This window comes from Cervus elaphus, chromosome 2 (assembly GCF_910594005.1).
Source record: "Cervus elaphus chromosome 2, mCerEla1.1, whole genome shotgun sequence".
NCBI lineage: Eukaryota > Metazoa > Chordata > Mammalia > Artiodactyla > Cervidae > Cervus > Cervus elaphus.
In genome coordinates, this window is record NC_057816.1 from 40,254,872 (window position 1) to 40,399,050 (window position 144,179).

Below are 144,179 nucleotides of genomic sequence, written 5' to 3' on the forward strand. Positions count from 1 at the left end.
TTTTTTTAAGTTGACAGCATCTTACCTTAAAACTCTACTTCTTACAAAACCGACCTAAAATCCCAATCCTTTAGCATTCACAAGCAAAAGGGCATTAATGGTTTGCTTAAATGTACTGTGCTGTTCTTAGTCTCTCGGTCATGTCTGACTCTTTGCAACCCCATGGACTGTAGCCCACCAGGCTCCTCTGTCTGTGGGATTCTCCAGGCAAGACTACTGGAGTGGGTTGCCATGCCCTCCTCCAGAGGATCTTTCCCACCCAGTAATGGAACCAAGGTCTCCTGCATTGCAGGCAGATTCTTTACCAGCTGAGTTACCAGGGAAGCCCTTGTATAAAGATACATGTGCTCAGAAGAGAAACTAACTAGCATCTTTTCTATATTATAATCAGTTGAGTGTGAACTCTGGGACTTCTTAAGGCCTTGTTCTATCCCATATGATGTTTTAGATTTCATGCAAATATACTGGTAATGGGGGATACCCTATGTAGTTTTCACTAGCATGACATGAATGAGTGTTAGGGATAAGTAAACCATCTCCTTTTAAAGATATTAACACAGCATCATAATTGTGGGCCTGCAAAGGCTTAGAAATATTTTCACCATAAATCATCCTGTAAGTGAAATCTGTCCCCCAGGATTTGACCTGAAAGAACAGAACTTGGTCATCAGGTTTCAAATATGTGGCAGATCAGATGGCAAGGAGGACAGGGCAGCCATCTTCACTCCTTGGAGCAGGGAGAGCTTACCAGTTAGACGGGGAATTGGCATCAGGTTGGTTCATGGGTTATCAGGGACACTAGCAGATCGGTACACCTCCCCATCACCCCTTTAATAGGCCATCATGGTGGTTAAAGTTAGAACAACCATTAGCTGGGGCGTGGGGCAAGCCTGCAGGAAGCTCTGCCAGGCGAAGGTCTAAGTGAGGCAGGCACTGGTCGAGCAGGGGATGCATAGAGAGCAAGAGAACAGGACATCTTGGGTGGCCTGATCCTACAGATGGCATGTGGCAAAACTGGTATGGAAGTTTTGGTATGGAAGTTGAAAAGCTTGGTGGGTTATTTTCTCACTATCGTCACTACGCTTCCTGCTCCCAGTGGAAGGATTCTTACAGTTTTGACAGCACTTTCAGGGTCTGGGCCCTAACACATTACAAATCTTTTAGTCATCAGATGATAACCCATCTCTACTGACAGCTTTTTTGTTTTATTTATGTATTTAACTTTAGCTGCAGCACGCGGGCTCTTCACTGAGTCATGAAGGATCTTTCATTGTGGCATACGGACTCTCCAGTTGTAGAGCACAGGCTTCAGTAGTTGTGGCACTTGGGTTTAGTCGGGTAAGGGGACTTGGGTAATTCCCACGGCATGTGGGATCTTAATTCCCTGACCAGAGATGGAAACTGTGTCCCTTGCCTCACAAGGCAGATTCTTACCACTGGACCACCAGGGAAGTCCCCTGGGAATGTTAACTGGTACACCTTTTCCAGAATGAAACAGTATCTTGGAATGAATGATTTAGCTTCCTCCTCTTTCCCTCTCCTAAAGAAATATTAACTCAGATATAAACAGGTATGTACATAGATATGAAAAGATCAGAAACATTTTAATGAATAACATTTGGGGTGTTGTTAAATAAATTTTGAATATCCTATGCAGCCTGATGTGAAGAGCTGACTCATTGGAAAAGACCCTGATGCTGGGAAAGGCTGAAGGCAGGAGAAGGGGACGACGGAGGATGAGAGGGTAGGATGGCATCACTGACTCAATGGACATGAGTCTGAGTAAACTCCGGGAGTTGGTGATGGACAGGGAAGCCTGGCGTGCTGCAGTTCATGGAGTCGCAAAGTCAGACATGACTGAGCGACTGAACGACAACATGCAACCATGAAACAATGTAATACTATGTGGCCATAAAAACAATGCTTTAGGAAAACAAAGGAAAATATTCTATATGCTGTTGTAAAAACTGCTTATAACCTGTACCATGGTATCAATTATATTTCCCAAATATGTTTGTATATTCATGTTTGTGTGTGCAGAGAGAAACATTAGAAGACTTAGAAGACTCAAATATTAATAGTGACTATCTCTGAGTGGTAAGATTATAAGACAGTTTTTGTTTTTGTAGTTTTCCTTGTGTTTTATAGATTATCCAAAATGTACATGTGTTACTTTCAATATTTGAAACAAATATATTTTAAAAAAGAAGGACCAAACAGCGGTCTAGCTCTTCCGATTTTGTAGCTTGTTTTGACAAAGAAGTTTTACCAAACTCCCCAGGGGCTGGAACGGAAGGCTATTTTAGTGATGCCAACTCTGCCAACTCAAAACATTACTCACAGCACTTGAATCGAGAAGCAAAAAGAGTCACTTGCCAAGCTGTCTGGGGCACAACCCCCAGGAGCTGTGGGGAGCATCCTTCCTACACCATTCTATGTCTTCACTTATTTATTTCTGACTGTGCAGGTCTTTGTTGCTGCAAATGGGCTTCTCATTGCGGGGGCTTCTCTTGTTGCAGACCATGGGCTGTAGGGTGTGCAGGCTTAGTAGTTGTGGCTCATGGGCTTAGCTGCCCAGGGGCATGCGGGATCTTCCCAGGCCAGGGATCAGACTCCTGTCCGCTGCACCGGCAGGTGGATTCTTAACAAGTGGGCCATCAGGGAAGTCCTTCCCTGCATCATCTTTTGTTTGGAGTTTTTAAATTATGGTATCCCTGTAATGCAAAACTCCTCGTCATCTCTTCCTGTATACTAGGTGGCCATGTGCAGATAGGATGATTTATGCCCTTCAGTTGTTACCTAAGATTTTCTGAGAGAGGCTGGCAAAATAGGCTGTAATTGGAGACAGGAAATCGTATCAGTCAGGAATTCAGACACTGTAGTCAACGGACTTTAGTTAGGACCCTAACACTAAAATGTACTAATTGTCTCAATTTCCTAATCTATCACATAATAACATTTACCTATAATGTATTATCTACCTAAATAATGTTTCTATGCTGCTTAAAAATAATAATGCATGTTAAGTACTGAAAACAGTGTCTGGCCCATAGTAAATAATCAATCAATACAAGGTGTTGAGCATTAAAATAAACTGTTAGAGGAGAGAACAAGAAGGCAGAGGAGTATGTGGACGTGGAGTACTTCTCTCTCCACAGATACATCAGGAATACACCTTCAGACGCAGAAGTGCATGCAGAACACCAGCTGAGAACGGACAGGAGGACCTGACCAGCAGAAAAGAATATATAGAACATGCAAAACCCGGTAGGATGAAGGAACTAGGAGAAACAGGAGTGTTAGTAGGACTGGACCTGTTCTCGGAGGTGGGGGAACTGAAGCAGGGGTCTGATCCCCACAGCGGGGCAATTATCTGAGTCAGAGGAGAAGCATTCAAGGCTGAGAGTGAAACAGCTGATCTGTGGCAGCCTAAATGGAATCAGAATCAGACAGTCCTTGCTGCAGCCATACACACCCCAGACAGGGATGCAGGTCCCCTGGAAGGTGCAGTGGCTGGGAGCTGGAGTTTGGGGATTGTGGAGCAATCCCACGGTGAGGGCTGCTGGTGACTGCGGAGAGACAGATTGAGGGGATGTGAGGGAGGAGATCATGGTGGGAAATGCCTGGGAGGAAAGCCAGGCAGCCATGGAAGCAAGGCAATACTGCTGAGTCACGCGTAGGGGGTGGAGCCATCACCATAGCCTCTCTCCCCCAACGAGCCAGCTGAACAATAGAGAGGCTGGGCCATCAAAAGCCCGACCCACTGAACTACAGAGCAGCACCCCACCCAGGCTGATCTTGCCTGACGCACCAATCTACAGAGCAGGACCCCAGCCAAGGAGGCCTCTCTATGTGCCTGACACACCCAACAATAGAGAAGGACACCAGGCAAGGGAGCCCTCTAAGTGCCTGAATAGGCAGAGTTACAGAGAAAGATTGGCCAAAGAGGCCTTCTGATCGCCAGCTACAAGAGGCTCGGTAAAAGACTCTGATAGGGCCATAACTCCTGCGGCAGAGGCAGTCCATGTCCCTGCACACTTGGCACCGCCAGGGTCCTCGCAAGCCAAGCAGCTGTGCGACCTTCACGCTCAACCCTCACTGGGGCAGAGCAGCCGCAGGCAAAAAGTCTTGCGTCTATGCACGCAGGGTAGGTTACTGAAGAAATCAAAAGGGAAATCAAAAAATTTCTAGAAACAAATGACAATGAAAACACAACTCAAAACCTATGGGATACAGCAAAAGTAGTTCTAAGAGAGAAGTGTATAGCAATACAATCCTACCTCAAGAAATAAGAAAAACATAGAATAGACAACCTAATTTTACACCTAAAACAACTGGGGAAAAAAGAACAAGAAAACCCCAAAATTAGTAGAAGAAAAGAAATCATAAAGATCCGAGCAGAAATAAAGGAAAAAGAAATGAAAGAAACAGTTGTAAAGATTAATAAAACTAAAAGCTGTTTCTTTGAGAAGATAAACAAAATTGACAAACATCTAGCCAGATTCATCAAGAAAAAAGGAGAGACTAAATCAACAAAATAAGAAATGAAAAAGGAGAGGTTACAAGAGACCATGCAGAAATACAAAGGATTATAAGAGACTATTATGAATAACTATATGGCAATAAAATGGATAACCTGGAAGAAATGGACAGATTCTTAGACAAGTTCAATCTTCCAAGACTCAACCAGGAAGAAATAGAAATTATGAACAACCCAATTACAAGCACTGAAATTGAAGCTATGATCAAAAATCTCCCCCAAAACAAAAGCCCAGGACCAGATGGCTTCACAGGAGAACTCTATCACACATTTAGAGAATAGCTAATGCCTATCCTTCTAACACTCTCTCAAAAAATTGCAGAGGAAGGAACAGTTTCAGACTCATTCTACTAGCCCACCCTCACCCTGATACCAAAACCAGACAAAGACAACACAAAAAAAGAAAACTACAGGCCAATATCAGTGATGAACATAGATGCAAAAATTCTCAGCAAACAGAATTCAGCAACACATCAAAAAGCTCATATACCATGGTCAAATTGGGTTTATCCCAAGAATGCAAGGATCTTCAATATATGCAAATCAATTAAAGTGATATGCCATATTAACAAATTGAAAGATAAAAAGCACATGATAATCTCAATAGATGCAAGAAAAGCCTTTGACAAAATCCAGCACCCATTTATGATTAAAACTCTTCAAAAAATGGGCATAGAAGGAACCTACCTCAACATAGTAAAGGCCATATATGATAAGCCTATAGCAAACATTATTGTAGATGGTGAAAAACTGAAAGCATTCCCCTGAAGATCAGGAACAAGACAAGGGTGTCCATTTTCACCACTATTATTCAACATAGTTCTGGAAGTCCTAGCTTCACCAATCAGAGAAGAAAAAGAAATAAAAGGAATCCAGATTGGAAAAGAAGAAGTAAAGCTCTCATTGTTTGCAGATGACATGATACTGTACATAGAAAACCCTAAAGATAATATCAGAAAATCACTAGAGCTAATCAGTGAACTTAGCAAAGTTGCAGGATACAAAATCAATACACAGAAATTACTTGCATTTCTATATACTAGCAATGAAAAATCAGAAAGAGAAATTAAGGAATCAATCCCATTCACCATTGCAATAAAAAAAAATTAAATATCTAGAAATAAACTTACCTAAGGAGACAAAAGAACCATACAAAGAAAATTATAAGACGCTGATGAAAGAAATCAAAGATGACATAAACAGACGGAGAGATATTCCATGTTCCTGGGTAGGAAGAATCAATATTGTGGAAATTACTATCCTGCCAAATGCAACCTACAGATTCAATGTGATCCCTGTCAAATTACCAATGGCATTTTTCACAGAGCTAAAACAAAAAATTTCACAATTCATATGGAAACACAAAAGACCCTGAATAGCCAAAGCAGTCTTGAGAAAGAAGAATGGAGTTGGAGGAATCAACCTTCCTGACTTCAGATTATACTGCAAAGCTACAGTCATCAAGACAGTATGGTGCTGGCACAAAAACAGAAATATAGACCAATGGAACAAGATAGAGAGCCCAGAGATAAACCCATGCACTTATGGGCACCTTATTTTTGACAAAGGAGTCAAGAATATACAATGGGGCAAAGACAGCCTCTTCAATAAGTGGTGCTGGGAAAACTGGACAGCTACATGTAAAAGAATAAAATTAGAACACTTCCTAACACCATACACAAAGATAAACTCAAAGAGGGTTAAAGACCTAAATGTAAGACCAGAAACTATAAAACTCTAGAGGAAAACATAGGCAGAACACATGCTTCGACATAAATCAAATCAAGATCCTCTATGACCCACCTCCTAGAGTAATGGAAACAAAAACAAAAGTAAACAAGTGGGAACTGATTAAACTTAAAAGCTTTTGCACAGCAAAGGAAACTGTAAGCAAGGTGAAAGGACAGCTCTCAGAATGGGAGAAAATAACAGCAAATGAAACAACTGACAAACGATTAATTTCCAAAATATAGAAGCAGGTCATACAACTCAATGCCAGAAAAACAAACAACCTGATCAAAAGGTGGGGAAAAGACCTAAACAGACATTTCTTCAAAGAAGACATACATATGGCTAACAAACACATGAAGAGATGCTCAACATCGCTCATTATTAGAGAAATGCAAATCAAAACCAGAATGAGATATCACCTCACACCAGTCAAAATGACCATCATCAAAAAGTCTACAAACAATAAATGCTGGAGAGGGTGTGGAGAAAAGGGAACACTCTTGCACTGTTGGTGGGAATGTAAATTGTTACTGCCAGTATGGAAGACAGTATGGAGGTTCCTTATAAAACTAGGAATAAAACCACCATATGACCCAGCAATCCCACTCCTAGGCATACACCCAGAGGAAACCAAAATTGAAAAAGATATAGGTATCCCATTGTTAATTGCAGCACTATTTACAATAGCTAGAACATGAAAGCAACCTAGATGTCCATCGACAGATGAATGGATATAGAAGTTGTGGTACATATACACAATGGAATATTACTCAGCCATAAAAAGGAATGTATTTGAGTAAGTTCTAATGAGGTGGATGAACCTAGACCCTATTATACCGACTGCAGTGAGTCAGAAAGACAAAGATAAATATTATATTCTAATGAACATATACTGGAATCTAGAAAAATGGTACTGAAGAATTTATTTACAGGGCAGCAATGGAGAAACAGATACAGAGAATTGACATGGGGAGAGCGGAGGAGAGGGTGAGATACATGGAGAGAGTAACATAGAAACCTACATCACCATATGTAAAATAGAGAGCCAATGGGAATTTGCTGTGTGGCTCAGGAAACTCAAACAGGGGCTCTGTGTCATCACAGAGGGGTGGGGTGCGGAGGGAGATGGGAGGGAGGTTCAGAAGGGAGGCGATATATGTATACCTATGGCTGATTCATGTTAAGCTTTGAAAGAAAACAAAATTCTGTAAAGCAATTATCCTTCAATAAAAAATATATTAAAAAGAAAAAAATAAACTGTTAGATGCTTAGACTCTGAAAAAAAATACAAGGTGTTATATTACTATGATAAATGCAATGAAGAGATAAATTTAAGTATCACAGGAGACCTAGAAAAGGCATAATCACTCCTGGTTGATAAAATAACAAAAGGTTTCCTAGAAAGAGAAAATTTAGATATTCTAAGATGAAGGGTAAAGTCAGTTCAAGTGATGGCAATGTAAGAGCACAGAGATGAAGAAGCTACAGAACATAAATGTTGAACAGTTTTCCTGCTGTATCACACACATGAAGAAGCCTTTAGGAAACAAGAATGCCAGGTAAAGAAGTTTAGTCTTAGCTTTATGGGTAGTAAAGATGCTTCATCTATTTGTCATACTTTTCATCCTCAAATAACTTTTGTAAAATTACACAGAAATTTGGACTTCCTTGGTGGTCTAGTGACCAAGACTCCATGCTCCTGATGCAGGGGGCCCAGGTTCGATCCCTGGTCAGGGAACTAGATCCCACAGGCTGCAGCTAAAGTTTCCTCATATAACAATTAAAATACCCAGCTAAGTCAAAAAAATAAGTAAATAAACATTTTTTAAAAATAGACAGAAATCTCTTTTTGCAATTCACCTGAGCATGTGTGAAAGTTCCCCCTCATGATCCTATACATTTTCTAGTTAAAAGTTTCTAGTTAAAAGTTCAAGTTTTAGTCACTGGTAAGCCAAAGAACCTCCTGGGGGTTCAATGCAGGAGACAGGGTGCTCAGGGATGATGCACTGGGATGACCCAGAGGGATGGGATGGGGAGGGAGGTGGGAGGGGCGTTCAGGATGAGGAACACATGTACAGCCGTGGCTGATTCATGTCAATGTATGGCAAAAACCACCACAGTATTGTAAAGTAATTCAGTTCAGTTCAGTCGCTCAGTCGTGTCCGACTCTTTGCGACCCCATGAATCGCAGCACGCCAGGCCTCCCTGTCCATCACCAATTCCCGGAGGTTACCCAAACCCATGTCCATCGAGTCGGTGATGCCATCCAGCCATCTAATCCTCTGTCGTCCCCTTCTCCTCCTGCCCCCAATCGTTCCCAGCATTATAGTCTTTTCCAGTGAGTCAACTCTTCGCATGAGGTGGCCAAAGTATTGGAGTTTCAGCTTCAGCATCAGTCCTTCCAATGAACACCCAGAACTGATCTCCTTTAGGATGGACTGGTTGGATCTCCTTGCAGTCCAAGGGGCTCTCAAGAGTCTTTTCCAACACCACAGTTCAAAAGCATCATTTCTTCGGTGCTCAGCTTTCTCCACCATCCAACTCTCACATCCATACATGACCACTGGAAAAACCATAGCCTTGACTAGATAGACCTTTGTTGGCAAAGTAATGTCTCTGCTTTTTATTTATTTATTTATTTTTTTATGTCTCTGCTTTTTTATATGCTGTCCAGGTTGGTCATAACTTTCCTTCCAAGGAGTAAGTGTCTTTTAATGTCATGGCAGCAATCACCATCTGCAGTGATTTTGGAGCCCAAAAAAATAAAGTCTGACACTGTTTCCACTGTTTTCCCATCTATTTCCCATGAAGTGATGGGACCAGATGCCATGATCTTAGTTTTCTAAATGTTGAGCTTTAAGCCAACTTTTTCACTCTCCTCCTTCACTTTCATCAAGAGGCTTTTTAGTTCCTCTTCACTTTCTGCCATAAGGGTGGTGTCGTCTGCATATCTGAGATTATTGATATTTCTCCCGACAATCTTGATTCCAGCTTGTGCTTCTTCCAGCCCAGCATTTCTCATGATGTACTCTGCATATAAGTTAAATAAGCAGGGTAACAGTATACAGCCTTGACATACTCCTTTTCCTATTTGGAAGCAGTCTGTTCCATGCCCAGTTCTAACTGTTGCTTCCTGATCTGCATACAGGTTTCTCAAAAGGCAGGTCAGGTGGTCTGGTATTCCCACCTCTTTAAGAATTTTCCACAGTTTATTGTGATGTAAAGTAATTAGCCTCCAATTAAAATAAATAAATTAATTTAAATTTTTTTTAAAAGAAAAAAAATAAAGACCACAGACCAAGCATTAAAAAAACAAAACAAACAAAAAAACAAAGAATCTCCTGGCTAAGTGGTCTCTTGGGACAGGGGAATAAACTAGAGGTGGCAGAGTAAGGAAAGCCTGATCCTTTCAAGTCATGGCTTCAGAAACACTTAAAGTTATCAAGGGCTATGAAAAGAAGTAAGGTTACGCTTGTCCGGTTAAATAGGATCATCTCTGGGATAAACACTTAAATGACATAAAAAATATATGCAGAAAAAGAACAGAAGTTCACGACAGATAATACTTGATTTCAAGATTCACTATAAAGCTAGAGTAATTCATTATTGTTGAAAGGATAAGCATGCAGATGAATGAAATAGAAGAGAAAACCCAGAACTAGAGCTACACATTGGCAATCAGTTGGTTTTTTGACAGTGGTGCCAAGTTATCAATGGGGAAAGGAAAGTCTTTAGAACAAATGGTGTTGGAACCACTGGATATATACATGGGGAAAAAAATTAAACCTCAGTCTTTATCTTACATCATACATGAAGATTAACTCAAGATTAACTCATATATATATCTAAATATAAAAGCTAAAGCTATGAAACTCTAGAATAAAACATAAAAGAAAATTTTGTGACCTTGGAATGGGATTTCTCAGAGAACAGAAAAAAAAGAAGAAATTATTTAAAAACTGATCATTTGAACTTAATCAAAATTCAGAACTTTTTACTACTTAAGAGATATCATTAAGCAAGTGAAAACACAGTTATGGACTAGAAAAAAACTGTTCATAGTTCTGTATATAATAGACAAAGGATTTGTAAATAGGACATATAAAGAACTATAATTGAGTAAGACAAAGGCAAACAATTTTTAAAAATGGACTGAAGACATGGACAGACCCCTCACCAAAGAAGATAATTGGATAGAACAATGTGTTCAATATCAGAAAAATGCTCATAAAAACCATAGTAAGACACCACTACCCACCCACCAAAATGGCTAAAATTAAAAAGAGTGACAATAGCAAGTGGTGGGAAGAGCACTTGCAGAGCAAATGGAACTCTCATGTATTTGCTGCTGCTAATAAAAATATGGTACAACCACCTGGAAAATGATTTGATATCTTCTTATACTGACCATCATACACTTGCCATATAATCAAGAATTCTACTCCTAGGCATTCACCCAAGGAAAATTTAAACATACGTCTACCCAAAAACTTATCTATGAATATTTATAGAAGCCTTATTCATAATAGCCTCAAACTATAAAAAACTCAATTATCTATCAACAGGTAAATGGGTAAACAAATTATTACGTGTCCATACAATGAAATGCATACTCGGCAGTAAAAAGAAACAAACTATATATGCATGCAATGACAGAATGAATCTCAAGAAGTTATGCATGCATAAAAGAGCACATACTGTGGGATCAAATTTATATAAAATTCTAGCAAATGCAAACTAGTCTACCGCAACAGAAAACAAATCAGTGGCTGTATGGGATGGAGGTAGAGGATAAAAATGACTACCAAGGGATGCTAGGGAAGGTTCTGGGATGATGGAAAATTCTGTATCTCAGTGGCAGCTGTTACACTGGTTTCAAAACTCATTGAGCTGCATATTCTAAAGGAATGCAGTTTATTATATATAAATTATACCTCAATAAAGAATGAGAGATACTAGGCATGCCAGGTGCAATGTTAGGGCCTTGTGGAACACACAGAAGAGGAGACTTTACAGCTCCCCAGACTTCAGAGTAGAACATGAAATGTGCATAGTGTTCAGCAAAGATAGAAGTCTTTTCCTTTGCCATCTTCCCTGAATTACCCGCCCAACAAATATTTTTTTAAAGTCAAATTGCATGCCAGGCATTGGGCTCAAAGTTAAAGGTTTACAAAGGCAGGTAAACAACCTTTACGAGGTCCCTGAACTCCCAGAGCCTCCAGTTTTGGGTTGGGAGTGGGGAGAGAGCAATGCCTACTACAATCTGGAATAATGATTTCTGTCAGGGGAAGGGGGGCATATAGGATGTCAGTGACTTGCATTTGTTTGGTTAGTGATGAGTGATGACTTCCTGGAGCAAGTAACATCTAAACTCATATTGAAAGAGTGAACTGTAGTTAATCAAAACAGTGCTAGCTGTCACCCCAAAAATGCTCCCTTTCAGCATCAACAGTGACATCACATACACTTGTGTATATATTTTGGGTTAATGCTTCCCCAACTAAACAGTTTTTCAAAAAGGCTTTTAAAATTGGGAGTAATTTATACATGCTTTTAGTTTAATACCAAAAATGTACATGTGTGTTAACCAAAATCCTAATACTTTCATGACTAAAGTCCTAACCCGACTTTGCACAATATAGCTTGTTATACTGTTAAATATTGTAAGTAAGTGTTAGTCGCTCAGTCCTGCCCGACTCTTTGCAACCCTGCAGCCCACCAGGCTCCTCTGTCCATGAGATTTTCCAGGCCAGGCAAGGATATTGGAGTGGGTTGCCATTTCCTTCTCCGGGGGATCTTCCCAACCCAGGGATCGAACCCGGATCTCTTGCACTGCAGGCAGATTCTTTACTGACTGAGCTACAAGGGAAGCCCAATACATTATGTTATACATTATAGCTTGTTATAGCTACACATATATATGCATGATTGATTCACAGTGTTTCAGGTGTACAGTCAAGTGATTCAGTTATATGTACACATATATGGAGATATATACCTATTCTTTTTTTCTTGGCCACACCACATGTCATGTCGGATTCTTAGTTCCCTGACCAGGGATTGAACCTGTCCCCCTGTATTGGAAGTGCAGAATCTTAACAAACTGGACTGCCAAGGAAGTCTCTTAAATACATACATACACATATGTATATTCAATTCAGTTCAGTTCAGTCGCTCAGTCGTGTCTGACTCTTTGCAACCCCATGGACTGCAGCATGCCAGGCCTCCCTGTCCGTCACCAACTCCTGGAATTTACTCAAACTCATGTCTATTGAGTCAGTGATGCCTTCCAACCATTTCATCCTCTGTCGTCCCCTTCTCCTCCTGCCTTCAATCTTTCCCAGCGTCAGGGTCTTTTCAAATGAGTCAGCTCTTTGCATCAGGTGGCCAAAGTATTGGAGTTTCTGTTTTAACATCAGTTCTACCAACGAACACCCAGGACTGATGTCCTTTAGGATGGACTGGTTGGATCTCCTTGCAGTCCAAGGGACTCTCAAGAGTCTACTACAACACCACAGTTCAAAAGCATCAATTCTTCGGTGCTCAGCTTTCTTCACAGTCCAACTGTCACATCCATACACGACCACTGGAAAAACCAAGCCTTGACTAGATAGACCTTTGTTGGCAAAGTAACGTCTCTGCTTTTTAATATGATGTCTAGGTTGGTCATAACTTTCCTTCCAAGGAGTAAGCGTCTTTTAATTTCATGGCTGCAGTTACCATCTGCAGTGATTTTGAAGCCCCCAAAAATAAAGTCTGCCCTGTTTCCACTGTTCCCCATCCATTGGCCATGAAGTGATGGGACCGGATGCCATGATCTTAGTATTCTGAATGTTAAGTTTTAAGCCAACTTTTTCACTCTCCTCTTTCACGTTCATCCAAGAGGCTCTTTAGTTCTTCACTTTCTGCCATAAGGGTGGCGCCATCTGCGTATCTGAGGTTATTGATATTTCTCCCAGCAATCTTGATTCCAGTTTGTGCTTCATCCAGCCTGGCATTTTGCATGATGTACTCTGCATAGAAGTTATATAAGCAGGGTGACAATACTTGACATACTCCTTCCCAGTACTGTTGGTACCAGTCTGTTGTTCCACGTCCAGTTCTAACTGTTGCTTCTTGACCTGCAGATTTCTCAGGAGGCAGGTCAGGTGGTCTGGTATTCCCATCTCTTGAAGAATTTTCCAGAGTTTGTTGTGATCCACACAATCAAAGGCTTTGGTGTAGTCAATAAAGCAAAAGTAGATGTTTTTCTGGAACTCTCTTGCTCTTTTGATGATCCAGCAAATGTTGGCAATTTGATTTCTGGTCCCTCTGCCTTTTCTAAAACCAGCTTGAACATCTGGAAGTTCATGGTTCACATACTGTTGAAGCCTGGCTTGGAGAATTTTGAGCATTACTTTGCTAGCATGTGAGATGAGTGCAATTGTGCGGTAGTTTGAACATTCTTTGGCATTGCCTTTTTCTGGGATTACAACTATCAGAAGATAGTAATAATCAAAATATATTTTCTTCCTTCTTGCTTCTTGTTGTTTAGTCGCTAAGTCATGTCTTTGGCATTGCCTTTTTCTGGGATTACAACTATCAGAAGATAGTAATAATCAAAATATATTTTCTTCCTTCTTGCTTCTTGTTGTTTAGTCGCTAAGTCATGTCCTTCTTTTTGGCAGCCTACCAAGCTCCTCTGTCCATGGGATTTTCCAGCAAGAATACTGGAGTGGGTTGCCATTTCCTTCTCCAGGGAGACTTCCTGATCCAGGGGTCAAACCTGCATCTCTTGCATCTCCTGTGTGGGCAGATGGGTTCTTCACTGCTGCACCACTAATGAAGCCCAATTTCGTCCTACCTTTTTTAAAACTTTTATTTTAGAAGGGGGATATTGTGGATAAAATCTCATTATTCCTAAAATCAAGGCTAGTGATTTTAAAGCCCAAGAAAGCTCTTCTTCCAAAAAAACAAAATATATTTATCATTCAACAACTTTTCATGCAGTAACAAATGTTTCAGTCTCTGCTACACAGATTGTCTCATTTAATGCTCACACAAAACTCTTTTGACAGCATAAAACATTAGAATTAACTCTATTTTTTTTTAGCTAACTCTTCCCTTAGCTAAAGGACACATTATTGTCGTTTCCACTGGCCCTTGAAGACCATATTTAGATTTGGGGAGAAGTAAAATCACACGTCTCTCTGCTCAACACTTGAAGTTAAAAATTCCACATGCTTCTCCTCCTGTTTTTTCTTATCTTGTTTAGAGATACCACCACCCAGGAATTCAGGCAGACTGTTAACCTGAGTCACTCTATGCCCCTCTCTTCATCCCGCACATTCCATGAATTACCGAGTCCAGTTGATTATGTCTCTTAAATGCCTTTGGAAACAACTCTTCAGTTTGGCACTGTCTGACTTCAGGTCTGCAGCGTTGCAGTGGCCGTGGAGTTCATCTCCCTGCCTCCAGTCTTGCCCATTGACTTCTGCCAAAGGGAAAACTCTTCTTTGACCACCCATTACTTATAGACTAATGGCAGAAGGCTTTTCATAATCTGGCCCCTTACCAACTAACAAGACACCCATATAAATGATATGCCCAAGTTATGCTGTAAAATATACCTCTCCAGTGACAGAAACAAAAATGTCTACTCTTTAGGGCACTGTCTTCTTGTTATCAAGGAAACCAGAAAGCTGAACTAATGATCATAAGGTAGTATTTGGTAGGCAAAGTCACTGCATAATCACGACAGGGATTTTATTCAGGCTATCACTGATCCCAATAAACTTTCCTTTATTCACAATGGAGTGTGCTTTTCCTGTGATTGGAATACAGTTCTGCATCCACTGAGGTGTCTTTGCCTCTCAGACTCTGTTAGAAAAGACTGATAAAGATGTATTTTCCAAGATAATTGCTACCTCTTTATGAAGACTTCTCATATGTCCACTCAATTAATATTATACATCCCCCTACCCATCCTATTCTAGTTCTGTATTCAGTGTTGGGAATTTCTAGTATAGGACTCATTCATATTTTTATCACTATAAAAATTCATGAAGGTTTTTTTCTTCTAGAAAGCTGAAAGTGTTAGTGATAAAAAGGACTAGCACATGGGTCAGCCAGATGTGGGTTTGAATTCTGATTCTCCCACTCGCTTTTTGAGTGGCCTTTCTCTAGGACCTTAACCTCTCCAGCTACTCTTCCCTCATGCATAAAAGGCAGACAATATGGTACTGGTTTCACAAGAGTTATTGACAGAATTAAAGGGCAAGCTGCGTGGAAAACATTTTCCACAGTACTGGATGCACTCAATAAAGAAAACACTCAGTAAAGTCAATCTAAGTGATCCTCTTTTTATTCAGCATGGCGGTGAGGAACCCTGTGTGTAGGAAGGGAACGATTAAACAGTCTTGCTTTTATCCTTAGTGGTTTATCGACTTTGGAAAGCAAGAGCACTTTCTCTTTTAAAATATTTTGTCCATTATTGAGTGAAGAGACTTTCTCAGACAGCCAGAAATATGCATTTGGTTTACCTCTGTCTTCTTACCAGACTGTCAGTTACTAGAGGAGAAGCATAATATTTTAGTTAATTTTGAATTCCCAGGACCTAGAAAGTGCCTGGCACATAGCAGGGACTTAAAAATATGTTTACTGAGTGAATAGCTAAATTTCTAAGAACTGTTCATATGACATTTCTGAATTTATCATCTAGACCAGTGATTCTCAAAGTGTGGTTCTTAAATCAGCAGCTTAGGCATATCCTTCAGTTTACTAGAAATGTACACGAAAGGGCCCTTTCCCAACATAGTGCATCAGATGTTCCGGGGTGGCGTCTGTTAAACTGATTTAACAAGCTATTCAGCTGACTTGACGGCCTCTTATAGTTTGGGAACCACTGATTCAGATAACTGGGCTTCCCTGGTGGCTCAGTAGTAAAGAATCCACCTGCCAATGCAGGAGATGTGGGTCTGATCCCTGGGTCAGGTAGATCCTCTGAAGAAGGAAATGGCAACCCACTCCAGTATTCTTGCCTGGAGAATCCCACAGACAGAGGAACCTGGAAGGCCATGGGGTCACAAGGAATCGGACATGACTTAGCAACTAAATAACAATGACGATCCAGGTAATTAACACCATTTATAAATCTCAAAAGCATTATGCCGAGCAAAAGAAGTCAGAGACAGGACTTCGCTAGTGGTCCAGTGGTTAAGACTCCACATGCCAGTGCAGGGGACAAGGGTTCAATCCCTGGTCCAGGAAGATTCCACAGTCTCAGAGCAACTAAGCCTGTGTGCCACAACTACCAGGTCTGTGTGCTCTAGAGTCCAGGAGCCGCGACTCCTGAAGCCCTTGTGCCCTAGAGCCCATGCTCTGCAACAAGAGAAGCCACTGCAGTGAGCAGTCCATACACTGTAACTAGAGAGTAGCCCCCACTCCTGCAACTAGAGAAAAGTCTGCACAGCAACAAAGACCCGGTACAGTCAAATATAAATAAATAAACAAAATAAAAAGCAGTCAGAGACAAAAGAATTTTTCCTTTTACATGAAGTTCTAGAATAGGCAAAACCAATATAAGGCTCACAAATCCATAATAGTGTTTTCCCTGGAGGGTGGGGTGGGGGTTTGAACAGAAAGAGGCAGGAGGAAAGCAGACTGCATGGGTATATGCTTATGTTAAAACTCATCAAGCTGTGTGCTGAAGATCTGTGAATTTTGCTGCATTTAAATGCAATACCAACAAAAAATTAAGATGAAATAAATTAATGCCCTTTGAATTCTTTCTGTATGAGTCTTATCAGCAGGAGATCTATTTTTACATTGTAGTCTTAAGATGGTCTACAAGGTCCCACAGGATCTGACCCGCTCCCTACTTTCTCTAACCTTATCTGTCTCCACTCCTCCTGTCACTTTCTGTCCTTCTCCAGCAGTGATCTTCCAGTTTCCCGATGGTATACATTACTCTCCTGCCCCAAGGCCTTTGCACATGTTGTTACTCCTTCCTGGAATGTTGCTTGGTCTTTCTTATCACCTGGTTAACTCCCATTCTCCTTCAGTTCTCATTTCCTGTTTTGCAGGGAAACCTTACCAAATCCTACTTAATTGTGTGTCCATGGAACCTTCTGGAGGGCTGCTGTGTACACTTGTGCAGGTTATTCATGTAAAGAACTGTTCCCAGCTGAGGTAATGGTGGCTGAAATCTACTTTAGTCCACTTACAATGCCTTGCACAAAGATCAAGGCTGTGTCACCTGGCCGAAGGGCTGCCTTTTTCTAATTCATCAGAGGCACAGTCTGCTTGTCAAGCTGGGTTGTTTCTGCCTATGGAAGTGCCTCTTAAAAAATAGCACAAAGACATTATAGAGACTAACAGCAGTCCAGGTTTTGTACTTTCTCTTCATAGTACTTCACAGTTGTAGTTTTATCTTTCTCTGAGTGAATATTTGGTTAATGTTTATTTCCCCCACTACACAGTAAGCTCTATGACATTAGGACACTGTCTAGTTTTATTTATTATCGAGTATTTCCAGCACCTAGAACAGGGCCTGGCACACAGTGGTGGTGGTATAGTCGTTAAGTCGTGTCCGACTCTTGTGACCACATGGACTGTAGCCTGCCAGGCTCCTCTGTCCATGGGATTCTCCAGGCAAGCATACTAGAGTGGGTTGCCATTTCCTTCGCCAGGGGATCTTCCCGACCCAGGAATCGAACCCAGGTCTCCTGCACTGCAGGCAGATTCTTTACGAACTGAGCTATAAGGGAGCACTCAGCAAATATTTCTGAAATGCATGAGACATTTTTCATTGTTGGAAGACTAGGTAGATCCTCTTATTTTCCCTTTTTCCCTCCCCAACTCTCCCCTACAGTTACCACACTGCTTTGCACATAAATGACATTCAGTAAATTCCTCCTGATTGACTTTAAAATGTTCAAAGAAGCCATATGATGTTTTTTTCCTAGAAAAGTGGATCTGCAAGCATCTGATTACACACTGCCTGAGCGATGATGAACAGCTGCTATTTATGAAGCAAAAGAGACAAAAAATGTTGAATGAATGAGAAATAGACTTCAATTGAAATGGTAAGGATTTAATTTAGCTTTTGAAATTCATTTCCTGATATGAAGCTTACAAAATACTAAAAGGCAACAAAAAAGGAGGCTATGAAAAAATTTCATTCTTTATAAACAATCTTTGAATGTTTTCCAAAATAGATCAAGTACTTATTTGAAGGTTAACGGGTATTTCTGACCTGAGTTCTCAACAGTCTGATATAAGACAGATTTCTTTTTTTTAAATAAGGTTTTTCATAGGGGATAATTTTACAGAAAAGTTGTAAAGTTTTTCTCATTAACATCTTACATTACCACGGTACACTTTCCAAAATTAAGAAATTGGAACACATAATTATTAACAAAACTTCAAACTTCATTTGAATTTCCTGTTTCTCCAGTTACCTCCTCTTTCTGACCCAAGTGAGACAGCCTTCTCACATTCTTCAGTGGTGTGTAAAAGAATGTGTGTTCTAGATATCAAGCTCTCTAAGTAGAAATACACATATCTAGAGTTGCCTGGGGTCCTTCATCTTGAGGCAGAAGTACTTTCCAATCAACCAAACTTGATTAGGATCTGTAGCTCTATCATTTGGAAGAGGCGTGTGCTTGTGGGCAACTTGTTTAATTACACTGAACTATTCTTTCCATGGGGTTTCCCTGGTGGTTCAGAGGGAAAGAATCTGTCTGCAATTTAGGAGACCCGGGTTTGATCCCTAGGTTGGGAAGATCCCCTGGAGAAGGGAATGGCTACCCACTCCATTATTCTTGCCTGGAGAATTTCATGGACAGAGTAACCTGGCGAGCTACAGTCCATGGGCTTGCAAAGAATCAGACATGAATGAGCAATTCACGAGCATGTGTGTGCTCTACACATCTGTCTTGTTTTTGGCCACCGCACGGCTTCCTGGATCTTTGTTCCCAGACCAGGGACTGAATCCAGGGCCCTCAGCAGGTTGGAGTCCTAACCACCGGATCACCAGGGAATTACCTCCACATTTGTAAAATGTAGGTAGTAAGACCTCTCCAACTGTGATGGTTTCTGAAATCTTTCCCAGTAAGAGAATTCAGTATTGAAAAACTTGATTTTAATAGGTAATTAGTCTTTTGCATTTATTAAACTAATATCAGAAGAACAGCACTCTAAATAGCATACCTGTGATATTCTATATGTTGAATTAGAAGAGGGTTCAGAGGAGCCTGACTAAAGACTCTTTAATTAAACATTAATCAGGCTCCTCTGAGCCCTATCCTCAACTAGACCTTATCCTAGGACTTTCCTAACTCAGTTTTCGCAAGAATTCTGCTAAGTTGGTTTAGAAAGAATTATCCAGGTTTGATATCTGATAACCCTGGTGAGCTGGATTAGGAAGAATCCCCCTATTCTTGATGTCTCCTTTAGCAAATCTCCATCCACCAACTTCTCTGTAGGGGAGGAAAGACTTTCCCTCTAACCTTTTAGGTTTGATAGTTATGCCTAAGAAACTATAAGCAAGCAAGTTACCAAAATAAAAGGTATATAAATTTATTATTTTTTAATAACACATGCACAGGGGCATCATGGGGGAAAAATTGAGTATCTAAAAAAGCAGTCATCTTTGAGAGCTTATAACAATCTTAGTAGGGCAAAGGGGAAGGGAGGTGTATGCTACTTGGGCAAGAGTAATGTTTTAGAAAGATGAATGGGCTCAGAATAGAGGGGAGGTAATGATAGTGTGTTGCAAAATTTCTCTGGGTGTGGTGTTGAGTCCTGACTTCTAGTCTCTTCTTTGGTGACTACAGTCAATCTTCCCTGATTGCTGAAATTCCTAGGGAGGGAATTTATGACAGTTCAGTTCCTTTTGGAGGACTGTCTTTAGGCAGACAAGTGGAGCTTGGAGAAGTCTGTTTTTCAAAGTGTCTTCACCTCACAATTATTACTTCTCTGGTGGTCCAGTGGCTAAGACTCCAAGCCCCAGTGCCGGGGCCTGGGGTTCAATCCCTGTTTGGAGAATTAGATACCATATGCCCCAACTAGTTCACAGGCACCACAAAGACTGAAGGTCCTGCATGTCAAGACCAAGATTCAGCGCAGCCAAATAAATATATATTTATATATAAATGTTAAAAAATATACCAAAGCAACATATTGCAAGTGACATGTCTAACTCCTTCACCCCCTACTCTTCTCCTTGGTTATAAATCCCCACCTACCCTTGCTGTATTCAGAGTTGAGCCCTCTCTCTCTCCTACTTTGACAGTCTTGACATTTATCATGATAGTACTGAATAAAGTTCCTGTTTTAACAAGCGTCAGAATAATTTTTTAACATTAGCGACAATGACTATTAACTAATGTCTATTTATTAACTCTGATTCATTGGACAAACCTTTAAAAATATCCCTCCAAGTTTTAACGAAACTCTTTAAAAATATTTTTGTTTTGTTATGGCTATCATGAATGCTGAAAGACATTTTCCTTCCATATGTGTCCTTTATCCAAATGAAAGGGACAGAGTAAAGGGACAAAGTAGGTGATTAAATAGCTAATCCCGCTAGGGGATTGTAAGTAGGAAAAAATACGGGAGACCCCATAAATTAATGATTACTCAGGAAAGCACATTTACTTAACCACAAAACCAAGCAGGCTTGCTTAGCAACAAAACCATGCACTAGAAGCACAATGCATGACTCAAAACAATAAAACAATGGTGGCGTGAGGCCGAAATCCTGCCCAGTGAGCTCAATAGGTTAATGATCCTTAGGACATATTCTGCACACATAAAAAACAACAACTCTGGACCTAGCTTGACCATGTAAGGACAAGAAAACCTCCCTGTCCTACCTGGAGGAGGAACTGATGGAAGCATGAGGTCTACTCAAGAAAGACAAAGAAGGTCTTTTCCTCCTCCCCTCTCTTCCTCTGACTATAAAAATGTAACCCACTAAGTAAGTACTCAGGGCACAGCACCCCCTCGCCCACCTGCTTGTAAACATCACAAGCGTCCTATTCTAACAAATCATTTATTCATCACTTTGCCTCTCACTAAATTCTTCCTGTGCTGAGACATAAAGGACTGTGGTACTGAGCTCTTTGGAGCCCCCTGAAACGACACCATTGAGTTTCACAGTCGTTCAGCACTTTTTAAATTTTATGAGTAGAAGTTGATTCCCACTTCCCAGCTCCCACTGATCCCAGATACAAAGAGCAATTTGGATTGGAATTGCTTTAGTTGATTACCCTTTTATTTGTAGGACTATATTTCACAAACATCCTTCTCAACAGATAAACGGGGTATGTTTGTCTCTGCCCATGAACATGTCAAACAAGGCACATCTTATTTCTCAGTGGGGACTCCATACTTACTAGTCTCATCTCTCTCTCACCAACTGCTTAGTAGTGCCTGGCACATTAGCAGTTCAACAAGTAAGTGCAAGTACTATACTAAATCCAAACTTTTTCAGCTTCCTTAATTTTTCTTGAATCTTCATTACAAAAATATCTAAATTAAGCCTCTGCCTTACCTTTCTAATTCTCAAGAGTTCTCTCCTTGTCTCCAAAAGAAGTGACTTGCAATCTGCAGTATGTTAAGGCATCATGCAGAAGAAGTTCAAGGACACTAGAATTTTATGGATAGGGCATTCTTCTACTGTTTATCTCACAGGTGATGTAATGAGATCTAGAACACACAAAAAAGTAGATACTATCCAGTAGTGCTCAAGAAATGTTAGGTCCCTTCTTTTATCGTCATTTCTACAGATGAGGACAATATGGCCAGAAATGTAAGCAGTCACAGCTAAGTTCCCAAAGAGGCAGATAAGAGGGAGCTGACTTTTGTTTCTTACACGAGGCTCACCAATGCACTTGGCACCTGTCAAGAGCCCAGACATAACACAAACATTTTTGTAAAACATCACAGTTTTTGTTGACTTCTCCAATAATTTGTCAAAATCATGCCCAAAAAATAATTGTCCGTCATTTAAGTCTCTCAGTCTCATACATACTTGGAGGTGAACATTGCTTTTCAGGCCTTGGCATTGTTCAGGGCCGTTAACATTCTTTAAGAACTAAAGGAAGCACTTTGGAATGTAATTCAAAGGAGCCTAGAATTATAATTTTAGGGTATTCCTACTTAAGCCCTATCCAATATTGGCACTAACTGGACGAGGATAATCATTCCTTGCGATCAATATTCACTAGAATAAGTATTCATCAAGAAATCAGGACGCACTCAGGGGACGACGATTGGGTGGTGCCTTGAGACCCATCCTTGGCCACGGACACCCGGTGGAAGACTACCTGGTTGGAAAACAAGATTTCCAAGAGGAGGGGCTTGGAGGAGGCGGGCCCGGACAACCAAGCGCGAGCACACGCCCCGGCGCATGCGCACCTGTTAGCGGGCACCTTCCATTCGCCTGGCAGGGGAGGCAGGCGCGAGGCTCTCTACAGTTTTTGAATTTCTGTTCTCAACCGCAAGTGAGGTGGTGACCAGTTCCGCGCATAACGTGACAGCGTTACTCCTCGAGTTCAAGATGACGAACACTCGGCACAGACGCACGAACCGTGAGGCGACTTCTCGTCTGGTCCCCCCCGTCCCCCGGGACCCGAGTCGGCCCGTCCATTCCACAGACTTTCGAGTCCTCGCAGCGGGGTCGGGGGATCGAAGGATTGGGCCAATTGCGGCTGAATCGTCTCTGTAAGGAGGAAGGGGGTGAGGGGGTACCCCTTCTTCAGAGTTCCGCCTCTCCTTTTACAGGGCGGTCGCGGGGAAGGGGGACGTTGGAAACAACTGCCCTCGGAAGCCGACGGATCCCACACCCGCTCCGTGCAAACTGCCGGGAGGGCGGCGGGAAGAGGGCAAGACGGGAGCGGGGACAGGGAAGGACCCGGGAAGCCGCGCGGGAGGGCGCGCGCGCGCGCGCCCCTTTTTCAGCAGTGTGGCGGGGTCGCACGCACGCCCGCCTCGGCGGCTGGGCGCGGTTTGCGACAGTGGGGGGAGCGGCGGCGGTGGCGGCGGCGGCAGCAGCTTTGCGGCAAGCTCTGGCCGGGCTTGCTTGACGGCGGTGTGGCGGAGGCCCCGCCCCCGGCGGCAGGAACCTGGAGGGAGGCGGAGGAATATGTCCGAGAGGGAAGTGTCGACAGTGCCGGCGGGAACAGACATGCCTGCGGCCAAGAAGCAGAAGCTGAGCAGCGACGAGAATAGCAACCCGGACCTCTCTGGAGACGAGAATGTGAGCGCAGCCCCCCGGGGCAGTCCGGACGGGACTTGGCCGTCAAAGTTTTCAATTCTTTTTAAACTGGGGGCGCGGGGGCGGGCGGGCGGCTGTGGTAAGGTGGGGTGGGGGGAGGGAGAGGTGTCACCGCTCTGCTGAGGAAAACGCGGGCGTGGAGGAGAAAATCGAACTCGTCTCTGAGGGGATTTTTTTGAGCTGGGGCGCCGAGAGCGAAAGGAAACTTCGCGAAGGAGAGTGTGGTTGGGGCCAGAGCTTGGTGGCGGAGGGTCGGAGGGGGTCTGCCCTGAGAGCGTTTTGTGTGGAGGAGGAGAGTTTGGGCCTTGAGGGGGAAAGTGCGGATCTGAGATTCCAGTAGTTTAAAAGACAAGTTAGAGGTGTTTTTTTTTTTTTTTTTTCCCCCTAAGACAGTTGGAAGGAGGGGCCAGCGTGTGTTACGGACTTTTAAAAAAAGGGATTTAGGGACCGTGTCCTCCTTAGACCCTTCCTGGCTGTCCAGGATGGGAAGAGTAGATCTCCGACGTCAGGGATTTCGGTGACTCTCTTAAAGGGGCTTTTGTGTTTGCTCCTGTCTCATCTGTGGAGAAGGGGTGCGCCTGACAGTCGGCCTCACTTCTGGAGAAGGAGAGCTGCGAGAGTCGTCTCCAGAGTCGGAGGGGGAGCGACTCTTGAGGAAGGAATGAGAAGGGACAGTTAGTCTTCCGTCGGTTTTCACTGGGATAACGGGGACAACCTGGAAGACGCTAGGCAACGGTGGTAAAGGTAGATGGCTTTAGGTGTAGGCTCGTGGTCTCGCATGTGTAAAGGCGCTCTGGAATCAGTTTTTTTTTTTTAAACTTTTTTTAAATAGTCATAACCCTAGTCCGTCCCAACAGTTGACCCCACTGTGTTTATGTGAGACGCCAGTGATAACCGAATTGACCTTAATTTTCCGTTTCATGTTTTAAGTTTATATCCAATAAGTTCAGGAAAAAATGTCTCGACGGTTCATTCGGAGATGATACTCTAAAATGTGAACCTTCCGAGGGAATGTGTTCTGAAGTATTATAGAAGGGTGGTGTAAGTTCTTTTTCTCAGTTTGCCTAGTTTTAAGAATAAATGGTATATATTACACACCGACTGAAGCACATGTATGGCATGGTATCAAGACCAAAATTTTCACTGAACAGATGGGAAAGAATTTTTTGCAGATAGAGGAAAGGTATTTGGGGGGTTGTCAGTTTGTGGGATTTGGACTTGAATAATCTGAAAGGCTTAATAGGTGTTGATTGTTACTTTAAATCTTTTTATTTTCCTGTTTGTGCTTTCCAGTCTTATTATATATTAGAATCTAACACTTTCGACCCTCTTCACTTCAGCTGTTGGAATCTATTTCCACCTTCTCTTAAAATTTCTCTTGGCAGATTAGATTAGTGACTAGGAGCACAACCTGGATCCAGGTGTTAGATTAAAATTCGCCACTCTACTGCTTTACCGGTTGCTTGATCTAGGTACTTTATCTAGTTTCCTTGGATTTTTATCTTAAAAATGGGGATAATAACGGTATTTACCTCATGGGATGTTTGTGAGGATTAAATGAGATAATGTAGGTAAAGTGCTGAACCAAATGCCCCGTTCATAAATACCATGCAAGTGTTATTTAATTATTACTCCTTATTTTGTTATCACATTATCTAGGCTTGTGTTTCTGGTCCTTCCAGATATTTATCAGGCAGAAATGTAATGAAGATGTCAATACCCAATTTAGACTGAGGAAAATTTCAGGGAACTAAATAAATTGAAAGGTTATTTTGTTTTTACAGACCCTTAAGAGGAATGTATTCTTTGATGCATATTGAAACTATTCAGAGCTACATGGTTGGACTAAGCCTTTGTTTTGGTTCCTTCCTTTAGATGGCGACTTTTAACCTTTTCTCTGCCTTGGACACTTTAATGAATCCTGTGAAACTTCAGAGTAATATATTCAAATGTATAAAATACAATATATAAGATTACAAACAAAATCAATGATAAAATTATAAGAAAGTTATAAAATTGTTTTAAAACGAATTTCAGGTTTGTTTTAATAAAGTACTTCTTTATTACATTAAGTAACTAGACCTCACAATGACTGATAGTACTGATGGGTATAGACAGCTTTTGAGATCTGCAACAACTATAATGGAATATAAAAATTCTTGATTTCCTTTGCTGAGAAGGTTACAGCTACACTAACATTAGCACGTATACTGCCTGTATTGTAATAGAAGGAAGTAATAGATTTTAGTTAAAAATGTGAAAACTAAGATGCAATCTTAAATTTATTTATGAATTTATTCAACTGCATAAGTTCACAGGCCCTCTGAATTCCATCCAGGGACCCATATCTAGGACATAGGTTAAGAGAAGCAGTAAAGGAAGGGAGTAGAGAACTCTGTATAAAAATGAATTCAGAAAAAGCTAATAAGGGCAGTGGTTTAACTTTTGAGGGAGCCAAATAATGACAGGAAGGCCAAAGGCAAGTGGAGGAAAGAATGTGGTATTTGTAAATTGGAGTTACGGTAATCTCAGCAGTTGATATTGTTAAAGTGAATCAAAGAACTGATAGGACGTTAAACTTTTTAAAATTTAGATATAATTGACTAATAACATTATGTTATTAGTTTTAGGTGCACAAAATAATGATTCAGTATTTGCATTGCGGAATGATCAGCACAGTAAGTGTAGTTAATATCTGACCTATTTTAAGTTCATTGTGTATGTATCTGCCATTTTATTAACTTTTTCATGTAAGTGCAGCATAATTGGCCTCTGAAAGAATACTGATTGTCGCCTGATAGTAAAATCAGAAGGCTGAATCTGAAGACTTGACTTTTGCTTAAGGAACCTGTGGCAAGATCAAGGGACAAATTACTATCCCCGTTTCCTTGTTGAGCAAATGAAGGTGGTAGTGCCATGTCTGTTACACAGTACCATTCTATACTTTGAGGAGGAGGTGTCAAGGTGGAAATCAGCTTGTGCACATACAAGATGCTCAGGCAAGGTTTGAATTTACAAATAAAATGAAAGCACTGTGAGTGTATTGCATTTCCATTTGATTCTATCTTATTTGCCTATTTGAGGAGATGGGTAAATTAAATGGATAAAAGGTGTGTGTGTAAATTAAATGGTTAAAAGGTGTGTGTGTGTGTGTGTGTGTGTGTGTGTGTGTATGTGTAATGTGCCCCAGTTATTTACTATGTTTTTTTGATTAGCAGTTGAATTTTTAGCCAGGGTGGAAAGAAGCTGGTGAATAAATGTCTAACCATTGTATTGTTTCATTTCTCAAGTGTTAAAAGATAACTTTCAGAAACATTTTATTTTACTCATGTAAGGGAACTGGTGAAGTTTAAGTCACACAGTACAAACTATACAGATGAAAGGAATGTAGAGATGAAATGGCAAATGGAGACAAAAACTTTTCTTCAGAATGAAAGGGAAGACATTTTGAACCTCTGCCTTTGGCTGTCCACAGTGTAAGAGATGTAAGATTGTTCAAAGGCAGTGAAGCAGACTAGAATCTGATAACATGGAAGAATAGTGTGTGGTAGACATGAAGTTTTCCAAGTGAAACACAAAATTGTTTTCTACACTAGATTTTAACTATGTAAATTCAACTGAAAGGAAGAAATGAAGATTTAAAAGCAGTGATTTCAACCTAGGAACTGAACTCAATAAATATAGTTTTGTATTTTATGTATCTAAAAGCTGATTGTGTTTACATTAAGTTACAGTCTAGATATTGAGCACTACCGTGTGCCATCTATCCACTCCATTCCCTTTTTCCCATTATAGTGTTAGAATAATTTGTGTACTTTTTGAAAGCATTTCATTTTGGTATGAACCATTTGAAGTTTTGGAAGCCACCCCTAAGAACTACCATATAATACCTTACAGGTTTTAAGCAAATTAATGTGAATTTTTAATATACTTTTTTATATTCTAGTGAATTTTTAACATTCTGTAATATCGTAAAACTAACTTTAGGAAGCAATAATTTAAAAATAGCCCCTAGGGTGATGGTTTCTAGTCTGTGTTCTCATAGATGTTAGTGGCACTCCATGAAAAAAGCTTCCTCTGGAATGAATTTAGTAGCTACTGCCCTAAGGTGATACAGGTTTAAATAAATCTCTTTATTCCAAAGAACACTTTGGAATGTGTAATTGGAAGAAGTAGTGAAATCCTCTTCGGAGAGTAGAGGACCATTCATATATCTTGTGGACAGGAGACAGGATATAAATTAGGTGAATTTTAAAGGTTTCTGGTCACTTCTACATTTGGGAAGATTTTACTTTATAGTGAGCTTCTGGAACTCTGAATCATGAGTATTTTAGAGCCATGAGTCAGATTTCACTGGTAAATAGCACATAATATGTAGAACCTAAAAAATTTCTAAATGGTTTAAGTGTTATAAATAAGCAGAGTTTGAATGAAAATCAGGATTTTCATCTAAAATAGGAAGTACTAACACACTGGCCTCAAACAGCCACCCCTTGCCATACTCCAAACTGAGCAGTAAGCAGTCTATGAGGACATGTAGGTCAGTCAGATTGAGGAGTCAAATCTGGTTTTCAAATCCAGAAGCTCTGGTTTTCAATCCCAGCAACCAACCAGCAAGACACCACCTAGGCTGTCTAAGCAACATTTTCTTATCTAACAGTACCTTGTATGAAGAGCAGTAAAGATGAAATGAGGCAGTATAGTGTCATGGCTGGCACAAACCAGTGCCTTGTTATTTAAAGGCAGTATTATTACCATTAGCATCATCAGGATTCGTTTTTTGTTTACATTTTTGCTGAAATAGCAAACATCCACAAATCCTAATGCATTTGCGGGAATACATTTTTTTCATTTCTTGCAGGATTTCTTAATTACTTCTTTTAGGCTGGTCAGCAGCTTTCCAGTTTGAAGTCATTTCTTTTTTTTTTTTTTGAAGTCTTTTCTTAAGTACAGTATTGCTGTTTCATATAGTTTTTTCTGATTTGCTGCTTATAGGATGATGCTGTCAGTATAGAAAGCGGTACCAACACAGAACGCCCTGATACACCTACAAATACGCCAAACGCACCTGGAAGGAAGAGTTGGGGGAAGGGAAAATGGAAATCAAAGAAATGCAAATATTCTTTCAAATGTGTAAATAGTCTCAAGGTATGTGGAGAAAGACACGATCTGTGGGCTGAATGCAGGGTTCCAGAATTGCAGGGTTCTCAATGGTAAACATTTTATGCTCAAGGTTCTCTGTCAAGTTAAAAATATTTTAAAATTATAATAATTGGAAGGCTTTGTTGTAGGGCAGACCACATAATTATAATCCGTTCCACATTTGTTTAGCTTTTTTTGTTTGTTTTAAATGGGTAGTACCTAGTATTAGTATTGCATCTGTTTTTTCTTTATTATTTTTATTGATTTCCAGAAATGTTACTCTTCATATTTTGGTAAAACTTAAAAGCGTAAGCCATTTTCTGGTACCTGTTACTGAAAAGAACTGAATGTGACTTATTAACTTTGAGTTAACATAAACTGAAACAGATGTCTTACTTTGTTCAGTCTTTAAAAATTTAACTCTTATTTGTAATTGTTTTCAAGAAAAAAGGTATAAATGAAAATTTGTTTTGCATAGTTAATATTTGGGAGAAATAATAGGTTGGAGTTATTTAGATTACTGTCTTTCTCAATAGTCTTTATTTTTTAAAAATGTTTACTGACATTTATTTTAAGTGTCTTATATATTCATTCATTTCCTGTTTTTTTAATTTGGGGATGTTTTTCCTATACTGAGCAAAAATCTACATTATAGTGTCTTGTGCATATGTTAGATTCTTTTAAAATATCTAAATATCCTTTAAAGTCTTTGAAAAGCATAAGAAGCTATGGCCGTATGGAAATTATTTTCCTATCTACGAAGCAAAATTCATTGCTCTGTGTGTCAAATTATACTCTTAAAAGGAGAGAAATTAATCTCAGTGTTTTTGTGTGTGTGTTTTTCTTCTAAAGCAAAGTGTCTCTTTGTAGTTTCATGTTAATATTTAGGTATATTAACTTATTTTTACGTAGTATATTTGGAAAGTGGTTTGAACTGCATTATTTTGATTGAATATTTCCAAAGCTTAAAACTGTGGCTTTTTAAAGGATAAGAAATGAATATTGTCAGACTTTAAAGTGCCTTAAAGTGAATATGAAAGTTACTGTTAAATATCAGGAAATTGCCAGTAAAATCCTAAGGCTGAGAAATAACTTTATGAGCAGAACTGAATACTTTTAGCAGAGGGAACTCTGCTCCTACTCTGTGGTGACCTAGATGGCAAAAGAGTTTGAAAAAGAATGGGTGTGTGTGTGTGTGGCTGAGTCTCTTTGGTGTGCACCTGAAACTAGCACACCCTTGTTAGTCAGTCCTGTTCCAGTTAAAAACCAAGAAACTGCCTCCTTACAACCTCCTGATAACTGGAGGTACAGCCCGCTGCCTCCCTGGCCCCACTTTCAAGTGTTCTTGTTCGTTGTAAAACTTCTTAGGTGGTTTTTCTTTTAGGATCCAAATTCAAAGTAATTTAAAATTGTTTCTATAGAACTAATGGAAAGCAGTGATTTGAATGGAATCAATTTTCTTCACTTCACAAGGGAAGAATTCAACCAGAAAACGTTTAATGAGTACTGGAGAAACTGTATTAACTCAGTTTATTTGTTATTTCAGAAAAATAAATTGTGTCCTAAGAGATTAAATGCATTTGTCACAATTATCCATTATATTTTGATTAAAAAGCATGGCATTTGGGTTTAAGAAGATAGAGAGCATCTATTATTTTCATTGATGTATACTTGTTACCTAACCTCTAAGCCTTTAATTGTTACGTAGTATCATCATGTACCAGTATTTTAAAATGTGAAAACTGGACTAACGTATCTTTTAAGTGTCAGAAGTCAGTTTATGTATGATACATAAAATTGCAGCTTGCATTTTGGGGAAGGGAAGGTTTTTAATGGTAATGATCAGTTTACTGCCTTTTTTGTTTTTAAAATATATTGATTTTTCTTATTTCTTGGTTATTTTATAGGAAGATCATAATCAACCATTGTTTGGAGTTCAGTTTAACTGGCACAGTAAAGAAGGAGATCCGTTAGTGTTTGCAACTGTAGGAAGCAACAGAGTGAGTGTTAAGGGGCTGTTTGGCGTTTGGCTTATCAGTCTCTGGTATTAATGTAACACTGAAGTGCAATGATTTTGAAGTAAACTTTGTATAGCCGATTTGACACTATCATTCCTTTATGTAAAAATGAAACATTCTAGAAATAGTCAAAAATTAAAACTAATATTCATGACTGAAAATATATCTTTTTTCATATATACTCACAAAATTGTTCATGAAACAAGTCTCTATTTATATTTTGTCTTCATAAATATTGTTCTAAGTGGTTGAAAAAATTGACTTTTCTTTTTCCAAGTGACTGTAATAGTTGTTTGTCAACTTGGAGTAACAAGTCTGTGATTTCTTAAAAATAATAAATGTAATTAGTTGCTCTCTATAAATGCAAAGCATAAATCCAATGGATTTGTATAATAGTTACTGAAAATATTTTAATTATACACAGTAAACATTTGTTTTGAATTATTTTTATTTAAGGAAGCCAGAGTATCATGAACTGAGAGAATGCATGGAAAAAACCATAGTGGACATGTTTTCATGTAAACTGTTATTAACTTTAGTTGAATCTGGGGCTGAAAAGGTGGATCGCAAAGACTTTATTTCCATTCACTTCTAATTTGAATGGGAAAAAGGAAGATTCCTGGTGCCTACTGGGGAGTCTCAGGAGTCTGTTAAATTAAAATCATTTAAGAAAAGTTGTCCTCCTAATAATAAGTCTTTTATTAACTCACATTCTGGTTGTTCATTAATAATGTACTAGGAGTTATGAGGAATAATGGAGAAACAGATTGGTGTATTTGGAAAAAGAAAGATGGGGGAAATTGACTAACTGGTATGGGTTGACAGTAAAGTCACTTTCTTTACCTTTAGCCCAAGAAGGGAAGGGAAGGAAGTGAATCTGGGAGCTATTCTGTAACTTCTTATTTTAATTGAGTGAAATTAAATCTTATGTTTCTTTAGTAATTGTGCTAAGCTTGTTAGAGAAATAAGAGACCATGATTTTGAATGCACTGTTTCCTGTATTTATGTTTTTAATGTTAGTATTCTGTTTTCAATCAAAACCAACCTGGGAGTTGTCAGCTGAGTATTTTCCAGATGTCAGCATATTTCCATACTTTTTTCTTTTTTTTTTTTTTTTTAATTTTCTGAAAGTTTGAAAATCTTACAAACATACATGCATCTATTCTGGGCTAAATCCTTCCTGTTTTCTGAAAAGTAAAATGTGGCTTTAAATAATTTCCTGGAAGTCTTCAAAGAAGTTTTTATATATATATATAATTTTATTATTTGGCTCTGCTGGGTGTTTGTTGCTGTCTGGGCTTTTCTCTAGTTACAGCGAGCATAGTTGAGGTGCACAGGCTTCTCCCTGAGGTGGCTTCTCTTGTTTCGGAGCAGAGGCTGGAACGTTGTGGCTTTAGCTGTGGCACGAGGCCTCAGCGTTGCGACATCTGGGCCGTAGAGCACAGGCTCAGTAGTTGTGGCGCACAGACTTAGTTAGTTGCCCCGCATTCAGAGAAGATGCTTTTATTGGTTGTTAAAGTTCTGAAAATTTGAAACTCACTACTTAAGTTGATAACCTGGATAACAGCTTTTTTTTTTTTTATGTTTAGCCAAATGTATGTGGTGATACGTAGCTCAAAAACAATGATTCAGAGGGAACCTGATGCAGTTCAAAGAAAAAATTAAGGTTATTTTTTTCCAAAAATTGGGAATATAATCCATTAATTGATTTGAGTTCACTTTTAAGACATCACTATAAGCGTACTTCACTAACTTCACCATCATTATTATTAATTGTCATGTTGGTATAATTAGAATTAGTATAACTTGTGCTTCAGAATGCCTACTGTAATGTTCCAGGCTTTCTACAAAAAGAATCCCTAGTCTCACTTAAAATGACATTGAATTATAGGTTATTGAATTATAAGAAAGTCTGCTATTTGTACCTCTTTTTTTTAAATAAAGCAAATATTAATGTAGAGATTATCTTATTAATAGGTGACTTAAAGAATTTTTATAGAGTTCTTATAGACATTAAAATTAGTAACAGTATTGCTAACATGACTAAACTGTAAGAAAAATTGAAAGAAATGTTTAAAAATGTAGTATTACAGGGACTTCCCTAGTGGTTAAGTGGTTAAGACTTTGCCTTCCAATGCAGAGGGTGCAAGTTCTATCCCTGGTTGGGGAGCTAAGATTCCACATTGTTTGGGGCCAAAAATCCAAAACATAAAACAAGCAATATTGTAAAGAATTCAATGAAGACTTTGACAATGGTCCACATCAAAAAGTGTTTAAAAAAAATTTTAGTATTACAGAGTAAGCCCTCTGTATCCTCGGGGTTCCACATCCACAGATTCAGCCAACTATGGATTGAGAATATTCAGAAAAGAAAATTCCAAAAAAGCAAAACTTGAATTTGCTTTGTGCCGGCACCTTTATTTGCATAGCATTTACGTTGTATTAGTGGTCTAAAGATCAAGTATACTGGAGGCTATGTGAGGTTATATGCAAATACTGTGCCATTTTATACAAGGAACTTGAGCATTCTCAGATTTTGGTATCTGGGCATCCTAGAACCTGTCCCCTTGCAGATACTGAGGGACCACTGTACATAATTGAGTAAAAATATGTTATTAATTTTAGAAAATGACAAATGGAAAGGGCCACTGTACAACAGAAAGTTAATATATAACGAACAATGTCCATGAGGCAAATATTAGATTTTCTTTTATGTAATGAAAAATGCTCTAAAACTACCCAAAGACTTTAAAGAGGATAAGCCACAGGAATCCCTGGAGGTCCAGTGGTTGGAACTCTGCACTTTCACTGCCATGGGCCTAAGTTCCCTGTCAGGGAACTGGGATCTTACAAGCCATATGGCACAACCGAAAAAAAACAAAAAAGAGGATAAACCACAGTTTTAGGAAGTAGTTATACTTTACTGTGAGGTACTCAACTGTATTTACTTGGCAGAATTGGTCCAATTATATGAGTAAGTTGAAAACATTGGAAATAGAAACCATAAATTATTACCACAGTGTTTAATATACTCTGAAAATTATGTAATGCATTAGGGTTTATAATGATTTCCTTAAATTTAAAGTTCTCCTTTTTTAATAGTTTTCTGTATTGTTTAAGTTATTTTTAAAAAGTTCTTTTTTTTTTTACTGCATTGCACAGTAAAATAAAGTATGTTCAAAGCTGGAGCATGTGTTTCTGTGTTTGAGATGAACCCTGTGGTGTTGCTTTCACTAGGTCACCTTATATGAGTGTCACTCACAAGGAGAGATCCGGCTGCTGCAGTCTTACGTGGACGCTGATGTATCCTTTCCTGGGTTTTCGGTACCATTGGCCAAAGAAATTGACTTTGAATAAGTACCCCAAACTTCTGTACCTTACTTTCTTAGCTTTATCCAATGCTGTTCCTTCACTGTTACCCAAGAGATTCTTGGTATCTAGTTTTCCTGATCCCGGGAAGCCACTGTCAGGGTGGGCATGAGGCAGGACAGTACAGGTGGCTAGAGATGAGCGCGGGAAAGCCAGTAATAGAAAATGATAGCAGAAAGTAGTCCTGTTTCTTTGACCTTGCTTATATTTTTATCATTTCAGGGCAGGGATATTGGTGAGTTTGGGTTTATCAGAAGCTGTGCCTGACAGTCATATCAAGTATTTGGTCAGCAGAGCCTACAGGGAAAAAAATAAGCATGTTTGTTTAGGAAGTGAAATATCGTAAAACATGGGTTTATAAAGAAAAAGAAAGCTTTAAGAATAAGAAAGCCAAAGGATATAGCAGTCAAAGCTTGTTGTTAAGATTTCTTCCAGATCCATTTGAAAAACCTAGCAAGTAAGAAAAAGAACATTTTAGTTTTCCCTTAGGTGATAAGGAAGGAGGTGACCTTTGGCAGTATTGGGAAAGTCTCACACAGGAAAAGTGGAAAACTGAGTAGTTAACTGATTTTTATCTAGAGGCACATAGAGTTATTGAGATAGAGCCAGGGTCTGCAAATTACAGCCTGTGGAACTAGACACCTGGTTTTGGTTTTGTTTTTGTTGTTTTAATTTTATTTACTTATTCTTCATACCAAATACATTTTGTATTGGGGAATAGCCAGTTAACAATGTTGGGATAGTTTCAGGTGAACAGTGAAGGGACTCAGCCATGCACATCCCTGTATCCCTTCTCCTCCAAACCTCACTCTCATCCAGGCTGGCACATAATGTTGAGCAGAGTTCCATGTGCTATATAAGGGTTTTTGTTGGTTATGCATTTTAAATACAGCAGTGTGTACATAATCTTCCCAAAGTCCTTGACTATCCCTTCCCCTGGACAGCTGTTTTTATAAATTTTGGGGAGGATACAACCTATGCTTATTCATTTACATATTGGCTGTGGCTGCTTTCAAAAGACAGGTAAATAGTTGTACAAACAGCAAAATAGTAATCAAAATTGAATGGAAGGATTGGTTTGTTTGATCACTTGGTATAGATTTTAGACCTAAAATCTTCATTGTTTCAACCCTGATGGTATAAAGAAAAACGGGAACTTCTTTGTCGAGAGCTTCAACAGTTCTTTGGACATTATTGTGATCATTGATGTGTTTCCTTTAAAAAACAAATTATATTTCTTAACTGGAATTTCTTAGGCTGATGAAAACTTTTACACTTGTGCGTGGACATATGATAGCAATACAAGCCATCCTTTGCTGGCTGTCGCTGGATCTAGAGGCATAATTAGGATAATTAATCCCATAACAATGCAGTGCATAAAGGTGGGTTTTCTTGTTAAATTGTAGATCTGCTTTTTTGGAATGCACATCTGTGAAAACTTGCCATGTTGAGTTTAAAACAGAGTCAATTTCTGTGCAGTTTATAATTTGGTTTGTACTTTGCCTGCTGCTTCCTTTAGACAAGTCTTTTGAGACCTTTGTCACATTTGGGTAATGCAAATTAAAGAATAAATGAGAAAATTTTATCTTCTGCCCTGTTTTCTGTTTAAATCATTTCTGTTCTTTTGCTTTATCCTGAGAAGCTCTAAATAAACAATAACTAAAAAGAGTGAACTCATTTTTCAAGAACCCCTAAATATGGGTATGGAATCAAGGGTACTTTGTAAAGAATTGAAAAGTGAAACCTTGGAAGTTGATACTAAAAGAAATTTTACAAATCACTTTAACCTTGGGGGCACATTAGAATCACCTGAGAATCTTTTAAATCCTTGCTGTGGCTCAGAATATCTGCAAATGGGACTTGAAAATCTTATTTTCCCTTCAAGCTGGGTGATTTTAATATGCTGCCAAGGTTGAGAACCACTACTACAAGTGAAATTATTTTTCCATTCTCCTAAGATTAATGAAAATGAATTTATTGATTTTTTTATGAAAGTTGAAATGTCTTAAATTTATTATAGCACTATGTTGGCCATGGAAATGCTATCAATGAGCTGAAATTCCACCCAAGAGATCCAAATCTTCTCCTGTCAGTAAGTAAAGGTAAGAGAAACAAACATTTCCTTAAGTTGTATTTATTTTGGAGTGAGTTGGGTTTTGTTTGTTTGTTTTGTTTGACTTCAGGACAAACTAATCTAAGGGAAAATTCCAAATTTAAAAAGAAGTAAGTTTTAGAAAAATCTTGGGCTACATTAGCATCCCCAAACCAGGAACTGGAGAAGGAGACAATGAAATACACTGTTCATGTAAGATGTAGATAAAATAATTGACACTGAGAATTAGGTGTATGTTACCCTTATTTTCCATATTGCCTTATGATAGTTCTACAACTTTATTCTCAATTGAATTATCATGCTAAACTGTATTAATTTTAATGGCAGGTCACCAAAGTTGCAGCATTTTTAATAGTTTGAAGGTAGTCTAGCAAATCATCTGATGCTTTCCAATCATGTAACAAGAAATAGTGTATCTGAAAATCCATAATTCTTTTTTGCCTCTCTATATAAAGCTTCTATTTTATAAAAGATTCCCTATAGGATTCCTTAAAATGCTAAGTTATCTAGCGTAAACTCTTCTAAATGTTTTCCTTCCTTACAAAGAGAAAGCATTGTCTTGCTCTGTATGCCTGTGTTGGCATTGTAAGTTTATTTTGGGTTCAGACAGGCCTCTGAATCATTCTTAATCACTTCTGAGCTCTCTAAAGTGATTTAAGTTGTTCTTATTTCTACTTTTCTGTTTTTTATTGCCCTTTCTCTTTTCATTTCTACATTATTCTAGTCAAATGTATTCTTAACAGCTATCCCACCTATAACCTAACCCCTACAATCTCCCCATATTAAAAGATAATCCTCAAATTAAAACTCTTACATGAAAAATATCTCAGTGTGATTTTTCAACTATCAAGGCTTGTTTGGAAATAGACACCTAAGAAGAGAGCTCATAACTTTTTCTCTTCTGTTACAGTAACTGGGCTCAGATATTCTTTTACAAGTAACATAGACCATAATGGCTTACTTGCTCTTAATATCACAGTTTCTTAACCTTGCTCTTCCCCCATTGTGTTAGAGCATTTTTCAAACAGCTTTTCAAAATGAACAGGAATTTTTCTGCAAGTAAAACTCTCAAGAAAGGAAAAGACAATTTATAGGGGAAAAAAAATATGCAAGTTGTGTATCTAATAAGGGACTTAAATCAAGAGATCATACAGTTCAGTAATAAAAAGACAACCAAATTAAAAGCAAAGGCTTTAAGTAGACATCTTTCCAAAGAATAGGCAAGAATGTCTAATAATACATGGAAAAGCACTCACTGTTAATCATTAAGGGATGCAGCTCAGACGTACAGTGAGGTACCACTTCACACCCACTAGGATGACTGCAGTCAGAGACAGTAAGATATGGAGCCCCTTCACCCATTGCTGGTGGGAGTGTAAAATGTGTGAGCACATTGAAGAACAACCTGGCAGTTCCTTAAAAAGCTAAACATAGAATTACACTCCTAGGTACATGTATCTTAAAGAGAAATGTAAATGTCTGCACAAAAACTTGGATGCAGATTGAAATCATGGCTACAGAAAGAAATCATTTTTGTAGCAATGTTTATTTCCACTACTAACAATATATTGTATAATATGTTAATATTACACAGTATAGACATAGTTATATTTCAAACTCTGCTTGGTATTTATGAATATTGCTTTCTATTTATTTTGTTGCTGATGTTTAGTGGAAAATGAGATTGCTCAGATTACAGTTACAGAATTTTTGAAAAGTCCATAATACTCTAAATAATGTCCCATATTACTCTAAATAATGTCCCAATGTATGTATGTTTCAGTCCTATTTTTAGATTTACTATAGAGATCTTATAAATCTACTTTGTCCTCTTCAATTTGTAAATGTGGGTATAGTGGAGGGAAAAACTAGTACCCTTGAAAGTTTGAACTCATACCTAGTTAAATCTACAGGTAATATAAATATTTTAAGTTCCTATATGATATGGATTCCTTCTTAGTCATTACTGTGAATGAGTTAAGTCCAAACTTTGGTAGTTTTTTCTTTAAAGAGATATTAAAAGTCCACAGTAAATGAATGATAAAAGTTTATGTTAATTTTTTTATGTCTGTACTAGATCATGCTTTACGATTATGGAATATCCAAACGGACACTCTGGTGGCAATATTTGGAGGTGTAGAAGGGCACAGAGATGAAGTTCTAAGTGCTGTAAGTTGAAAGCTACAGGGCAGTGACCTTCAGGTTACAAAGCTGTGAACAATCCCTATAAGAAAGCATGTGGTTTGTTTCATGTAGCATGACAGGCAGTTACTTCATTTACTGTGACAGACAAGGTTTTAACTTAAAAATGAAGAAATAAAGCAAGTAGGCGCTTTGTGTTTTATTGTACTCTTGTACATGTTTTACCAGCGCCTGGATTCTCATGAAAGAATTCTATGTTCTTTTGCTTTTTTAATCTAAAATCACCAAGTTACCTTTTGTTGTTTCTCAATTATTAAAGGAAAAGGTTAACCTACTTGGCAATTAAGAAATTTTTTCATCTTTTATTTGAAGTTGAAATATAAGTTACTCATTTCTAGGAAGTATTGTTCACACTGACTTTTAGATAACTTCCCTTTGATGGCATGGTGTTGTCTCTATGCTTTGTATTATAATCTGTTGATCTGTTGTAGTGATATTAAGTGTTTTTAGTTAAGTTTCAGATGTGTTGTTTAGGTTTACTTATGTTCTGTGTGTAGCTTACTTATTTAGTAGTCTCACAGCTCTTCCATTTTTTGTTTTTTTTAACTATTTTAAAAGGGCATTATATTTTGAAGCATGTGGTATTTAAATTGGAGGTATTAAATAATCCTGTATGCTTTTGTGAGAATCATAGCTACCTTAAAGGATTTTCTAGAACTTGCAGAATTCCATCTGGCTTTATGTGTGAAAAAACAAAGACTACTGTCCTTCCTTAAAAACTCAATGAGAGCTCCTGGCTCTAGAGGTGTCTTGTTGCTATTGACAGTGAGGTAGTTGGGAAAAGTAGCAGCTGCCAGACTTCTGAATTCAATAAACACCAAATCTGAAGCTCTCAGGCTTTTGTAAAACTGTGTTCATGATTGATTCAAAGATTGGATTAACATAGAATATCTAGATTAGTGAGGAAAGTACTCTCCTTAAATAGAACTCTCTACTGTTGCTTCTTAAAATGAAAGCAGGGGATAGTTTGTATCTCTTCTGTACCAGTAGTAGCTCACTGCTAGAAGGATTGATGTGTGAGATTTTCATTGACACATGTACCATGTGCTAAAGTAAATATCTCTGAGCCTAAGTGTCTGATCTGTGAGATAAGGTGGAATAAGGTTGTTACAATAGGTGATCTGTTAGGAGCTCATTAAAAATTACTAAACAGCAAATGAGGAAATGTTGCTTCCTTTTTTAAGACATGTTTTTCTTTATTCATTTAAAAAGTGAACCCCAAAACCAAGGTACCCGACTTATCTAAGTGTTTTGACTTAGATATACAAGTAAATTTCAGTTGTTTAAAGGACTCCTAATTTCACATGCAGATACCAGTTTCATTGCTTCGTCTGGGTTGGACAAAGAAAAATAACAACCATTCAGGTTTTCATGTCATAAAATAATTGTTTTACCTCAGCATTAGATTCACCTTCAAAATCAAGCAAAGGAAATATTTGGCTAAAGATAATTGAATAGATAAAACTAAATTCAAAGATTTTACTTCTTAACCTGCCATATTGCATAGGCTCATATATTGTGGTGATAACAAGTCAGTTAAAACTAAATCTTGAAAGTGGTAAACACTTTGTGACTTATGGCCTACATACTTGAAACCCAAAATGTTAGTGTTGTGGTTTGATATACAATTTCCACAATACTAGACATGAGATGAAAATCAGCATAATTTGGGGAAATAATTTACATATTTCATTTAAGCTTTTCTGTTTTATATACAGGATTATGATCTTTTGGGTGAAAAAATAATGTCTTGTGGTATGGATCACTCTCTTAAACTTTGGAGGATCAATTCAAAGAGAATGATGAATGCGATTAAGGAATCTTATGATTATAACCCAAATAAAACTAACAGGTAACAGTCGTAGTATTTAAAACAATTTGCTATCTCATGCCTTTGAATAATGTTTTACTTTTTCAAAAATTGTTATATTAGTCTCCAGTATTGAGTTGGGAACCCTCTCTTTTAGTAACTTTAAGGTATAATTTATATGCCATAAAACTCAATGAATTTAAATGGAAGCCTTTATTTTTATCTAATTATGTTTGTGGCTCATTTTTCAAAATCCCTTTCAGGTTGTGTTTTTATCTTAATTTAGTAGCCAATTACACGTATTTTATTTAGGTATGCATGTGCTAATATTATTAACACCGCTTGTCAACACTGTAAATCCTAATTAAAGACAGTAAGTCATAATTTTTTCAGTGGGGTTCTTAGCTTTAACTCATGATAAATGCTTTCCTTTAAATGATACTTACTTCACTAAACACAAAATTCAAAAGCAGGAGATTTGTTCTAAGGGACTACATGTGGGAACTTCTCAGTTTTCTTAATTTATTTTTGCAAAACCTCAGTTCTTAATTAATTTACTGTCTTTTTCAGAATCTTATCAAGCTGTTAACTCTTTCACTATGACTATCCTATGTTTGTAAATGTTAACTTTGTTTGCTCTTTTCATTTTAGCCGTTAATTCCCTGATTATCGACCCGCATTATGAGTAGATTGTTAGTTGAATTTTTAACCATAAGTAAATATTTTAATACAGTGACATTCATCACATCTCATACCTCTTAAGAATTAGCACAGCTTTCAAATTCTGTTTTAAAACACCAGGAGTTAGTACAATATTAAATTTGTCTTTTTGTATTTTCTAGAGCTCTGGAATAAATAGAAGTTGTATTTTACAGCTTACAGAAAGTAGCTGAATTATGCTGGTCTTCTTGAAAGAGGTTTAACCATAGATTATAATACATAACTTGGCTAAAAAGCAATTAATAAAGCTATAGCAGTTAAGAATTTATATCAAGTCATTAATAACATTTTAATGTTTTAATAAAGAAAAGATCTGGGAGTTTCCTGGTAGCCGAGGGGTTAGGAATCCAGGCTTTTACTGCTGTGGCCCTATTTCAGTCCCTGGCTGGGGAACTGAGATCCTGTGAGCCACAAAAAAAAAGGTTAAAAAAAAACAAACCCCACAGTGTGAATTGAAAAACGTATTTGAAATGATTGAGCCCAACATCCTTTTTATGTTTGAGGGAAAAGCCAAAGAGAAGACTTGTGAGTTGCCCAGGATACAACTAATTGATGGCATAGGATGCTGCTTCAGTTACTTCACTTTAAACACTGAATCACTTACTAGATTAGAAACGTTAGGTATACATTTAATTAACTGAAGAATTGGTAGCAACTTCTCTAGCTTATGGTCTTGTCACAAACATCTTTAAGGAAAAATGGTGCCATATTTTACTTTTCTAAATACAGGAAAAGTTCTAACTAACAAATGTCAAATTCCTGTCAGATATCATCTTCAAAAATTGTTGTTCTAGGTAGGATTCTCACCTAACTTTAGCTTTACCAGACTTTGAAATGTGTCATTGTTTCTGAAAGATGACTATCTTTTGAAATAAGGTAGGTGTGTTAACTTTCATAGACCATTGTTAATTTGAAAGGATTGAGTTCTAGCTTAGCATTTTCTATGAGAAATTTTCAGCTCTAAGCAGATGTCTTTGGTTATTGGTTAGGATAGCCAGAATTGAAGTAATTGATTTTGGTCTATATATAGTAAGGCAGGAAGTTGCAGTTTTTATAAATGAAATTTCATAGGATGAACACAAAATTGAGTTGCGAGCTAATAATGGAGTAAAATGTAGAAACAAAAACAGAATGAAATTTTAGTTCCCAATAAACAGATCAGAAGATAATTTAGTTTTATAGGAACACAGACAAACTAATACTCATCTGTTTTTCTTTTCAGAGTTTTATAAATCCTAAAAAGGAAAATTAGTGAGCTTCTGCTACACATTTTTCTCTTAACTTTTGATATTTCCATTTCAGGCCATTTATTTCTCAGAAAATTCATTTTCCTGACTTTTCTACCAGAGACATACATAGAAATTATGTCGATTGTGTGCGATGGTTAGGTGATTTGATACTTTCCAAGGTATGGTAACTGCTGTTAAGCTGTATTTCCATTGTTTGTGTGAGTTGGAACTCTGCAGGGAGCACAGTTTTTTATGCAGTTGGTAAATGGTGTAACAGACGGGAAATTGCTTTTTTTTTTTTTAAATCTCATGATACTTTGAAAATTCAGAAACTTATTTTAGGCATAAAACATCCTGATGAACTATAATTTGTGCTCCAGTAAGATAAAAATGTTAACTTGCAAGATGATATTCTTTGATATCCAGTGTTACTGTAAAATTACCAATATCTAAAGCCAGTAGTAGGGTTTTTTTGGGTTTTGTTTTTGATGTTTGTGTTCATTTTAGTAAACTTACATGTATAAAAACAGACAGATGGAGTTGGCTCATGGGCTCTAGTTTGCCAGCCCCTGCTCTAGTATGTTGATATATATTTTTTCTACTGATAATTTAGAGAAGTTGGTGGTGATGTCATCTGAACATTTAGGATTGTCAGATTTGGACAAATTGCTATCCAGTTTCTATTTGGTAGAGGTTTCAGGGCATTTCACTTTTTCTTGGGTAGAGCCTGATTATTTATTTTTTCCTTACCAAGGAGGGTAGAGTTTTACTTTTTTATCTTTTAACCTTTGATTTTGAAATTAAATTCACAGGAAGTTTCAAAGACAGTTTAGAGAGGTTTCACATTGCCCCTCACCCAGTTTCTCCCATTGGTTACACCTTATATATATACAATATCAAATTCAGGAAACTGACATTGTAAGTGTATGTGTATGTGTAGTTGTATGTTATTTTATCAAATGTGATTTTGTCATTTCAAGAATGTTTCTGTATGGGACCTTTTAAGATTATTTTTCCCTCAGTATAATGCCATCCAAGTTGTGTATATCAGTAGGTCTCCCTTTTAGTTGCTAAATAGTACCCCATGGTGTGGATGTACCACAGTTTATTTAACCTTATTCATCTATTGTAGGACATTTTGGTCCTTTCCAGTTTTTGGCCTGTTACAAATAAAGCTGCTATTGAACAGTCGTGTGTAGGTTTTTGTGTGGACTTAACGTAAGTTTTCACTTCTCTGGGATAAATGCCTAGAAGGGCAATTGCTGGGTCATGGTTACATTTGTTTAGTTTTTTAAGAACCTGCCAAACTATTTTCCAGAGTGGCCGTGCCATTTTACATTCCCACCAGCAATGTATGAAAGATGCAGTGTCTTCGAATCTTCGCCAGCATTTGGTATTGTCACTATTTTTTATTCTAGCTGTTCTGATAGGTGTGTAGTGATACATCATCATGGTCTTAATTTACATTTCCCTGATGGTTAGTGGTGTTGAACATCTTTTTTATGTGCTTATTTACCATCCATATAGCCTTTCAATGATGTCTCTTTGTATCTTCTGCTCATTTTCTAATTGGATTTGTTTTGTTTTTTTACTGTTGAGTTTTGAAAGTTCTTCATATATTCTAAATCCTATGTCAGATAAGTAGCTTGCAAATTTTCTCTTCCAGTCTGTAGCTTGTCTTTTCATTCTCTTAACAGGGTCTTTTGCAGAGCTAATATTTTCAATTTTGATAAAGTTTAATTTATTGATTTTTTTAAAAAATTATTTTTTTATGGATAATGCTTTGGCTATTATTTTGAAAAACTTTTCACTAAGCCCTGGATCCTAAAGATTTTCCCCCGTGTTTCCTTCAAGAGTTTTTATAATGTTTTATATTAAATTTATGGTCCATTTTAAGTTAGTTTTTGTATGACATTTAGGTAGAAAGTTCATTTTTTGCCTATAGTTTATCCAGTTGTTCCAGTGCCGTTTGTTGAAAGCCTATCTTTCCTCCTTTGAATTGCTTTTGCACTTTTTTCAAAATTGTTTGGCTGTGCTTGTATGAGGCTGTTTCTGGTTATTTGAGGCTGTTTCTGGTTATTCTATTCTGTTCCCTCTACCAGCACTACATACACAGGCTTGATTACTCTAGCTCTATAATAAGTCTTGGAATCGGTAGAGTAATTTCTTCCACTTTATTCTTTTTCAAAATTATTTGCATCTAGTTCCTTTGCCTTTCTATATAAGGTCTAGAATTATGTTGTCTACATTTACTGAAAATCTTGCTGGGATTTCTTTGGGGGTAGGGAACATTTTAATTGGAATTGTGTTAAACCTGTGTATCAGTTTGGTAGAGAATTAATGTCTACTCTGCTTAGTTTTCTTGTCCTTGACTGGTATGTCTGTTCATTTGTTTAGACCTTTGATTTTTTATTATCAGCATTTTGTGGGTTTTTAAAAATATAATTTTATTTATTTTATTTTTTGGCTGTGGTGGGTTTTTTTTGCTGCATAGGCTTTTCTCTAGTTGTGGCGAGTGTGGGCTACTCTAGTTGTGGTGTGTGGGCTTCTCATTGCAGTGGCTTCTCTTGTTGCAGAGGACAGGCTCAATAATTGTGGGGCATGGGCTAAGTTGCTCTGTGGCATGTGGGATCTTCCTCGATCAGGGATCAAACCCATGTCTCCTGCACTGGCAGATGGATTCTTCAGCACTGAGCCACCAGGGAATCCCCCAGCATTTTATAGTTTTGAGCATGCAAGTCCTGTATCTACTTTGTTAAATGTATACCTTAAGCATTTCTCTTTTTTGAGTGACTATAATAAATGGTATTTCTGATTTCCATCTCTTTGTGTTCATTGCTAATATATAGAAACAAATTTACTTTTGTGTATTAATCTTGAATCCTATCTATTTTAACTACTTATAGTTCAAGAAGGGTGGTTTGTTGGGGGGTGGCTAAAGGTTGGCTAATTACTTGGGATTTTCTACATAAATCATTCATCTTTAAATAAGGACTGTTTTTATATCTTCCTTTCTGAACTGAATTTTTAAAGAATTTTCCATTTCTTGTCTCATTTCACTGACAAGCTTCTGGCGCTACATTGAATAGCAGTCTTAACTCATTAATGACTGGGGGATTTTTGCAGAAACTAACTCCTGTGGCCGGTGATATTTATTTTGACCGGTCAAAAATTAGTTCTCTTATTTGACTAACAGTGTACAGTTACCTGTAGTCAGTTACACCTGACGTACCTGTAATTCCTCTAATTTTTGTGAAATGTTGTCTTCAATCCACTCTTCTGTAGAAGTATAGGAGCAGTCTCCAGCACTGTTGCATTTTCACTTTGTATCAGAATCAATCAATAAGATTTTTTGTTGGTCTGATATTCACATCATCTGAATTAGAACTATATTCTGAAGAACTATCATCTTCTGAGACACTAGTATATATGTCACTTAGACATAGAACGTATCTGCATAAAATTCACTGGAAAATTCTTCCTCAAAATTTCGTGACATGTCATTTCTGAAATTTTATGTTTATAATATACACAGAATTGGAACAAAAACCTGATGGAGCAAAATGTAATTGATGATGATAGTCATAGGTTGTATGATGAACCCTTGGTGCAGTTTAAGCTCTAACAACTTCACATGGTGATATTGATTGTATCACTCTAAAAACATATTGATACATCTCCAGTCAATAGCATTCAGGCAACAAAAGATATATTAATATGTCTCTGGTCAGTAATGTGTTAAACAGAGCAGACTTCCTAGACTTGTTTCTGATGTTAAAGGGGGAAAGCATTCAGTCTTGGGCAATTATACAGATCAGCTGTGTGATTCTTTTGTAGCAGTTATTTTTGGGCTCTCAGGTCTTGGTAGCGGCACTCGGGACCTTCGTTGCCTCATTCAGGATCTTTCCTTGTGGCACATGGGCTCTCTGGTTGTGGTGCGCGGGCATAGTTGCCCTGCAGCATGTGGGATTTTAGTTCCCCTGCCAGGGATCGAACCAATGTCCCCTGTATTGCCAGACACACTAGACCACCATGGAAGTCCTAGCTGTATGATTTTTGTAGATGTTCTATATCCAGTTGAGAGTTGTTCTTTTTCCTAATTTTTTCGGAGTTTTATCATGAATAAGTGTTGAAGTTTGTCAAATGCTTTTTTCAGCATCAATTGATATGATCGTTTTTTCTGTTTTAGCTTGTTAATGCAATGGACTGCACTGATTATTTTTGAATATTGAATCACTGGAATACGTTTACTTGGTCATGCTGTATAATTAATTCTTTTTTATGTTGCTGAATTCTGTTTGCTAATTTTTGTTAAGAATTTTATGTGTATTATTGGTCTGAAGTTTTGTTACTTGTATTATTGTCTTTGTCTGGTTTTGATATCAACAATACTGGCATTTGGGCCTAAAAATTTTTGAGGAGGAATTTTAAAATTAAAAACTTGATTTCCTTAAAAGTGAAAAGGTTGTTCGAATTAAGTTTAATATTGGGTGAGTTGTGGTAGTTTGTGCTATTTCAGGAATTGATCCATCCCATCTAATATAAAATTTATGTGTGGAGAGCTGTTTGAGTATTCCCTTATTATCCTTTTGATATCTGCATGGTCTTTAGTGATAGCCCATTTCATTCCTGAAATCAGTAATTTATGTCTTCTCTCTTGTCAGTCTTTTTAGGAGTTTGTCAGAATTATTTTGTCACCTCCTGTCTCCCTGTTTTTAGTTTCTTATGAGTGTATTTTGTTTTTCTATTTGCTAGTTTTGCGAGCTTAGATTATTTAGTCAAGACTTTTCTAATGTAAGCTTTTGGTGCTATAAATTTCCCAGTCAGCACTGCTTTAGTTGCTTCTCACAAAAATTTTGATATGCAGTGTGCTATTTAGTTTTTGATAGTGGTTTAGTCACTAGGTCATGTCCGACTCTTTGCAACCCCATGGACTGTAGCCTGCCAGGGTCCTCTGTCCATAGGGTTTCCCAGGCAAGAGTACTGGAGTGGCTTGCCATTCTCTTCTTCAGGGGATCTTCCCAACCCAGGGATCGAACCCGGGTCTCCTGCACTGCAGGCGGATTCTTTACTGACTCAGCTACTTGGGAAGCCTGTTTAGTTTTTAGGTGTTGGAAAATTTTCACTATCTTTCTCTTACTGATTCTAGTTTGGTTTCATTTTGGTCAGTCAGTATATATTCTTTATGATTTTGATTCTTTAAAATTTTTCAGATTTGTTTTATTACCCTGTTTTGGGTATATTCCATGGGAGCTTGAAAAGAATGTGTCCTATTGTTGGGTGGAGTGTTCTGTAAATATCAGCTAGATCCTGTTGGTTGAGTGTGGTTGAATTCTTCTGTGTCTTTGTTGATGTCTGTCTGCTCTAAGTGCTGAAGTCTTCAACTATAATCATGAATTTTTCCCTTTCTTCTTCAGTTCTGTGACATATTGCAGCTCTGTTGATTAGCATATACACATTTAGTATTGCTTTTTCTTGGTAGCTTGACCCTTTTATCATTGTGGAAGGTCCATCTCTTATCTCTGGTAGATTTTTTTGCTTTGATGTCTCCTTTTATTTTATAGTACAGCCGTTCTTTCTTTAATTAATGCTTACATGGTATATCTATTTCAAACCCTTTACCTTTAATCTATGTGTATTCTTATATTTGAAGTGAGTTTCTTACAGACAACATACAGTTGGGTCATACTGTTTTTTAATTCACTTTGAGGAACTGTCTTTTAGCTTGTAAATTTAGACTGTTTGAGACTTGACTTACCAATTGTTACATTGTCTGGCATTTAATTTTTTTTTTTTTTTTCATTTCTCTGGGTTTTCTCCCCTAAATTCCTATAGATTATGTGCACATGTTTTAGAATTTCAATTTGATTTATCTGTACTACCTCTGAGTGTATTTCTTTGTGTAGTTTGTTTTGTTTTTATATTTGCTCTGGGAATTGCTATATATGTATGTGATCATCAGTATATCAGCATTTTACCACTTCAAATGCAGTATAGGAAGCTTATCTCCCACTTTGTCCTCCACTTATAATTGTTTTAAATATTTCCTTACAATTGAGAACTTCATTAAATAATATTACAATTTTTGCTTGAACCATCAAGCAGAATTTAAAAACTTGAAGGAAAGGAGAATTTTGTGTTTACTCATTTTGCTTTTTCTGTTGTTCATTCCTCCTTTCTAATATTCCAAGATTCCTACTTTTATCATTTCCTTTCTGTTGATAGAACATTCTGTAGCTGTTGTTTTAGAATGGTGACAGATTCTTTTAGTTTTTCTTAGTTTAGGGATGTCCTCATTTCCTGTTTATTCCTGAAGTGTATATTCACTGAATAGAGGATTTTGTGTTCACAGTTCTTTCTTTAAACGTTTGAACAGTGTTGTTCCCCGTCTTTCTGGTTGCTGTCATTTTTAATGAGACGTCTGCCACTGTTGGAATTGGTTTTTCCTTATAGCTAAGGTATTCTTCTGACCTAACTGCTTTGGGGATTTTTTTTTTCCTTTATCTTTAGTTTTCAGAAGTTTGACTGTGCTGTGCTTGATATTGATGTCTTTGAGGGATTCATTTACTGTCTTGAATCTGTAGGTCTGTCTTTAGGGGACATAATTTGTCCCAAATATGGGGTTTTTTCAGCCATTACTCAAATTCTTCTTTATGCCCTTTTTATCCCCGCTCTCCTCTAATGATACTTTAGATTTTTTTGTTTGGTCCCTGAGACTCTGTCATTTTAATAAGTCTGTTTTTCTTTGTTCACTTGGTAACTTCTTAGTTCAGTTCAGCTCAGTCACTCAGTCATGTCCGACTCTTTGCGACCCCATGAACCGCAGCATGGCAGGCCTCCCTGTCCATCACCAACTCCCGGAGTCCACCCAAACCCATGTCGATCAAGTGAGTGATGCCATCCAACCATCTCACCCTCTGTTGTCCCCTTCTCCTGCCCTCAATCTTTCCCAGCATCAGGGTCTTTTCATCTTGTTCAGATTGGGTAATTTCTATGTTCTAACTTTAAATTTACTGACTCTGATCTCTCTTCTGCTGGTGAGCCCTTCAGTTGTTCTTTTATTTTGGTTATAGTATTTTTAGTTCTGAAATTTCCACATGGTTCTTATCTTTTCTTTGCTGAGACTGTATTTTAAGTGTGTTTGTAATTTCTCATTGAAGCATTTTTTTTTTTTCAAATTTTGTACTTTTAATTTTGTATTAGGGTGAAGCATTTTTATGATCAATTCACTTCAGTTGCTCAGTCGTGTCCGACTCTTTGCTTTAAAATCCTTGTCAGATAGTTCTAACATCTGTGTCATCTCATTGTTTGGGTCTCTTGTTATCATTTCTCATTAAAGTTGAGATTTTAACATTTCTTGGTATGACAAGTGAATTTTGATGGAGATATGGATATTTTGGGTACTGTTAGGACACTCGGGCTCTTATTTAGCTCTCTTACAGCAGGCTTCCTTTGATAAATTTTCAGCTGTAAAGTGAATGCTGCTTCATGATTGGCAGGTAGCAAAGTTACGTTAAGGTTCCCCACTTGGTTGACTTGGTGATGTTGTCTCTTTTCTGTGGGGCAGGAGTTCAGGCTTTTCACGGGGACTCAGCTGATACCACCCTAGCAGGGAGGGGTTTGGAGCCCGCATTACTGCTCCCTGGGTGGTCTTCCTGACACTGTGGTAGGTGGTTGTGAACATCCTGGCTGTCGGCTCAGTTCAGTCAGTTAGTTCAGTCGCTCAGTCGCATCCGACTCTTTGCAGCCACATGGACTGCAGCACTCTAGGCCTCCTTGTCCATCACCAATTCTTGGAGCTCGCTCAGACTCGTGTCCATTGAGTCAGTGATGCCATCCAACCATCTCATCCTCTGTCCACTCTTTGCTACGCTGCCTCTAATACAGCCCCAGCCAGAGAGGAGGAGGAGTCCCCTCATTACTGTGAGGGGTAGGAAGGAGTCAGCAGGGTATTATGTACTTGAAGTGTTTAGTTACCACCTGTGAGAAGGGATCCCCACTGTGACTTTGCTGGTTCATGTATGGGCGGGTCCACAGTTTTTTCTGTGGTATTGTTTACCTGAAAATTTTCTCATGCTGGGTTGCCACTTTCCTGGTCCTTTGGAGAGAGGAGGCTTTGGGGGGCTTTGTTTTGTCTTTAGCTTTGTTGAGTCACTACCTTCTCTAGCATGCAGTCTGGGATACAGAAAGGAGGCAAAAGAAAACCAAGGAGCTCAGTGTCCCTCGTGTCCCAGGATCCTGAACCTGTCTGCCTCCTCCCTACCCTTCAGACTTTTAAGTTGTATTTAGTGAGATGAATAGGGAAAAGTACCTCTACTTCATTGACTGCTGGAAGATGATGTAAAAAGGCAGTAGCTCTAAAATTTCTGCTCTTAGAACTTAATCAGATGATAGGAAAAGATTTCTGCATTTTAGGTAAGAGGCTGAACTGAGTATTGGTGGTCTCAAATCTGGCTCCACATCAGAACTACTGGGAGGACATTGTAAAAACAGATTCCTAAGCTTCGTCCCCAGGTATTCTACATCTGGCACAAGGACCTGAGGATTTGTAACTGTTAGAAACTCTCTGGATGACTTTCAAGTACAGCCATCCATCAGTGTGGGTAGACTCTTTATACCCCGCTATGCTTCAGCTCGCTGTGAGGGGACTCTGCTAAGAGCCCTTTACCAGTACAGTCAGTAAGGGCACTTGAAGAGCTATGTTACAGTTCTGCCGCTTTGGCCTCCTCTCTCAGAAATTGAGATTCAGTGGGGTTGGGGCCAAAATGTGTTTTTAAAGAAGGCTCTACAGGCTGTCAGTCCAACTGTGCACTTGAACGAGTCAGCAGACTGGGTGCTCGCTAAGGTACTTTACAATGAAGAACTTGTATAATGGATCTGTAGCCCTGGGGTTTTATATAATCTAAAAATGGCAGAGAAGAAAGTAACATGTTCTTCACTCCCTAATCTCCCTATGACCCCGCTGTTGACATGCCAGTGAACCCCACAGGGCTACCACATGTGGTTGTGTAGAATGTGTCCTGTAAAATTCCAGTAAGCACCCTTCATCTCCACCAGGATTTCTCAGTCCTGGGTCTGAGATAATGAGGTCAGACAGTTCTTTTTTGTGGGAGGAGCCATTCTTTACATTGCCGTTTTCAGCATTCTCTGGCCTCTCTTAACTGGAAGCCAGAGACATTGCCAAAGATCCCTCAGTGGCAAACCACTAGCCTACACAGTAATAGAAACAGTGCCCTCTGCGTTGCATCTGCTTCTCCCATTGTGTTCTTCACCACTTGCTACTAAAGTAGAGTGCATGTAAAGATTTCACTGTTGCAGGCAGAGAAGATGTAACTCAGCCTATTTCACTCCCGTTCCCTTACCAATGTCGGGATATTGAATCACAGCTTTTATTGCCTTCTGTATAATCCGATCTGTAAGGCCCCTTGTATGAATTCATTAGCTTTCCTAAAACATCTATTGAATACCTACCGTGTAGTACAGATACTGCGGACGAAGGATTAATAGTTAACTGTATAAAGGGAACCACAGGAGATTAGAAGTGAAATAGGGAAAGATGGAATGAGCAGGGGCCATATTGAAGAACTGTGTATTCTAATATATTTTTAATTTTATCTTTGCTATAAAATACTTAAGTCTCTGTATGCTGAAGTATCTAAGGCTGAAACTTGGTTTGCAAGAGATGTTGTGACTTCAAAAATGAATATTCTAGTTAGTGTAATGCTTTTGTATTGTTAAAATCTGTTGATAATCAGACATCTGTAAGTGTGGATACTGATTCTGTAAATACAAATGAATATGTTTATCATTGGATTCAGTTGATGGATAACCAGGTTTAAAGAGCTGTGAATTCTGAAATGATAGTTGAGAAAAAGCTTTGTTTGTAATGTTTAAAATTCAGTTCTACAATTAACATTTCTTTTTTATCTCGTGTCTTTTTTTTTTAAGTCTTGTGAAAATGCCATTGTATGCTGGAAACCTGGCAAAATGGAAGATGATATAGATAAAATTAAACCCAGTGAGTCTAATGTGACTATTCTTGGGCGATTTGATTACAGCCAGTGTGACATTTGGTACATGAGGTTTTCTATGGATTTCTGGCAAAAGGTAGCAACATATTTTACATTTTGAAATTATTTGACTTAAAACCATGCAATTTTAGTTTTCTCTGAGTGTATCTGTGTTCTCTTTCCTCTTAAGTGTAATCTACCTTGATTTTTTTGTATTACTTGCTTTGGCTTTTGATGTTATTTATTCTACCCTTGTGACTCTGCACACCATCTGCAGTGCTTATTATAGATGAAATTGACAGGTGTCAATGGTGGCAGTTAGGCGTTTACTTTCCATAACATCTGTTACTAAGATTTAATGTTTTGGTGATTAGAATGTTCATCTTCTTATATAGAAAACCAACATGGAAGATAGAGACAAAATATTAGTTATCTAAAGTTTTACAGAAGTTTGGTATTAGCATTTTATGGTAACAAATTACTTGGTTATTTCTTTCTATATGAAAGCTTTGGAAATTTTCTGTGGCTTTTATTACAGTTCTTTAAGGCAGAATGAAGAATACATGCTAATTGTGTACATTGTATAGTTCTTCAAAAATTTGCAAAATGGCTTAATTTATTCAGGACACCTTTGTGAAGCATTAGTTGCTCTTATCGTCATTTACAAATCAGAAATATAAGATGCAAAGAAATAACCAAGAGCATTGCCATAGGGTGGAGCTGAGGTTTTTTTGCCATAAGAAAGATATCTTAGGATTGCTTGAAGTCTTTATAGCTTATATTAGTAATTTGATGGGTTTTTGTTTTGTTTTTGATGGGTTTTTAAAATATATTTATACAGATGCTTGCATTGGGCAATCAGGTTGGCAAACTTTATGTTTGGGATTTAGAAGTAGAAGATCCTCATAAAGCCAAGTAAGTATTTAGAAATTCCTCTTCATAATTTCTGACTTTTCCTCCAGAGTGTTGTCACTATAGAGTAAGTAATTGATACTTACAATGCCATCCTTAACATCATTTGTAACATTTACATTCTCAGCATATTGTAAAGTATTTCTTTTTTATTCTAATAATAATTGTTTTTCCTGAGTACTTTGGTAGTAAGTTATTTCTCTTTTTTTTGTATAAGGTATATGGTGCCTCTTTGATTTAAAATACACCCAAAATTTATGAAATTTGAGATTAGGCTCTTAGTGAAGTATATTCTGATTTCAAGTGCTTTCTGTATGTATGACTTATAACATCTATTCATTTTCTAATTCAGTGTTTTTAAGTTTGATACTGACAGCATTATATGTGTGTGGTGTTTAACCTGTTGTCATGTTTTCTCCGTAGATGCACAACGCTGACTCATCACAAATGCGGGGCTGCTATTCGACAAACCAGTTTCAGCAGGGACAGCAGCATTCTTATAGCTGTTTGTGATGATGCCAGCATTTGGCGCTGGGACCGACTGCGATAAAGTGCTTTTCCCAATCAAAAGTAGCATGTGTTTTCTGTGTACCGTAGAAGAAATGTATCCTACTATAAGGGCACATAGCGCATTTAGAGTTGTCTTTCAGCATTCATCAGGCTGAGCTGAATGTAGTGATGTTTACATTGTTCACACACTTTGTACTGTCTCCTGCCCAGACTCTACTGCTTCTAATAAAAATTTATTTTTGTAAAGCTGTGTGTTACTTTAGTTTGTTTTGTTCATTGTGATGCGATGTTGAAAGTAATAAAATTACACCTTATCTTTTTTCAGTGATGATTATTGTTTTATTTGCCTAATGGAAAAAGCTATAAAACAGTGATTAAGTATAAGCTCTGGAACTAAACTGAATTTTAATCTTGGCTCTGCCATTAACTGACCTTGGATAATTAAAAAGGATCACTCGATTTAATACATGTGAAACAATTTGAACAGAATTTGACTCACCAAACCCTTACCTTTATTGGAAATTGTATTTCCTATTGTTATATATTTCTTAATGATTTCTTCTATACTAACTGTAATAAGCAAAGTCTATAAGAGTTATATAATGTTTTATCTTTGCAGTTAGAAAACATTGCCATATGATTTACAACTTGGTCATTAATAATCTTAATGGAAATATTATCAGAGCAAGGGAGGAGAGGACACAGAAGCTTAAATGCAGTGGGTTGAAAAAGGAAGGAAATGGAGAGTGTGTATAGTGAGTTCTTGTCCCCTTTTGTAGAAGAGGGATTAAAACTTAACAAGCAAATTGAGGATATCATAGGGGTGAAATACTTAGTGATTTTGTCCCAAACATAGGGTACTTTGGTTATATTTATGGAAAAGAATAGAATTAAAATATAAAGAGTAGAATTAAAATATAAAGACCAGAAAGATCCTCCAAAGAGGACCAAGATGACATACGGAGCATTTAACCAGAAGCAGAAGAAAACCTGAGCAGATAAGGTAGAAGGTGAGATGAAGGGAAACGGTAAAATACAAAAGACTGAATTTTGTGCAGCCCAGTACAGAAGTACTGTACAGCCCAGTACAGAAGTCTGTCTACATCTCTGATTATTTCCTTAGGCTCATTTGTCAGAATTAATAGGTGAAAGGGCATTTTTGTTAAGGAACCAAGTTCATTTGCCTCAACAGCATAGGTTAGTGCTTCCTGAGGTTTCTGTTTTTAGTTCCTTTGTACATCTCTGTAGATGAGAGGTCAGCTAGCCTTTTTCCGACCTCTGTAACAGGCAGGTGGTAAATGTTTTAGTACAGTCTCCATGACGTGTGCCCAGCTCTGCTGCTGTAGGGTGGATGCAGCCTTAGACATTACAGAAACGAATGAGCCTGGCTGGTGCCAGAAACACTAGTTACAGAAACAGGCAGGGGGCCATGTTCAGCTTACAAGCCATTCATTGTTGTGGGTGTTAGCGGTTAAAACAAGAAACCTCAACGAGGCCCCTAAGGTGGCTAAAAATTTAGGTTAACTAGCTTACAATCAAAGATCACCAGATAGAAAATGAAGCAAGCCACTGTGACTGAGACCACTAAAGATTTCAGAATTACCAGAATACAAAATCACATTTAAAATCAAATTTTGTGTTCTCTTCCTTATTTTCCATCAGTTCTCACCTAATAGACTGCATGATTTACCTACTTGGTTTGTTGTATTTCTCCCTAGTGGGAGTAGTAGGCTTTCTGAGAGTAGATGGATTTTTTTTTTCCTTTTGTTTCATTTCACTGGTATAACTACTTGTAACTTGCACTTGGTGGGTGCTCAATAAATATTTGTTAAATGAATGAACACTTAAATAAAAGATGCCGTCACAAAAATAAGCAGTAAGAGACTCCCGAGATGGTCGAAGAGGAACTGAAAAGTCGAATTTTCTGAAATGAAGAGTGTGATTATTGAGATAAATTCAGTGGTTAGACAGTAGATTAGACACAACTTGAGCTTCCCTGGTGGCTCAGACGGTAAAGCGTCTGTCCGCAATGTGGGAGACCCGGGTTCAGTCCCTGGGTCGGGAAGATTCCTTAGAGAAGGAAATGGCAACCCACTCCAGTACTCTTGCCTGGAAAATCCCATGGACTGAGGAGCCTAGTGGGCTACAGTCCATGGGGTTGCAAAGAGTCAGACACGACTGAGCGACTTCACCTTCACATTCTAGACACAACTTGAATAGAGATTAATGAACTGAAAGCCTGGTTACTTAGAATATGGTGTACCTAGAGAATCAAAATGGGGAATACAGAGTTAAAACTATAGAGGATAAAATTAAAAGATCTAATGATACTTTTAACTAGAGATCCAGAAAAAAAATGAAGGATAAGTAAAAATTTGAAATGATTCTTTTACTTGCTTCCATGATATCTAAGTGCCACGTGGGCACGTATCTCAGAAAAGGAGAGCACTGTTGGTCCCGACATCTTCCACACCATCATGTCTCCTGCTTCCACTGCAGTCATAGCCACTAACGTGTCATCTGCTAAAGTTTCTACCAGCCCTAGAACTTAACCGCCATCCGTATCCATGTCCGGAGAAAAGGCTTCCACAGTTAATTTCAAGCTGGACGAGCGGCCAACTGCAGCCGTATCCCTACTGTAGCTTTTTTGTGGTGAGGCAAGGTGCTCACTAGGACAGGGGAGCCTTCCACAGCATAATTTGAAGGGCAAGACGAAGTCCCCGTGTGGTTTTGTTGAACAACGGGATCCAAGGACTGGCACTCCTGCACTATGCGTCTACCCAGGGCTTGATGCTTGATCTAAACTCCCTCTTTTGTCATTCGCCTCAGGTAGTCCAGTAATGTGAAGAGGCACAAATTCTCCCTTTAATTCCACACCATGGAGCTCATTTTCTTGCTCGATTACAACTACGCTTCCAATAGAAAGGGAAGGTGCACATTTGGCTCGCCTGGACCTCCAATCCAGAAAGGAACAAGAAACCCTGTTCAGCGATGGTGGTAAGCACTGACACGCTCCCTGCAGGCCAGCATTTTGCTCATTTCCCCAAGGGAGCCAAGGTCCTGACATGCGTGGTAAGGGACACATGATTCTTGTCTATGGAGATCAGAACGAAGTCTTCCCCGAGCTTTGAAAAGAAATGTGCAATAATCCAAGAGGGACAGCATGCTATTGATTTTGTTTCTAGTCCTGAAGGCAGGGTCAGCTACATAATTTGCAGGGCCTAGTGCAAAATGAAAATGCAAGCCTCTTGTTTAAGCTGCAGAAAAAAATGTAAGATGCTGAAATTCTAAGCTTTTCCTTTTCTTCTGTGTTTCCTTAACTTGTATTTTTAAAATTTTCAACGCCACTCCAAGTTAAACTTCCGTCAACACAAATTTTTTTTTTTTAATTTTTTTATTAGTTGGAGGCTAATTACTTCACAACATTTCAGTGGGTTTTGTCATACATTGATATGAATCAGCCATAGATTTACACTTATTCCCCATCCCGATCCCCCCTCCCATCTCCCTCTCCACCCGATTCCTCTGGGTCTTCCCAGTGCACCAGGCCGGAGCACTTGTCTCATGCATCCCACCTGGGCTGGTGATCTGTTTCACCATAGATAGTATACATGCTGTTCTTTTGAAACATCCCACCCTCACCTTCTCCCACAGAGTTCAATAGTCTGTTCTGTATTTCTGTGTCTCTTTTTCTGTTTTGCATATAGGGTTATCGTTACCATCTTTCTAAATTCCATATATATGCGTTAGTATGCTGTAATGTTCTTTATCTTTCTGGCTTACTTCACTCTGTATAAGGGGCTCCAGTTTCATCCATCTCATTAGGACTGGTTCAAATGAATTCTTTTTGACGGCTGAGTAAAATTCCATGGTATATATGTACCAGAGCTTCCTTATCCATTCATCTGCTGATGGGCATCTAGGTTGCTTCCATGTCCTGGCTATTATAAACAGTGCTGCAATGAACATTGGGGTGCATGTGTCTCTTTCAGATCTGGTTTCCTCAGTGTGTATGCCCAGAAGTGGTATTGCTGGGTCATATGGCAGTTCTATTTCCAGTTTTTTAAGGAATCTCCACACTGTTTTCCATAGTGGCTGTACTAGTTTGCATTCCCACCAACAGTGTAAGAGGGTTCCCTTTTCTCCACAGCCTCTCCAGCATTTATTGCTTGTAGACTTTTGGATAGCAGCCATCCTGACTGGCGTGTAATGGTACCTCATTGTGGTTTTGATTTGCATTTCTCTAATAATGAGTGATGTTGAGCACCTTTTCATGTGTTTGTTAGCCATCTGTATGTCTTCTTTGGAGAAATGTCTGTTTAGTTCTCTGGCCCATTTTTTGATTGGATCATTTATTTTTCTGGAATTGAGCTGCAGGAGTTGCTTGTATATTTTTGAGATTAATCCTTTGTCTGTTTCTTCATTTGCTATTATTTTCTCCCAATCTGACGGCTGTCTTTTCACCTTACTTATAGTTTCTTTTGTAGTGCAAAAGCTTTTAAGTTTCATTAGATCCCATTTGTTTAGTTTTGCTTTTATTTCCAATATTCTGGGAGGTGGGTCATAGAGGATCTTGCTGTGATTTATGTCGGAGAGTGTTTTGCCTATGTTCTCCTCTAGGAGTTTTATAGTTTCTGGTCTTACATTTAGATCTTTAATCCATTTTGAGTTTATTTTTGTGTATGGTGTTAGAAAGTGTTCTAGTTTCATTCTTTTGCAAGTGGTTGACCAGTTTTCCCAGCACCACTTGTTAAAGCGGTTGTCTTTTTTCCATTGTATATCCTTGCCTCCTTTGTCAAAGATAAGGTGTCCATAGGTTCGTGGATTTATCTCTGGGCTTTCTATTCTGTTCCATTGGTCTATATTTCTGTCTTTGTGCCAGTACCACACTGTCTTGATGACTGTGGCTTTGTAGTAGAGTCTGAAGTCAGGCAGGTTGATTCCTCCAGTTCCATTCTTCTTTTTCAAGATTACTTTGGCTATTCGAGGTTTTTTGTATTTCCATACAAATTGTGAAATTCTTTGGTCTAGTTCTGTGAAAAATACCGTTGGTAGCTTGATAGGGATTGCATTGAATCTATAGATTGCTTTGGGTAGAATAGCCATTTTGACAATATTGATTCTTCCAATCCATGAACACGGTATGTTTCTCCATCTGTTTGTGTCCTCTTTGATTTCTTTCATCAGTGTTTTATAGTTTTCTATGTATAGGTCTTTTGTTTCTTTAGGTAGATATACTCCTAAGTATTTTATTCATTCATCTTCATAGTATATAGCAACAGTTTTAAGTGCAAACAAAAACATTTAACCCCTTTGTGGAATCATTGAAATTACATAATTGGTATTTTGTACCTCATGCATTCACGTGTATTTACTAGTACAGTGGGAATGTTGGGCAAAAGTAACTCAGTGTTTTATTTCACTTCTTGGTACAACATGTTCTACCAACACTCCCTGTGTTTGACGTACTGATGTGTAAGGACAAACTGAAAGGAAAATAAACTATTGATTGCCCTATCTTTCCATTTTCTTCGATGTCATAAACTTTGGTGTAAGTAGTTGGCCAATAAGGGCTTCCCAGGTGGTGCAGCGGTAAAGAATCTGCCTGATAATGCAGGAGATTCAAGAGAGTCTTGAGTCTCTATTGAGTTGCAGGTGCAACCCTTAGGTCAGGAAGATCCCCTGAAGAAGGAAATGGCAACCCATTCCTGTATTCTTGCCTGGAAAATTCCATGGACAGAGGAACCTGGAGGGCTACAGTTCACAGGGTCGTAAAGAGTCAGATGCGACTGAGCACACAGTTGGCTAATATGGGTAAGTGACAAGCAAGAATAGGGTTTCTTGGTTGTTTGACTTTCCTAAAATGTATCTTCTTTGTTGAAAACAAATGTCAAGATGGGACAACAGAACATTAAGCCAAGCATCTCTCTGGTCTCAGTGCTCTGCATGACTGCATCTGTCACACGCCCGTGAAGCTGACCCTGCTGGGGGCTGACCTAAAATCCCGTGCCTCTTTCCCAGCAGCTCCATGTGGTACTGACACCTCTGTTGACAGGTTCTCATTTCTTTTTTTTTTCCCCCAATTATTTTTATTAGTTGGAGGCTAATTATTTTATAATATTGCAGTGGTTTTTGCCATACATTGACATGAATCAGCCATGGATTTACATGTGTTCCCCATCCTGAACCCCTTATAAACTATTTAGTCTTGTTACCAGTCTCTTTCTGTTGGCGTCCTTGGTCCATTTAAATAAAATGAATAGGACAGTAATCCATGTCCCCGTGGTCCCACATTTGCCCCAAAGAAAAACAATTGTGTTTCTTTTAGCAGTAGGAAATAGGGGAGAAGTTGAAAACCATACTGTGCTCTGTGGGGAGCGGACCAGAGTCCCAAGAAACAAGTTAAGAAAGAACTAGGATGTGGCATTAGGTGTATCATCCCATTACAGAAATTAAATGATTATCAAGGTTTTTTTTTTCTTTTTTAAGCAAATGCCTGAGAAGGGCAGAGGTCTAAAGAATTAATGGCCACCTTGTCCAAACATGCTTAAAGAATTAAAGTGCTCACTTAAGGCAAAGGGGATAGTCATTCTGCTTAACTTCATGTTCAAGCTAGGATGAGGTAATCTAGGATGGTAATTTTTAAACTTAAAAAATGCTACCCACAGTAAGAGATAGACTATATATAGTATATCCCAATCACACACACATAATAAGTTCCATGAGTCAATCACACAGAAGTTCCATTAAACGATACATTTTACATGTATGATATATTCTGAAATTTTCTTTTTTTTCTTGTAATTTTGTTGAGACTCACTACATTGATATCACAGCTCAATAATGGATCTCAGTCCACAGTTAGAAACACACTGATCTAGAGGAAATGAGTCTAGATGGCTTTTACCCAGGAGACTGGGAGCAGGACCCACATTTTACAAGCAAAAGTAAAAAAATGCTACATGGTCTCTCTAACCACTGAACGTGTCTCTAACCCTGTAAAGTTTGTAACTTCCCCTCCTTTCATTTATCACCTGTGGATTTCCCCTGTTGTGATTTGCAAAAGATGACTATCATTTTGGAATTGAGCTGGTGGATTTCTGAAGAGATTCTTGGTATTTTGTGGTTACTTTCTGATGTAGAACAAGACTTCAGATGTAAAAGCAGACTCATTTCACCGTCCTCGCTTCAGTCACCCCAGACTGATGTGAAATGTGTCGGGATGGCCAAAAAGTTCCTGCGAGTTTTTTAGCCAGATGGAGAAACCCGAATGAACTTTTTTGGCTAACCCAATAACAACTTGGTTGATTTCTGTGACATTTTTGTGTGATGAGTGAGGGAGTGTGCATTTGTGTTTAATTCTAAAACCATTTAATCATGGGTTGTCAGAAAATCATTGTGAGAAATATCTAGCACTGTACTGGCCGTTATTTGATTTTTTTTTTGGATGCAAAATCACTTTTAAAAAGTTATTTTTAGCTACGCTGGGTCTTTGTTGCTGCATACAAGTGTTCTCTAGTCGCAGCAGGCGGGAGCTACACTTAGCTGCGGTGCGAGGACTTCTCATCTCAGTGTCTTCTCCTGTGGAGCCAGGCTCCGGGCTCTCAACCTTCAGTAGGTGCAGCACCACGGGCTCAGTAGTTGCACTCCGGGCTCAGGAGCCCAGGCTCAGTACTTAGAGCTCACAGGCTTACTGCTCTGCAGCATGTGGGATCTTCCTAGACCATGGATGGAACCATGTCCCCTGCGTTGGCAGGCGAATTCTTAACCACTGGACCAGAAGGGAAGTCCACAATGTCACTTTTTAAACTGCTGAAATTTTGCATAAAAAAATATTTATCTTTCTGAAAGACTAATTGCAAACCAAGGTTTCATAATCCCAGTTCTGAGTAGCTTACCTATGTCACTGCGTTGTTTGCCTCAAGTCCCGGAATAAAGCTGGTTGCCACAGTGGTTGTTAACTCTTGGAAGTCAAAACCCTCTGTGAAGTGCCCTCTAAAATAATAATTTATTACCTTTGCCTTAAAGTGTGAACTCCTAGTAGACAGGAGAGAATCACTTAATTGCCCAGGTGTGCAAAACATTTCATTAATCAGGTCACTGTATTAACTTGTGCCCTGCGATGGGTGCCGCATGCTGGCCTGTGGAAAGCGTGTGTGCCCCAGACTCATTAGAGAGTATATGACTTCTCTCTGAGTCTCAACTTGAGAGGGTCAAATTCAGTATTTAAAAAAAGGACAAACTCACCCAGGTGATCCTGATACACAGATTGTGCTTACCTTAACCCAGCCCCCCACAACTTTCCATAGTCATCTGAAACTTTCTCATGTGGCTAACTAGTACCTCCCAGACACATGTTCAGGGTTACTGGTGGGAGTGGAGGAGAATTGTTAACAGTTCTGTCTGCCAAGTCACCTCTCTGTCTGGGATTTAGCACTGTTTCTGTCCCAGGTCTCAGACTGGGACCTGACTCAGCTTCCTGCCAGGACTCCCCTCTTTCTGTGGCCTTTCTCTCTAGTCTTCTGGGCCACAGCCAAGATCAGGACATCCAAGAAAGGCAGCTACAAATAGGCTGGAAGTTGGCAGGGACAGTTCAAGGCCCCACATAGACGAGTCTCTCTCTTCTCCCTGGCCAGGGTCCCCGTCTTAGCCAATGCCCTTTCTTTTTCCTTCTGGTGGCCTTGAAGGCTTGGGCAGAGGCTTTCCAGGAAGTCAAGTTGTTTTCTGCATTCGGTTAAACATTTATAAAGAATTTCTACCTTTCTGAGTTACTGCCTCTCTTCTACTTCTCTTCATAATATCTCTCGTTGAAGCTCTCATTTTAGCATCCCACAGAAATGCACGTACTGTTGTGTTTTCCTGTGTTATGAAATCAGTGCTAGAGAAAGAGCTACTGAAACACAGAAGTGTTTCCTTATTTTTTGAATCTCAGCCTCAACACACTGGCTCATAGTAGACAGTCAACGAAATGCAGAATGAATGAAAAATGAGCTAAACTTCTCTGGTGATCCAGTGGTAGAGAATCCACCTACCAGTGTAGGGGACAGGGGTTTGATCTCTGGTCCAGGAAGACTCCACATGCCGTGGGACAACTAAGCCCGTGAGCCACAAGTACTGAGCCTATGCAGCTAATGAAGCTAGTTCACCTAGAGCCCCTGCTTCACAAGAGGAGCCACTGCAATGAGAAGCCCACGCACCACAACACCAAGAAAGACCCAGTGCAGCCAAAAAATAAGAAGGGAAAGTTTTTTTAAATGTCGAAAGAAAAACCAAAACCCAAGAAAAATGAGCTAAGAAATCTTTGCTTAAGTGAATTTCTGATGGGTTTCAGGCATGTGGGCTACAAACACATACACACACAAACACACACTCAGTCTATAAGCAGAGACATGAACACCACTAAGCCTATGTTAAACTGTCCTGGGAAAAGAAAGAGAAGATTTGTTCATCATTGGCCTTGCTATTCTTAACCCCTAGCACATACAATACCTGGCTTCTTGTATTTTCCTCAGCAATGTTTTCTAAATTTTAACATGCATCAGAATCATCTGGAAGGTTTGGTAAATCCCACATTGCTGTGCCCCATCCCAGAGTGTCTTATTCAATAGGTTTGGGGTGGGGGCCAGAGAGTTTGCATTTTTAACAGGATCGTGAGTCTATTTGATGCTGTTGGCCCAGGGACCACACTTCGAAAACCACTGAAGTTTCCATCATAGTAGCTGTACTTTTAGTTGAGTACTGACCATCTTATTCCCTACCATGTACTATGCTAAGTTCCTTATATAAATTATTTTACTTACCATTCAACAACCTCATGAAGTGTAAATTATTGTCCCAATTTTACAGATGAGGAATCGGAGGAGTATCGGAGGAGTAAAGTTGTTAAATACTCTGCCACAGGGTTTTAAGTGGCAGGCAGGGCTGAGATGTGAACTAATTTCTAACTCCATGGGCCCCTGTTTATAGGCATGTTGACAGACAACATAGTTTTTGTGTTTTAAGTAAACATCTGACAATGTGCAGACCAGTAATTTCTCAGACAGATGCCCAGTCCTATCTACCCCTGGACAATGACCAAACACCAGCTCTACTGGAGAAAGGGGCCTGATCATCCTTGTTCCTTTTTTCCTTTTTTATATGTAGAGCCTAGAAACAAGCTCTCCCATAGTAAATGCACAATAAATGGATACTTGTTTAAAAATTAGTGCATATTTAAAGCATCTAGTTTGGGCAAAAAATCCTTTTCTGAATAAAGGAGGAACATGTTCACCTGTACAGACTGAGTGTTCAGATTCTTGAGTAGGGGTGGTAGGCATTTACTTCACTCCAGGGTTAAGACCTCTGAATGGGCTTCCCTGGTGGCTCAGTGGTAAAGAATCTGCCTGAGTGCAGGGGACATGGGTTTGATTCCTGGTCCGGAAAGATCCCACAGGCCACGAGACAATTAAGCCCACACACCACAACCGCTGAGCCAGCACTCTATAGCCCGAGAGCCACAGCTACTGAAGCCCACGTGCCTAGAGCCTATGCTCTGCAACAAGAGAAACCCCTGGAATGAGTTGCGGTGAGCCTCACTGAAGAGGAGCCCCTGCTCCCTGCACCTGGAGAAGGCCCGCATGTAGCCTCGAAGACCCAGCGCAGCCATAAAATAAATAAATTGAAAAAGAAATCGTCATTTAAGAAAAAAAAAAAAAAAAGACCTCAACTGGAAAGCTCCAACATGTATGAGATTACACAGGTTGGTGTTTCTCAAAGGGCGGTTCCTGGACCAGCTCCATTGGCATCACTTGGGAACTTGCCTAGGGGCTGCCAGACTTAGCAATAAGATACGGGATGCCAAAATAAGTTTGAATTTCAGATAAAACAATAAATAATGCAATGCTTAACAACAAACGTGTGTGTGCTCAGTTTCTTGGTCATGTCTGACTCTGTGACCCCACGGACTGTACAGCCCACCAGGCTCCGCCGTCCCTGGGATTCTCCAGGCAAGAACACTGGAGTGGGTTACCATTTCCTTCTCCAGGGATGGAACCCGTGTCTCTTGAGTCTCCTGCGTTGGCAGGTGGGTTCTCTACTACTGTGCCTCCTAGGAAGCCCCACTTACAACATACTTATAATTAAAAGTTATTCACCATTTATCTGAAATTCACATTAAAGATATTGGCAACTCTTAACTGGTTAGAAATTAAAATGTTCTCACTCCAGACCTGCTGAATAAAGTCTAGAAGCCCAACCATCAGTGTTTGAACACAGCTGATTCAGGCAAACCTGGAAGTTTGAAAACCACTGCTTTGTTGAGCTAAAGCAGGCTCAGTCAAATCTGGCCAGCAGTCCTTGTGGTCAAGTTTTCAGGACACAGCAACACCCTTCATTTTACTTATTTTCCTTATTCTCTTATGTATATACTTTTAAGTTCCCTGCCCTCTTGAAACTTATATTCTAGTTGTGGGTGGTTGTGTTAATTATATCCTCGGCTGTAATTAACAATGAAGCCGGCTGAAATTGGCTTAAAGGAATGTATTATCTTGCATAACCAGAAGCACAGAGGGAGGGTGGTCTCTGGGGCTGGTTGGTTACACAAGTCTTGGTGTTACAAGGGCATGTCAGCATAAAGACCTTCCGGCTCAGGAAGCCCAAAACATCTGCTACCTGGCCTTTTACAGAAAAACATTTATTTGACCTTGACCTAAAGAGAACTTTTTCAGCTGACAGAAGCATATCCTCAGCCTTCTGTAGCAGGTGCTGGAAGCTGGGACAGCACAGACGCTGAGGTTCTGAATTTATGGGAAAGTCCCTTCTAAGCTCCCCCGCAGGCATTGCTGTGGTCTTTGGCTCCTAGTGGGGAAGGTGGCAGAGGAGGGGCGGGTGAGCAGATTGAAGAGAGTGCTGAGCTCCAGGACACCTGGCTGTGTGCACCCTCTGCTGGAGAGCTGGCAGAATATTCTGGAACACAGACCATCTCAACACACGTGCAGAGAATCTACTGTCCGCCAGGCACTGGGGAGCAAACACAGAGTCCCGTTCCTGAAGGGTTCACAGTCAGGAGTAGTCAGGCTCGGGGACTTCCCTGGTGTCCAGTGGCTGAGATCCCACGCTCCCAATGCGAAGTGCTTGGGTTCGATCCCTGGTCAGGGAACTAGATCCCACATGCTGTGACTAAAGAGATCACTCATGCCACAGCTAAGACCCAGCACAGCCAAACAAATAAATAAATATTCAAAAGTATAGTCTCCCTAATTAGATCTTTATGCCATCTAATCAAGTGTCAAATGCAGACATACTCAGTGATTCTCGATACACTTCCATTTGTTCAGCAAATGAGATGCTTACTAGAGGGTAGCTGCTGGGTTTGGCACCGGAGATACAGCAGCAGACAAAATAGACACGTGCTCTGCCTTCTTGGAGCTTATATTCTAGTGAGAGTTGTGTTCATTAGAACACCAGCTGTAACAACAAAGTTATTTTTATTTCTTTACTCTGCCTACCTGATTGTGCTTTTTTCTCAGATTGTTCTCAGGTCGTTTCAAAATGATTGCTACAACTCCAGGTGTCACTTTCAGATATAGGAAACGTAGAGAGAGAAAGTGACCAACTTTTCCTGTGACTTTCTTAAGACCAAGAAACCTTTCTCAAAAGCTCCCAGCAGACTTCCTCTCAGGTTTCGCTGACCAGAATTGAGTTATAGGATTGACCCTAAAACAGTCACTGCCAAAGGAATGGAAATTTGTCAATTAGATTAAGCAGGGTCTTCTTCTGGGGCTCCTGAGTCTCACGGAGGAGGGGTTCCTGAACCAAACTACCAAACTGTGGTTAACAAGGAAGAACGGGGCGGGGGGGGGGGGCAATGATGTTAAATAGATAACTACCAGTGTCCATTAAAGGGAAGGAAAATTAATCAATAAAAAGTGATTACAGTTAGTGACAGAACTCCATAGAACTTAGCTTTTGCTACATAACAAAACATCTCAAATTTATTTATCTCATGATTGTATTTGGGCTGAGCTCAGTTGAGTGGTTCTTCTGGTCTTGGTTGACTCAGGTGTTTGATCAGCTTCAAGTCAGGTAGCTCTGCTCCTGGGGTTTGACTGGTTGTTGGCTGAGGTAAGGAGGCCAGATGTCTCTCATCATCCAGTGAGCTATCCTTGGGCTGTTCCTGTAGTAGATGGACAAAGTTCCAAGAACTAGAGCATTCACTTGCAAATATTTTTGAGGTGTGGGCGTGAAAATGGCATAACATCACTTCTGTTGTATTCTTTTGCTCAAATCAAGTAAGAAGGCTAACAGGGTAAACAGACAGACTCTCTCTGGAAAGTCATACTGCAAGATCATGGACACAGGAAGAGGAAGAATTTGTGCTATTTTTGCAATCTACTTGGGGTGGGTAGATCCCCTGGAGGAGGGCGTGGCAACTCACTGCAGCATACTCACCTGGAGAATCCCGTGGTCAGAGGAGCCTGGCAGGCTACAGTCCACAGCGTTGCAAAGAGTCAGACACAACCGAAGCGACTTAGCATGTACGCATGTACAGGTGATAAGATGAGTAACAGGAGAAAGCCATTCAGATCTCCCTTCAGGATAGAACTATCATGTGGAAAGTTTCAAACCACCAGTATATCTTTTTCTGAGCTGAGCTTCTTGTACATATGATTGCTATTAATGATTTGTTTTAGGCATCATAAGTTCAGAGGCTGTGATGCTGTTACTGAAAACAATAATGTTAAAGAGGTAGAGGCTCATGGATGGAATATTCACTGATGGTAATTTTAAAGATTATACAGTCCACTTCCTTTTCTCAGTTTTACAAAATCAGATTTTGTTATTAATATAATATAGGCATATATACAATTTAAAAAAATCAAACAGGGTAAAAAAGTTTTAAGCAAAATACAGTGGTTTTCTGCTCATGATCTATTCCCCAGAAGCAAGCACTTTCAACATTCTTAGCTGTTTCTTCTTGTATTTACCCTGTACTTACATGCAATTGTTCTATCCTGATTCATTCATTAGTTTTGACATATTTTGACTAAGTTAGAAGAGGATTTTAGCTATCCACACTTCCTTTCTTTTTCTCTCATCTTTATAAAAAATTAATTTACTGAAGCATAGTTGATTTACAATGTTGTGTTAATTTCTATTGTATAGTAAAGTGATTCATATTCACATTATTTTTCCATTGTTCTCCCATATTCTTAATGTTGTCTAGTTAACCTACATTTGGAATTTTTATTAAGATAGTGGTGACAGGCTAAATAATGTTCTCCCCAAATAGCCAGGTCCTAATCCCTAACCCTAAATAGTCAGGACCTATGAATGTTACTTTATTTGCCAAAAGAGATTTTGCCAATGTGATTAAGCTAAGGATCTTGAGATGGGGAGATTATTCTGAATTATTTCACTGGACGTTAAATGCCATCACAAGTATCTTTTTAAAGGGAGGCAGAGTGACATCTGACAGAGGAGGCAATGTGAGGACTGAAGCAAGAAGCCCCTCTGCTGCCTCTAAAGATGGAGAAAGCCAAGATCTCAGCACTAGGATCTGGAAGAGGCAAGAGAAGAGATTCTCCCCAGAGCCTCTGGATGACAACTACAGCCTCGGTGACAGCTTGTTTTCAGCCAGGGGAAGTTGATTTCAGCCTTCTAACCTCTGGAACAGTAAGAGAATGTGTGCCGCTTTAAGCCACCAAATTTGTGGCATTTTGCTACAGCAGCCAAACAGAACAAATACATTCACGTAAATATTGTTGGGTGCTAAGTCATTTTATTGTCACTGGCCTAGATAACGGCCTCTTTTTCAGCTTTAGTATGAATATCTGACTTAGACTAAGGTTTCCTCCTTCCACCAGCTCCAGGAAACACCTCTCTGTATAACTTTTCATGTTGTCAGACATGTCAAATAATTGATTCATTTTGTTCTAACTGAAAAAAAAAAAATCCCTCTCAAGAGATTCCTGAATTGGGTGCTCCAGGCATTATCTACTGGGACTTATTTTGCTGTCACTTTTGAATTCTCTTTATCCTTCTCCTTAGTGGAATCTCTAGTGTTCTGAATCTGAATCTTGTCTCATATCTTCCTCTTTATTGTTTCTTCCCTTGTTTGGGAGGAGCACATCCAGTAACTTGCTGAGAAAAGGATATATGGGAGGCAATTTTTTTTTTTTTTCAAGATTTTGCAGGTCCGAAAATATCTTTAGTCTGTCCTTGCATGCATGCTCAGTCATGTCTGGCTCTTTGTGACCCCATGGACCGTTGCCCGCCAGGCTCCTCTGTCCATCTAATACTTCAGGCAAGAATACTGGATTGGGTTGCCATTTCTTTCTCCAGGGCATCTTTCCGAGCCAGGGATGGAACCTGACGCTCCTGTGTCTCCTGTATTGTCAGATAGATTCTTTACCACTGTGCCACCTGGGAAGCCCAGTCTGTCCTGTACTTGGATTATAGTTTTGGATGGATATTGAGTTCAATATAGGAAAAAATTTGCACTCAGAATAATGAAAGCACTTTTAGCTTTTAGCTTGCAGGGTTGCTACACAGAGGTCAACTCACTTTTGCCTGCAACCATTGTATATAATTTTTTATTTTAGCTTCATGGAATCTCCATTTAGTTCCATGTTCTGAAATTTCATGAGGGTGAGCCTTGGTGTGCGTTCTGTTTATATTGGTGGGTAGTCAGTGAGCCTTTTTCCTTCTGGAGATTCATATCCTACAGCTCTGGGATTTTAATAAATAATATTTATTCAATAATTTACTGTCCAGTGTTTTCTTTGTTCTTTCAGGAATTCCCACTAAGTCAAATTCTGAGCCTCCTATACTGATCTTCTAATTTGATCATTTCTCTCTTTATTTCCATTTCTTTCTTTTTCCTCTCTTCTCTGGAAAATTTCCTTTACCTTATTTTACAACCTTCTAAAATCTACACAGTCTTTTTAGCCCTCGTATTTTTAAGTTCTGTGGAGTTCTTTCTTGTTCTCTGATTTTCCTCTTTTATAGCATTCAGTTTTTGTTTCAGCGACACACTCTATTTCTCTCTCTGGATAAAACCTACAGGGTTTTATTAAGCTTCTTTTGCTCCTTGTGCTATTTTGTTTCTACTGAATCAGCTCCCCTACTCCCGCTGCCCCAAATATTTATTTAACTCGGTCTTTCTCTTTCATGATAGGGAATTTCCTCATATGTGTGTTGATCCTTAGCGGCATGTTCTATTTATTTATAAATAAAAAATGTGGGGAGGCTGTTTACTGGAATGTTTCACTATTTTTAGGCAGTCTGTCAATTTTGTCATTGTAGATTTCAAGATAGCTGTGTCTCTGGGGTGTTCAGTTTTTCCTGAGAAAGATGCTTCAGTCTCCTACCTGGAGAATATGAGCCTTGATGTCAGTATTGCACAGTCGGGCAGGGGAAGACCTTCATGCAATCTCGCTGTCCCCACCCCAGGACTAACTACTTGCTTATAGGTATCCTTACATGAGGCTGTTGTTATTTTAATACTATTGTAAATGGTATTGATTTTAAAAATAGTTTTATTGAAATATAATTCACATACCACACAATTCATCCATTTTAGATGTTTTATTGAAATATAATTCACATACCATACAATTCATCTATTTAAGATGTATAATTCAGGGAATTCCCCGGTGGGCCAGCAGTTAAGACTCAACATTTTCACTGCCATGGGCTCAGGTTTAATCCTTGGTCAGGGAACTAAGATTCCACAAGCGGAGTAATGGTGTCAGAAACAAAAAACAAATGCATTTTATCCAACAAACAGTGGTTTAATAAAGAGGAGTTCCTTTAAAAGAAAAAAAGCATAATTCAATGGTCTTTAGTATATTCACAGATATATGCAAACATCACTATTGCCGATTTTATTTTATTTTTTTTTTTTGCCGATTTTATTAACCGATCATTTTCATCACCTCAAAAAGTCTAGGGGAGGGTGAATAGGGCAATTGTTCAACAGGCACAGTGTTCTAGTTTTGCGAGATGAGAAAATTCTACAGATCTGCTGCAGGACAAGGTTATCAGTTAATACTACTGTACCGTACACTTAAAATAGTTACTATTGTTTCCTGGTGACGCAGAGGGTAAAGCGTCTGCCTGCAATGCCGGAGACCTGGGTTCGATCTCCGGGTCAGAAAAATCCGCTGGAGAAGGAAATGGCAACCCACTCCAGTCCTCTTGCCAGGAATATTCCATGGACGGAGGACCCTGCTAAGCTTTACAGTCCATGGGATCACAAAGAGTCCCACACGACTGAGCAACAAACCTATATGCCTTAGCTATAGCCTTAGCTACTCACCACCATCTCCACATCCACACCCACCCCAGCCAAAAGGAATTGCTAACATACTGTCTTAGATTTCTCTATATACTTCATACGGGTGGAATCACATTTACTATATGAATAATTTTCCACTGCATACCACATTCTGTTTATCCATTTAGTCATTGGTAGACATTTGTTTTCACCTTTTGGGTATCATGAATAATGTTGCTATAAGCATTCACATACAAGTTATTGAGTGAACATCTGTTTTCATTTCTCTTGAGTATATACCTAGGAGCAGAATTACAGGTCATATGGTGGCTCTATGTTTAATCATTTGAGGAAGTGTCAATCTGTTTCCCAAAGCAGCTGCACCATTTCACATTCCCACTAGCAGTGTACAAGGGTTCCAGATCCGTGCTTCTGACTTTCTGATTCTAAACATTTCAGAGTGTGTGACATGTTTCTCCTGTGGTTTTTATTTGCATTACCCAAATGATGAGTGGTGTCCAGCATATTTTCATATGCTCATTGGCCATTTGTATATCTTCTTGGAGAAATGTCTATTCAGATGTCTATAGTGAATTGAATAGAGTCCCTGAATTTATGGGAGTCTGCCATAAATTTAATAGAATCCGCCCCTGAATTTATGTCAGTCTGGTAACAGTGAATGTGATCTTTTCGGAACTAGGGTCTTCGTAGATGTACTCAATTTAAGTTAAGGCCATACTGGATTAGGGAGGATTCTAAATATAATGAATGAGGTCTGTATAAGAAGAGACACAAAGACACAGAAGGAGAAACACAATATGAAATGGAGGCAGAGTTTGGAATGAAGGGTCTTAAATCAAGGAATGTCAAGGACTAGTGGCAACTACTTGGACTTCCCTCAAAGCTCAGTAGGTAAAGAATCTACCTGCAATGCAGGAGACCTGGGTTCGATTCCTGGGTCGGAAGGATCCCCTGGAGAAGGAAATGCAACCCACTTCAGTATTCTTGCCTGGAGAATCCTGTGGACAGAGGAGCCTGGCAGGCTACAGTCCCTGGGGTTGCAAAAGTCAGACAAGACTTAGCGACTAAACCACAACCACTACCGCCTTCAACCACTAGAAGTTAGAAGAGAGACACAAAACTGATTCTTCCTCAAGCCTCCACAGGCATATGGCTCTCCTGACACCCATCATGACTTTTAGACTCCAGAATTGTAAGAGAATACATTTCTGTTGTTTTAAGTTACCTATCTTGTGGTAATTTTTTATAGTAGCCCTAGAAAATTAATACAAGATCCTTTGTCCATTTAAAAATTGGGTTGTCTTTTTAAGCTGTAAAAGTCCTTTGTCTGATCTAGATACAAGTCCCTTATCAGATATACAGTTTGCAAATACTTTCTCCCATTCTGTGGTGGTCTTTTCACATTTTTGATGATTTCCTTGGAAGCACCAAAGTTTTGGGCTTTTTTTTCAATTAATTTAATTTTTATGAAATTCAGATGGTCTATTTTTTGGCTTTTTGCTCATACTTTTGGCATTATATCTAAGGATCCTTTGCCAAACCCCAATTAATGAAGATTTACCCCTGTTTTCTTCAAAGAGTTTGATAGTTTTAGTTTTTACATTTAGATCTTTGATCCATTTTGAGTTAATTTTTATATATGGCATTAGGAAAGGGTTTGATTTCATTATTTTGCATGTGACTATCCTATTGTCCCAGAATCTTTGTTGAAAAGACCTTTCCTTCCCCAGCTGAATGGTCTTGGCACTTCTGTTGAAAATCAGTGGACCACAGACATAACAGTTTATTTCTGGGTGCTCAGCTCTATTCCATTGATTGACATAATGATTTTTGTCCTAACACTGCACTGTCTCCATTATCATTGCTTTGCTATAACTTATGAATTTGGAAAGTGTTAATTCTCCTTGCTCAGACGCTCAGTCATGTCTGACTCTTTGCAACCCCATGGACTCTAGCCCCCCAGGCTCCTTTGTCCATGAGATTCTCCAGGCGAGAACATTGGAGTGGGTTGCCATTTTCTTCCCCAGGGATCTTCCTGGGGAAGGATCCAAGGATCAAACCCGAGTATCTCATGTCTCCTGCACTGGCAGCTGGATTCTTTACCATTATTGCCAACTGGAAGCCATCAGTCCTCCTAGTTTGTTCTTTTTATTCAAGATAGTTCAGGGTATTCTGGGTCTCTTGCAATTCCTTATAAATTTTAGAATCAAATTGCTAACTTCTACAAAAATAGTTGAGATTCTGATAGAAACTGCATTGAATCCATAGACCAATTTAGGGAATATTGCCATCTTAGCAATATTAAGTCTGCAGATCCATGAACATGGGATGTTTCCACTTACTTAGATATTTAATTTCTTGTTTTGTTTTTTAGATAACTTCTGGAATATTTTACTCTTTTTACTGCTACTGTAAGTGGAACTGTCTTATTTTTATATTTGGATTGTTCATTGCAAGTGTTTATAAATATAATTGAATTTTGTATATTGATCTTACATCTTACAACTTTGTTGAACTTGTTTATTACATCTAATAGTTTTTTAGTATATTCCTTAGGATTTTCTATGTACAAAATCATGTCACAAATAGAGATAATTTTATTTCTTAATTTTCAAACTGTATGCCTTTTGTTTCTCTCTCTCTCTTTTTAGATGTGGCTGGAGAAGCCATCCTTGTTTTGTTTCTGATCTTTGGAGGAAAGCATTCAACATTAACCATTAAGTATGATGTTAGCTGTGGGATTTTAATAGATGCTCTTTATCAGCTTGAGGAAGCTGTCTTTTATTCCTAAAAGTTTGTTGAATTTTTAATCATGAAAGGGTTTTGGATTGTTACATGAATTTTTAAAGTGACCCTCTTCCCCGATGGATAACTCAGTAAGAGATACCTCTTTCTGCATGGATAATATAGAAAAAGGCACTCCCACACCCTCCAACTGGATGTTTTAGAAAAGCCACCCCCACTCTGGGTGTCAATCCTACATTAGTGTGAGCTAAGTGCTCCTCTCTGATGGGGTACTCTACTTCAGGACCCAATCTGTACAAGGCAGTCTTGCCCAACAATCCTTTTTTTTTTTCCCCCAGTATCTGGTTTCCTAGTGCCTGGGGCCTCTCTAACTCAATTTCTTCCAGAGATTTCATACCAATGGCTGAGGTGTTGAAGAGGGTCAGATATAAAACCTGATGTCGATTTTAAGCAATCTACATGTTTCAATCTACTGCCTTACCGTTGCCTTCTGTGGTCCCTGGTATCTACAGTTCCTGAACTTCTTTGGTATTTATTATCTTTCTCTATAGGTACTTGAGTTTACCTTCTGCTTTGCTAAATTACTTGCCTTTCCACTGATATCTTTGTGACTTGGAGTTACACATATATCTCTTAGTTCAAAGGCGAAGGAGTTTGTGCTTTTATTTCTTGTTCTCCTTGTTTTAGAGAGGCAACTTTCCTTAGAAGAAGAGAAAAATATTTTTGCTCTTGAAATCAGAATTCAATGTCCTCGTTCTAGAAGTATGGAAACCTAACCCCTAAAAAGATAAATTACTTCATCCCTAGGCTAGTTAATGGAAAAGGTAAAGCCAGGATTTGGTTCCTGACTCCCTGGCCAAAACTCAACTACAATTTGTTCTTAGTCCACAGAAGCCTATGTAGTCTGAAAGCTGATAGGTACCTTTGAGGTCCTAGGTCAGTTTTCCCAAGTTTTCTATGAATCTCCTTAACAATATAAGTGGATTTCAGCATTGGTTAAAATATCAGTGTGAATGGGAGAATTCACTATCCCATGCCTGCCTATTCTTATCTCAGGGAGTTCTGATTATTGGAAAGACTTTTTTTTCCTCTGAAACACTTTTCTTCACTTCCATACACTGTATCTACCTGTGCTTTCTTTAGTTACAAAAGACTGTTGTATTTAAGAAACAACAGACTTCCTGGTGGGCTAGTGGTTAACAGCTGTGTCTCCACTCTAGGGGGCATGGCTTCCACCCGTGGTCCAGGAACTAAGATACCCACACGCTGAGCAGTTGTGACCCAAAACAAAACAAATAAAAGTAATATAGTGTGGTGAACAAAAGGCTGATTTTCATAGTCTGGAGAAAGGATACTAAACTCATTGTCTCTAATTCTTTGTCCAACCTAGAAGTAGACAGTTCATCAGAAAAATGGAGAAAAAGCTCAAATCCCAGATAACAAAGGTTGGGCCAATTAATAAACAACAACTATAGTTTACAAAAATCTAACTAGCTCTCAATCAATTAGATAAGATTGTCATGTAAGAGAAGGAATGACTAATTACAGGTGAGTCTAGAAAGATTTCTGAAGAAAATATTTGAGCCAATTGAAAGGGTCGGTAAGAAATTTCCAAGGAAGTATGACAGGCAGGTAAAAGAAGTTGCATAAGCACATGAAGGTTAAAAACTACAAGTGGCTCAGAGAATCAAAATACACAGAATACATAGTCACAGTATTTAAAAGAAAAAACCTGGTCTTTACTTTCACACTACAACCACACTGTTTTTCCTACATCGGGCAATTCTGTGACACCAGCTCAGTCCTACCAGTCAACCCAATCCTAACACAGCTGGAGATGGCCTCAAATCCCACAGGTTAAGGTCTCAGCCCCTCAGTGCCCCCCTTCAGATGCCAATCACAAGTAGTTAAGTCCCAGGTTACCCACAACTTCTGTCCAACGTGACTACAAACTGGAGGTTTCCATACCTTCCTCCCCTTGGATTTGATTATTGACTGGAACAACTCACAGAACTCAGAGAAACACTTACTTATGTTTACCAATTTACTAACAGTTATGATACAGGATAAAGATGAATGGCCAGGTGAATAGATGCCTAAGGCAAGGTTTGGGAGTACAGGATCTTCTGTCCTGGTGGAGTTGGGGTATAGCATCCTGGTACATGGACATAGTCATCAACCTGGAAGTTCTCCAAACACCATACTACTGGAATTTTATGGAGGCTTCCTCATGTAAGCATGATCCATTCCATTTCCAGCCCCTCTCCCCTTTCTATAGAATGGGGGGAGAGGCTGAAAAGTCCAAGCTTCTAATCAGGCTTCATGTTTCTGGTGATGAGCTGCCATCTAGGAGCCACCCAGGAACCTATCCAGAGTCTCTCATTAGAAAAAAAGATGCTCCTAGCACTCTTATTACTTGGGAATTACAGGAGCCCTGTGTAGGAAACAGAAGGCAGAGACCAATATATTAATTTATTACTTCAAAGTATACAAAATGGGTATGAATACATGAAAAATTAAGAAAAGTAATAACTGATTCTGGATGTGGTGCTGGAGAAGACTCTTGAGAGTTCCTTGGACTTCAAGGAGATCAAACCAGTCAATCCTAAAGGAAATCAACCCTGAATATTCATTGGAAGGACTGATGCTGAAGCTGAAGCTCCAATAGTTTGGCCACCTGATACAAAGAGCTGATTCATTGGAAAAGACCCTGATGCTGGAAAAGACTGAGGGCAGGAGAAGGGGGTGACAGAGGATGAGGTGGTTGGATGGCATCACCCACTCAAGGAACATGGGTTTGAACAAACTCTGGAAGATAGTGAAGGACAGCGAAGCCTGGCATGCTGCAGTTCATGGGATCACAAAGAGTCAGACACAACCTGGCAACTGAACAACAACAAATATTCCGGCCACTACTTTGCTACTTTACATGTAATAACCTTTATAAGAACCTTATTACTATCTCATTCTATACATGGTGAAAAGGAAGAAAAGGTAGTGTTAGGTTAGCTGGCCTAAGATTATAAACTAATTAATGGGCTCTGAGTCCCGGCAGTTTGTCTGCCTCTCATGAAATAGTCTCATGTGAATGGCCTTCTTAGTCTGAAGATTCTGGGACTTCTTAGGTAGAAAGCTGGAGACATTGGTTGAAAGACCCTCTTCTATCTTTGATTATCTATTAATTTTGATTATTTATTAATCTTTGGCTTGGCTATTCAAAGCAGTATCTGAGACAAAACAGATGGTCCAAGTCTATGGTGCTGGAGTAGAGACCAGAGGACTACTGTTCCAAACACTCTGATCCTCCACATACAACCTGGGATAGACTTGCTGGCGCCTGATGGACTAAGCTCAGATATTTCAAGTTGAGCAGAGACCTTCGCAAAGGGGATATCTTATCTTCCTATTGGACAGGAAAGGGAACTGAAGTTGTGAAATGCAGAAACAGTATTGGTGGCAGTCAGTACTTGACACTGGTTCTTCTGGTTATGAACCTTTTCTGCAAATACACAGACAAAAGAAAACAAACAAACAAAAAAAGACATTTTACAACAAAACAGCCTTTAGTTAAGTACTGCCAAGTTCTAAGGATTTAAATTCATTTAACCCTCATAGCAACCCTAGGAGACAAACACAATTATTCTTATTATACAAAGATGCCATTAAAGTACAAGGATATTACTATACAGCTTGCTTACAATTTTTTTTTTTACAGCAAATAAATGGAGGAGCCAAGTGAAGTTGGAAAGAACTACAATAAAATTGTCAATAAGTGCAAAACAGCCGATTAAAAATCAGTAATTTTCAGCTAACATATAGCAGAAAGATTTCTCAAGAGGTTGCTAACAAATATCCGTCTAGTCCAAGCTATGGTTTTTCCAGTAGTCATGCATGGATGTGAGAGTTGGGCTATAAAGAAAGCTGAGTGCCGAAGAACTGATGCTTTTGAATTGTGGTGTTGGAGAGGACTCTTGAGAGTCCCTTGGACTGCAAAGAGATCCAACCAGTCCATCCTAAAGGAGATCAGTCCTGGATGTTCATTGGAAGGACTGATGCTGAAGCTGAAAATCCAATACTTTGGCCACCTGATTTGAAGAACTGACGCATTGGAAAAGACCCTGATGCTGGGAAAGATTGAAGGCAGGAGGAGAAGGGGATGACAGAGAATGAGATGGTTGGATGGCGTCCCTGACTCAATGGACATGAGTTTGAGTAAGCTCCGGGAGTTGGTAATGGACAGGGAGGCCTGGTGTGCTGCAGTCCATGGGGTCGCAAAGAGTCGGACACAACTGAGCGACTGAACGGATTGACTGACTGACTGACTGATAGCAGAAAGAAACTCGGATTTGAATCAGAACTTGGATTTAAACTCCATCCCTTAGTGCTGCGTGAAGAATTAGGGCTGGTCACTCTGGGCAATTTCCTTACCCACAAAATGCAGATAATAATAACCAACTCACACGATTTTTGTAACGATCCAGAGAAATGATTGTAAAAGCGCAATGTAATCGCTTAAATGTTACACAAACGTGAGAAACATCTCCAGCCTGCTTTGAAACCGGTCATTTCAGTATGGACTACCAATTCAAAGGGCAAATACCCTGCGCTCCCTTCCCGGAAGCCCGCGCAGGGCTTCCTGGGACTTGTAGTCTTAGCCGGATTCGGCCCAGCTTTCTAAAGCCCCGGAAGTACTCGTCGCCTGAGCGGCGCGCTGGTTAGGAAGCGGGGGTTCAGAGGTCGCGGGGGCAGAAGGCGGTCCTGCCGCTGGCCTCGTCGCTATGTAGCTGAGGGGCAGGCGCCCTAGTCCACGTTCTGGAAGGTTCTTGGGCTCGACCACGGCAGTAGCCCTAGGATTTTTAGTCCTTGACCTCGGGTCCTTGCTGGCCGAGCGGAGTCGCCGCCGCCATGTTCGGCTGCTTGGTGGCGGGGAGGCTGGTGAGGAAAGGGTCGGATGGTCTTAGGAAGAGGGCGACACCCCAAGGGCGAGGCCACGGGGATTGGGATAGGGGGTGGTGCGCCGGATTCGGGGAAGACCCCTTTCGTCTGCTTTCCGGCGGAGAGCGTGGTTTGCGCCCTTCTTTGCCCTCAGCGCTCTTGATAGCAGTCCCAGTGTTCACTGCCGCTTTTTGAGTGTGCCTTACCCTAGGCAGCGCACGCCTTTTGTTCACAGCGCTTCATCTCAGCCTTCTTTGTAGCGCTTGTTTGACACCGCAAACTTAAGCCGTAACTCGTGAGGTGGTACTTCTCATTTTCATTTTGCAGTTGAGGAACTTAAGCTCAGTTGGCAGTATAAAGACTCGCCTGAGCTCAGAAAGGGAATTCGAGGTAAATACTGGCATTTAATCTAGCCTGTAGCGTCCAGCCTGTCCAAGGTTAAGATGCTCGGTCAGTGTTTAACTTCTGGGTCCCTTTGGAAGGGCTCTAATAAAAATAGGCTTAACGTAATTTGAAGTTGATTGGTAGAAATTCGTGAAACTTAAATCGGGAGCCGTGCTTCTGATGACTCCAAGTGATGTGAGCAGCGGGTTTCCTTATTGGTAAAAAAGGAGATTGTCTTCCTTGATGAATCGTTAGGTAAATAGAATAAGTACCTGGAATTGTTGAGGAATAATCTTGAGGGTGAATCTTGCTTGCCTCCGTAGAAACCATTCAGGTTCATTTCAGACCTGATTCTTTTTCACCAAGAGTTCTTTTTATGTTTTCTCCTTGCTTTGTTAAATGTTGCAGCTTCTTTGTTAAGTTTTTCATCAATTTTTTTTTTTAAACAATGTAGTCTGTACACAGTGTAAGGAACTAGAGAGATAAATTGGAGATGGCTGTCCTCAGAAAATTTGTCTGTGCCTTAAATGGCAGAGAGATGCCTTTTGGCAATGGTAGTAGATAATACTGGTGAGATAAGTTTGGATTGCACCTGCCCCTAATAGGAAAAATGACAAGACCACCCGCGGAACTCAGATGAATTTCATTAATGAATGACATTTAAAATATGTGTGTTTTTCTGAAGAATAGAAAAGCCCTATGGAATTCGTGTTGCTAACTAATTTGCAAGGAATTTAGTTACAGCAATGCCTTTGTGTATTTACCTAATACCTCATCTCTCTAATGGATATCCAGGAGGGGTTCCTTGATGGCAACATTTTTTCCACTAAAGAGTGTTTGACTTTCTAGAGTGTTTGACTCTCTTAATTCTGCTATATTTGAACACGTTAATCGAAATAAAGGCAAAGAGACCTAGAGTACCTTGACACTTAACAATATTATTCTTTTACTAAAAAAGTCCATCTAATCTAAAATTATGAAGTCAATTTTCATTCCTTGAAAATTTACTTTTTTTAAGTAAAAGAGGTCCTTTTTTTACCTCGAGTTGAGGATTAGAGTGTCATAATACAAATTAACAGAATGTCTGGTGCTTTTGACAGAGTTGGCATTAAGAAATGTTTATATTGCTTGAGGATTTGTACATACCATAATTTTATATGCCCTTAAGATTGTGTGCATGCCAAAAACTGATAAAATTAATATGGGCAGTTTGGTTTATGTTCTTTCTTCTTTTGTTTTATTCTCTGTTTAAACTGAAGGTTAGTAATTTGGGGGTTACAAGTATGTTTTAGTGAGTAGGCAAAATGACAGATAGGGAATTTGCAAATAATGAGGATTGACAGTAACAACTTCTGGATTGCTTACTCATTTTAATTACCTGGAGTTTCTTTACCTTCAAACTAGAAGATAAGGCTTTTATGGTGTGGTGTTTCATTTTTATAACATTTTGAAGCTGTAGTGATTTATTATGTAAGTAAAGTCTTTTCTGGGCACTTCTCAAATAATTTAGTCATGTTTTTAAAAGATTGCATTCATTAAATCATTTTAAGCCTAGATATATATTTTTAGGTTTTCTGTTAAAGTTAGTGCTTTTTGGTGTATTTGGTAATTCCATAGTTAGAGTATCAGATTCACCCAGTGTTAGGCTTGATATGATGACAGTAGTCAACTGTATCTGTTAACAGAGCTTACAGCAACACTAAAAGGGCTATAGTAACTTATCAAACTATTGAACTAAGGTGAGTTTCTTATTTTCTAGGTGCAAACAGCTGCACAGCAAGTGGCAGAGGATAAATTTGTTTTTGACTTGCCTGATTATGAAAATATCAACCATGTTGTGGTTTTTATGCTGGGAACAATCCCATTTCCTGAAGGAATGGGAGGCTCTGTCTACTTTTCCTATCCTGATTCAAATGGAATGCCAGTATGGCAACTCCTAGGATTTGTCACGAATGGGAAACCAAGTGCCATCTTCAAAATTTCAGGTCTTAAATCTGGTAAGAATAATATATTAAAATAGTTTCATAGTTAAACTTTTTTCTTAAATGGCATAGCATAGAATATGGCATTTTTCACTTTTCATTATATTTTTCTGATTGTTAAAGTAATATGTAACATTGTTTAAAAAAAAATTAGATGATACACATTTGAAAAATGTGAGTGAAGGGACCTCATACTCCCATCCTTTGCCCCTGGAGAGAACCAGTCACTGTGATTCTCTTTATATGGTGTATATCTTTATATTATAAAGAGATATTTTTGAATGAGAGGGTGTTTAATGAATAATGAGAGGAATCTTCTCAAATTTGTAGTATATATATATCAGTGTTTAAACAGGTAAGCCAAGTAGACTTGTGTAGGAAATATGAGTCCTTTTTTTCTATGAAAATTTTTGAGTTCTTAGATTTGATTACCCCTTAAATGTTGTGTTGGTTTTATTCACATTACAGATGCTAGATCTTAGAGGGACAAATCTTGTTTACATGCTTGAGATATTTTGTGTAGAAACTGAAAATAGAACTAGGTACATTTACTCCCAATGAATGTCTGGTTCCTTTGAAAGTGTAGATGAAAAGAAACATGGAAAGTCTTAGATTATAAATATATCTTCTCCTAGAAATAGTCTATAGAGTCTAAGGAAAAGTCATATTTTAGACAACATGTTTGGACCATTGTTTAGAAGGTTGAAAAGTAGTTGTGTATGTTTGTACAAAGTGCTGAGAGAATCGGTAAAAGGAGCAACTAAATAGGCAACCCTTAGTAGGTTGGGGAAAATTTCTGGGCGAAGGTGATATTAAACCTTTTGAGAAGATGAGTAGGTGTTTGTCAGAACTATGAGGCTTATTGGGCATTCTTTTCTAGGCGGAGAAAATATGGATATAATGGTAAAAGATTGAAATCGTGGTGTGCTCAGAATGGCACAAGGCATGGGGTATAGGATGCAGGCATGGGTCATGAAAAGCTGAAAAGCTTTTGAATCACACTGACTCATTTGAATTTAATAGGTTAGCAAGTTTTAACATGCTTTGATTACAGACCTATTTGATAGTGTCATAAAAAGTGTGTGTAATATAAAAATTTGCATGTACTCTGAAGCCCATGTGTCTCTTCCCCCATAAAGAACTGTCCCTGTAGTTGTAGAGGAGCCAGTGAACAATTGAATAGGGGAATGATAGGGTCAAATTCTGTTTTTACCTTGAGGACTGTGAAGAATGAACTAGAGCATTTCTGGTCAGATGATGAACTGTTAGCTGCTGTTATTTATATAGTTGGATTTCTGTGAGGAGAAATGGGAAAGGGTAATATTTACAGCCAAACATGGTTTATATTGATGGTAAAGACTAACCTCCAGATTTAAGAAACAACAAATCCCTGTAGTCCTTCTGAGTGGGGGTTCCCTGAGATAATTATTCCTAGTCCCTGAGGAAGTGGTTCTTAAAGCGTGATTCCACTACCAGCAGCATCAGCGTGGAAACTTGTTGGAAATGGGAATACCTTGTCGGACCCCAGATGTCCTGAATCAGAAGACTTGGATGGAGTCCAAGTTTTTAAATAGGTTTCCTAGGTGTTTCTGTTGCCTTCTAAAGTTTGACAGTCATTGTCCTAGGGCATCCACTATATGTAGTAACTTAATGCCTCTTATACATATAGTGTGGTATTGGTTCTGAAAACCCTTTGGGGGAATTAAGAAAATGGTCATTCTAAAATCACTTACTGTGACTGTGCCTAAAAATAGACACTCTATGTACTTATGTAGGAAAAAATATGGACAACTCAGTACTCTGTAGTGAAATCACTGGATGGTAAATATATAGAGAAACTAATAAAGGAACCAGAGAGAGAAGACAAGTCACTTGAAACTGAACAGCAATTAGTTTAGCAGATTTATCAACAGCATGAATAGAGGTAAAAGATCTCTAGATTAGTATTTCAAAGTGCTGAGGAAAAATAACATAACCGTCATTGGTTATTGTCATTGTACAGTGAAGGAGAAATGAGCGTTTTCAGATGGAGATGGTGAGTTTGCTACTGATAGACTATTACTAAAGAACTGCTGAAGGTAGTTGAACTTTGATAAAAGGGAACTGAATCCAGAATGTAGAAGAGGATGAAAGACGCAAAGTTAGCAAAGAAATAGGTAAACATATAGACAAATTGGGACAGTTTGATTATATAAAACAATACAGTAAATAAATGCATAAGAATTGAAGGAGGGTAGTAGTCTGAGTAAGCTTTTAAGGTCCTATTGTTTAGAAAGATTAATAAAATTGATTCTACTTTCAAGTAGTTCTGTTAAAATTGTAAGGAAAACTTAAAAAAAGGAAAGAAAAAGAAAATGCATGGTATATTGAAAACAAAGCAGTTATCAAAATAAATGTAAATAGAATAAGCTTACCAGAGAAAGCAGGGAGACTCTGGGGTGGGATTTCTTTTAAAAACAGCAAACAAATAATTATAGTGATGTTTATCAATAAAGCATCTAAAATATTCTAACGCAAGGACCCCCACTCCCCTGAAGCTGTCATAGATGTATTTAATAAAAATGAGACTAATGCAAAAACATTATCAAGGCATAAGAGGTTCATTCCTTAAGAATGAGATGATCACTAGGAAGTCTTAAATATTTCTAGAAAAAGTAAATGTCATGAATTTGTGTATAATATAAAAAATAACCTCAAATATGGAGAACTTTATAATCAGTATTTTTTTTTACATTTATTTTTATTAGTTGGAGGCTAATTACAATATTGTAGTGGTTTTTGCCATACATTGAAAAATACGGAACGCTTCATGAATTTGCGTGTCATCCTTGCGCAGGGGCCATGCTAATCTTCTCTGTATTGTTCCAATTTTAGTATATGTGCTGCCGAAGCGAGCACTATAATCAGTATTTTTGACACACTTCTCAATAGTTAATACATCAAGTAAATAGGAATGAAAATTTGAATAAAGAATTAACAATCTTGGGATGCTATAGAACCCTGAAACCAATAATTAGATCATACACATTTTTTAAGTACACAGAACATTTATGAAATTTGACCTTATAGCAAGTCATGAAGCAAGTTGCAGCTAATGGGAGATTATCACTGTGCAGCCCACAGTGCAGTCTAATTACAAATCAAAAGATAAAGCATTGTCATGTTTAGAAATTTAAAAATATTTTAAAGTAATTAAGTGGGTCACAGAAGAAATAACTGTGGAAATTAAACTTCTACAGTCAGTTCAGTCGCTCAGTCGTGTCCGACTCTTTGCCACCCCATGGACTGCAGCACTCTAAGCCTTTACAGAATAAAACATAACATCCCTTGTGGCTCAGCTGGTGAAGAATCCGCCTGCAATGCGGGAGACCTGGGTTCGATCCCTGGGTTGGGACGATCTCCTGAAGAAGGGAATGGCTACCCACTTTAGTATTCTGGCTTGGAGAATTCCACGGACTGTATAGTCCATGGGGTTGCAAAGAGTCGGACAGAACTGGGTGAGTCCTTCTTCAAGGTAGTACTGAAGAGATTAACTCATAGGCTTAAATGGGTGTATTTGAAAAGAGATGGAAATGAGTGGGCTAAGTATTTAAGCAACCTGCGAGAGGTCATCAGAGGGCAGACACTGAAACCATAATCACAGAAAACTAGCCAATCTGATCACATGGACCACAGCTTGTCTAACTCAGTAAAACTAAGCCATGCTGTGTGGGGCCACCCAAGGTGGATGGGTCATGGTGGAGAGGTCTGACAGAATGTGGTCCACTGGAGAAGGGAATGGCAAACCACTTCAGTATTGCCTTGAGAACCCCATGAACAGTATGAAAAGGCAAAAAGATAGGACACTGAAAGATGAACTCCTCAGGTCGGTAGGTTCCCAACATGCTACTGGAGATCAGTGGAGAAATAACCCCAGAAAGAATGAAGGGATGGAGCCAAAGCAAAAACAATACCCAGTTGTGGATGTGACTGATGATGGAAGCAAAGTCCGATGCTGTAGAGAACAGTATTGCATAGGAACCTGGAATGTTAGGTCCATGAATCAAGGCAAATTGGAAGTGGTCAAACAGGAGATGGCAAGAGTGAATGTCGACATTCTAGGAATCAGCAAACTAAGATGGATTGGAGTGGGTGAATTTAACTCAGATGACCATTATATCTACTACTGTGGCCAGGAATCCTTTAGAAGAAACGGAGTAGCCATCTTGGTCAAAGAAGAGTCCGAAATGTAGTACTTGGATGCAATCTCAAAAACGACAGAATGATCACTGTTCGTTTCCAAGGCAAACCATTCAGTATCACTGTAATCCAAGCCTATGCCCCAACCAGTAATGCTGAAGAAGCTGATGTTGAATGGTTCTATGAAGACCTACAAGACCTTCTAGAATTAACACTTAAAGAAGATGTCCTTTTCATCATAGGGGACTGGAATGCAAAAGTAGGAAGTCAGGAAACACCTGGAGTAACAGGCAAATTTGGCCTTGGAGTACAGAATGAAGCAGGGCAAAGGCTAATAGAGTTCTGCCAAGAGATCACACTGGTCATAGCAAACACCTTCTTCCAACAACACAAGACTCTACATGTGGACATCACCAGATGGTCAACACCGAAATCAGATTGATTATATTCTTTGCAGCCAAAGATGGAGAAGCTCTATACAGTCAGCAAAAACAAGACCGGGAGCTGACTGTGGCTCAGATCACGAACTCCTTATTGCCAAATTCAGACATAAATTGAACAAAGTAGGGAAAACCACTAGATCATTCTTATATGACCTAAATCAAATCCCTTATGATTACACAGTGGAAGTGAGAAATAGATTTAAGGGATTAGATCTGATAGAGTGCCTGATGAACTATGGACAGAGGTTCATGGCATTGTACAAGAGACAGGGATCAAGACCATCCCCATGGAGAAGAAATGCAAAAAAGCAAAATGTCTGTCTGAGAAGGCCTTACAAATAGCTGTGAAAAGAAGAGACGCCAAAAGCAAAGGACAAAAGGAAAGATAGACCCATTTGAATGCAGATTTTCCAAATAATAACAAGGAGAGATAAGAAAGCCTTCCTCAGCGATCAATGCAAAGAAATAGAGGAAAACAATAGAATGGAAAAGACTAGAGATGTCCTCAAGAAAATTAGAGATACCAAGGGAACATTTCATGCAAAGATGGGCTCGATAAAGGACAGAAATGGTATGGACCTAACAGAAAAAGATACTAAGAAGAGGTGGCAAGAATATACAGAAGAACTGTACAAAAAAGATCTTCATGACCCAGATAATCATGATGGTGTGATCATTCACCTAGAGCCAGACATCCTGCAATGTGAAGTCAAGTGGGCCTTAGAAAGCATCACTATGAGTAAAGCTAGTGGATGTGATGGAATTCCAGTTGAGCTATTTCAAATCCAGAAAGATGATGCTGTGAAAGTGCTGCACTCAGTATGCCAGCAAATTTGGAAAACTCAGCAGTGGCCACAGGACTGGAAAAGGTCAGTTTTCATTCCAATCCCAAAGAAAGGCAATACCAAAGAATGCTCAAACTACCACACAATTGCACTCATCTCACACGCTAGTAAAGTAATGCTCAAAATTCTCCAAGCCAAGCTTCAGCAATACGTGAACCGTGAACTTCCAGATGTTCAAGCTGGTCTTAGAAAAGGCAGAGGAACCAGAGATCAAATTGCCAACATCCGCTGGATCATGGAACAAGCAAGAGAGTTCCAGAAAAACATCTATTTCTGCTTTATTGACTCTGCCAAAGCCTTTGACTGTGTGGATCACAGTAAACTGTGGAAAATTCTTAAAGAGATGGGAATACCAGACCATCTGACCTGTTTTCTTGAGAAACCTGTATTCAGGTCAGGAAGCAACAGTTAGAACTGGACATGGAACAACAGACTGCTTCCAACAGTACTGGAAAGGAGTACATCAAGGCTATATATTGTCATCCTGCTTATTTAACTTATGTGCAGAGTACATCATGAGAAACGCTGGGCTGGATGAAGCACAAGCTGGAATCAAGATTGCTGGGAGAAATATCAATAACCTCAGATATGCAGACGACACCACCCTTATGGCAGAAAGTGAAGAGGAGCTAAAAAGTCTCTTGATGAAAGTGAAAGAGGAGAGAGAGAAAGTTGGCTTAAAGCTCAACATTCAGAAAACTAAGATCATGGCATCTGGTCCCGTCACTTCATGGGAATAGATGGGGAAACAGTGTAAACAGTGTCAGACTATTTTTTTGGACTCCAAAACCATAGCAGATGGTGATTGTAGCCATGAAATTAAAAGACGCTTACTCCTTGGAAGGAAAGCTATGACCAATGTAGACAGCGTATTAAAAAGCAGAGACATTACTTTGCCAACAAAGGTCCGTCTAGTCAAGGCTATGGTTTTTCCAGTAGTCATGTATGGATTGAGAATTGGACGGTGAAGAAAGCTGAGTGCCGAAGAATTGATACTTTTGAACTGTGATGTTGGAGAAGACTCTTGAGAGTCCCTTGGACTGCAAGGAGATTCCAGCCAGTCCATCCTAAAGGAAATCAGTCGTGGGTGTTCATTGGAAGGATTGATGTTGAAGCTAGAACTCCAATACTGTGGCCACCTCATACAAAGAGTTGACTCATTGGAAAAGACCCTAATGTTGGGAAGGGTTGGGGGCAGGAGGAGAAGGGGATGATAGAGCATGAGATGGCTGGATGGCATCACTGACTCGATGGACATGAGTTTGAGTAACCTCCGGGAGTTTGTGATGGACAGGGAGGCCTGGCGTGCTGTGATTCATGGGGTTGCAAAGAGTTGGACGTGACTCAGCGACTGAACTGAACTGAAGAAAGTAGATGCAAAAATGGTAATGCTAAAGAATAGAAATTAATAACAGAAAGCAAAGGAACAGTAGAGGGACTTAATGAAATAAAAATCAGATCCTTTGAAAAGACAAATAATGAGCTACTGAAGAGGTATATTTAGGAAAAAGAAGACACGGTGTTTTTGAAAATGTGAAAATGGAGAAATAACTATAACTGTAATACAGTTTAGTAAAATTTACAAGAGATTTTATGCCAGTACATTTGAGAACAGCAAAGGAACATATAAAATTGGCTATATTCTAGAAAAATACACTAAACAAAACTGACTCAAATTTAAATCATGCTGAGATAAAATATCACAAAAATTAAAATTAGCAATTAAAAATATACCTTTCCCTTCTACATACAACTATCAGATTGAAAGAGTTAAAAAGTTCAGTTACACCTTTATGAAAGATTGTTTTATATCTTATATAAATGTGTTAGAGAATAGGAAAAGAGACAGAGTTAACCAGTTTAGATTTTGAAGCTAATATTACCTCTTTATCAAAAAGGACAAGGAAAATATGAAAGAGGAAATTTGGCCTAAGCCAGCTTATTTATTTGGATATTTATATTTATGTACAAATGAGAGTTACAAAATGAATTCAATAAGGTATCTTTACTTTTAAAACTTGTCATGGCAAATTTAAGATGTATAAAATCACTTCAGTATTCTTGCCAGGAGAATCCCGTGGACAGAGAAGCCTGGCGGGCTACAGTCTGTGGGAGTGCAAAGTGTTGGATATGACTGAGTGCACACACAGTTCAGCTAACCTGCATATATTTAAAGTGTACCTTTTGATAAATTTTGATATATGTTTACACCTGTAAAACCATTACCACAATCAAGATAATGAATATATCCATCACCCCGAAAAGTTTCCTAGTGCTCCTTTGTAATCCCCTCTCCTATCTCCCCTGCTACCCCAGGAAACTACTCATCTGCTTTCTGTCACTGTAATGCTTGCATTTTCTAGAGTTTTCTTTCAGTCAGGACAATTACTTTTTCAGTCATCCATGTTGTGGAGTAACTTGCCACAATAGTAATTCATTGCTGGTTGTGTGGTATACCACCATTGTGTATCCATTCACTTGTTGATGGACATTTGGATTCTTTCAGTTTTTGGCTCATAAAAGTGAAACTGCTGTGAACACTTGTGTATAAGTCTGTATGGACATATGGTTTTATTTCTGTTAGCCAGGTGGCTCAGTGGGAAAGAATCTGCCTGCTGGTGCAGGAGATGCAAGAGGTGCAGGTTCGATCCCTGGGTCGGGAAGATCCCTTGGAATAGGAAATGGCAACCCACTCTGATATTCTTGACTGGAGAATTCCATGGACAGAGGAGCCTGGTGGGCTTCAGTCCATGGGGTGGCAAAGAGTTGGACACAACTGAGCGTGTACACACAGTACAATACAGATAAATACCTAGGAGTGGAATGACTGGATCTTAGGGTACTTCTGTGCTAACTTTTTAAGAAACTGCCAAACTATTTTGCAACATGATTACTGTTTTGCATTTTAGCCTCTATTGTTTGAAAGTTCTAGTTCTCCCTGGCCTTGCCCACACATTATCAGTTTTAGGTGTTCTAATAGTTGTATAATGGTATCCCATTAGGTTTTAAGTTTGCATTTCCTTGATGACTAGTGATATGAGCACTTTTTTAACTGCTTATTTGCCCTTCTGTATCTTCGTTGAAGTGTTTGTTCAAATCTGTTTTTGTTTTTTGTTAGATGGGGTTGTTTTCATATTATTGAGTTTGGAGAGTTGTGTGTATATTCTTGACACAAGTTATTTATGAGATGTGATTTGAAATTTTTTTTCTGGTTTTTGGTTTGTCTCTTTATTGCATCAGTTGGGGTTTTTGTTTTGTTTACAGATATCTTATTTAATGATTTGTTCCTTTGCATCTTTTAATTCTTTTTATTTTTTATTTTTTTTCCTTTGTATCTTTTTAAAAAATTTACTTGATTGAAATATAAGTGATTTACATAGAACATGTTTCTAATTTTGGTGAAGTTTAGTTTTTCAATTTTTTCTTTTCTGGATTGTGGGTTTGGTGTTGCCTCTAAGAAATCTTTGCCTAATGCGAGGTTATAAAAATTTTCTCCTAGATGTTTTTAGTTTTAGATTTTACATTTATATCTGGGATCCAACTTGAATAAATTCTTGTATTTAGTTCAACGTACAGATTGAAGTTCAATTTGTTTTTTTTTTTTGCAAGTGCATATCTAACCTTTCCAACACATTTTGTTAAAAAGAGGAAGTAATGACATTTTTCTGCATCCATCTCACTTGGGAGCTCTCAAACTGCTCCGTTTTAAAGTAAAGCATAAACTAGTGAATATTTATATTTGTTTGTACAAATATGTATTCATTTAAAAAGGAAAGAGAAATGGAAATAGATACTATTATATAGTTTGTTTAAACAAATCACTAGTTGGAAAACATGCTAGAAGATTACATGGATTCTGGTAAATGTTAATAGTAATAAGCAGCTTAAGTGGAGAAGCAACTAACTTGGGGCAAGAGAGAAAGAACAGTTTTGGTTTGGGTGTGAAGAGCCTTTGGAACTTGATGCGTGTGTGTGTGTGCGCGTGCGCGTGCATGCATGCTTAGTTGTGTACAACTCTTTATGGCCCCAGGGACTGTAGCCTCCCAGGCTCCTTTGTCCATGGGATTTCCCAGGCAAGAATATAGGAGTGGGTTGCCATGTCCTACATGGTAGCAATGCCTTAAACAAAGTGGTGGGTTTTGTTTGTATAGCAATAGGCTAATAGTCAACCAGCTGTAACCTTTGCATAGCTGGAAAATGCAGACTTATTTTGTACCCAGATTCATGCATTGATTAAGGTTAATATTGGCCATCATCTAGTACACCAGGACCCTTGGTTGTTTTTGAAGACATACTAATTATTAATAAATGGTCAACTGTTGTCACTTTACCCTCGCTTCTCTTTGCTCTAGCTGTGCCAGCATTTTGAGTTGGAAAGGGTTTAAACGTTTCTTTTTCATTTGTGATCATCACTATATTCCCTGAAGGAGACGCCTTGTGAATAGTGAAAAGTGCTTTCTCCTGTCATACTTTATTGCCTTTGGCTATCTTTTTCCCTTTTCTCTTGTGACACCCAAAAGGTTGAGGGGCAGTGGACATATATTCAGAGATCATAGAAAGCCAGACATTTCCTTATTGTGTTATCTCATCCAGTCTGGAGAAAATTCAGCAATCAAAAATTAGTTAATATAATTGCTTTAACCAAAACCTTAACAATAGTAATTAGTCAGTGACATTATGATTTCTGTTGTGAAATTAGATAAAACAGTCCAAAACACAATCTCAGAATAATACCTAATCCATTATAGGAAAATGAATATATTTCCATTTTGATAATAAAAATAGTTCTTTTACTCTCTTGTCTTTAAAAAATAAATTATTTCTCATCATTTCCAAAACTATAACATGGCTTTTGATAGTTTTAGTTATGAAAACAGAATGAAATTTCAACTTATGTGCAGAGTACATCATGAGAAACGCTGGACTAGATGAAGTACAAGCTGGAATCAAGATTGCTGGGAGAAATATCAGTATTTGTACTGAGTAAAGCAGAATGCTTTATTAAAGAAAAATAAAGCAGCTTAAAATATATAGAGACTTAGTGATTATCATAGTTTCATTGAGTCAGACAAGGCTGTGGTCCCTGTGATCAGTTTGGTTAGTTTACTGTGATTGTGGTTTTCATTCTGTCTGCCCTCTGATGTAGAAGGATAAGAGGCCTATGGAAGCTTCCTGATATGAGAGACTGACTGAGGGGGAAACAGGGTCTTGTTCTGATTGGTGGGGCCATGCCCAGTAAATCTTTAATCCAATTTTCTGTTGATGGGTGGGGCTGTGCTCCCTCCCTGTTGTGTGACCTGAGACCAAACTATGGTGGAGGTAATGAAGATAATGACAACATCCTTCAAAAGGTCCCATGCACACATTGCCGCACTCAGGGCCCCCAACCCTGCAGCAGGCCACCGTCGACCCACGCCTCTGCTGGAGACTTGTGGACACAATGGGCAAGTCTGGGTCAGTCTCTTGTGAAAAGGTCAGTTTTCATTCCAATTCCAAAGAAAGGCAATGTCAAAGAATGTTCAAACTACCGCACAATTGCACTCATCTCACATGCTAGCAAAGTAATGCTCTAAATTCTCCAAGCCAGGCTTCAACAGTATGTGAACCGTGAACTTGCAGATATTCAAGCTGGATTTAGAAAAGGCAGAGGAACCAGAGATCAAATTGCCAACATCTGTTGGATCATCGAAAAAGCAAAGAGAGGTCCAGAGAAACATCTACTTTCGCTTTTACTGACTATGCCAAGCCTTTGACTGTGTGGATCACAACAGACTGGAAGATTCTTAAAGAGATGGGAACACTGGACCACCTGACCTACCTCCTGAGAAACCTGTATGCAGGTCAGGAAGCAACAGTTAGAACTGGACATGGAACAACAGTCTGCTTCCAACAGTACCGGAAAGGAGTACATCAAGGCTGTATATTGTCATCCTGCTTATTTAACTTATGTGCAGAGTACATCATGAGAAACGCTGGGCTAGATGAAGCACAAGCTGGAATCAAGATTGCTGGGAGAAATATCAATAACCTCAGATATGCGGATGACACCACCCTTATGGCAGAAAGTGAAGAAGAACTAAAGAGCCTCTTGATGAAAGTGAAAGAGGAGAGTGAAAATATTGGCTTAAAACTCAGCATTCAGAAAACTAATATCATAGCACTAGTCCCATCACTTCATGGCAAATAGATGGGGAAACAATGAAAACAGTGAGAGAAGACTATTTTCTTGGGCTCCGAAATCACTGCAGATGGTGACTGCAGCCATGAAATTAAAACACACTTGCTCCTTGGAAGAAAAGCTATGACCAACCTAGACAGTCTATTAAAAAGCAGAGACATTACTTTGCCGACAAAGGTCTGTCTAGTCAAAGCTACGGTTTTTCCAGTAGTCATGTATGGATGTGAGAGTTGGACGATAAAGAAAGCTGAGTGCTGAAGAATTGATACTTTTGAACGGTGGTGTTGGAGAAGACTCTTGAGAGTCCCTTGGACTGTAAAGAGATCCAAGCAGTCCATCCTAAAGGAAATCAGTTGTGAATATTCATTGGAAGGACTGATGCTGAAGCTGAAACTCCAGTACTTTGGGCACCTGATGTGAAGAACTGACTTATTTGAAAAGACCCTGATGCTGGGAAAGATTGAAGGTGGGAGAAGGGGACATCAGAGGATGAGATGGTTGGATGGCATCACTGACTAGATGGACGTGAGTTTGGGTAAACTCCGGGAACTGGTGATGGACAGGGAGGCCTGGCATGCTGCAGTTCATGGGGTCACAAAGAGTTAGACATGACTGAGCAACTGAACTGGGTGATTATCAGCATTAGACAAATGATAAAATGCTGTGGTGTTTCTTTGCTAGTATGTTTGGAAAAGTACTTTTTGGGTGTTTAAAATATTAGAATTCTTAATGTATACAGAAAAGATTAGACTTTTAATTTATATTTGGGAATTGTGTATTACTGCAATTTAAGAATATGTGGACTTGTAATGGATTTATCTTTTTGAAGCTTTGAGATGCCTTTTATAAACTTTATTATATTGAGCAAATCTAGCTAATTAGCACAGCAGGGTGGAAGAGAGACTTGTTGAAGTAACTTTAGGCAATTGTGATGGAACTGAGAATTTATTAGGGAATCTAGCAGAATTATTTGGAGTAGGGAGGGGAGTTCAAATGAAGCAGATTTCACGTTAAACTTTGGTAGTGTTTGCGGTTCTCTTCTGGATGAGGAACAGATTTCTTAATTTTGCATTGAAAGATTTTGGTTGGAGAAGGTCAGGAGCAGAAGGCTCTGTTGAGAAAATTTCAGTGGGTAGAGGATCTTAAAACCAGTTACTGTGACTTTTGGTTTGATAGAAGATTCTTTGTGGCTCTTGGGTTCTGAAAAGGAGTTTACACAGTGAACACATTTTTTAGGCTGATGCTGGAACAATCTGAGACAATGATTGAAAATTAGGATGGGACTAAACTCCTAAAATGTAGAAAGGAAGGTTTGATATTAAACGAGAAGAAATTTCCCTTCTTTCTTCCTTCTTTCATTTGATCTCGAAATCCTTAAAATAGTAAATAAATAAAAGGCACAAGCTTAGGGGATACAGTTTGGTGGTTAGAGAATTGGGAAAATTTAACCAGTCTTGCAGTTTTATCTTTAGATACAGTGTGCTTGGGGTTTAGTGTGGAAGAGACATTGAATTAAAAACTTAGTAAAAATTATGAAATACTGGGAGTATTACGTAAAGAAATTCTTTGGTTTACAGGAATTGTATGCAAACTCAGATCAGCACATAAAAGAGAGTATTTACAAAAATAAAATTTGTGTGGAACTTAGATTTTAAAAAGTAGGTAGCTATCGGCACTATAGGTCTTTTGCTGTATTATAATTTTTAATCATTAAAAAACTTGGGAAGTATACTAGAAATTTCTTTAGACATTTCCATTAAGCAAGTTATAAAGATGAAAAAATACTTGCTTATGTAAAAACTTTGTTGTATATCTATTTCATCCTTAGCACATACACTTCAAATTGATGACTGCTTTCGTTTAGGGTCTCCATATCTGTGTGTGAATATTAAAAACGGCTCCAAGACAGTATTCATAGGAAGCAGATTAGTGAACTGAGGTAATTGAAAATGGCTCAGTGGAAAATTAGCCTGGAGCATGAGCTTGAAGCACGACTAGATTTGGTTGGGATGGAAGTGGGAGGATGGGAAGTTGATTGCATATGGAAGTCAGCAGAGTTACGAAAGCAGTAGTGTACACCACACCTTCAGGTGACAGTGAGGAGGAGACTTCTAAAGCTGGCCTGATAGACTTCTGTTTGGGAAGTCTCAGACGGGGATGCGAGTAAGGCTTAAAGGTGAAGTGGGGCTGCTCTGCGACGGTTGTACCGTGTGGGGTTTCCTTTTTTCCCTCTGGTAGGCAGGTGTTTGAGCAGGAGGATGATAGTTTTAAAAATGGTGTTTTAGGAAAATCATTGTCTGGGATGGCTTGGAAAATTTTGTTGAGATTTGAGCCAGAGCAGCCAATTAGGAAGATTTTATGATGTTGAAAGAATGAAGGAAAGGCTAACATTGAATATATGCTCATGCAGTGCATTGTGCTAGGCTTTCCTGTGTATTATCTCTTTATTTTTTAACAACATTTAGAGGTGGATATTATTAGCCTCTGGCTTTCAAGAGACTGGATGTCAGAGAAATTAAATATTTCACTTAGAAATACTGTTAACTTTTAGGCAGTATGTGTAGATGTACCTCTTTCAAACAATTGTATGTTATGCAGTACCAAAATGAATATTTAATTAATCCCCTTTGATTAGTTATGCAGTCCATGGGGTCACAGAGTCGGACACGACTGAGCGACTGAACTGAACTGAATCCTCATTGATGGAAATTTGGATTATTTCCATTTTTTAAAAATTGTTTATAGCAATGCTACAATAAATACTCTTACATATATTTTTGTACATATTGTTTAGCACTGTATTTCTGTAGAAGAAACACCTACAAGTGGAACTGAATTCCTGGATTAAAATGGCCTTTTAAATAAATGTGTAGGAGGCCTGGAAAAAGTGTACTGAGTGTGGATAATGGATCATTATTGTCTTGGCAGTTGTTAGAGAATCATAAGAAAGGTGGTTGGTACCACAGAAAACTAAGAGAGCATATCCTTGCCAAGTATAATAAGAGAATAAGCCATGGAATTTTAGAAGACCCTAGAAATAATTTCATGCAGTCCTTAAATTTACTCTTGAGACACTTGAGATCTAGGTAATTTTGGAGAGTTTCTAAAATTGAGCAGGGATGAAGAATCTAGATACCCAGATTTTTATTCACTATTCTAAATGATACAGATCTTTTCACTTCCCAAAGTAAATTTAAGGAGAAACCTACATTCACATTCCTATGCATTGTTTTCTATGTATATATAGTTCATATGTTTATAACTGCTATTTTCTGCCATTTTCACTTAATATTATTTCACATGGAGTTAAATTTTTATGAAATTTTGATGTGTTAAAAAATATTGACTATTTAACCTTCTCCTCTCTCTCTCTCTTTTTAAACCCTCCTTTTCCATCATCAGGTACTGTAGAGTAAGAAACAGAGACATTCTGGTCTTTAGATGGGCTGAAGTGGGAATATAGGATGAGATTTTCATGTGTTTTAAAACAAAAGATGATATGCATTAAAAGGTTTTCAAAAACACGGATGTGAAGTATATGGTCCTTTTTTCCCTATTTGTTTAAAATAGTAGTATAGAATTATATTTTGTTGATAGGTAATAGTTTACCTATTTATTGTTTGCCTTTTTGGCTTTTTCTTGCCTCTCAAATTACTTTAGGTTTCCAGTTATTACTGGTATGCTGTGCTGTGCTTAGTCGCTCAGTTGTGTCCGACTCTTTGCGACCCCATGGACTGTAGCCTGTAGCCCTCCAGGCTCCTCTGTCCATGGGATTCGCCAGATAAGAATACTGGAGTGGGTTGCCATGCCCTCCTCCAGGTAATCTTCCCAACCCAGGGATCGAACCCAGGTCTCCCACATTGCAGGTGGATTCTTTACTGTCTGAGCCACCAGGGAAACCCAAGAATACTTGAGTGGGTGACCTATTCCCTCTCCAGGGAAACTTAGCAACCACAGGAATTGAGCCGAGGGTCTGCTGCATTACAGGTGGATTCTTTACCAGCTGAGCCACCAGGGAAGCCCTTATTACTGATACACAGAAGTACAATTGCAGCAGCAGAAGTACAATTGTTTAAAAAAGAAAAAGAAAAAACTGGCTTTTTTAAAGAGCAGTTTTAGGTTTATAACAAAATTGAGAGGGAGGTACATAGATTTCTCACATACCCCTGCTCCCACACATGCTTAGGTCTGTCCTATTATCAACATCATTAACCAGAATGCTTTTTTTCTTTTAACCTACATTGATGCATCATAATCACCTAAAGTCCACAGTTTACCTTAGAGTTCACTCTTGGTACTGTACATTCTATAGGCTTGGACAGATGTTTAAGGATATATATCTGTGATTATAATGTCATGCAGAGTATTTTCACTGCTCTGAAAAATCTTTTCTGCTCTGCCTGTATGCCACATTGCCTCACCTCCACACCGGCAGCCGCTGACTTTTTTTAAATTGTCTCTAGGTTTGTCTGTTTCAGAATGTCATATAGTTGGCATTATACAAGTGAAATCTTTTCATGCAGATTGGCTTCTTTTGCTTAGTATTAGGCATTTAAAGTTTTTTCATGTCTTTTCATCACTTGATAGCTTATTTTCTTTTTAGTGCTAAGTAATACTACCTTAGGGCTTCCCAGGTGGCTAAGTGGTAAATCATCAGCTTGCCAATGCAGGAGATGCAGGTTCAGTCCCTGGGTGGGGAAGAGCCCCTGGAGGAGGGCGTGGCAACCCTCTTCCGTATTCTTGCCTGGAGAATCCCATAGAAGGAGGAGCTGGGTGGGCTACAGTCCATGGGGTCACAAAGAGTCAAACATGACTGAGCACGCATGCAATATTGCATTGTCTGGATGTACTATAGTTTATCGGTTCACCTACTGAATGTTATTTTGATTGCTTTCAAGTTTGGGCAGTTATGAATAAAGCTACTGTAAATATTCATGTGTAGATTTTTGTGTATGTAGACATTTTCAACTCCTTTGAATACTAAGAAGCATGAATGCTGGATATTATGGTAAGAGCATGTTTGATTTTGTGAGAAACTGCCGCATTCTCTTCCATGTGGCTATACCAGTTTTCATTTCCACCAGCAGTGTATGAGTTCCTGTTGCTCCACATACTTGCCAGCATTTGGTGGTGTCATACGATTGGTTTTTGTTTATTAACTTTGTATACTGAAGGATGAAGGAAAGGGTAGCACATGAGTATCTTGCTAAACTCCCTTTATTAATAGTTCTGGTTGTGTCCTAGAATTTTCAATATAGATGATTGTAACATCAATGAAAAAGACTTTTTACTGTTTTCTAACTTTTATGCCTTTTATTTTCTTTTTATTGGCTATTGGATTGCCCAGTCCTTTGAACACCATATTGAATAGGAGCAGTAAGAGGGTGGTGGGGCAAGAAAAAGAAAGAAAAGCCATATCTCTTTTCTCTATTCTTCCTCCCTCTGTTTTATGAGTATCCAAGATTTGTAATGAATTGATCCTCTAATCAGTATGAAATACCCTGTCTCTCTGGTAAAGCTTCTTAAAAAGTCTTCTTAAAGTAATGTCTTAATGTCTAATTTGTCTAAAATTTATATAGTTTCTCCAGCTTTCTTATGATTAGTGTTCACATGCTGTGTTTTTCGGGAATTTTATCTTTGACATAAATCTTTGTCTCTTGTAAACAGTACATGGTTAGTTGTGCTTGTTTTTTAGCCTCTTACTATCTCTGCCTTTTCAGTAAGGCGGTTATACCATTAATACTTAATGTTACTGATATGGTTAAGTTCAAATTTTTGTCTGCTAGTTGTTTTTCCTCCTTTTTTGGGAAGGAGGTCTTTTGGATTGGCTATTTTTAAAATTCATATTTCCTCCACTATTTTTTGCTTATACCTTTGTATTTTTTCAGTGGTTCCTCTAGGAATTATGATACTTGTTGTTGACTTTTTACACTGTACCATGAGTTAATACTGACAAAATAAAATCTGTATTTGACAACCCTGAACCTGAATTTGGTCATTTTTTTAGTATGTCATCTCCAATTTTCCTTGCTGTGTTAGCCCACTTAGTGAAATTAGGAATATGACAACAAAAACTCTATGGCAAAAGTCACATTTCAGAAAAAGCAAAATCATATTTTGGTGATTTATTTTAAATTAAGGATATTTACCTCCATTCTCATTATCTTCATACTGACGTTCACCATTGCAACTCTTAGTAGCATGTGAGAGAGTCAGATATGGATAATAGGAAGCCAGAAGATCTATTATAAATACTCTAATTACATTTTTTCCCCCCAAATTCAGAATTTTCACATCCTTAAAGTTGAATACAGAGACAAAGGATTATCTGCTCACCTTTGCTCTGGACCAGATCTGGTCCAGAGAAGCATCTCATGGTCGGGTCCAGGCTGTACTGGGGATTTTCTCACTGGACTGCATCTCTGATTTTCTAAGTGAGGTTTTTTGGGAGATAGACTACTATGTCATGTGTGTCCATCTCATTGACCCAAAAGCTATCTGTAATTAGAATTAGAAATTTACTTTCCACATACATGTAAGTATTTCTAGTTGTACAGTATAATGATGATCAAATCTCACAGTACTTTTTGAATATTTTTTACATTACTTTTGGAAAGTTTTTCTTAAAATGTCTTATGAGTTCTGAAGTTGGTATCTAGCCTTAGTAGCGTTTATTAAACTGTGAGATGCACCGAAAAACTCAGCATTCATACAAAAGTCAACTGAATGCTGGTGTTCACTTGTAGTAAACGTCTGTTAAAGCTTGTAATATATGAATAGTGAAATGCCATATAATGTTGACTTTAAGAAGTTTTGGTTCATGCTATATAAAGAACATGAGTACAGTATCTTTTAAGATTTAAAATTTTAGTTCTGAACTTGGAAGGTGGAAACAGTTTCTCTTACCAAATATATGTAACTGAAAAATTTATATTATGCATATTTATATGTGTTTATATGCATATGTCTGTTAAAGGTAAATATTTGTAGAGTTCATATACTATTTGAAGAGTTTGTTTAAGCCACATCTACATATTCTTTCATACACATACTTAAGTTCAACCTAAAACCTTCCTTTTTTCTGTAGGTTAACTATTTTAAAGTGTTTCAAGATACAATGAGGAAGTGGCTCAGTGCCTCAGTCAGGGAGAATTCCAGTGACATCTGCAGTGGAGAATGGGAAACAGAAGAGGCCAAGATTGGAAGAGCAGGTGGGGGAGTAGGACACTAGGTCAGATATAATAAGAACACTTAAGTGGAACTTAAATGTTTTATATTGTGTGTTTAGCACTTTAATATGTGATTGTACTTAATAGAATAAGAAATTGCTGATTAACTCACCTGTGCTATAAAGAGGAATTATATATTTATGTGAATAAAATAGAGTAATGAAGGTGGTAGAGCTTTTTAGAATACTCTGATGAGAGAGAAGGCTGGTATTTTGTGTTTCACGCACCTCAATTAGGCACCTTATGGTGGGGCTTTACCTTTTTTCTTTTTTGACTAGGGCCCTGCTGTGAGATAGTGTTTGGAATGAAATTCTGGAACTATCATTTCTGATACTTAAAAAAATTTTTTTTGCAGTAGGGATTTTTAAAATTTATTTTTAATTGGAGTATGATTGCTTTACAATGTTGTGTTGGTTTGTGCCATTCATCAACATGAATCAGCCATAGATATATGCAGTAAGAGATTTAAAGCAACTATATCTTGAAATAATTTCAAAATTAGAGAAAAATTATAAGAATAGTGTGAAGAATTTTTTACATTTTTCTTCTGTATTCATTTGGGCTTCCCTGGTGGTTCAGACAGTAAAGAGTCTGCCTGCAGTTTTGGTTTTGATCCTGGGGTTGGGGAGATTCCCTGGAGAAGGAAACAACTACCAACTCTGGTATTCTGGCCTGGAGAATTCCATGGACAGAGGAGCCATGTTCATTAATCTTGTTACGTTTTATTTATGATTCTCTGGATATTTTTTTCCCTGAAAATTTTGAAAATGTTATAGATATCATACCCCTTTACTCTAAATACATCAGCATATGTTTTCTAGAGCAAGGATATTCTTTTATAATCACAGTATAATGACCAAATTCAGCAAATTTAACATTAATACAGTACTCTTGTCTGTATTCTGTATTAAAGTTTTGCCAGTTTTCCCAGTAATGCCTTTTATAGCACTTTCCTCCTCCCTCTATCTAGGGTTCAGTCAGTATTGTGAGTTCCATTTAATTGTCACACTTCTATACTGCTGCTCAACCTTTGTCTTTCATGAAATTAGGCTTAGCACCTAAGAGTATCCATGAAAAAAGGTTTAGCATTCATGAAGAAAGGCTTAGCACCAAAGAATTTTCAAGGAATGTTAAAATTAGAGTTTGTTATAAATCATTTGACTTTCTTCTTTATAGTTCTCTTTTGGGACTTGCTGGCGTATTTTAATGTTACTGCTTTGGCTTCTTGCATCTAGCTCAGTTGCCAAGAAGAAACGTTTAAACTGATTCTAGTTTTCATTTTAAAATTGGATTGAGCTTGTTAAGGGGATTAGAAAGGACAGCTACCCACCCCCCCTCCAAGATACCACTAGGATCAGTCTACTCATATGCAGTGGAGCTACAGCCAGAATGGAACCTTTTACTTCTTGACTTGCTGTCTTGAATGCTTATTGTAAAGTAAGTAATGAGTGAAAGTCAGTATAGAGTTCATATTACAGAATTTGGTATAAACAGGATAGTGAACAGAAATAAGCATCAGCCTTGGAGCTTACTATACCTCTTTGAATCCCAGGGCAGTACTAGCTGGGTAGTCTTGACTAGGTTCTTTAACCTTAGAGGAGAATTCAGGTAAAATGGGGTTAATAATACCTACAGTGCATGTGTTTTGGGGAACATTAGAGATAATGCATAATAGTGCCTGTCTGGCGCATAGTTGGTGCTCAAGAAATGATTATTATGTTTTTATAATATTATAGATAGACAGCTCTAGGGAGGTATCTTAAAAGTCACCCAGATAATGAAACCTGTTCAGAAAGGTTAAGTAATTTTACTGCTTTATGAGAATGAAAGTGCCTTGAGAGTAGGGAATGTTGTATCTTTTACCTTATGTTCTTTAGAGTGTTTAGGAGCACAGAGATGGACTTTAGATACTTGGTAAATAGTGATTGTTTAAATACATTTCAGACATCCAAATTCTAGCCATACTTCAATGTCAGGTAAATTAACATTTTTATCTGGTTTAAGAGATTTATTGTTGATAAACCTTTGGAAGTCACATAGCTCTTAAAATATGCATTCAGGAAAAATGGTATTTCAGGCTTGTCAGGCTATCCATGAAATGAAGCAGAAGTTTTAGGAATACATATTTGTGATTTCTAAATATTTCTATTCGATACTAAGAGGATTTTCAACAAGCAAAATTAGGCTGTTTTTCTGTAGCTTTTTAACATATGTCAGATTTCAAATGTCACTTCATAGTAAATTGCTTATTTCTGCCATAAGTTTTCTTCAGTCCTCATCTCTTTGCACACCAAAAATATCTTAACTACTGGACTCACTTTTAGTTTCTTTTACGAGACACTTGTAACTCTTAGGTGGATATTTCATAAGTTTTATTTTTTTATAGGGGTCTTTCAAAGAACAGAGAAAGCATTTATTTTACTTAATTCTGTTTTTTAAGTTCATTCTATCTTACAGTTACCATATGGGTCCATTGGATCATTTTATACATCTAATATGCATTTGTGGATATTAATGATCTTATTTTGTCTATATTTTGAAACATTTTGCTATTTCATCCAAGGAATTATTTATCATTATTCATTAGTTATTCTCAACTATGGGGGGAAAAGGCTGAAATGATAAGAGAAAGGAAGAATGATGGAATTACTTGAAGCTGAGGTTGGCAAACATTTTTGTAAAGCTTAAGATAGTATATATTCTAGGCTTTGTGCACTACAAATGGTCACTGTGACATATTCTTTAAACAGCGCTTTAAAAATGTAAAAACTGTCCTTCCCTTCAAGGTCTTACATTAGGTTATGGGCCAGATTTTGCATGTATACCTTAGTTTGCTATTGCATTATTCCTCAATCAGTTTTCATATTGTATTGTCCAGAGAATTAAGTCATCTTTCACGAAGTATAAAGGGAGACTGGAGACACCATCTTCATTTTCTGCTTTTTGCTTTTTTGGACAGAATTAGGAATTAATAATTTTTTATGTTATTAGTGGCAAAGAAGAAAATTGACAGAGGAACAAATTTTACATTTATTGCATGAATCAGAAAATAAATACAAAGAGGCAAATAGCAGCATTCTAGACTCTTATAATGGTGGTGCAGTTGATCATATAAGTAAAGTCTCAGGACTGAATCTTATTAAATAAAAGAATGATGATCTCAATGAATTTTCTTAACTAAAAAGTTGATGATTGAACAGTATATTTCTAAGGACCAAAAGAAAATACGGTATTCTTACTCATTCAGTCATTCAGCAAGGAGGAATTAATCATGTATTTTGTGACAAAATCTTGGACGCGTGGTTGAAGGATATGTGCTGGTATTCTTACCTTTGTGCTCCAAATTTGACTGAATACAGTTTGTAAGTGGACATTGCCCCTGCTTTGGTCATGTTAATCACTTTGATGTTTGAGTTTCACACAATTTAAGTGAGAAAAACCTTGACTATATTTTTGCATGTTTCTCTACTGAGACATATGAAAGTGTTCCATTCTTAAAACAAATTGTGCCAAGCGATGAAAAGTGGATACTATATAATAATGTGGAGTGGAAGAGATTGTGGGGCAAATGAAATGAACCACCACCAAGCACATCAAAGGCCCATCTTCATCCAAAGGAGGTGATGTTGTATATATAGTGGGATTGGAAGGGAGTCCTCTATTACGAGCTTCTTCAGGAAAACCAAACGATTAATTCCAAGGAGTACTGCTCCCAGTTAGAACAACTGAAAATAACACTGGATGGATAGTGTATGGAATCTGTCAACAGAAAATGCATAATCTTCCATCAGGATAATAAGACCTCATTTTTTTTGTTGACCAGGCAAAAACTGTTACAGCTTGGCTGGGAAATTCTGGTTTATCTACCGTGTTCACAGACATTGCTCCTTCAGATTTCCATTTATTTCTGTCTTTACAAAATTCTCTCAATGGAAAAAACTTCAGTCCCGTGAAAGACTATAAAAGGCATCTGGAATAGTTCCTTGCTCAAAAAGATAAAAAATTTCAGGAAGATAGAATTATGAAGTTGCCTGAAAAATGGTGGAAGGTAGTGGGACAAAACAGTGAATACATGGTTCAATAAAGTTCTTGGTGAAAATGAAAATATATCTTCTATGTTTACTTAAAAATCTAAAGGGATTTTTTTTGCCTACACAGTGCAAAGATGATGAGAAGGAAATAAATGTAGAAATGAAAAGTTAATTGGATTGATATTCTAAATGTTCATAAATATTCTAAATGTTCATTAATCTAAAAATGACAGTGATTTGAAAATTACAAGTCAGAGAAGGTGGCCGTTCTTCAACAAATTATGAGCCATTAAAAATTTCAAGTATTGTGCTTTGACAGTACAATTACTAGAAGAAGGACCAGAAGTAATGATAAGCTGGAACCTAACAGATGTGTTTAAAGTCAGGAGTCAGGTTTATAAAATGGATATATTCCACATTTATTAGTGACCCTTGATGAACAGTTGTATTCAGAGAATGTGGCTCATTTTGTTTCATTGTGACTTAAACAACAGGCACCTGTGGGAAATCTGTAGTGCGTATTTGAGTTTGCTGGGCTTGGTTACTCACTGAAAATCCCAATAAAGTTGTTTTTCACTCTCTCTATTCTTCCAAACATTTTTTGTGAAATGACTTAAAATGTATATATATTTTAAAAGAGTCAATTAGACCCAGATAGTAAATGATGATGACTGCTTTTTCCTTGTATACTAACAGTAAAACACTAGTTTCCTATATGATTTCTCCTCTTGAGTTATGCCTTGTTAGGTTAGTGAGGAGAGGAATACTTTGAGAAACAGCCTTAAAAGATTTGCTGCTGCTTTTAGTGTTGGAATGTTACTGAGGACTTTATGCAATGTGTTTTTTTTTTTGAAGACCAGATGTTTTACTTTCCCTGCTGTTTTTGCTTTTTAATTTTTTATTATAAGACTCAATATAACTGATCATGTTTTTCTTTTGACTTTGGCTATCATGAATTCATATACAAAATTAAGCATTCACTGTAAGTTTGTATTTTATGTTCCAATGTTTCTTCCCAGTGTTTTATTTTATGGTTTGCAAACAAGAACTTTTGTACTTGGAGGGTATCAACTACTGTGTCAAACCTGTTTTGAGAATAAAATTGACTAAAGGAATGGCTTAATTGCACAGTAGATTTCTTTGAAAATATTGATTAAAGATTATTGAAGACTTGGAGGCTTATTTCCCCTCCTTACAGTGTCTTGTTTCCACAGAGCTCTAAAATGAAAAAGTCAGAATATTTGCTTAGCCCCAGTTTTTACAGTGGGGCTTAGACAGCTTTAGTTAGGACCCCACTCACTTGCCAAGAACTTGTGTATAATAAAAGGTGGAGATTAGAGATGACAAGGCTTTCTGCTTGGGCATATCACTCCCTGGGTGATTTTAACTAAGGCAAGTGTATTGAGTCATTTTCCTGAGCCTGATACACAGACAAATAGCAGTGCATTTTCTGGACTTAGCATGATTCTCAGCTTAAAACAGTTAAAATGATGGAGAAAGGGATTCCAAAATTTATCCCTCTATAAAAGCAACAACACCGATAACAACAAAAAAACTGGCAGAAACTCCCAGAATCAACTTTTTCAGGCCCCTGGAAACTAACCAAAGGCTTGTCACAACCAGAGGGACGTTTATTAAGAAAAAACACTGAATCTCTGTGCGAACAGTGAGCTTTTGGTATTTTAATCTGCCGTGATCTCAGCCCTTTTTCCTCTGCTCAGTGGTAGCCTTGAAAGTAACAGACCATGTTCTCAGTATTGGTACCGATACCAGAAGGAGCAGAATGGATGTCATTCACAATTAATTGTAATTAACTTATTGAGTTATGTGATTCTTTGAAAGACAGATTCAAAAGGCTTGCCTTTATGTCCTTTAACTTGGAACTCTTCCACTGCTAAAGTGACTTCTTGCAAGGGTTTGTCAAAAATGTTTACAGGTAAATTAATATTTGAATATATATTACAAATATTTACAGGTCATTGATGCCTGAGAAAGTGTCAACAGTTGGGGCAAACATCAGACTAATCAAAAAGTTTGGAAGGGAAGGCTGGGAATAAGACACTTAGGAAACAAGGGCTTTGAAATTCTCTGACCTGGGAATTCCTAGGAATCTAAATGACCACATGGGTGTCCAGGGCTATGCACATGCTTGGGAAAGATCTAAGAAGGTCCTAAGGTCTCACTGCTGGCCGACCTTGAAGGCATGAGTTTTGAAGTCAAGTCTCAACACATGGAGCCCACCTGCAAAACATTGGGAGAATTTGATTCCAGGCTTCTAAGGCAGTCTCTTTCCGTTCACTAGCTGATCATTAAGCTGAAAAGGGACTTTAGTAGTCACAAATGATAAAAAAAAAAATAAAGACTTTATAGTATTAGTTCAGAAAAATCATTAAACAAGGAAACAGCTACGATAAACAGTGGCAATAAACCTTAAGAAGGGGTGAAACATCTGATTGCTAGAGTTGTCAATTATTCAATTTCTAGTTTTCAACAAAAAGCTATGAAGCATACAAGAAACAAGCCCCTTTCACAGAAGAAATGACTAGAAACTACCTAGGAAGTAGAGACATCGGACGTAATCATCAAAGACTTTAAGGAAATGTCTCAGACATGCTCAGAGAGCTAAAGGAAATCAGGAGAATGATATATCATCAGATAGAAAAAAGAAGTAAAAATTGAAAAAAAAATTTTAAAGGAAGTAAACTATGGAGTGGAAAAGTACAGTAATGGAAATGAAAAATTGACTAGAGGGTTTTAGTAGCAGATTTGAGTAGGTCCCCCCCCCCCCCAAATCAGTGAATTTGAAAATAGATAAAATACCAGGTTTGAAGAGCTGAAAGAAGAATGGAAAATGAACAGAGCTTTAGAGACCTGTGAGACACTGTCAAGCGTGTCAGTGTTGGGAGCCCCAGAGGAAGAGGAGAGACAGAGGGGTGGGTAGAATACTTGAAGAAATACCACCTGAAAACTCTTAAATTTGATGAAAACATTAATCTGCACTTAAGTAGCTCAACAAACTCAAGTAGGATTAGCTTCAGGACATGTTAAACTGACTAGAGAAGCAACTCATCATGTACAAGGGTCCTTATGAAGTTACAGCTTTTTCTCATCAGAAACATTGAGTCCAGAGGCAGTAGGCTGACATATTTTAAGTACTGAAAAAAGGTCAATCGAGAATTCTGTAGCCATCAGAAATGAAGGCAAAATAAAGATACTCCCAGATCAACGGAAATTGAGAGAATCATGACTAGAGGACTAACCCTACAGGAAGTGCTAAAGGGGGTCCTTCAAGCTGAAATGAGACCTGAGATGTAATTCAAATACATTTTAAGTAAAAACGCAGGTAAAGGTAACTACACAGGTAATTATAAAAGTCAGTATTAATACATACTTTGTAACTCTGCTCTTCCTATTTGATATAAAAGATAATGGCATAAAACATTGTCTGCTTATGGATATAGTGGGCTTCCCTGGTAACTCAGTGGTAAAGAACCTGCCTGCCAGTGCAGGAGAATGCGGATTCAATGCATGGGTTGGGAAGATCCCCTGGAGAAGGAAATGACAACCCACTCCAGTATTCTTGCCTGGGAAATCTCATGGACAGAGGAGCCTGATGGGGTCACAAAAGAGTCGGACATGACTTAGTGACTAACAACACCACAACATAGACATACTATGTATGAAGATGTAATTAGTGACAATAAACAACATAAGGAAGAGAAGCAGTTACATAGGAGCAAAGTTTTTGTATCCTGAATTTTGTATACTGAAACTCTTTTGTATACTGAAATTTAAATTTTGTATACTGAAACTGATACTAATCCAGATTAGAGTTGTTATAAATTAAGATGTTAATTGTAATTATAGTGCAGTCATTTAAAGAATATAATAAAAATTATGAAAAAGGAGTTAAAATGATACACTGGCAAGTATCTAACACAAAATTCAACTCTCCAATTAAAAAGCAGAGATATGCAGAATGGATTAAAAGACATGGTTCAACTATTGATTCAGAGAGATGAATGGGTTGGAAGTAAAGGATGAAAAAATATATATGTAAACCGAAATCAAAGGGTCAGTCTTTCAAAAAGATGTAACAGTTGCAAACTTGTGTGCACCTGAAAGAGCCTGGGAATACATAAATCAGGTATTGACAGAGTGGAAAAGAGAAATAATCAGTTCAACAGTAGTTGAGAATGTCAGTACCTTACTTTAAATATGGACAGAACAGCTAGACAGAAGATCATCAAAGAAATAGAAGATTTGAACAACACTATAAACTTGATGAGACATAGCAGAACATTCTGTTCAATAGCAGCAGAATATGCATTCTTCTCAAGTGCCCCTGGAACATTTCCTTGACACAACAGGCCACAAAACAAATCTTAGTATATTTTAAAAGATTGCAGAATATATTGTCAGACCACATTGATAGAAATAACAGAAGTAAACCTGGAAAATGTACAAATAATGAGGAAATTAAGAAAAATAAAAATATCTTAAACCAGTCTCATTTAGTGAAGTGTGTGTGTGTATTTTTAAAGCACAAAACCATACAGTTGCAGGTTTTTGTATTCATATACCTGAAAATTTAAGAGTTTTGATACTTTGAGTGAGTGTTCTGGTTATTAGGAATGCATATTGTCCCAGATTTTCGTTCTGTAGTATTAGTTTAGACATTTTATATTCCTATTAAAAGAGCAGATAAACCACTAATCTATTCATTGTATTTTTTTCTTCTTTCATGATTGCTTTATATGGATTAATAAAACTGATCTATATTCTTTCATGTTTAAGTTAGCTGACACTTAGAGGATCAGGTATATCAAATACACATATAATCTGTTTTATGTATTTATGACATATTATATACTTATTTATAAATGATATATTGTAAAGTGGAAAATTATTATTTTCTGAATAAGTTGCAAATTTCTTTATTGCCTATTTGATAATAGATCCTCAGGTGTTGAGTGGGGCGAGTCATGACATGTAGTAAAATATGCCATGTTGTTTGTTGTTCATAGTGGCAATTGAGAGCTCTTTCTTTGTAGAATAATCAGAAAATATTAAAACTAATTGTAAAAATCTTTAAAGATATCCTTTCGTCACAGCATTGAGAATCTTTATCTAATTCTCATTTATTTTTGTCTTACTCTGTTAATCTCCATTTCTAGCTATAATAACTTTATAAGTTTTTAGAAAAGTAATGGCTGTTTTTCTGGTGGGGAAAATCTCAGTTTTTTTATTATGGTTAAGAACTAGGCATCCTTTTGGGCTTCCCGGGCGGCTCGGACGGCCAAGAATTTGCCTGCAGTGCAGGAGACCCAGGTTCTATGCCTAGGTCAAGAAGATCCCTTGAAGGGCGGCCCACTCCAGTTTTCTTGCCTGGAGAATCCCATGGACTGAGGAGCCTGGTGGTGGTCTATGATCCATGGGGTTACAAAGAGTCAGACACGACTGAACAACTCACACACACACACACACACACACACACACACACACACACGCATCCTTTTACATTTATCTGAGAAAAGACAAACTTTCAAGTGACAGAACTTCTTAGTGCATATAAATCAGCGGTTCTTCACATCTTTAGGAAGGAATTTATACAAGTTAAGTTGGAAACATGTGGCACACGTTAATTTCTTTCAGGAGAAGGAAGCCAACACCCGTTTGGAACCATGAACATTGTCCGGACTCCGTCTGTCGCTCAGATTGGGATCTCAGTGGAGTTGCTGGACAGCCTGGCTCAGCAGACTCCTGTGGGCAACGCTGCTGTCTCCTCAGTTGATTCGTTCACTCAGGTAACGGAGTGCACCTCTCATTTTCTAAAATAGCTTACAGATCACATTCTATACTTCATGAAACAGCCTGTGGTAGAATTCATGTAAAAATGAAGGTAAACACATATGACATAAATTATTGGCTTCCATGAATATTTTCAGTTTGTCTCCTTTCTATATAGGTATTTTAAAATTCATAAATGCTTTGATGATACTTAGTTTTTACAGTCATAAAATAGCTCAAAGTGATTTTTTTTTAATGAATTTAAATATTAACTTTCCCCCCCGTTTCCTCCCACAATTAATATGCTAGACTGTGGGTATACAGTTGTGAACCTGATAATAAGGAAGATTCTGGTCCTAATGTTGCTTAAAATCACATAATTTCATAAAGGTTGACTTTTAACCTATAAGGCAAAGGCCTGAAGGGGAGAATGATTTAGGCAGAGTTATAGCTAATACAAAGGCCCAGTGGTAGAAATCTGTTACGTTTGAAAAATAAAGTGAAACTTTGTGGCTGGCGTAGAGTGAGCAAGGGGGAGAGATGGGAGATGAAGTGGGAGATTATGGGGAAGTGCCTCCCCCATAATGAGATTCCATATATGAAATCTCATTGGCTTTTGTAGGGACTTTGGCTTAAGTTCTTTTTGGAGGACAAAACAAAATTTCTAGCAGGGGAGTAATATGATCTAACTTACGTTTTTAAAGGATCACTTTTGCATCTTTGGAGAGAAACTGTAATGAGGCAAAGATGGAAGGAGAAAGGGCGGTTAGGAGTCTCTTGTGAAAATCTCGGTGAGAGTTTAATGGGGAGTACAAATGGATGTGGTGAAAAGTAGTTGATATCTTTTCTAGAGATAATTTGAATATGGGGCCAATGCTGTCTCACGGTGTGAATCACATGTAAAGTCTGAGGTAGAGACATCAACTGTGGCTGTAAGGATGCTGGTTCCAGGAGCTAGAACACAGGAATATTGTGCAAAGAACAAGTGTGGGTTGGGAGTGGAATCAGGAGTTGGGTTTTGGTTGTACTGTGTTTGGGATGCCTATTAGATAGATAGCTGGAGGTGGCAGGTTCATGAGAGAGAAAAATTTGGGTGCCCTCAGTGTAGAGGTGGTATTTAAAGTTGTAGAGGAAATGTGATCACTGAGAAATAACTATCAACAGAAAAATTGGCCAGTGACAGAGCTTGAGGCCATTTCAAAGTTGAGATGCTTAAGAGATCAGGAGGAATAAAAGGAAAGGAACACCTAATGTAGTAGGAGACCCCCCAGAATGATATTTTGGAAGAGAAGTACTTTTTTTTTTTTTTACCTCTTTAAATTATTAAGATATGATAGCACATTTACAGGAGATTTGGAAAATACATACAACAAAGTTATATATAATTCCACTGTATATTACGATTATTTTTTTTTAAGTAGATAAAAGATTTTTAGTTGGGGTTTCAATATCAAACTCAAAACTTAATAGAATGGGTATACGGAGAAGTAGAAGGATATAGTAGACCTGAAAAACACAATAAACCTATTCAACATAAGATATATACAATTTTCAAGACTGGTTTTTAAGAAGGAAGAAGTGATCAGTAGTGTTGACTGCTTATGGATCAAGTAAAAAGGGTAAGAATTAACGATTGGACTTGGCAAGGTAGAAAGTCATTAAAGACTTTGACAAGAATTCACAGAGGTGGAAAGGGAGTTTGGAGTGAGGTTGAGTGACTTGGAGAAGAGGAAATGGAAATAGTGACTATAGATGACTCTTAGTGAGTGTTGTTACAAAGGACAGCAGATGGGTGGTCTGGTTGCTTGAGGGCTGTGGGGACAAGGAAATTTTTTTTCTGTTTATAGATATTATATCATGTTTGACAGCAGTAAAGCATTTGTGAGAGAAAAATTGATGATGCAGGAGAGTGGGGAGACTTGTGAAAGTGGTATCCTTGAGTAGGAAGTAGACTGTATTAGGAAGGAATAGAAAGGATAATGGGCAATGTTTAGAGTTTGGATAGAGAGACGCAGCAGGTTAGCAAACGTGCTGAAGAGGACTTGTGCAGGTTCTCTCTCAATTCCTTCTCTAGTGAAATAGGAAGCAAGATCATCATCAGCCAAGATTGAGGGGAAAGGAAATATTGGAAATGTAAACCAAGGGCTTCCTTGGTGGCTCAGATGGTGCAAAATCCACCTGCAATGTCAGAGACCTGGTTTCAGTCCCTGGGTTGGGAAGATCCCCTGGAGGAGGGCATGGAAACCCACTCCAGTACAATCTAAACCAAAAGGATTGTTAAATAAGTCCTCTAGGAGAGGAGGAGCATGAATGGACTAAGGAAACCTCTGGGCTTGCTGGACAGCATACTTTTAAGAACTGTGGCTGTGAATTTAAGAGCCAACTTGTCATGCAATCTCTGGAGAATGGGCCGAGTTAGGAAAGACAGTCTGGGTTTTAAAATTTTTGTCAGTAATTATAAAAAAAAAAAACTGTGCTGAAAAAAGCAAGTTACGAAGCAATACTAAACAGTTATTCCATATAAATTGTATGTGAAAAATGTCTGGAAAATACATGCCAAAGTGATGTTATCCCTGGAGAGAGGCAGGAAGACATTTTAACTCTATAATAAATTATTTGACCTTCTTATTAAGCATATGTATTTTTTATGAAATATTTTAATATATAGAAAAGTACATTCCACAGATATTTATTGTGTACATTTTGTGTGCCAGGCATTTTTAAAGAACAAATAGATAAAACCAGGTATCAAAATAAAATAGTACCTGACCTTGTAGGGCTCTATTTATAGTGGGGCATATTTGAAGACTTCCATGTATCTTCCTGGGCTTCCCTAATGGCTCAAAAGATAAAGAATCTGCCTGCAGTGCAGCAGACCCAGGTTCTTTTCCTTGGTTGGAAAGATCCCCTGAAGAAGGAAATGACAGCCCATTCCAGTATTCTTGCCTGTAAATCCCATGGACAGAGGAGCCTGGAGGGCCACAGTCCATGGGATCAAAAAGAGTCCCACAGGACTAAGCGGGCACACATGCACACAGTCGTCCACTTAGGTTTAACTGTTACATTTTGCTATATTTTATACTAGTTAAGAAGTTATATAAAGTGTTACAATCCACTGCTCTCTGCTTCTCTTTTTCCCTGTCCAAGTAGCTAATCTTCTAACTTTATGTATCTTTCCTATTTCAGTACTTTAAAAAATTTTGTTTTTTCACAAAATATGTATAGTGCAATTTGTATGTATGTTTAAACATGTTTCTAATTTATGCCTTTAGTTGTTCTTACTTGATTTTAGTTTTTATCAGTAGCACATGACTGAGAAAGTCAGTTTTACATGGAAAACGGCTGTTCTCTGTTGTGCCTCTTAATATTCTGCTCTTCTTCTGCTCCTCAGCAACAGTCGCTTTCAACCTCCCACTTTTTCTTCTTGTATTTACTTCCATGTGTCAGAAGAAACTTGTTGAGTCTTTATTGATTTATTTGTTATAGGTATTTTCCATTGACTTATCAATACATAACATGATTTAAGGGCTTCCCTGGTCGCTCAGATGGTAAAGAATCCGCCTGCAATGCGGGAGACCTGGGTTTGATCCCTGGGTTGGGAAGATCCCCTGAAGGAGGGCATGGCAACCCAGTCCAGTATTCTTGCCTGGAGAATCCCATGGACAGAGGAGCCTGGTGGGCTACAGTCCATGGGGTCGCCGAGTCGGACACGACTGCGTGACTGAGCATAAGCAGAAGCCCAGCATGGTTTAGCTCTCTTAATCTTCTGCTCCCCAGCATATACAGGTATCTTTTCTCCCCTCCTTTCCAATATAGGTCTTCAAGTTAAGATTCCAAATTTTCAGTATTATGACCTGGTAAATATTTTTCAGAGCTGAGCCATGTGTTACGAGTTTATGATTATATTTCTTGTCCTATATAACTTTTTATTTTTCTTGGTTAATAAATTTGTCATTTTTTCCTTTGCATGGATTTCTATGTTTCCATTTCTAATAATTTATGCCCAAACTCTTCCAAATATAAATTCCCATTCAATATCTTTATATATATTTATAGCAATTTAAAATTTGTCTTGGAAACATTCCTCTTGGAACTCTTAGTTTAAAGCAAATACATCTTTTAAAAAATTTTTTATTTATTCATCTTGGACTGTGCTGGATCTTTGTTGCTAAGTGGGCTTTTCTGTAGTTGTAGCTCGTGGGCTTCTCGTTGTGGTGCCCTGTCGTTGCTGAGTACAGGCTCTAGGGCACGCAGGCTTTGGTAGTTGTAGATTGTGGGCTCATTTGCAGCATAGTTGCTCTGCGGCATGTGGCATCGTCCCAGATCAGGGATTGAACCCGTGTCTCTTGCATTGGCAGGTGCACTCTTTACTACTGAACCACCAGGGAAGCCCAGTCCCTATTTTTAAATTAATTAATTAATTTGGCTGTGTCTGGTCTTAGTTGTGGCCTGTGGGATCTTCCTTGCAACCTGTGGGATCTCCAGTTGAGACTTGCAGGTTCACTAGTTGTGGTTTGTGGGCTTAGTTGCTTGGCATTGGGATCTTAGTTTCCTGACCAGGGATTGAACCTGTGTCTCTTGCATTGCAAGGCGGATTCCTCACCACTGGACCTCCAGGGAAGTTCCTACATACTTTTTTTTTTTAATTCAGTAATAGCATCTTTGTTGTATGTCATGTGTCACATATACTTACGTTTGTTTCTGGGCTCTCCATTTTATTCCAGTTAGTTTATTTGCCTGTCCCTTTGCCAGTTATATCTGGTAGGCCAAGACTTTCCTCATAATCATCAAAACAAGCCTGAGTATTTTTCATAATAATTTTAACATCGACTTGTCAAGTGCTGTGAAAAATCTTGTTGGAATGTAGTTAAAAATAACGTTGGATTTATAGGTTTTAATGTGCCTTTATTACATTATGTCTTCCATTCATGAACACATGGTGTCTTTCCACTCAATGTGGTAAAAAAAAAAGTCCTTTCATTCGTTTTCTTTCTTGTCTGTCAATACACTTTAAAATATTTCCCACAAATATCTTACTGTCAGCTTGTCTTTGCATTTCCCCTAGGTATCTTACAGACTTTTTGTCATGAGTCGGATCTTCTTAAAATTACATTTAAAATTTTTTGTTGCTTGTGTGGAGGGTTGCTGTTGGTTTTTTTCCTCTTGATACTGAACTTTTATTTAGTCCATGTTCTTACTGAACTCTCATATTGGTTCAAGTACCTTAACAGTAGAGTCTCTTGGGTTAAATTATCTCGATATTATTAAACAAAAACCCTGTTAACATGTTTCTTCTCATGTAGAAAAGAGTCAGCAAGAATCTTCATGGCTAGTTTTGTGTTTCTGAGAAAGTGATGTTCGGAAGATTATTTTTGAGTGAATAAAAGGTATTACTATTGTTAGTAGTTCATTAATTTTGGATTTAGTGCTTAAACCCATTTGATGCTCAAGAAATGTAAATCCATGTGCTTCTGGCTTCTACCAAGGAGAGCTGGAGGGTGTTTAGTGGATTTGCCCATTTGAAGGTCAGTTAGAGCAAACGGGCCAGGAGATGGAAGTGGAATAGTATCATCTTTGCAATTGATGGCAAGTAACCAGTTGCTCCTTTTTTATACTTTTTAAAAATTTTTCTGGCAAGAAAAAGACTTTTTAAATATGGTTACTATTTTGGATGAGGAAACAGGTTGATTTGACCAGGGTGGTATTTGAGGAGAGGGGAATCTGCAGAGGTGGAGATAAAAGAAGATAATTTGAAGGAAAAAAATTTTATCTTTTTTTCTTTTAATAAAATGAATTTGTTAGAAACTTAAAAGTAGTTGAAAGTCATAGAAATTCTTTGAGATATAAGGATAGTACTAAAGGCAGATGGTTATGCTTTTGTGCACTAGTGTCATTTTATGACTTCCTTAGTGGTCAGCATTAGACTTACAACTCCTAGTCCTTAAACCAAGTGAGTGCAACAACATTTTAAATTAAAAATATTAGAGTTTAATATTTTAAAATATTGCAGTGTTTAGTACAACCCATTAATCTATTTATTATTAACTTTTAGTTCACACAAAAGATGCTGGACAACTTCTACAATTTTGCTTCATCATTTGCTGTCTCTCAGGCCCAGATGACACCAAGTCCATCTGAAATGTTCATTCCAGCAAATGTGGTTCTGAAATGGTATGGGGCATTATGTAGCTCTCATAGTAAGGCTTTGAGTAACCATATATATATTTTGCTTGTGAATGTATTTCTTTTTTGACATTTAAACATTTTCTTTTATAGTGGATATCAGCCTACATTAACATTTGCATGCCATTAAATAGTATGTGCTTTAGAGTTCAGATTAGGAAAAATTTCTGCCCCAAATAATATTCTGTTATATAGTAGACATTTTGGCTTTATAAACACAAGAAAATACTGTTAATTATGTTTTAGGGACCACAGTTAAGGTCTGTATCTTTTATCTATCTATCTATCTACCTATCTATATGCTTGAATTTTAAGTACCATATATGAGGCGTGAAATATCAGTGAAAACTTTTTTCCTAAGTTTAGAAAGTCTTGATCTAAAATAAACATGTATAAAACATCAGAGTGGTTTATACTGTATCCTGTACATAAATGATTAATAAATCTGTTTCTTCAGCTTTCCTTTGTTTCTCTTTTGTAGATGTTTCTTTTCACTTTGAATATCCCAGTGTTAGGGAGACACATAAGGAGGCTGTTGAGAAGTGGTAGCATGGTGTAGCATGGACTGGTCTGGAATGTATTAGGTTTGAGCTTTGTTATCATGTAGCTGTGTGACCTTGAGCAAATCACTCTCATCTATGAAATGAGGGTGGGGGAGTTAGATTTCATTTTTTCTTAGGTCACTTCTAGCTCTCATATTTGCCAAAGATAATAAAATGTATTATGATGTGTGCTTTGTGATACAGCCAGTTAAATCACTATGCTTGCTGTCTTCTTATACATTAATAATTAAGCTCCCAAATTAACTTTTTAACTTTCTAGGTTTTTAATCTTGGCTTTTTAGAAGTGACATGTAAAGTTATTTGCTTTTTGATGAGTTATTTGTCAGGTTATGAAAGATTCTAATTAAATTTCTTATAAAGATGTTTTTTCTTTTGTAGGTATGAAAACTTTCAAAGACGACTAGCACAGAACCCTCTCTTTTGGAAAACATAATTTGAATAAAATAATTTTTAATGGATTCTGAAATTTGTCATGTTTTGAAGATAATGACTATTTGAAAGCATGAAGTCAAAAGGATCCATGAAGCCTAAGTTTAAAAACTGCTTAGTGACTATGAAGTTTAATTAACATCTTTATAAAAAATTAAAAACATTGAAAAATGAAAACATGTTCATCATTAATGACTCCTTTCCCGTAAGCTTAAAATACTCAAGAGGTAAAACATTTTGTTTGGGCTATGATTCATGTTTTACTTAAAAATAAAGCATATTCACAATAGTGTGCCAAATGCATTGCATTTATAATCTTTTGTTTATATTTACAGTGGAATTTGCTAGAATAATTAATGAAAATCAAACATATCAAAATTTGTGGAGATTTTTGGAAAAAGATACCCAATCTACATTTTTATGTATGGAGAAATTATTTTCAGTTAGTATTTCTTACGAGTAAAAGTTTTTTCAGGGGAGCTCCCTGGCAGTCCAGTGGTTAGTACTAGGAGCCTTCACTCCTGTGGCCTGGAGTTCAGTCCCTGGTCTGGGAACTAAGATCCTATAAGCCTCATGGTGCGGCCAAAAAAAAAGTTTTCAGTTAACAAATTGGTTGTTACTTTTTATATCAACAAATTCATTCATTTTTAACAAAACTCCCATAATTATTATTGTTCAGGCTTTATTTAATATTGATAGTGTTAGGCACTTTTGTACAGAATATAGGATTTCTTACTTTTATGTATGAAGATAAAGCCTTGTGTCTCATTCAGAGGAAAATCTTTGACTTACACTGGTGATTCCCATTGACCAAATACCACCAGGATCTCACCTGTCTGGTGATCTTTACAGAGATATAACAGTAAGTTTTAACTACATACAAACTATCCCTTGGCTTGCCAAGAGGAAAAGACTATGTGATTGTCCATGACAGCCCTGGGTAGTGTATTTAAACTGGTTTGTTGGGCTTCCACAGCAGAGCATTAGGCAAAATTTGGATTACTTTTCTGATTATATTGTTCTTGCTGTTGGGATAGGTAGTCATACCCAGTTTGGGTGTAGTGTTGTTAGTTGCTCAGTCATGTCCAACTCTTTGTGACCCCGTGGACTGTAGCCTTTGTCCATGGGATTCTCCAAGCAGGAATACTGGAGTGGGTTGCCATTCTCTTCTCCAGGGGATCTTCCCAACCCAAGGATTGAATGCAGGTCTCCCACATGGCAGGCAGATTCTTTACTGTCTGAGTCATCACGGAAGCCCCAAAAGAATACGGGGATGGTTGCCGTTTCCTCCTCCAGGAGATCTTCCCAACCCAGGGATCAAACCTGTCTCTTGTGTCTCCTGCATTGGCAGGCAGATTGTTTACCTGTAAGAGGTGGGCAAAAGCCTGGTATTGATGTTGCAATTCCTGCTGAGTTACAGATGATATCAGAAATATAGTATCATAACAGGAGTAAGCCAATAATTGTTCCTTGAGGTGGACACATTCTTGGAGCTAGTTCCTGCACAGAAGTCTGGGAAGTCTTGGAGAAAATGACCAGTACAGTGAGAATAAGTCCAGCACTTGTTCCACCCCAGTGCACTTGGTTTAGCAGATGAAGCTGTAATGATTACAGCAGAAGTACTTTGCTGACTTGGAGTACAGCTTTTGCAGTAATGAAGATTGGGGCTAATGGTATGAGGAAAGTTCAAGTTATAAGAAGGAGCCTTTGGGAGGAAATTGGTCTCAGGAGTTTAAAGGAACAGCTATTAAATCTTTCACGGTGGAATTTGACAGGTTTAGAGTCAAATTCCAAAGTAAAAGATTAAATAACTGTTCCTTTAAACTCCTGAGGAGACCAGTTTCCTCCCAAAGGTCCTTCCTGCCATGTGAGGATATATGGAGATGTCTGTGACCTGGAAGAGGGCTCTCAGCTGACCATATTGGCATCTTGATCATGGACTTCCAGCCTCCAGCACTATAAGAAACAAATTTCTATTGATTACGTGGTGTTGAGCCTGTGGTTATTTTGTTATAGCAGCTTGAAGGAACAAAGACACATTGAAACATTTTATTAATTTTTACTTACAGTTTAGTCTAGGAAAGCTGAACTCTTGATTCGATTTTTTCAAGTTTGATTTTTAAAAAGAGCTTTTAGAATAGTTTTGAATTATTTAAAATTTGTAGAGTGCCACACAAACTTAATTTTGCCTATTACCATTTTTCCATAAAACAACCCAGAGTTTATGCAGGAAAAACAACAGTGTTTTTATGCCTCAATATGGGAAAGGGAAAATCATAAGAGAGTTGTCAGAGGAGACAAGATACGAACTTGAGTTAAAAATATCCAAAGGCAAGAAGTAGTCTCAGCCAATATCTATATCGGTTTACAGGGGAAAATAGTAACATAATTTACCATCTGTGCCCAATGGATCCATTTTTTAAAATGCTTGTCACTGAATACTGAATAAAAAAATTTAAAAGATAATAAGGGACTTTATTAGAATTTTAAATGGTTAGAAAATAGCAAACTCAAATATGTGTTTAATATTTTCATGCTTTGATGATAAGAGTGCCTGATGAACTATGGATGGAGGTTTGTGACATTGTACAGGAGACAGGGATCAAGACCATCCCCAAGAAAAATGCAAAAAAGCAAAATGTCTGTCTGAGGAAGCCTTACAAATAGCTGTGAAAAGAAGTGAAAAGCAAAGGAGAAAGGAAAGATACACCCACTTGAATGCAGAGTTCCAAAGAATAGCAAGGAGAGAGAAGAAAACTTTCCTCAGCTATCAATGCAAAGAAATAGAGGAAAACGACAGAATGGGAAAGACTAGAGATGTCTTCAAGAAAATTAGAGATACCAAGGGAACATTTCATGCAATGATGGGCTCAATAAAGAACAGAAATGGTATGGACCTGACAGAAGATATTAAGAAGAGGTGGCAAGAATACACAGAAGAACTGTACAAAAAAGATCTTCATGACCCAGATAATCACAATGTGATCACTCACCTAGAGCCAGATTTCCTGGAATGTGAAGTCAAGTGGGCCTTACGAAGCATCACTATGAACAAAGCTAGTGGATGTGATGGAATTCCAGTTGAGCTATTTCAAATCCTGAAAGATGATGCTGTGAAAGTGCTGCACTCAACATATTTGTCAGCAAATTTGGAAAACTCAGCAGTGGCCACAGGACTGGAAAAGGTCAGTTTTCATTCCAATCCCAAAGAAAGGCAATGCCAAAGAATGCTCAAACCACCACACAATTGCACTCATCTCACATGCTAGTAAAGTAATGCTCAAAATTCTCCAAGCCAGGTTTCAGTAATAAGTGAACCGTGAACTTCCAGATGTTCAAGCTGGATTTAGAAAAGGCAGAGGAACCAGAGATCAAATTGCCAACATCTGCTGGATCATGGGACAAGCAAGAGAGTTCCAGAAAAACATCTATTTCTGCTTTATTGACTCTGCCAAAGCCTTTGACTGTGTGGATCACAGTAAACTGGAAAATTCTGAAAGAGATGGAAATACCAGACCACCTGACCTGCCTCTTGAGAAATCTGTATGCAGGTCAGGAAGCAACAGTTAGAACTGGACATGGAACAATAGACTGGTTCCAAATAGGAAAAGGGGTACATCAAGGCTGTATACTGTCATCCTGCTTATTTAACTCATATGCAGAGTACATCATGAGAAATGCTGGGCTGGAAGAAGCACAAGCTGGAATCAAGATTGCCAGGAGAGATATCAATAACCTCAGATATGCAGATGACACCACCCTTATGGCAGAAAGTGAAGAAGAACTAAAGAGCCTCTTGATGAAAGTGAAAGAGGAGAGTGAAAAAGTTGGCTTAAAGCTCAACATTCAGAAAACTAAGATCATGGCATCCAGTCCCATCACTTCAAGGCAAGTAGATGGGGAAACAGTGGACACAGTGGCTGACTTTATTTTTTGGGCTCCAAAATCACTGCAGATGGTGATTGCAGCCATGAAATTAAAAGATGCTAACTCCTTGGAAGGAAAGATATGACCAACCTAGACACACAGTAGAAAGCAGAGACGTTACTTTTTCAACAAAGGTCCGTCTAGTCAAGGCTATGGGTTTTCTAGTAGTCATGTATGGATGTGAGAGTTGGACTATAAAGAAAGCTGAGTGCCAAGGAGTTTATGCTTTTGAACTGTGGTGTTGGAGAAGACTCTTGAGAGTCCCTTGGACTGCAAGGAGATCCAACCAGTCCATCCTAAAGGAGATCAGTCCTGGGTGTTCATTGGAAGGACTGATGTTAAAACTGAAACTCCAATATTTTGGCCTCCTGATGCGAAGAGCTGACTCATTTGAAAAGACCCTGATGCTGGGAGGGATTGGGGGCAGGAGGAGAAGGGGATGACAGAGGATGAGATGGTTGGATGGCATCATCGACTCAATGGATATGAGTTTGAGTAAACTCCGGGAGTTGGTGATGGACAGGGAGGCCTGGCGTGCTGCAGTTCGTGGGGTCGCAAAGAGTTGGACACGACTAAGGAACTGAACTGAACTGTACCCAATAAGGGCATTGTCTTCTGAATTTAACTAGCTATACATTAGCTGTCATGTATGAACCTGGGGCATATCCATCTTGTAAATGCTGATTCTAGATTTCAGGTGTATATCTAATAGGTTCTACTTTACTACTATCCGTTACTGCATCATCAAAATGCAATACATGAAGCATTAATTGAAAACTGACAGTCAATAATTTTGTTGGAGAATGGCTGTCTTTGTAGCTCCATAGTTGAAAGACATTTTCATTTTTAGATTTATGGGTTTATTGGAATGATCAAATAATTACTCATTTTTGCATTTTCTTTTTTTTTTTAATTTTTTTTTTAAATTTTTTATTAGTTGGAGGCTAATTACTTCACAACATTTCAGTGGGTTTTGTCATACATTGATATGAATCAGCCATAGATTTACACGTATTCCCCATCCCGATTCCCCCTCCCACCTCCCTCTCCACCCGATTCCTCTGTGTCTTCCCAGTGCACCAGGCCCGAGCACTTGTCTCATGCATCCCACCTGGGCTGGGGATCTGTTTCACCATAGATAGTATACATGCTGTTCTTTTGAAATATCCCACCCTCACATTCTCCCACAGAGTTCAATAGTCTGTTCTGTATTTCTGTGTCTCTTTTTCTGTTTTGCATATAGGGTTATCGTTACCATCTTTCTAAATTCCATATATATGCGTTAGTATGCTGTAATGTTCTTTATCTTTCTGGCTTACTTCACTCTGTATAAGGGGCTCCAGTTTCATCCATCTCATTAGGACTGGTTCAAATGAATTCTTTTTAACGGCTGAGTAATATTCCATGGTGTATATGTACCACAGCTTCCTTATCCATTCATCTGCTGATGGGCATCTAGGTTGCTTCCATGTCCTGGCTATTATAAACAGTGCTGCAATGAACATTGGGGTGCACATGTCTCTTTCAGATCTGGTTTCCTCAGTGTGTATGCCCAGAAGTGGGATTGCTGGGTCATATGGCAGTTCTATTTCCAGTTTTTTAAGAAATCTCCACACTGTTTTCCATAGCGGCTGTACTAGCTTGCATTCCCACCAACAGTGTAAGAGGGTTCCCTTTTCTCCACACCGTCTCCAGCATTTATTGCTTGTAGACTTTTGGATAGCAGCCATCCTGACTGGCGTGTAATGGTACCTCATTGTGGTTTTGATTTGCATTTCTCTAATAATGAGTGATGTTGAGCATCTTTTCATGTGTTTGTTAGCCATCTGTATGTCTTCTTTGGAGAAATGTCTGTTTAGTTCTTTGGCCCATTTTTGAATTGGGTCATTTATTTTTCTGGAATTGAGCTTCAGGAGTTGCTTGTATATTTTTGAGATTAATCCTTTGTCTGTTTCTTCATCTGCTATTATTTTCTCCCAATCTGAGGGCTGTCTTTTCACCTTACTTATAGTTTCCTTTGTAGTGCAAAAGCTTTTAAGTTTCATTAGGTCCCATTTGTTTAGTTTTGCTTTTATTTCCAATATTCTGGGAGGTGGGTCATAGAGGATCTTGCTGTGATTTATGTCGGAGAGTGTTTTGCCTATGTTCTCCTCTAGGAGTTTTATAGTTTCTGGTCTTACATTTAGATCTTTAATCCATTTTGAGTTTATTTTTGTGTATGGTGTTAGAAAGTGTTCTAGTTTCATTCTTTTACAAGTGGTTGACCAGTTTTCCCAGCACCACTTGTTAAAGAGGTTGTCTTTTTTCCATTGTATATCCTTGCCTCCTTTGTCAAAGATAAGGTGTCCATAGGTTCGTGGATTTATCTCTGGGCTTTCTATTCTGTTCCATTGATCTATATTTCTGTCTCTGTGCCAGTACCATACTGTCTTGATGACTGTGGCTTTGTAGTAGAGTCTGAAGTCAGGCAGGTTGATTCCTCCAGTTCCATTCTTCTTTTTCAAGATTACTTTGGCTATTCGAGGTTTTTTGTATTTCCATACAAATTGTGAAATTATTTGTTCTAGTTCTGTGAAAAATACCATTGGTAGCTTGATAGGGATTGCATTGAATCTATAGATTGCTTTGGGTAGAATAGCCATTTTGACAATATTGATTCTTCCAATCCATGAACACGGTATGTTTCTCCATCTGTTTGTGTCCTCTTTGATTTCTTTCATCAGTGTTTTATAGTTTTCTATGTATAGGTCTTTTGTTTCTTTAGGTAGATATACTCCTAAGTATTTTATTCTTTTTGTTGCAATGGTGAATGGTATTGTTTCCTTAATTTCTCTTTCTGTTTTTTCATTGTTAGTATATAGGAATGCAAGGGATTTCTGTGTGTTAATTTTATATCCTGCAACTTTACTATATTCGTTGATTAGCTCTAGTAATTTTCTGGTAGAGTCTTTAGGGTCTTCTATGTAGAGGATCATGTCATCTGCAAACAGTGAGAGTTTTACTTCTTCTTTTCCTATCTGGATTCCTTTTACTTCTTTTTCTGCTCTGATTGCTGTGGCCAAAACTTCCAACACTATGTTGAATAGTAGTGGTGAGAGTGGGCACCCTTGTCTTGTTCCTGATTTCAGGGGAAATGCTTTCAATTTTTCACCATTAAGGGTGATGCTTGCTGTGGGTTTGTCATATATAGCTTTTATTATGTTGAGGTATGTTCCTTCTATTCCTGCTTTTTGGAGAGTTTTAATCATAAATGAGTGTTGAATTTTGTCAAAGGCTTTCTCTGCATCTATTGAGATAAGCATATGGTTTTTATCTTTCAATTTGTTAATGTGGTGTATTACATTGATTGATTTGCGGATATTAAAGAATCCTTGCATTCCTGGGATAAAGCCCTCTTGGTCGTGGTGTATGATTTTTTTAATATGTTGTTGGATTCTGTTTGCTAGAATTTTGTTAAGGATTTTTGCGTCTATGTTCATCAGTGATATTGGTCTGTAGTTTTCTTTTTTTGTGGCATCTTTGTCTGGTTTTGGAATTAGGGTGATGGTGGCCTCATAGAATGAGTTTGGAAGCTTACCTTCATCTGCAATTTTCTGGAAGAGTTTGAGTAAGATAGGTGTTAGCTCTTCTCTAAATTTTTGGTAGAATTCAGCTGTGAAGCCGTCTGGTCCTGGGCTTTTGTTTGCTGGAAGATTTTTGATGACAGTTTCGATTTCCTTGCTTGTGATGGGTCTGTTAAGATCTTCTATTTCTTCCTGGTTCAGTTTTGGAAGGTTATACTTTTCTAAGAATTTGTCCATTTCATCCAAGTTGTCCATTTTATTGGCATAGAGCTGCTGGTAGTAGTCTCTTATGATCCTTTGTATTTCAGTGTTGTCTGTTGTGATCTCTCCATTTTCATTTCTAATTTTGTTAATTTGGTTCTTCTCTCTTTGCTTCTTAATGAGTCTTGCTAATGGTTTGTCAATTTTGTTTATTTTTTCAAAAAACCAGCTTTTAGCTTTGTTGATTTTTGCTATGGTCTCTTTAGTTTCTTTTGCATTTATTTCTGCCCTGATTTTTAGGATTTCTTTCCTTCTGCTAACCCTGGGGTTCTTCATTTCTTCCTTCTCTAATTGCTTTAGGTGTAGAGTTAGGTTATTTATTTGGTTTTTTTCTTGTTTCTTGATATAAGCCTGTAATGCTATGAACCTTCCCCTAAGCACTGCTTTTACAGTGTCCCATAGGTTTTGGGTTGTTGTGTTTTCATTTTCATTCATTTCTATACATATTTTGATTTCTTTTTTGATTTCTCCTATGATTTGTTGGTTATTCAGAAGCGTGTTATTTAGCCTCCATATGTTTGAATTTTTAACAATTTTTTTCCTGTAATTGAGATCTAATCTTACTGCACTGTGGTCAGAAAAGATGACTGGAATGATTTCAATTTTTTTGAATTTTCCAAGACCAGATTTATGGCCCAGGATGTGATCTATTCTGGAGAAGGTTCCGTGTGCACTTGAGAAAAAGGTGAAGTTGATTGTTTTGGGGTGAAATGTCCTATAGATATCAATTAGGTCTAGCTGGTCCATTGTGTCATTTAAGGTTTGTGTTTCCTTGTTAATTTTCTGTTTAGTTGATCTATCCATAGTTGTGAGTGGGGTATTAAAGTCTCCCACTATTATTGTGTTACTATTAATTTCCTCTTTCATACTCGTTAGTGTTTGCCGTACATATTGCGGTGCTCCTATGTTGGGTGCATATATATTTATAATTGTTATATCTTCTTCTTGGATTGATCCTTTGATCATTATGTAGTGTCCTTCTTTGTCTCTTTTCACATCCTTTATTTGAAAGTCTATTTTATCTGATATGAGTATTGCGACTCCTGCTTTCTTTTGGTCTCCGTTTGCATGAAATATTTTTTTCCAGCCCTTCACTTTCAGTCTGTATGTGTCTCTTGTTTTGAGGTGGGTCTCTTGTAGACAGCATATATAGGGGTCTTGTTTTTGTATCCATTCAGCCAATCTTTGTCTTTTGGTTGGGGCATTCAACCCATTTACATTTAGGGTAGTTATTGATAAGTGTGGTCCCGTTGCCATTTACTTTGTTGTTTTGGGTTCACGTTTATACAACCTTTCTGCATTTCCTGTCTAGAGAAGATCCTTTAGCATTTGTTGAAGAGCTGGTTTGGTGGTGCTGAATTCTCTCAGCTTTTGCTTGTCTGTAAAGCTTTTAAATTCTCCTTCATATCTGAATGAGATCCTTGCTGGATACAGTAATCTAGGTTGTAGGTTATTCTCTTTCATTACTTTCAGTACATCCTGCCATTCCCTTCTGGCCTGGAGGGTTTCTATTGATAGATCAGCTGTTATCCTTATGGGAATCCCTTTGTGTGTTATTTGTTGTTTCTCCCTTGCTGCTTTTAATATTTGTTCTTTGTGTTTGATCTTTGTTAATTTGATTAATATGTGTCTTGGGGTGTTTCGCCTTGGGTTTATCCTGTTTGGGACTCTCTGGGTTTCTTGGACTTGGGTGGCTATTTCCTTCCCCATTTTAGGGAAGTTTTCAGCTATTATCTCCTCGAGTATTTTCTCATGGCCTTTCTTTTTGTCTTCTTCTTCTGGGACTCCTATGATTCGAATGTTGGGGCGTTTCACATTGTCCCAGAGGTCCCTGAGGTTGTCCTCATTTCTTTTGATCCTTTTTTCTTTTTTCCTCTCTGCTTCATTTATTTCCACCATTTTATCTTCTATCTCACTTATCCTATCTTCTGCCTCCGTTATTCTACTCTTGGTTCCCTCCAAAGTGTTTTTGATCTCATTCATTGCATTATTCATTTTTAATTGAGTCTTTTTTATTTCTTCTAGGTCTTTATTAAACATTTCTTGTATCTTTTCAATTTTTGTTTCCAGGCTATTTATCTGTAACTCCATTTTGTTTTCAAGATTTTGGATCATTTTTATTATCATTATTCTAAATTCTTTTTCAGGTAGATTCCCTATCTCCTCCTCTTTTGTTTGACTTGGTGGGCATTTTTCATGTTCCTTTACCTGTTGGGTATTTCTCTGCCTTTTCATCTTGTTTAGATTGCTGTGTCTGGAGTGGGCTTTCTGTATTCTGGAGGTCTGTGGTTCCTTTTTATTGTGGAAGATTTACCCAGTGGGTGGGGTTAGACGATTGGCTTGTCAAGGTTTCCTGGTTAGGGAAGCTTGCGTCAGTGTTCTGGTGCGTGGAACTTGATTTCTTCTCTTTGGAGAGCAATGGAGTGCCCAGTAATGAGTTTTGAGATGGATCTATGTGTTAGGTGTGACCTTGGGCAGCCTGTATGTTGACGTTCAGGGCTATGTTCCTGCGTTGCTGGAGAATTTGCGTGGTATGTCTTGCTCTATAACTTATTGGCTCTTGGGTGGTGGTTGGTTTCAGTGTAGGTATGGAGGCTTTTGGACGGTCACTTATTACTTACAGTTCCATGTAGTCAGGAGTTTTCTGGTGTTCTCAGGTTTTGGGCTTAAGTCTCCTGCCTCTGGATTTCAGTTTTATTCTTCCTGTAGTCTCAGGACTTCTCCAACTATACAGCCCTGATAAGAAACTTCTAGGTTAATGGCGAAAACATTCTCCCCTGTTAGGCATACCCAGAGAGGTTCACAGAGTTACATGAAGAAGAGGAGAGGGAGGAGGGAGATAGAGATGAGCAGGAGGAGAAAAAGGGGGACTCAAGAGGAGAGAGACAGATCTATGCAGCTGTCTGTTCCCAGAGTGTTCTCCGTAGCCCAGTCACCTACAAAGATTCACAGAATTGGATTGGGAAGAGAAGGGGAAAGGAGGAAATAGAGGTGTTCTGAGGTAGAAAACAGAGAGTCAAGATTGGGAGAGAATAATCTTCGGTTTAAAAATAGGGCTTCTCTTCTTTTTTTTTTTGTAAGGTTATAGTGTGTTGAAAATGAAAATTAAGGAGTAGTAGAGGAGTACTAGAGGACTTTAAAAGAAATAAGAGGAAAAGAAAAATAGAAAATAGAAGAGAAAAAGGAAAGAAAAAGAAAAAAAAAGAAAGAAAAAAAAAATTTTTTTCCCCTAATTAAAAAAATCGTAAAAATCTATGAAAATGAAAGTTAAGGAGTAATGGGGGAGTAATAGGGGATTTTAAAGGAAGATAAAAGAGAAAAAATAAAAAATAAAAAAAAGAAAAAAAAAAGAGAAAAAAGTAAAATTATATCTAGGAGTTTCTCTAGAGCTGTTGCGGTCAGTGTGGGTTCGGCTCAGTTTCAGATAGCTCCTCGTTCCAGCTTACACTTCTCGGTATCTACAGGCCCCTTACGGTGTAGTCGGTGTTTTCTAGAGGGATTTTAATCTGTTGCACCAGTCCCTTCTGAAGCGGTTCCCTTTGTTTATTTGGCTTCTGTTTGCCGGTCTCTTCAGAGCCTCATTTCCGCCCTGACACAGGCCGGCGGAGGTGGACTCTTATTCAGGTAGCTAGTTCCGTCGCTCTGCGGAGCAGGGAGGGGCTTGCGCTGCGGGGATGGGCTGGCGCTGCAGGGAGAGGCTAGCGCTGTGAGGGCGGGCTGGCGCTGCCGGGAGGGGCTGACGCCGCTTTCTCCGTCTGCGCTACTCAGGCTTCCGGCTGCTCTATATGGAGCGCGGCTCGCGCTGCGCGAGGCTCCAGCCCTCGGGTGTTCCACAAAAGCGCGGAACGAAAAGCTGCGCCTGCTCTCTGTGCCTTCCCCGTCAGAGCGGTCCAGGCAGCCAGGGGCTTGGTGGGCGCACTCTCCCCAGGTGTGGCGCGCCCACTCCCTTCCACGGACCCAGTCTCAGTTTCCGCTGGCGCCAGTCGGGTGCGCGCGCCTTCCGCCCTCCGCGTCCCCAGCCCCAGTCCCCACCCGCGCCTGTCGGGTGCCTGCGCCCTGTGTCTCGCCGCGACCTTCCTCTCCCCCCTGCCTCCTGCCTCCGGCGGGGCTGGGCCGGTCCGCAGCCTGCAAGCTCTTCTTTGGACTTTCTCGGTCTCTTTGTTCTGCAAACGGCCGGCAGTGTGTTCGGGCTGGTTAATGTACTCTCTCTCTTTTGGTCTCCCACAGTTCAAGTTGGCACCTCACAGAAGCTCCCTCCGATTGTCCTCAGGGCACTCAGGCCTGGACCCTACCCCAAGCAATGCCGCCCAAGACTCCCTTCCTGGGACGAATCTCCGTCCTCAGCTCTTTTGTCTCACTTTTTATCTTTTATATTTTGTCCTACCTCCTTTCGAAGACAATGGGCTGCTTTTCTGGGCGCCTGATGACCTCAGCTAGCGATCAGAAGTTGTTCTGTGAAGTTTTCTCTGCGTTTAGTTATTCTTTCCATGAATTTGTAGGAGAGAAAGTGGTCTCCCCGTCCTACTCCTCCGCCATCTTGGCTCCTCCCTCTCATTTTTGCATTTTCTATATAACCTTTGTGTGTATACTTGCTTTCAACATTTGCCTGCTTAAAAACCTTATTAATATATAATTCTCATAACATCAGATTCACTCAAAAGTGTATAATTGAATGTGTTTTTTTTAGTATATTAATAGGATTGTGCAACCATAATCATGATCTAATTTTAGAGCATTTTCATCTCCCCAGAAGAAACTCCATGACCATTAGTGGTTAATCTCCAGCCTCCAGGATCCCCAGTGCTCTAAGCAACTATGAATCTACTTTCTTTTACCATGGATTTGCCTTTTCTGAATATATAAATGGAATCATATAGTGTGTGGTCTTTAGTGACTCACTTTCTTTAGTTAGCATAATTTTTCAGAATTCATCTATATTATAGCATGTTTCAGAGCTTTATTCTTTCTTATTGCTGATAATATTACATTGTATGATTATACCACATTTTGTCCATATGTCAGTTGGCATCTTGGTTATTTCCAGCTTTTGGTGATTATGAGTAATGCTCATGTAAATATTCATGTATAATTCTTATGTGGATATTTGCTTTCAGTTACCTAAAAGAGGAATTACTGAATTCTATGGTAACTATGTTTACCTTTTTGAAGAACTGCTAAACTGTTTACCAAAGCTTTTATTATACTTTGCCATGAGCAATATATGTATGTATGATTAGTCACTCAGTTATGTCCAACTCTTTGCAACTCCATGGACTGTAGCCTACCAGGCTCCTCTGTCCATGGGATTCTCAGGCAAGAATACTGGAGTGGGTAGCCATTCCCTTCTCCAGGGGATCTTCTCAACCCAGGAATTGAGCTGGAATCTCCTGCATTGCAGGCAGCTGTGTTATCAGTTATCAGGGAAGCCCCACTGAGTTACATGGTAACTATGTTTAACTTTTTAAAGAATTGCTAAACTGTTTCCCAAAGCTTGTATTATACTTTCTCATGAGCAGTATATGAGGATTTCAATATCTCCATGCCCTTGACAAGACTAGTTATTGTGTCTTTTGATTGTAACCATTCTAATGGATGTGAAGTGGTATCTCCTGTTTGATTTGCAGTTTTCTAATGACTAATAATTTCTTTTCTAATGACTAATACACACTTCTCATGTGGTGCTAGAACCTGCCTGTCAATGCAGGAGACATAAGAGATGAGGGTCTGATCCCTGGGTCAGGAAGATCTCCTGGAGACAGAAATGGCAAGCCACTCCAGTATTCTTGCCTGGAGAATCCCATGGACAGAGGAGCCTGGGGGACTATAGTCCACAGGGTCACAAAGAGTCAGACATGATTGAAGTAACTTAGCACACAGGTGTGCATGCAATGACTAATCAGAGTATCTTTTCATGTGCTTCTTGGCCATATTTTTATGTTCTTTGGAAAAATATCTGTTCAGATCCTTTGCTCCTTGTTTAGTTTGGTTATTTGTCTTTTTATTGTTGAGTTATAATAGTTCATTATATATTCTGGATACAAATCCCTTATCAGATGCATGATTATGCAAATATTTTTTCCATTCAGTGAATTGTCTTCATTTTCTTGATAAGAGTAATAGTTGTAGCACAAAAGTTTCTAATTTTGGTGTAGTCTAATTTATCTTTTTTCTTTTGCCACTTTTTTTCTCTTTTGGTGTCATATCCAAAAAAAGACATCCTGTGATGATTTATTCCTGTGTTTTCTTTTAAGAGTTGTATAGTTTTAGCTCTTACATTTAGGTCTTTGATTTATTTTGAGTTGATTTATGTGAATGATGTGAGGTAGGGCTCCACCTTCATTCTTTTGCCTGTGGATATCCAATTGTCCCAAAACCATTTGTTGAAACATAGCCTACTTTTGTTAATTTTGGTGCACAAGCATAAAAGATCAAAGAATATGTGATTGAGACTATTAGGAACTTCAGTATTTTCAAAAGTGGGGAATTTTTTTCAAAAATGATTTGAGTATATCAAAATATTAGAGGGGTATTCTTTAATCATGATAGAAGAAAACTGTCTCAGCACAGATAGCTTTGCTGTCTTACAAAAAAAACTATAATTTCACTTTTATTTATTCTCTGTGTAACAGCATCTAGTAATGGTTTCATGAGCCTAGCCTTGTGAATACACTCATATTAAACCAACTTTGTCAATAGTTTTAAGACATTTATTAATCATTTCAAGCTCATTATAAACCCAAAGTTCACCCCTCAAACCTTCTATCTGTATACTCCCATTTGTCTTTAGCAAAGGTACTGTTTTATAGGCTTAACACAATCAGACACTAAAAAGTTTTTTTTAATGTAGAAAAAGTGTTTATTGCTCTGCATGGACATCCCGTTACCTACACAAATTTTTTTAATATTCTTTCAAAAATGTACATGCATACCAATAATCTGAGGGCATCTGAAGTTCCTTTTTAACCTAGTATTTCCAGGTATTAAATAAGAGCACATGTATAGTAAAATTATATTTTCTACTTATCCAAGATTATCAATTAATACTCATTTTAAAAAAAAGTATATTCCTTTGCTTGGCTGCCCTGGGTCTTCCTTGCAGTATGTGGGATCTAGTTCCCCAATCAGAGATCGAACCCAGGTCCCCTGTATTGGAGGCGAGAAGTCTTAGCCCCTGGACCACCAGGGAAATCCCTATACTTATTAAAGATAACTAAGACTCTGGAAATTAAAAATTAGGCTGATGCAGGAAGTCTTAATGGAAGCATAAGCACTCCATAAATTTAATCTCTCTCAAAAGATACTTATTATAACCATTCCCTTTTTTTAAGCACAAGTTTAGGTTTTTGTAATAATAAATAATTTATGGAAAACAGTGTTAACCCATAAAACCTGTATAAGATATTTAGAAACTTTAAGGCATGGGGGGAAAAAAACCACCCTAGTCTTGTACAAACTAGGATATTTTTACATTGTGATAAGGGGAAAAAGTGATATTATTAACTAACTCTAATTTATGTAAAATCATCTGTGTTCAGGTGTATTTAATGAATTTTTTCTTTAATACAATTTATTAACCTGCATACATAAATCAAATTTAAAAGACTTTAAATTACATTTAAAAGTTCTGAATGCCTTGCTTTTATTCTTGTAATTATTTGCTTAACTAATAGCAGTTAAAATGTTTTCATGCTATGTTTGAAGCAGAAATATTTTCCTTAGAAAAGCCAAAAATATAAAGGATTAGAAGGCTCTCCCCTTCCCTTTGGAGTTTCTTGAATTATTTCTTGAGATTTATGTGAATGTGTCATATAAACCAATCAGAACAGGAGCTCCTGTAGATTTTAAGAGTCCTTGTCATCTGATTAATTCCTCTTTTGGTTTTTAATGTACTTCTGAAATGAGCAGGTTTCCCGAAGTGGCCACTTGTAATTCTAAATTGGCTTTGGTGAAATAGTAATGGAGAAAGGTATGCAAACTGAGAAGATGGAAGAGTTCTGCTGGGAATTCTGTTTCTTTTGAAATGAACTGTAGGACAAACAGTTCGTTTAGGTTAAAAGGGAAAGTATTGCTTATGTGAGTCTCTAGTCATTACTCAGCAGTTTCCTAGTCCCTTGACAGGGAGAATATAAAGAGAATATCTTTCCCAAAGCCAGTTTTTCACACAGACAGGACTGAAGTGTATTGATTTATGATCTTAAAAAGGTCAAACTATTAAAAGTTTGCCCAAATGATGCCAAGTTATCAAGACCTTGTGAACTTACCGGTTCTTGGAAAGAAGCTTGGAGGACAGGTTTAATGGATGTGTAGCTGTCCTACGTTCTGTGAACTTCTTTAGACATGTAGCAGTACTACAGACAGTAGACAGGCAAGACGGCTAACAGTAAATCAGAGATTTGGCAGACCTTCACCAGGGGCTTCCCTGGTTATCTCAGATGGTAAAGAATCTGCCTGCAATGCAGGTGATCCCGGTTCAACTCCTGGGTCAGGAAGATCCCCTGGAGAAGGGATAGGCTACCTATTACAGTATTCTTGGGCTTCCCCGGTAGCTCAGCTGATGAAGAATCAACCTGCGATGTGAGAGACCTGGGTTTGATCCCTAGGTTGGGAAGATCCCCTGGAGTAGGGAACAGTTACTCCAGTATTCTGGCCTGGAGAATTCCATGGATGGCATAGTCCATGCGGTTGCAAAGAGTCGGACACAACTTGAGCGTCTTTCACTTTTCACCAGGGAAAAAGAGTATATATTTAGTCAGATAGGCCAAGAGTCTCAGGGGAATTTATTCCTAGGACAAATCCAAAAACCCATCACTGGAGAACTCGTTGAAACCATTGAATTAAAAAAAAAAAAAAAAAAAAAAAGCACAAGGGTGACTCTTAGGGGGAAACGAAAGGGGTTTCAGAATTGCACATTCCCATCCAGTTGAGGGTCTAGGCCGGAGTAGCAAGGATCCCAGTGGGATCTAAACTTGTTAAGCTCTGCAATACAAAGACCACTAGGAGCACACCCTTATTCAAAGTTCTGCTGCAGCAAGGGAGAATGTAAACTGAGGCAACAGGGGACTTCTCCAATGGGAGAGGTTTTGGGAGCCAGAGTTCATCTTGGATCATCTAGGCAGGGATACGTTGTTGGAAGTCAGTGGTCTTTAAAACACATAAACCTGAGTGTGGTTAATGTTAGACCAGTTTGTTTGGTCTAACCACACGCTTAGAATATAAGGGGCTGCATTAATTTAAGATGGTTTGTTTTGTATGTTAAGGTTCGATGTAGAGTTTATCTCTGCAAGTCACGGGCAAGTTGGAGTTTCTGTTTCAATTCTCAGTACTATAAGAAAATATCCACAGTTTAAAAAGAAAATCTTAATAAACTACTACATTTATTGCCTAAGAGAGTGGTGGTCTTTAGTTTCTCTATTTTGGGTTTCTTTTTTTGTTGAGTATTAGTTTAATTTTTTAGTTAGCTCTTAATAATACATCAGGTCATGGAGTTATGAGCAGTTGTTTGTGACATTTAAGGATATCTCCTTTCATTTTATGTATTAAAATGTTTTTGTAAGCCATGTATGATTTACTAGAGATTGCATAGAGCTGACAGAAGGGTTTTTTTAGTTTCTTTTGGTTTAACAAGTACACTTTTCCCTTAACAGGTTCTATTTTTATTAAAAAAGTTTTTGTTATTGCAGCTAGCTCATATCAATTTCAAGATGAGTTTTTCCTTTGATCATTATGAGAGTGGTCATGTGTTAAATTTAGACTGAGCATGTGAAATTTTTAGGGCTTATGCACTTTATTCATCTTCTTTACTTGCTTTCTAGCCCACATTCATGGAAACTGACAGAAGGACTACTATTCAGCAGTGACTGTGTTTAAAATAGGCTTGTACAAGTATGCTGCCAGAATTGTAGTGACTGCTGCTTGCCAATTTTTGTTTGATTTAAAAGATCCTTCAAGTACTTATATGATGAAACCAGCCTAATCTTTTTAATTAGTTTTTGGGAAAACTTCAAAAAGTTGTTATCTTTCATGATTGTACAGTGTATTGCATCCTTTTCCACTCAGCATTAGAAGGAATCCGTGTAAAAGAAATTACACTAAAGACATTGTTTCTTGAAATTATAGTGTGATAGTGTTTTGCACTGTTGTAGCCTATAGAGTTAGATGTTCTCAGGCATTTTTTACTTCCACTAATTATTTAGCATGTATTCAGGACTGATACTCAGTCCCCTTATCCCATTCCTTGTCCTGAGTTCTAAAGTCCAACCACTTGTACTTTTTTTTTTTTCCAGAAAAGGCCACTGATGATTTCTTTTAAAAGAAAAATTTTGTAACCACCGTCTTTGACTTCACCTTGGTTGTTAGTGCTGTTTAGCAACCTTATGTTTTTTGATAAACTCTCCCATCTCACTTGCCACTCACTGTTTTCTTCCTTCTTGGAGTGCCTTTTAAGATTTTCCCTTTGTCTTTTGTTTTCAGCAGTTTGCAAATGATTTGCCTAGTGGTTTTGTTTTTTAAGCTTGCCTGTGTTTCTGAGCTTCTTGAATCTGTGATAGGTAAGATGTGGTAAGCCACATCTGTGTTTTGGGATAGTTGCTCTACAATATCAATACTTGGATGGATTCAAGAAGGCTGTGAACTTGCTGTTTGTTAATTGTAAGTTTCGTAGCATCTGTTTATCCAGCTTTCTACATCCCTAAAAGGAGATCAGATCTCCCACAGAAGTTTTTAAAATGCCCTCCTTTATTTTTTAAAAAAATAAAATTCCTTTCCCTTACATCCCTCTCATCCACTGGCAGTTAGTCACTTTCTGAGAAAGTAGACACCATCAGATGGGAATGCTTCCACTTCCTGCAGCCCAGCATCTGTACCTTCCTCTTCTCCATTCTTCTGTCACTGTGGGTGAGTGAGGTATGCTTTCCACATACCCAAGGATCATCCTTGTCCGAAAGGCCATCCCAATTTAACTTCTCAGGGATCTCTTTCAGTATCCCCCTTCTCTCGTATATCTTCTCCCTCTCTTCTCTCCTTTCCAACCACATTTAAACAGATTTAAGCCTCTTATATCAAACCAAAAGCCCTCTGTGACATATTTGTTCCCTCTCTTGCTTCACCCTTCTTTCACAGACAGATTTCTCAATGGAGTTGCTAGCTTTACTTTCTTAAAAGCTCGACCTCTTTCAATCTGACTTCAGTTTGCACACTCAAACTAATCCACAAAATCATTATTGGCCTCTTTGGACACGTCAATCTTAACCTTACTTAGCATTGCCTATTTAATCATATCCTTCTTAAAATGATTGAGCTTTGTCTTACCTGTCTACTTATAACATCCCATGAAGACCCATGGAATTCTATCCTAATCTCTCCATGTTTCACACTATATACTTCTACAGGAGTGCTTTCCAATATAATGTAAACCATAATTTAAAACTTTCTAGTAGCCACATTAAAAAATAAGTTAATTTTAATCATATATTTTTAATCTAATATATGCAGAATATCAATATGTAATCAATTTTAAAATTAATGACATTTCAGCTTTTTAAAATGAACTTTTCAAAATCTGGTGTGTATTTTGTATTTATAGCTTATCTCAGTTTGGATGCCAAATTTTGAAAGGCTAAGGTGAAATATAGTACTGCCAAAACAATAAAGTTGTGTTTATTGCAAAAACATTTTACACTGCTTTGACTTTTAAATTTAAATTAATTAAAACTAACTAAAATTGAAAACTTCAATTCCTCAACCACACTAATCTCATTTCATGTGCTCAGTGAGCTATGGGCTATCATGTTGGAAAGTGCAGTCTAGAGTGATCTAATCTATTTCAACACATCTTGATGAGTCTAGATCTCTTTTCTAAATTCCGGAGTGTTATTTCCAGCTGTTTCCTGAAAAGCCTCATGTCCTATAAGGACGTCAAAATCAAACTCATAAATAAAACAGAGCTCGTCTCTCCTCTGCCTCTTTGTCCCCTGTGCCTCTTATCTTAGGAAGTAGTATTAATTCCTATCAAGCTAGTTGCCCAGAGTTTAAATTCCACCATTGATTTCTCCTTCCTTCCCACCTTATCTAGTCAGTGATTGTGCTAAGTGAGTACAGTCACTTCTGCCTCCAAATAGTCCTTAAATTTGTCCTCTTGCCTAACTCTGCATCTACTAGGCAGTTTGGGTTAGTGTTTCTCAAACTCTACTTGACCAGCAGGTCACCTGGGGAGCTCATGACTGTCGATTCTGATTCAGCAGGTCCGGGGCAGGACTGCACTTCAAGTTTCCAGGTGAAACTGCCGTTGGTCCTGCTGCTCCCTTAACCGTATTTTGAACAGGAAAGGTGTAGGCTGTCCTTGAGTCTCTTCAAGAAACTCTTTGCTACTTTTATTCCTTCCTTTCTCTAATCTGGTTTGCTGCTCTGCTGCCAGAGTGATCTTTATGATGTGTAAATCTGGTCATCTCAATACCTAGCTTCACATCCTTCAATAATTTCTCGTGGATTTCAGAATGAAGTAGGGAATTATGACTGATCCTCCTTAGCCTCTTCAGCTTTCCCTCTTTAACACTCACCCGACCCCCACTTGTTCTTGCACACGTCCCACCGTGTGTGTATAGCGGGAAGGCCTTGGCACATGTTTTCCTGCTCCACTTGGTGGGTTCTCCTTCAGTTCCCTTTGCTTCGGTAATCCTTCCTTAAGTTTCAACTTAGGTTTCACTTCCCCTGAGAGGCTTTCCCTGACTCCCCTTCTTATAGCATTTTGTGACACCTAATCACACGACTTTATTATTGGCTATTTACTTGTTATTTTTATCTTTTTGAGCTCAGGAACTGTGACTTCCCCTGGTGGCTCAGATGGTAAAGCGTCTGTCTACAATGCGGGAGACCTGGGTTTGATCCCTGGGTCGGGAAGATCCCCTGGAGAAGGAAATGGCACCCCACTCCAGTATTCTTGCCTGGAGAATCCTGTGGATGGAGGAGCCTGGTAGGCTAAGGTCCAAGGGGGTGGAAAGAGTCGGACATGACTGAGCTACTTCACTTTTTCACTTTCACTCTTTTTTAATTGTTGGTAAATAGTAGATGCTCAGTTTTTTTTTTTTAAGACTGAACAAGGTGTGAGGGCAGTATGCTTTGTGGAGAAGTAAGTGCTTCCTTTGTTAAAATGGTCTTATATTCCCAGTGTCTTCCAACTTGAGGGTTTCAGAAGGATCTGCAAAGGAAGAAATTGAGGAATGAGAGGTGTTTTGGTTTTCTTTTTCAGCAGGGAATAATATTTTCCAAGACTTTAACTTATACCCTATTTATTGAATATGATGTGTAAATATCACATGTAATATGAACATAAATTTCTTCAATATTGTATAATATAATCAATATTATTTAAAATGCATTTCATAAACTACTAATCTGCTAGATACTGTGAAAAAAAAGTTTCTGAGGTCAAATATTTTAAGAAACAGAGCATAATCTCCCCTTAAAATTCATAGTGCTTAATACGTCTAAATATGGAATAAAAATTATTAAAACATGTTCTGATTTAAGCATTTATTGAGACAGTTTCATGGCCTGCTGTTCCTCCCCCCCCCCCCCCCCCCATTTAGGACCTATTATGGACCAAATACATATCAGAGATCTGAGCCATCACAAAATTCAACTTTTCTGTATTTAACTGATCAAAAAACTAATATTTTCTAACCAGGAACTGCAGTTACCTTAGATCTTAATAGCACTAGCAAGTAGCTTTTTTTTTCCCCCACAAAGGTTTTTCTTTTTGCAAAGGTACATATATGGCAATAAAACTGTACTGTACAAGTTTATTTTGTAAAGGTCAAGGTAATGGCCTCTAGAGCCAGATGGCTGGGGTTCAAAACTGTAGCCAGATGGATACAGTCCATGGGGTTGCGAAGAGTCCGGCACTACCTGATATTATCAAGTTACTTAACCTCTCTTAGTTTCCTTAATCGGTGAAGCAGAGTGACAGTAGTATCTGCCTTAGAGTCTCGTTCAGTTCAGTTCAGTCGCTCAGTCGTGTCCGACTCTCTGCGACCCCATGAATCGCAGCATGCCAGGCCTCCCTGTCCATCACAAACTCCTGGAGTTTACCCAAACACATGTCCATCAAGTCGGTGATGCCATCCAGTCATCTCATCCTCTGTCATCCCCTTCTCCTCCTGCCCCCAATCCCTCCCAGCATCAGGGTCTTTTCCAAGGAGTCAACTCTTCCCATGAGGTGGCCAAAGTACTGGAGTTTCAGCTTCAGCATCAGTCCTTCCAATGAACACCCAGGACTGATCTGCTTCAGGATGGACTGGTTGGATCTCCTTGCAGTCCAAGGGACTCTCAAGAGTCTTCTCCAACACCACAGTTCAAAAGCATCAATTCTTCGGCGCTCAGCTTTCTTCACAGTCCAACTCTCACATCCATACACGACCACTGGAAAAACCATAGCCTTGACCAGACGGACTTTTGTTGGTAAAGTAATGTCTCTGCTTTTTAATATGCTGTCTAGGTTGGTCATAACCTTCCTTCCAAGGAGTAAGTGTCTTCTAATTTCATGGCTGCAGTCACCATCTGCAGTGATTTTGGAGCCCCCAAAAATAAAGTCTGACACTGTTTCCACTGTTTCCCCATTAGAGTCTCGTGGTAAGGTACAAATGAGTTGATTTACACAGAACAGACTAGTACCTGGTATATCCTATGTTAGTAACTATGTTACTATGTATGCTAGTACTATGTACTATAATACATAGTAACTATGTATTACAAATTAAATTATTGAAAATCTATCAAAGAGCAATCAAATTGTTATACATCTTTAGGACTTCCTATGAATGATGAAATGAGCAATAACTATTTGAATACTAGGTATGTATTGCGTTTTTAAAGGAAAAATGCATAATAATAGGACTGCATCAACATGTGTTTCTTTTTGGAATTTTATTTTCTTAATTATTATTTTCTTGTGGTCTATGTACTTGCGTACTTTTTAGTGAGATTTGAGAAAAATGGAAAAGATAGTTATAGACAAAAGTCCTTCAAAGCCTGGGGACCACTAGGGAGAAATAAAAGGAGGTATATACAGTCTGAATAGGTCTACATCTACTAAAGAAATTGAATCAGTAATTAAAAGCCATCCAAAACTGAAAACACCAGGAACTAGATGAGTTCACTTGGTGAATTCTACCAAACATTTAAGGAAGAAATTACACCAATTATCTATAGTCTCTTCCAGAAGATAGAAGCAGAAGAAATACTTCCTAACCCATTCTAAAACTAGACAAAGACATTACAAGAAAAAGAAAACTACAGATCTCTTGTGAACACAGAAGCAGAAATCAACAAAATATTAGAAAATCAAACCCAACAATGTATAAAATGAACTGTGCGCCATGACCAAGCTTTATGCAAGGCTGTTTCAACATGTGAAAATCAGTTAATATAATCTATCATGTCTATAGGCTAGAGAAGAAAAATCCAATGATATTGATAGATGTACTAAAACACTGGACAAAGTCCAATACCCATTCATGATTAAAAACTCTCAGCAATGTAAAGTAATTAGCCTCCAACTAATTAAAAAATAAATGAAAAAAAAAAAAAACTCAGCAAGCAAGGAATAGAGGGCAATATCCTTAACTCGATAAAGAACATCCACAAAAAAACATACAGCTAACATCATACTTATGGGTAAGAAGTTAGAAGCTTTCTTGCAAAGATCAGAAACAGTCCAAGGATGTCCCCTCTTTCCACTCCTTTTCAGTATCATACTGGAAGTCCTGGTTGATGCAACAAGACAGGAAAAGGAAGTGAGAGACAAACTCATTGGGAAAGAAGAAATAAAACTGTCTCTGCAGATGACATGTTTGTCTACATAGAAGATCTGAAAGAACTGACAGAGTCCTAGAAGTACTAAGTGATGATATCACGGTTTCAGTTTACATAGTAAATAAAACTAGTCCCTTTCCTGCATATGAGCAATGAGGTTGTGAAATTTGAAATTAGGAATATATTACCATTTACATTAGCACCCCCAAAATGAAATACCTAGATATAAATCCAGCAGAATACATACAATACCTATGTAAGAAAAACTACAAAACTCTGAGGGAAGAAATTAGAGCTAAGTAACTGGAGTGATAACTCTGTGCTCATGGGCAGAAAGGCTCTATTCTCAGCATGACAGCTCTTCCTGACTTGATCTATGTATTTAGTGCAATCCCATTAACACCCCAGCAAGTTATTTTGTGGATATCAACAAACTGATTCTGAAGTTCACATGGAGAGGCAAAAGACCCAGAAAAGCCAATTTAGTACCGAAAGGAAAGAATAAAATTGGAGGAGTGACGATGCCAAACTTCAAGACTTACTGTAAAGCTACAGTCAAAAAGACAGTGTGGTATTGGCAAAAGAATAGACAAATCAGTGAAACAGAATAGGGGCCACATAAATATACTCAGCTGATCTTTGACAAGGAGAAAAGGCAATGCAGTGGAGCAAAGATAATTTATTCAAGAAATGGTTCTGGTTCGATGCTGTTCCCTCGAAACATCCCACCCTCGCCTTCTCCCACAGATTCCAAAATTCTGTTCTGTACATCTGTGTCTCTTTTTCTGTTTTGCATATAGGGTTATCGTTACCATCTTTCTAAATTCCATATATATGCGTTAGTATGCTGTATTGGTCTTTATCAGGTATATTATCTAGGGTGAAACAGATCACCAGCCCAGGCTGGATGCATGAGACAAGTGCTAGGGCCTGGTTCACTGGGAAGACCCAGGGGAATCGGGTGGAGAGGGAGGAGGGAGGGGGGATCGGGATGGGGAACACATGTAAATCCATGGCTGATTCATGTCAATGTATGACAAAAACCACTACAATATTGTAATATTAGCCTCCAACTAATAAAAATAAATAAAAAAAAAAGAGAGAAATGGTTTTGGAACAAATGGACATCCACATGCAAAAATCAGTTTCAGTCAATCAGTTTAGACACAGACCTTACACACTTCACAAGACAAACTTAAGATGGAGCATAGACCTAAATACAAAATACAGAACTATAAAACTTCTATAAAACTTCTAGAAGAGAAAATCTTGATGGCCTTAGGTATGGTGATGACGTTTTATATACACCAAAGGCATGATCTAGGAAAGAAAGACCTGACAAACTCTGAGCAGCTGTGGAGCAGCGCTCTATTTCCCTTTTCCTAACAGGTTCTTTGAGTACGCACTAGACCACTATAGAATGTTAAACTGCTCTTTACTAGCAGGTCAAATGTGTCTTCCAAAATTACACGGAGTCCATAGGCAGGGAGCAGGCACCCAGCTTTTGGTCTAGCTAACTGCTTCCTGCCCTGCGTAAGACCAGAGAAGGACCTCATTGCATAAGTCGTCAGGTGACAAAATAACTCAGGAGACACTCATCATGTTTTTTGTTCTTTCTGGCAAGCCACTCTTCAGTCCACAGAATAAAGATATTTTAGCCCCTAGTTGCTTTTGCGTATCATAAATTCTCTTGCATAATACACTCACTGAATGTGTACACGTGTTTTTTCCCTCCATTCATCTTTGCCGGGAGAGTGGTTCTGTTAAGAGGGGGATTATGGGGGGAGGCCACTGAGTACCTCACAGCTGCAGCTCATTTTCTCCTAAAATACCTTGCATTAGTGTGCCATTACAAGAATTAATTTTCATTTCAGGACTATCTGGTCTAATCTGCATTAGAAGCCTCTAATCTTCCTATTGACATTTGCCCCTTTCTTTTTCTGGTTTTCATTTCAAAGGACTGTCACATTACCTGCACATGGCTCAGTTTAAGCCCCTCTGACTAGTTAAAGCTAGGATTTAAGTGTTTCTCTTTAATCCTCATGTTTCTTCTCTGAAAATGGGATGAGAGGATGGATAGCCTGTTTTACTACACACTCCAGTCTGATATTTAGCTGTTTTACAAACTTGTAAGCAGAGAGGGGGCTTCCCACGTGACTCAATGGTAAAGAATCTGTCTGCCAGTGTAGGAGACGAGTTCAATCCTTCGGTCAGGAAGATCCCCTGGAGGAGGGCATGGTAACCCACTCCAGGATTCTTGCCTGAGAAATCCCATGGATAGAGGAGCCTGGTGGGCTACAGTCCATGGGGTTGCTATAGAATTGGACACGACTTAGCCACTAAACCGCAACAACAAGCAGACAAGACCACAGATACTAACTTGAACTAACAAAGAGAAGGCAGTTACTGGAAGACTATTAGGAAGCTCACAGAGTAATGGGAACTGGGAGGATCACACTGGAAATGGGCAGGAATCATGGGGACTGCAGAGGGGCTAGGAATCAGGAACCCTGGCAATCTTTGTAAAGCAAAAGAATGAGGAGAGCATGCCCTTGCTGCAGTGTGTATGTTACAGACCTTTCTGTTGCCTCTCTGTCATTGGCTCAACTGTCTAAGAAAGAGCATCTGATAACTGAGCTTGGGTCACATGCCTGGTCTGCTGAGTCAAGCATCTGTTTCAGTAATGGAATGTGCTCACCAGGAATTACTGTCGCATCAAGATTACCCACAGTCTTGATGGATGAATTCCAAAAGGAAATCTGATGCTCTTGAGGCAGTCAAAACAAAAACAAATGCCAACCGAAACTATGTTTCAAGGAACCAGTTGAAATGCAGGAGAAAGGGATGAGGAGTAAGGATGGGAGGAAATGGGGAAAGGTAAAATCAGCAGGAAACATTCACTCAAGGAAAATTAACTTTTGACAGCAGTTACGTCTGTATACGAGTAATGGTGACTTTTTGTCTAACATGATGTTAAAGCTCTCTGAAAGCTCGGAGCATGGAAAGTATGTCTTGGTGACTTAGAAATATTGTCACCCTCTTTTACCACCAGATGGCACTTTACATATAAAGAGTGAAACATGGATCCTGGGGAAGTTACCAAACGCTGGCTGTTTGCAAAATGCTTTTGTGTAGCAATCATTAAAGAAATCTGCCTTGCAATACAAGAAATTAATCCACCTGCAATGCAAGAGACCCCAGTTCGATTCCGGGGTTGGGAAGATCTGCTGGAGAAGGGATAGGCTACCCACTCCAGTATTCTTGGGCTTCCCTGGTGGCTCAGTTGGTAAAAATGCCTGCAATGTGGGAGACCTGGGTTCCATCCCTGGGTTGGGAAGATCCCCTGAAGAAGGGAAAGGCTACCCACTCCAGTATTCTGGCCTGGAGAATTCCATGGACTGTATAGTCCACAAGGTCGCAAAGAGTCAGACACGACTTTCACTTCACTCACTCATTCAAAAAATATTGAGCTGCTATTGGAAATGAGAAACATAAGCCCAAATGAGGGATCCTGAACCTACCTATGCAGACAGGGATGCAAGTTTTCCGATTAATAGCTAAGACTGGGGCACCAGGACAAGATAGACATTTAGAGGGATGTCTCTCTAACATAAGTGAGAACCACCAAAGAGGTAGGCAGGCTTGAGAAAGCCTAGAGGTATGAAATATGTACACATACATTTAGATTCAACTATGGATGGCTATTTAATTGTTTAGTTTGTTGTCTGGTGGTTTAGGCACTAAGTCGTATCTGACTCTTGAGACCCCATGGACTGTAGCCTACCAGGCTCCTCTGTCCTTAGAATTCTCCAGGCAAGAGTACTGGAGTGGGTTGCCATTTCCTTCTCCAGGGGGCCT

At 38.4% G+C, this 144,179-nt stretch overlaps 2 protein-coding genes and 1 non-coding gene across 6 annotated transcripts; 2 read left to right on the top strand and 1 right to left on the bottom strand.

The window, feature by feature from the left end:
* Nucleotides 1-22,780: 22,780 nt before the first annotated feature.
* On the top strand, nt 22,781-53,815 carry EED (embryonic ectoderm development). 3 transcript variants are annotated; one of them, XM_043876301.1, is made up of 14 exons: nt 23,378-23,516; nt 26,159-26,212; nt 28,530-28,682; nt 30,584-30,676; nt 33,932-33,997; nt 35,320-35,445; nt 36,084-36,165; nt 38,254-38,345; nt 40,097-40,230; nt 42,211-42,316; nt 43,456-43,530; nt 52,086-52,244; nt 52,989-53,062; nt 53,483-53,815. In XM_043876301.1, exons 2-14 carry the CDS (start codon nt 26,177-26,179, stop codon nt 53,607-53,609), a joined length of 1,323 nt encoding a protein of 440 aa, XP_043732236.1. In that variant the 5' UTR covers nt 23,378-23,516; nt 26,159-26,176; the 3' UTR covers nt 53,610-53,815. The 3 variants fall into 3 exon arrangements, with proteins under 3 accessions (XP_043732222.1, XP_043732229.1, XP_043732236.1); XM_043876287.1 differs by lacking the exon at nt 26,159-26,212 and having other exon boundaries at nt 22,781-23,516; XM_043876294.1 differs by lacking the exons at nt 26,159-26,212; nt 43,456-43,530 and having other exon boundaries at nt 22,781-23,516.
* A 24,470-nt stretch (nt 53,816-78,285) lies between these two features.
* Nucleotides 78,286-117,062, top strand: HIKESHI (heat shock protein nuclear import factor hikeshi). Of its 2 annotated transcripts, XM_043876316.1 has the most exons (6): nt 78,299-78,527; nt 78,855-78,917; nt 80,671-80,908; nt 109,454-109,605; nt 115,641-115,759; nt 116,713-117,062. In XM_043876316.1, the coding sequence occupies exons 1-6, from the start codon at nt 78,498-78,500 to the stop codon at nt 116,765-116,767; spliced, it is 657 nt and encodes a 218-aa protein (XP_043732251.1). In that variant the 5' UTR covers nt 78,299-78,497; the 3' UTR covers nt 116,768-117,062. The 2 variants fall into 2 exon arrangements, with proteins under 2 accessions (XP_043732258.1, XP_043732251.1); XM_043876323.1 differs by lacking the exon at nt 78,855-78,917 and having other exon boundaries at nt 78,286-78,527.
* Nucleotides 83,685-83,791, bottom strand: LOC122677578. The gene has a single exon (XR_006335843.1). It is a non-coding gene; the product is annotated as a U6 spliceosomal RNA (small nuclear RNA).
* Nucleotides 117,063-144,179: the final 27,117 nt, after the last annotated feature.

Coding starts and splice junctions, on each gene's coding strand:
- HIKESHI (XM_043876316.1), top strand. CDS start 78,498: ATGTTCGGCTGCTTGGTGGCGGGGAGGCTG. Junction 80,909..109,453: donor AATTTCAGGTCTTAAATCTG/GTAAGAATAATA, acceptor AATTTCTTTCAG/GAGAAGGAAGCCAACACCCG. Junction 109,606..115,640: donor CAGTTGATTCGTTCACTCAG/GTAACGGAGTGC, acceptor ATTAACTTTTAG/TTCACACAAAAGATGCTGGA.
- EED (XM_043876287.1), top strand. CDS start 23,403: ATGTCCGAGAGGGAAGTGTCGACAGTGCCGGCGGGAACAGACATGCCT. Junction 40,231..42,210: donor AACCCAAATAAAACTAACAG/GTAACAGTCGTA, acceptor TTTCCATTTCAG/GCCATTTATTTCTCAGAAAA. Junction 42,317..43,455: donor GTGATTTGATACTTTCCAAG/GTATGGTAACTG, acceptor ACTATTTTCCAG/AGTGGCCGTGCCATTTTACA.